Raw genomic sequence first — 121896 nt, 5'->3', positions numbered from 1 at the left:
GGGAGCAGCTGCCTTGCCCATGTGTGTAAATTTCTCCTATTAAAGCTTTTACGAGATTGAATAAGGTTAGGTGTCAGTTCTCTGGAACCGATCCCAAATTTAGACTTTTGGGGCTTTCCCCCAACGGAGGTATCCCTGGCAGTGATCTCAGCAGCTGTGAACCCCAAAGTTGGGACAGTGTTGACATGGCAATCAAGAGGCTTCATAATTCACCCCTGTGTACCCTTTGAACTCCTGCTGTTAATGCCCCCTTATTATTTCCATGTTGTATCTAGTGTGATGACTCTTACCTGCGGGAACCCAGGACACTGGCTTATTTGGCTTCAGGTACTCCTGCTGGTTTTTGAGTAATGTAGTGTGACTTTGTTTTTCTTGACCTATTCTGAAATCTTAACACTTGAACCCTCTAGAGCCAAAATCATAAGTAACACAGGAGAAACAAAATCAGAAATGAAACAAATACAAACAAACGAGTCTTTAGTTAATACTATAGTAACACTTGGTTTTTTAAAGTGTCTTATCTTGCAAGTTTCTCTGAAGCTTTGGTTTCTGGCATTTAATCACAACACTCCCAGCTGGGGCCGTCCGGCCCTCAGGAGAGCTTCAGACTTCAGCTGCGTGGGTATATACAAAGCTGAAGAAATAAGACGTGATTGTTGGCAAAGACCAGTCTTTAAAGTTTTTCATTTCCTTCCTTCTTTTGAGTGTCAAGAGTTTATCCTGTCATTCAGCAGAATATGGAGACTTCATCTAAAATTGAAAAATGAAAATGACCTTTGAGAAAACTATTGTTTTGCAAATAAATCACTATTTCTTTTGTAAACATCCTCGTGTCTACCAAATACTCCATAAACAGTCTAGCATTTAACTACTAAGGTACCTTTTAAGTAGATGAAAACTTTTAAAAAGGTTTATTCACCCCACTGAAAAGTAAGAGGAAATGAGTGTAAAATGTAGCAAAAGCTCTCTCATAACTAAATGACATAAGGACAACTAATAATGGAATAAGCTGTTCAAGGAGAGTATGGATTTTTCATCCCTAGAAGTCAAGAGAAGGACTAAAACCTACTTGATTTATAGTCAGATAGAAATCTCGTGGGGCTTAGAGTCCCTCCAAGATTCTATTATTCTGATGTATGTTCATCTTCATGTAAAGTGGGTGCTTGAACTGCTTCACAGTATTGGGGTATAAGAACAGGTGGAATGCATCCTAAATCTCATTGTGTTTACGATTATGACTTAGTTCTCAGAAGAGTATTATTATACTGCTGTTAATTGTTATTCATACACTACTTGAAGAGGCTCCCAGGATGAACAATGCAAGCAATAATTTATCAAGAAAAATGGAAATTTGTGGTGCTTGAACTGCTAAAATAACTAGGTTTATAAATATTGACTAATATGTATTGTCTGCCAAAGTGGGGAAAGTGGGGCCAGTAGTGGAATTGGGGACAAAGTGTCTTTGAGTGAGGTACAGGGATATTTTGCCCTGTGGTGGCTTGTGATGGAAAGAATTTAAAGCAGTTGAAGCAAGGGAAAACGTCTGCTTTTGATGTGGATTATCAGCAACACACAGGACCATACAGACATCCCTTGTGTTATGCTAATGAATTTGTTTTCTTACAGCCCCGGTTGAACTTCAGCCCCTTTGCTCCACACACCACCTTTGTTTATTTAGGTCTGCCCTTGACCAGCCATTGCAAAGAAAGGGAACATACTGCCGTTTCAATGGTTGTGGGACTCAGGTTCTCTCTCAGCACTGCATATACACTTGGAGACATGGGAAGAAGGTCTGATGGAGATTGTGGCTCAGATGAATCACTGCGGCTTGAAGAAATAACAAGGGAAATATTTAAGAGGATTAAAAATCAGCTCATGGAGACTTACTGTGTCAAGAACTCATTTCTAGGCCTTTATTTGTGACACCAAGATGTCTAATTCATCATCTGCTATCACAGCACTCAGCCTAATATGGAATATAAAAGGGCAACTCAGTAATTCCAGTCATGACAGACCGTGGTATGTCTTGAAGACTAGCTTTATGTATTAAAGAAAATGGGATATTGAGCATTAAAATGCTTTATTCTCACTTATATTCTGCTCTACCCTTAAATTTTCTGTAGAAAAGCTTTTTTTTTTTTTTTTGGATGAATTCAATAATAATATTTCACATGCAACTAAGATTACTTACATTGTTGAGATGGGGATAAAAACAGAAGGAACATAACCTTTGTCTCCCCTTTCTGTTGGTCTTGAAACTGGAAAAGAAAGGCACAGTTTTGGGAGACATGTTATCAATATTATTGATAAAATTAGAAAAAAATCTAGAAATATATAAGTAATGCTTTAAATAAGAGAGATAATACAATAGCTCAGTGATTCACAAAACTTTTTAGTTGAGTATTTTAGATGAGCATGAAGTAAGCAAGAAGAGAAAAATATATCTCTTGGAGGGTTCAGTCTAACTTCACATATTAATGTTTCTAACATGCATGAGAAAAATTTGGAATCAACTACATTACTGGCTCCTGTGTTACATTTAAGTTTGATTATAAGAACTGATTTATTTGTGTATTGGGGGATTTGTAGTAATTCAGTTCTTTTCATTAAAACTGACACCAATAATAATCTTATAATTACATGAATTGCACAGACATCAGTGCTACTAAAAGTACTACTGTACTGTAGTCACAGGAATGTGCAAACTTCAACCTTGGAAATGTTTTCCAAATTTCTGAACTTGTTCTTGGTCAAGTTGTAATTTGGACCAACTGTATAATTTTTCAACTACAGTTTGTTTCATTGACATTTATTGTGCCTTTTGATCAGGTAAAGACATTTAGGGGTTGTTGTTGTTTTATTTTTTGTTTGTTCGTTTCAGAAGGGGATGAAGTAGGATGGCAAGTCACCCTCTAGGCGTGACCACTGTAGGATATTCTACAAGATAGAGTGCATAGATTTAGTTGCTATAGATGAACATTTTAATGGATTGTTTATGCTTTCATTAAAGAAACAGAATGGTGAACTTACAGTCATGTAGCTAATTTCATGAATGTCTTTCATATATCCAACCAATATTTACCAAATGCCTTTTTTGGCCAGGTATTATTTTAGGCCATTAACATATAGCCAGAAAAGGCAGGATATCAAAACTTGTTACTGGTAGGCTAGGAGGTGGGAGATGTTATGTAGACTCCCTTGTCCCCTCCTGGGTGAATAAACAATACTGATTTGTGAGACAGTAAGGTAAAAAAATACATAAAGCTTATAAACCCTGGGCTTCTTTTGCAAAAAAAAAACCAGACTTGCTTAACTTTTAATGGCTTTCTCATCATTACTTTCTCTTTTGTCCCCCCCCCCCCCCCTAGTCACAGAAGCGAAGTCTGTAGTTTCATAGAAGGAAGGAGATGGATGTAGGGTACAGCTTGACAAACCTCAGAAGAAGGGCACGGGGAAGAGGGAAGAGATAGACCACAGAACTTATATGCACATATTTGTAACCAAGGGACACAGACAACTATGCTGGGGGGTTAGGGGTGGGGGCGGGATGGGGAGGAGGGTGTCAATGGGGGGAAAAGGAGAAATATCTGTAATGAAAATAAATTAATAAAAATAAGTATAATCTTAAGAAACAAAAAACAGCGCTGGCCAGTTTGGCTCAATGGTTAGAGCATTGGCTCGCGGTCCAGAGAGACCTGGGTTTGGTTCCCACTAAGGGCATGTACCTTGGTTGCAGTTTGTCCCTGGCCCGGATTGGGATCGTGTGGGTAGCAACCAGTTGATGTGTCTCTCTCATGTTGACGTTTCTCTCTCTCTCTCTCTCTTATACCCTCTCTCCCTTTCACTCTGTCTGAAGATAAATGCAAAAATGTCCTCTGGTAAGGATAAAAAAAAAGAAGAAAGGAGAAAACCAAAACTCTACCAGTGGGTGTAAGGGGCCACTGTGAAGCCTGGTTACAGCTACAGATTAGCCCTGACAGTCCCTTTTTGGGAACTGCTGAGATGCCACTTCCTTGCTAAGGTTTGACCTCCACATACTCCTTGGATCTTATAATGATCAAAGTAAACATAAAAAGAGGAACTTCATTTACTTTAAGGTTATTTTCTAAAATGTAAAAGAAAAAAAAGCAAACAGAAGGACTCTAACCTTCACTTGGCTGGGAGCTGTAGTGTTTACTGAAGGCTTTGTCTTTGGGAATGTCAGGATATAGGTACTTCAGAGGGTTTTCAGGAATGTTTTCAGCCATAATAACCTTGTAGTCTCGAAGGATGTCAGCGAATGGCAGAGCAGACAACCGGCCTTTATTGTAGGGCTCTACAGAGTGGAATCTCACTTCTCCTGGAAAAACAGCAAGCTGGGGTTTTTTAAGGTTTCTGCAGGCATTCTTTGTGGCTGTTCTTCCTGCCCACATTATCTGCATATCACCGGGTATAAAACAATGCCAGCCCTCCTCTGCAGTCTGGACAGGACGGATTACCACACAATAGAGGACACCCACGCAGGCTGTGAGAAATTCATGGTTCCCTGTGTTCTGGGACAACTGTAACAACTAATATTCAAACCCACTGAACCCATGAAAAACACAACAACACACCATGCACTTGTGACAACTGAAATACCAGTAACCAAACTCAATGCTAATTTCACAGGAATACACAATAGTGAGCATGTACCGTTTTCAGAGTGGTCCACCCAGGTGAAAGTTATTCCTCCAAGGTGGCTTTCACTGAATCTTAACAAAAAGGTCCCAGGCATTTTATCCTTCAGCAAGAGTCTTTCCTTCTCTTTGCTAACAAAGCCCATGACATACCTAAAAATGGAACAATTGATAGTTTTATCTGATCAAAGATGGGTAATTTATTGGATTTACATTTATTTCATTCACAAAGAACAGACCTAAATTTGTTTTGAGTGTATCCAAAAGTCAATTGTGTCTGAAATACTCTTATACAGATTAAAGAAAATATCAATATTCTATGAAGAATGTAAGAAATTGCAGCTATTTCCCCCACCCCAATACTAATCATGTTTGAAAAGGAAAAACCAACAGCATAAAAATAAAAACCTAATGAACTCATATGCAAAATATAACCTGTAACTCACCCATCAATCCAAAGGGGAAGAATGTGTTTTTTAATTAGATCTAATATTGCTTCAAGCCATGTCCAAAAGGTAAATGATTTACCAGGTAAGTGTTCCTATTATAATAAACAAATATAGCACAATAATTATTTCAATAGTAATGCTGATATAATAATTCAAGTTCCTTTTTTTCACTGAAAGATTTTCTTCAAATGAGATAACACTTTAGAGTTTCTTTTTAAAAATTTCTTATCCAGAAAATCCTCAAAATACAGATTATGATATGGAGACTTAAAAAGGACCACTGTTACATTTTTACTCATCATATTTACAATATAAAAATGATAAAAACCAATTTTGGCAAGGACACAGGGTAAGGGGAACTCTCATTTCCGGTCAGGACTGTAAATTCAGACAAATTTTTTTATGAGGCTATTGGGCAATGTGTATTAAAAGCTTTACATATTTCTTTAACTCTTTGCTCAAAAATCTTTTAGGATTTTTCTCTGAAGGAAATATTTAGGCAAGTATAAAAAGGAATATACAAGATCTTAATGGGAACATTAAAAAAAAAATAGCCAAAATTATAAACAGCATCAATATCCAGCTGGTTGTTTATAATGTATTTTCTCAATCTAAAAACATTTTTATCTTTCCAAATTAAATGCAGGCTGCAGTTGACATTAAAAGAGTATCTACAGTTGTTAGGTAGGAAAACAAAGGAGTGCTATTAAAAAAAGATTATATAAATGATGTCCCCCGCTTCCCCTGTTTGTACCTTGCAGAACTTGGACCAGGTGAGATGACCATCACTGAAGCTAGATTGGACTAAAATGAAAGAAAAGAATAAAATTTCTATTAAACTATTAGACTCTTCAATTTTGTGCTCAATTAAGATTCTCCCCATCTTTCAAGTATTTCTTAAGCACATGCTATGTGTTTACAATGTATTTAATGCTTGAAACAGTAAAAATATATACAATTTATTATCTAGAAGAGAAGTCTTTTCCATGGAGCACCTAAAGATGGCTTTAGGAAGGGGGTAGGTGTCTAGGACCAAACCTCCATGAATGGATAGGAAATAAATTGTCAGAGGAGAAGGACGGGGACACTCCAGTACCACGAATAATGTAGGATGAAGCACAGGGGATGTGAATATGGCTTTATATAGAAGACAGTAAGAGCCGCCTAATATTCATGAATAAACGTAACATCAATTTGCAATAAGTAGATGAAACCAGATTACCAGGAGTGTTTAGTACTACCATGAAAAGAATGGACTACTGATCTATGAAGCAATAAGGAGCCACTCACCATTTTAATCCAGGGCAGTGAAAGGATGCAGCAGTTTCTACCTAAATTTCTAAGAAAACTATACTCATAGGAATACTTTGATACAGATCTGAAAGTATATGGTGGCTATCTATGCTACAAATTTAAAATATTTATTCACTCATTAACAAATTTTCTATTGAATTTCTACTACTGTGGTTTATGAATTTAAAAAGGATCCAAAGGATATTTACATTAGTAAACTTTGTAACAGCTTAAAGCCCTGATCTATTTAAATACCTATTGATCATATATAGTTACAGTACAAATGGCAACCCAGCATCACCTGTAGGTCAAACTTAACCAAATCACACACATTTTCTTTTTTTTCTTTTTTTCACTTGTTTTTAATCTTTATTGTTGAATGTATTACAGATGTTCCTCATTTCCCCCCCCCCCACTGACACCCTCCCCACTCCCACCCCCCTCCTGCTTTTTCCCACACTATTGTCTGTGTCCATTGGTTATGCATATAAGTTCTTTTGTTTATTTCTTCCCACCTCCCAACCCCCTTCCCTTTGAGGTTTGTCAGTCTAACAACAAATTTGTGCTTCTTAATCCCTTCACCTTTTTCATCCATTCCCCGAACCCCCCTCCCATCTGGCAACCAACAAAATGTTCTCTGTATCTATGAAAATGTTTCTGTTCTGCCTGTTCATTTTGTTTGTAGATTCAACTGTCGATAGATATGTATTCATTGCCATTTTGTTTGTTCATATATTTTATCTTTTTCTTCAAAAAGACCCTTCAACATTTCATATGATAATGGTTTGGTGGTGATGAATTCCTTTAACTTTTTCTTGTCTGGGAAACTCTTTATATGGCCATCGATTCTTTTTTTTTTTTTTTTAATTTATTTTTAATTTTATTTCTGTTACAGATGTTTCTCCTTTTTTTTTTTTTTTTTATCCTCACCCGAGGATATTTTTCCATTTTTTTGTACAGATAGAGTGGGAGGGAGAGAGAGGAAGGGAGAGAGAGAGAGAAATGTCGACGTGAAGGGACACATCGAGTGGCTGCCACCCGCACGACCAACCAGGGCCGGGGACAAACTGCAACCGAAGTACGTGCCCTTAGCGGGAACCGAACCCGGGTCTCTCCGGACCGCAGGCCGACGCTCTAACCGCTGAGCCAAACTGGCCAGGGCTGTTTCTCCTTTTTTACCCCATTGACATCCTCCTCCCCATCCCTCCCCACCCCATCCCCGGCTTTGTTGTCCATGTCCATCGGTTATGTGTACATGCATATAAGTTCTGTGGTTTATCTCTTCCCTCCCCACACCACCCCATCTTCTGAGGGTTGTCAGTCTGTATCCTACCTTCCATGTTTCTGGGTCTACCCTATTCTTCAGATTGTTATGTTTATTATATTCCATAAATAAGTGAGATCATGTGGTATTTGTCTTTTTCTGCTTGGCTTGTTTCACTTAGGATAATACTTTTCAGGTCCCTCCATGTCATCTCAAAGGATAAGAGATCTTTCTTTCTTACAGCTGCATAGTACTCCATTGTGTATATGTACCACAGCTTTTTCATCCATTCGTCTATTGATGGACACTTGGGCTGTTTCCAGATCTTAGCTATTGTAAATAGTGCTGCTATGAACATGGGGGTACATATATTCTTTCTGCAAATAACACACATTTTCAATGCTGCAAAAATGCATCTTTGGCCCCGCTTTAACTAGAAATGTATATAAATCCAATTTGAACTCTTTTGTGGTGCTAAATGTGTTTACCCCAAAGTTGCCAAACTATAGATATCTTTTAAAATTCTTTTAGAAAAAGCTTAACACTGCAGTCACTACACTGAGTACCAATGACTATTTTGCAAGAGTTAGAAATGTCAAAACTGAAATTTTCTTGATATAAAGAATTGTGTTAGCTAGTGGTTTTTAATTTCTATTAAATTTTGTGACCCTGAAATCAGCAATTTTCTAGTTGGTCAACAACCATTGTGATATTAATATGAAAGATCAGGGCACCATTAAGACTTCACATTATATTCAGTGGAAATGGCATAAAAACACCCTGGAGATTGGAGTGTGGGATGGAAAGGAAGGGGTTTTACCACTGGACAGACCTAGCCCGTGTCTTGACTCTGCTGCAAACTAGTCATGCAGCTGTGGCAAATTACTTAATATCCTCATCTACAAAATGGATTATTCTACCTTAAATAATCATTATTCTGTCTTAAAGAACTTTTAAAAGAAAGATAATACAGCATTCAGCCCTGTGCCTGGCACTCAATAAATGGTGATGATCACTATTATTGTTAATAGTGGTAATATCAACTAGGTTCTTTAAGACACTTGAGTAACAAAAACAGAGGTAAGTCTTCTGTATCTACCAGCTCTCACCTGTAAGCTTCTCTGCCAGCATGTTGAGTTGATCTGAGTTAAGGCCACGGCCGACATATGATGAAAACTGCCAGCTCATCACTTCCAGGAGTTGACTCAAAGTGGCAGATGGAGGATTATTAAAGAAAACCAAGTTCTGAAATAGAGTTACAATGATCATTTTATTTATTAATCACATCGAACACACTGTAATTCAATATGTAGGATTCCTGATTTAAACTCTATAGGCCAACCTAAGTTAACAATACAGAATAAAGAAGAGAAACCAGAGTTAGTTTTCTGCCTCCTGCACCAGGGATGAACCTGCAGCCCAGGTGTGTGCCTTTGACTGGGAGTCGAACCCATGATCTTTCCTTCCACACACAGGCCAATGCTCTAACCACTGAATTAGTTTTTATGCTAGACTCTGTAAGTTGGCTGTGCAGCTATGTTTTAGGAGCTGTGTGTGATCTGTGTCTCCAGATTCAGAATCCAGGAGAAACAGAATCTCGGATGGTTAGATGATTAGTGGGACGGTGCCTTTCTTAAAGAAGGATGCCAAAGGAAGTGCAGCAACACTACACTCTTCAGCTGGAGAACAAAGAAGTATCTTATCTCTCTCTTACATCCTGGAGTTGAATGAAAAGCTTTGAATGTGTGTAGCTCAAATAGGAAATGACAATTAATTTCAGGGGTGTTGGCTGTTCTTGGCTTTAAAGACCAGGTGACTTCTCTAGTGGGTTTTATTCTTCTCGCTGCAGGCTGAGAGGAAGAGGCACGACACACTTCAGCACAGCCTTCCTCTGCAGTTAATCTGTCCCAGATGCCGAGACACCGGAAGATGAGAAGGAATAGGGCTGAGTCATTTTCTATGTTGTTTCCTTAACAGGCACATTAAATTAAAGGGAAAGGACACTTAGAGCTGACTCATTATATTTGTTATTATTGCTGGAACTAGGTAAAATAATTCTTCCCTTTGGAAGGAACATTTGCTTTGAATTAAGAAGAAATGTTGTTATTTACATCTGACCTATTTTCTCTAGACCTTGATGGTTTCCAGGACAACTCTGAGGTTTTGTAAGAGGGAACAGGGGGAAGTGCTTACTCATCTTTTTGCCACTCCCTTCCTTTGTTGTCTTTTAAGAAGAGCTTCTAGCTTCTGCACAGCAAAAAATACAATCATCAAAATGGAAAGGCAACCCACTGTATGGGAGAGCATAATTGCCAATGATATGTCAGATAAGGGGTTAATTTCCAAAATATACAAAGTGCTCATACAATGCAACAAAAGGAAGACAAAGAACCTAATTAAAAAATGGGCAGAGGAGCTAAACAGACACCTCTCCAAACAGGACATACAAATGGCCAAGAGACATATGAAGAAATGCTCAACATCACTAATCATCAGAGAGATGCAAATTAAAACAACAATGAGGTATCACCTCACACCCGTCAGAATGGCTGCCATCAACAAATCATCAAACAACAAGTGTTGGCGAGGGTGTGGAGAAAAGGGGACTCTAGTACACTGTTGGTGGGAATGCAGACTGGTGCAGCCACTATGGAAAACAATATGGTGTTACCTCAAAAAATTAAAAATTGAACTTCCATTTGACCCAGTGATACCACTTCTAGGAATATACCCTAAGAAGCCTGAAACACCAATCAGGAAGAATATATGTACCCCCATGTTCGTAGCAGCACTATTTACAATAACTAAGATCTGGAAACAGCCCAAATGTCCATCAGTAGATGAGTGGATAAAAAAGCTGTTGTAATTCCGGTCAAGATGGCGGCGTAGGTAAACGCGGTATCGAGTCCTCCCACAACCACTTCAAAGTTACAACTAAACTACAGAACAACCATCATTCAAAACCGCCTGAAATCAAGCTGAATGGGAGTCCTACAACTACGGAATTAAAGAAGCAGCTACATCGAGACTGGTAGGAGGCGGGGAGGCGCGACAGGCTGGTCCCACACCCACATGTGGCGGGTAAAAATCAGGAGGACGCCTCGGCTGGGAAGGTCCTCCCTGAGGACTGAGGGGTCCCTGTATCACACCAGGCACCCCACTCAGGGTTCCAGTGCCAGGAAGAGAAGTCCCCATAACTTCTGGCTGGAAAAACCAGCAGGAACTGAGGCTCAGGGAGGCTGATGCGGCTGGAGCCCAAGGCAGCTCTTCTTAAAGGGTCCGCGCACGGACTAATCAGACTCTCTCCCTCTAATATTGGAGGGGAGGCGGCTTAAGGGGCATCAGAGACATACAGGGAAGAACTGAGCTGTTTGGCACTGGAGCAAGGGCTGGAGAGGGGGCTTTCTCTGGGACAAACGTGCTGTCAGAGGCCTTTGTTCCTTTGGTGAGCCCTTCCCTGGGGCGGCAGACAGAAGCCATATCTGGGACTCCAGCAACCTGGCTCACCCTGGTTGCCCCACCCTGGTGACTCCCTGAGGCCCCGCCAAACCCAGCTTTCAGGCCTGCCCAAGCTGTTGCCAGTTGCTTAACCATAGGATTGGCCTGTCTTGGATTCTGCTTCAGGTTTTCCTAAATTCTTTCAAACAAGCAGCATCTGGTCTCAGCTAGCCCCATACCTGTCTTTAAGCAATACATAGAAACAAACACAGAAAGGCAGCCAAAATGAGGATACAAAGAAACAGGTCCCAAATGAAAGAACAGAACAAAACCCCAAGAAAAGAACTAAGTGAAATGGAAGTAAGCAACCTAAGAGATGCTGAGTTCAAAATACTGCTTATAAGGATGCTCAATGAACTTAGTGAGAACCTCAGTGAACTTAGGGAGGGCCTCAAGAGCATAAAAAAGGACCAGTCAGAAATGATGGATGCACAGTCAGAAATGAAGGAGGCATTAACTGAAATAAAGAATAATTTACACAGCTTCAATAATAGAGTATGTAAATCCAAGAAGCAAACCATCGATCTGGAATATAAGGAAGCAAAAAACGCCCAATCAGAACAGCAAAAAGAAAAAAGAATCCAAAAAAATGAGGATAGTGTAAGGAACCTCTGGGACAACTTAAAGTGTGCCAACATTCGCATCTTGGGGGTGCCAGAAGGAGAAGAGGGAGAACAAGAAATTGAAAACCTGTTTGAAACAATAATGGCAGAAAACTTCCCTAACTTGGTGAAGGGAACAGACATCCAAGTCCAGGAAGCACAGAGAGTCCCAAACAAGACGAATCCCAAGAGGCCCACACCAAGACACATCATCAAAATGTAAAAGGTTCAAGACAAAGAGAGAATCTTAAAAGCAGCAAGAGAAAGGCAGTTAGTTACCTACAAGGGAGTTCCCATAAGGCTGTCAGCTGATTTCTCAAAAGAAACTTTGCAGGCCAGAAGGGAGTGGCAAGAAATATTCAGAGTAATGAAAAGTAAGAACCTACAACCAAGATTACTCTATCCTGCAAAGCTGTCATTTAGAATTGATGGCCATATAAAGAGTTTCCCAGACAAGAAAAAGTTGAAGGAGTTTATCACCACCAAACCGTTATTGTATGAAATGATGAAGGGTCTTTTTGAAGAAAAAGAAAATATATGAACAAACAAAATGGCAATGAATACATAGCTATCGACAATGGAATCTGCAAACAAGGTGAACAGGCAGAGCAGAGGCATTCTCATAGATACAGAGAACATTTTGTTGGTTGCCAGATGGGAGGGGGGTTGGGGGAATGGGTGAAAAAGGTGAAGGGATTAAGAAGTACAAATTCATTGCTAGACTGACAAACCTCAAAGGGAAAGGGGTTGGGGGAGGGGTGGGAAGAAATAAACCAAAGAACTTTTTTTTTTTTTTTTTATCCTCACCCGAGGATATTTTTCCTTTTTTTTTTTTTTTTTTTTTGTACAGATAGAGTGGGAGGGAGAGAGAGGAAGGGAGAGAGAGAGAAACATCGACGTGAAGGGACACATCGAGTGGCTGCCACCCGCACGACCAACCAGGGCCGGGGACAAACTGCAACCGAAGTACGTGCCCTTAGCGGGAACTGAACCCGGGTCTCTCCGGACCGCAGGCCGACGCTCTAACCGCTGAGCCAAACTGGCCAGGGCCAAAGAACTTAAATGTATAACCAATGGACACAGACAATAGTGTGGGAAAAGGCGGGAGGGGGGCGGGAGTGGGGAGGAGGGTGTCAACAGGGGAAAAATGAGGAACATCTGTAATACATTCAACAATAAAGATTTTAAAAAAAAGTCAAAAATTAAATAAAAATAAAAAAGCTGTTTTACATATACACAGTGGAGTACTATGCAGCTGTAAGAAAGAAAGATCTCTTATCCTTTGAGACGACATGGAGGGACCTGGAAAGTATTATCCTAAGCGAAACAAGCCAAACAGAGAAAGACAAGCATCATATGATCTCACGTATTTGTGGAATATAATAAACATAATAGTCTGAGAAATGGGGTAGTCCCAGAGATGTGGAAGTAGGGTACAGACTGACAATCCCCAGAAGAGGGGGTGGTGGGGGAGAGATAAACCACAGAACTTATATACATGTCTGCATAAACAGTGGACATGGACAACAAAGCTGGGGACAGGGCGGGGAGGTGGGGAGAGGGGAATCAGTGGGGGAAAAAGGAGAAACATCTGTAACAAAAGTAAATTAATTAATTAATTAATTAAAAATAAATAAATAAAAAAGAAGAGCTTTGATGCTTGCTTTGTTAATCTCAGACCAATTTTTGATCAATGTCTCAAATAACCACAAGATGGCAATAAAACCCACCTAGAGCCTAGTATGGATTACATCTGTAATTAACTTCTATGGATTAAATCTACAATCCACTTGCAAATGTGTACAATTAGAGTGTAGTTAGGCAAAACAGATGTATATTCTAATTACTTATTTAGAAATCAGTTCTCTACCTCTGCAGAAGAGTCTGTGTGGAGGTGGGCCAGCAGTAGTTGAGGAGATAAACACAGCAGTCAGACATCAAATTCTGGAGCAAGGAGCCTCCCCATAGCCCAGTTAGCAGACCTGCAGGATGGCCCTAGAACTCTCTCTGATGCACATATTTGGGAGCTGACCAGACTCTCTGCCTGTCACTTTCGTTAGCCAGAACTCACTCAGGGTCCAAGTACATTTGAACATAATACTTTGAATATGACATAAGAGAGGAATCATACAACTAGATATATGGGAGTTCTGAAATAAAACAACCCACAAAGGCATGCCAAAATTTTATTTACACATATATATTTTATAAAAATTATATATATGTATATATAAAATCTTTTGATGCAGATGGGTTTTGTTGACAAAGCAAATCAAATAGAATTAAAGGAAAAAAAATAAGAATGAGACTTTACCTGGGAATCATTGGTTGACACATTGTACCAAATGATGGATGCCCAAGCATTAGGTAACTGACTGACATTGGAAATTATCACCACAGGTAATGAGCTGGTCTGGTTTTTAAAAAAAGAAAGCATAGTTATTACAGGTAGGTGAATCTTACATTGATTTTAGACTTGACCCTCTCCCTTAAAGGGCCATCTCAAGTCATTCCCATTCCTCCAATCCTGGTGTCTACACTGCCCTGGCCACTAAAATGACTGTGAAGGCACTGGAACTTTCTGAGCATATATGAGCCAAGCTACCAGGAGGAAAGAAGCTATAGAAACAGGAATCCTTCCAAAAGTGCTCACTCAGTCTTTTAAATATCTTTCCTGATACCATGTAAATACTTATACTTTCTTATATCACATACTGCCTAAAATGCAACTAATTAAAGCTTGTAATGAGTTAGCCACTGTTAACTTAATAAGTTACATTAAAGAATCTAGTATTAAATTGATCTCTGGAATGGATTAATATATTCAAATTATGATCTGACATCTAATTAATGTCAGTACTAGATATGGAGTTTTAATGATAGAAGATGGTGAGGTATGCAATATTGGAATACAAAGTATTATGGGAGATAGAGCTGCCTGGTCTGTGGTGCAGAATTTGACTTAGTACTTTTGGTACTGTAGTTTCAACTTCATGGAATAAACAGACTTTCACAGACTAGTCTGGAAAACTAAGCAACCTTCATTAGTCCCTCCCCAATAGCAGAGGTTAGATAGCTGTAGACAGTGAAATAACCAATTGAGGAACTTCATAGCACATGGAAACAAGTTTAGAAAAAAAACAAATGAGCAAGAAATCCATGAAAGATTTTATAAACATGTTTATGTTCATTAAGATAAAAAAGAAAGCCTGGCCAGTGTGGCTCTGGTTGAGCATCAACCCATGCACCAAGAGGTCACGGGTTTGATTCCCCCATCAGGGCACATGCCCAAGTTGTGGGCCCGATCCCCAGTAGGGGGCATGCATGAGGTGGCCAATCGATGTTCTCTCTCATTGATGTTTCTATATCTCTTTCTCCCTCTCCCTTTCTCTCTCTAAAATCAATAAAAGGAAAAAAAAAAAAAAATATATATATATATATAAAGATAAAAAAGTAAAGGTAGAACTCTAAAATAATACATCCCACAAATAGGATCATACTCAGAGTATGTGAAATTGTGCTTATTCATTCATTTACTCAACAAATGTTGAGCGACTACTATGTGGCAGGCTTGTGCTAGGCACTGGCAATCGAGTGACAAGTGGGCATGATGTCCTGCCTTCAAGGAGCTCCGAGTCAATCATGTTCTAGTTCCCCAAAGTCCTTCTTTGTGTTCAATGATGAATGTTGCAAGAGGATCAAAACAATGTACTGTTAATGCTCTTATTATTTACCCTTACCCATTACATTAGAAAAATCTTTCTGAGGGATTTTTATGCATAAGTTAAATTTTTGAAAATATATCACTATATGAAATGATTCAAAAATACTTATTTCTCTTTAGGCTTTTTTTTTCCCCTTTATCGATTTTAGAGAAAGAGTAAGGGAGATAGAAACATTGATGAGAGAGAACATCGATTGGCTGCCTTCTGCACACCGCCCACTGGGGATTTGGCCCACAACCTGGCATGTGTCCTGACTGGGAATTGAACCTGTGACCTCTTGGTGCGTGGGTCAATATTCAACCACTGAGCCACACTGGTCGGGCTCTTTAGGCTTTTGACTGAGTATCCATGACTCAGGAAATCCCAGAAAACAAAACAAACATACAGTCTTGCCACCAGATTATTCAATATACATGCATATTGAATTCATAATGCTCATTAGCTTTTATCATTCACATTTAACCAGAATAGTAAACGTTGACTAATTAGTAAATATTTGACATGCTGATTTTCTAAATTAAAACAAATATAATGAATAGGGAGGCTTTATCTACAAATGCTGACCAATTCCTGAAAATGTTATTGGTAAATAGTAGATGTTTCTTGAAACACCTACCTCCAAATCTATAGTCAGGCCATAGAGACAGATCTGTGCTTCAAAGGTTATGGAATGAAGTTCTTCAGTCACCATGTGACAGCCCTAAGGGAGAAAGACATGTTTTTAATCTTATAAATGCAAACTTGCTATCTATTATTAGGCCTGCTCCTATAAAAATCAATAAATTATTAGAGTATATACCCCCAAACATTTCCTAGGATGGAACAATTCTTCTTATGATTTTATGTTATTTAGTATACAGTATAGAATTTGAGTAATCTTCATTTCTACAAACAGAATAATTTCATTTCTCCAAAACAATATAAATTCTAACTTTTAAAATTCTAACATATTTTCATTAGTTGAAATTCAGATAAATAGTTATTTTTTAACTTTTGGAAATTCGTCCTTTTGACTTATCAACTGCTAGTAAAAGCAAGCCATATAGGTGTAGATAGAACAGAAGCAACTCAGGGTCATAATAAATTTGTTTAAAAAGAAAGCAAAATTTCCTTCTGGTTAAACATGGTAGGTGGAAAACATAACATCCTTCGCTCCCTCTACAAACTTCAATAACATAACAGCTGGAGTTTTGTTTACTTTCAAATAAAGTAAAACTCTGATCTAGATCTCCTAGCGAGAGGCAGGAAAGTGTGGAATGAGGGTAGCAATAAGGTGCCATGGACGCCGGAACCAGGGGTCTGAAGCATTGAGCCCCTAAGAGGCTGGAGAGTGAAAAGGGCTGAACGGGAGGAGCAGTTATGAGCCCCAGTTCATGCAATGAGGTCCCACACCTCTCCAGCCCTGATGGAGGGCAGGAGGTTTACTCTGGAGCCCATGAATCAGAGGAACTAAAGAGGCTGTCTGCATTTTTTTTTTTTTTTTATCCTCACCCGAGGATATTTTTCCATTTTTTGTACAGATAGAGTGGGAGGGAGAGAGAGAAAGGGAGAGAGAGAGAAACATCGACGTGAAGGGACACATCGAGTGGCTGCCACCCGCATGACCAACCAGGGCCGGGGACAAACTTGCAACTGAAGTACGTGCCCTTAGCGGGAACCGAACCCGGGTCTCTCCAGACCGCAGGCCGACGCTCTAACCGCTGAGCCAAACTGGCCAGGGCAAGAGGCTGTCTGCATTTTGATACAAGGTCAAGCTGAAGGCAGGGGGTGAGGTGCTGTGCTGAAGAGAGGAAGACCCTGTAAACATGTACAGAAAAGCTCATGCCCCTTCCTCTGTTTGACATTTCAGGGAAGATATTGGGAAGTGAACTAGATCTAGGAAGACAACTTATAGATACTGCCTTTGGGCATCCCCCAAGGAGATAGCCTGGTCCTAATAATCACCCTTAAGTCTACAGTTTCCACCATGCACGCAGAGCTTCTCTTAAACATAAACAGTAAGCCCATAACCATCAAACATTTCGCAAAGCCCTCACATGAAATACAGATACAAAAGTAAACTACAAAGTACTCAGAAAAGGAGAGAAAATGCAAAAAGCAAATGAAGAGTTTAAAAAAAAACTATACTAAAAAAACAAATCAAGCTCAGTTTTATACATCAGCTCAACAAATAAATGGCACGAGGATGAGGCAAATCAACCAATTGTAATGAGTGGACATTGCTTGGATACTCATCTTTTTGAGATGGTGGAGAAATTTAAACAAGTATAGGCAAAATGTTAATCACCATTGACGTTGGGTGATGTATAAATGAAGGTTCATTGTATTTCTTGCTCTACTTCTGTATATATTTGTGTTGAATGTACTGGAAGTATTGTATATACATACATATACTGTTTATTAGAGAGTTTTTAACCAACTGTAAAGAGGTTTTAAGATGTTTTAAAAACTTTATTAATATCCTTATAGATGTAACAAATATATTACATTAGTGAAACAAGAATAAGATGTGTTTGAAAAAAACATTTAGAAAATAATAATGAATAATTAAAATATAATAAGAGAAATAGATAAGTCAGTAGAAGAAATGGAACTACGGTGAAAGAAATATTCCAGAAAACAAAACCAAAAAAATGAATAAATAAAACACAGGATAGAAAAGATAACAAAGAATCAATATAACAATTTCAACAAAAACTAATAGGTGTTCTAGAAAGAGAACAGAGAAAATGGAATAGAGGAAATATCAAAGGCAGAACCCAGTGGTAACTCTTATACATTGCTGATGGGAGTTAGTACAATCACTTCGGAAAATAATTTCTCAATATATAATAAAGTAGGAGATGCACTCCCTAAGATGACGGTGAAAGGAAGTTTAAAAACACACACAAAAACAAAAACAATGGTGCAATAGGACCAGAAGGCAGTCGGCCCGGATTGGAGCAACAGATGGAGGGGTCCCAGATGGATGATGCCAAGAAAAAAGAAAAAGATAGAAACTCACATTGACCTATTTGACCAAATTGCATGGCATTTTCAAGTTCTGAAGGAAAGTCTGGGGATATATTAGTGACAAGTACATAAAATAAATTGATCCCCCCCAAAAATTGAGACAACTAATAAATGCAGAGAAACCTAAAAGTAGTACAGGATGGGAATACAATCATACTATGTTATATGGCTCAGCTGTTAATAATTTCTTATAATCATAACAATGTAACCATTGAATATTTTGACTAAGCCAAAATATGTCACATAATGATATTGTGAAGATGGGAGGAAATTTATATGTATGGGGAGCTGTTATAAGAGAACCAGAGCTTAATTTTTTATAGAAAGAATTCAGGAGTTAAATATACAAAATTAAGAAATATTTATATGATATTAGCATGATATTTACAGCTCAAAACAATGATCCTCTGTGGAGAGTGGGCTTGGAGTGGGACAGAAATTGTTGTTTTTCCCTGATGAAATTTTACAGCTATATGCCCAGGATCAGAGCTTGTTAGAAAAACAGGGTCTCTGACCTCATCCAGGCCTATTGAGTCGGAGTCTCAGCATGAACCCCAGGTGGAATTTGTGAGAAAATTATTCTCAATGTGGTGTACCCCCACTGTATTTAGTCTCAAAAGGGATGTGAAAGCCCTGGCCGGTTTGGCTCAGCAGTTAGAGCGTCGGCCTGCGGTCCAGAGAGGCCCGGGTTCGGTTCCCGCTAAGGGCGCGTACCCGGTTGCAGTTTGTCCCCGGCCCTGGTTGGGTCGTGCGGGTGGCAGCCACTCGATGTGTCCCTTCACGTTGATGTTTCTCTCTCTCTCTCTCCCCCTCCCACTCTATCTGAACGAAAAATGGAAAAATGTCTTTGGGTGAGGATTAAAAAAAAAAAAGGGATGTGAAATTCAGAAGATGGTGTAGAAAACTTAAACAGTTTTTAAAAATCAGCCCTGTGGGAAAATTTAAACAGAAGTGGAATTATTTGACTTGAAAAGGCAGAGTGGGGCTGGGAGAGGCAGAGTCAGCTCTGGGAAAAAGGGAGATCTAACACTGAATATGCATCACTAACAAGTCAGAATCAATTTGATTCAATTTCAAATATTAAAAATAGTTCTAATATGATGACATGACTAACAATTATATGAGGAAAACATTATTGACAATGACTGTTAAATTTAGGCTTTGTTACTGAGAAGGATGTGGAGAATTAAAAAGTCTCGCCTTCCTGGGTTAGATCACTGTGATACCTTACATTGCCTGCCCACGGTTACTTCTTACTGGGTTAGTAGAAATTTATGTTAATGAAAATTCTGCTTGAAAATCCCTTAGGCAACCCCTAAAATTACTCCCAGTGCATTCCAACACACCAAACAGACCCCCACCCTCATCCCCTCACCCCCATGTTTCAATCAATCAATCAGTCATTCAAGCAATCAATAAATGGCTGTTTCTTTGGTTTAGCAAGAGAGAAAGCAGTTGGCTTGTTTTAGGCACAAAGTGAAAAAACCCACATTTTTTAGACAATAGGAAATCTCACTGCCCTACGAAATCTGCAGTATCATGTTCAGCTGTGTCTTTCACCTTCTCACCGAATTCAGTGGCAGGATGATACAAGCCTGTGCAGGACAGCTGAGAGGCCTGAGGCAAGGGCTCAGATGGAGACTCACATTCCATGTGTCTAAATATTCAACCATGATAAATCAACAGTTTATATTATAAATATAATATAACATATATAAATATAATATAATGTTTATATTATAAATATAAATATAACAGTTTATATTATAAGCTGTTAAAATATAGCCAGCCTCCTGCCTTGACATCTAAGCTTTTACATGACCGAACTGACCAGGTTTTAGCTTCTCAAAGTCTCACTGCACTGAAACATGGTGGCCCGAGGAGAGCATGTTCACCCTAGACCATTGCCCACCCTACTCTCTCCCACCTCTGTGAGGGGCCTCCCATGGCTACTGTGGCCTCACGGCTTCTGTTTGCTTTGATGGTGACACCTCTGCTTGGGGAAATAAGCCTCACAGGCCCTGGAAAGGCTTGAGATCTTTCAGGCTGGGAATTCTGGTCCTAGATTCTGGGTGAGCACATAGCCTTGAACCCACAGAACGTCTTTCTCTGTAGAGAGGTGTAGCTGGAAGACAGCCAAAGGGAGCTGTTTTGAATTTAAGGTCTCATCCCTACCTGATTCTAGCTTCTACAGTTCAATTTATATGATCAACTGTACATATGACATGATCATTCATTCTGGATAATTTCCTCTGATGTTTGAGCTACGGCACCCATCCGAAGTGTGAAACACCGGGGCTCCGCAGCCAGAGCAGTGACACTCAGGGTTGGCCATTGACTTTGGAAAGTGACTTCGTGCTTTAGGTATTATGTTGCTGAACTGGAATGTGGATGGTGAGAGGTTTCCTCAGTAATTCAAATTAATATCTAATGTTTACTTAAAATCCCTAATGAAATTGTGAGGCACATTTAGAACAAAATCCATCAAGAAAGCTGACTTCCAACACACATGACTGGAGAAAAGCAACTCTGACCAAAGGAAGCATCATTAATTTGCAACGCCTGCATAGCCATCACTTATAGCCTATATTACTGTATCAGTGTAGGCCAAGCCAGGGACACTATTTAATTTCACATTCCCAGGATTCATTCCTTACAGGTTAGGGAAATGTCATAGGTAAGATGCACCATTAATGTCTGAATTAAAAGCCATTCTAATCATATGAGATGATTATGGATTTTAAATATCTATATTTATGATACTTATATGACATTGAATATTATACAGGACTCCACCTGGAAAAAAAATACACAACCTAATGAAAGGCAGGTATAGATGCCACCATATTATCTTTTTGTTTCCTCTGCTCAGTGCTTAATAGTACAACCTGAAATCCTAGAATATCTTAACAAATGGTTATGGCTTTTGGTTTGAAAGAAAATCTCTGCTAAATAAATATGACTGGAAAAAGGATGCTTTTCATCTAAGTTTCTAGCTCATCTATTAACAAGCCATAATCTATCATAATGTTGCACATGGAAAACTATATGGAATAGACCACAATTACAATATTCCATTAGCCTGATGAATATTCACTAAGTACCTAACTTGGGCTAGTCACTGGGTTAGACACTGGGGAACAATTATAAGAGGGGGAAATAATGATACAATCACATGAGAGCTAGACCTCAATCACAGGATCACAGGAAATGAATATAAAACGACAACTAATTCTCAGCCCGTAAAATAAGGGGATTGTATGGAAAGTATTGCATAAAAAGTCCATATTGTTAGTGTTATTCTTGTACCGATATCTCTCTTATAAAAGCATTGCAACTACTTAAATTAGTTCAGAAGGAAATCAACTTCCTGTGACATGCTGGGCTAGTTGGAGTGTGAGCAGTGTTTCTGTGTTTGAGAACACTGAGCCTTGAGAGAACATCTGTTTGGCTATTTTGTTAAATGACACCCAAGTCATCCAGGCTTTACTAATAGCTTCTTTGTGCTTCATGACTTTCCACCACATAAACAAAATTACCTAACACCTCAGTCTGGGGCTAAAACTGTCATTTATCAGTTAAAGCCTGCTGACAAAGAGCAAACTCAAGAGGCTGCAATTCCAGCTTCCCTGTTCAGTTGCCACATTTCAACCATCACTCTCTAGCTGGCTCCCTCCAGATTCGGACCTTCAGGAAACCTTGCTCCCTGGGAATGTTTATTTTACAGAGACAGAGTGATGCCCTCAAAGCCTGGCCACTTGCTAGGCCATGGAATTGTTTCTTTATGGTGACTCTTCTAAGGAAAGAACGAAGGTAGAAGAAAGAGGTAGTAATTGCTGACCTTGATTTTGTAGCAGTGTGTCCACAGATTCCTTAAGGAGTGTTGTGAAATTCCAAAGCAAATTCTTAAAATTAAATTTATTTTTTTTAAGTGTAAACACCCCACCTACTTTTACAGTTATAGCCTTTTAGTCAAAGGAGCTTTAGAGACTGTCTAGTCCAATGATTTTCAAATTTTTTTAACCTTGGAACATATTCTTAAAAGAATATGGATGCATTCCCACCTGGATTCCAATCTGTAGAACACATAAAATAGAGCTATCTTGATTGAAACAGGGGTGGGGGTCCTGAGCTCCACCTTTCACCAACCACTTATCCAGAGGTGGCTCCCAAAGCCACCTGGTCTTTCGGGGTCTTCTGGGAACAGTATGGGTCTAGTGCAACTTCCTCCCTTCACCTAATTCAACAGCCAGGAGCCCCAGCACATCCTGACGGGTCACTTTTCTTGGATAACCTCAGAGTCAAACAGCCATGGGGCACTGCGGTTCGAAGGGAGTTAGAATGGCAACCTTAGGGAAACTATCACTCATGACATCCTGGTATGTTCTTGATCATTTAATAAGTATCCAATCCAAGTTCTCACAACCACAGAAGCAGAAAAGCAGAACTGAGGGACCCCAAAGTTAATTTTATTTGCGTGCGTGTGTGTGTGTGTGTGTGTGTGTGTGAGAGAGAGAGAGAGAGAGAGAGAGAGAGAGAGAGAGGAGAGAAAATGGGGGTGGGAGCCAGTGAGGTGGTGGTAGAAACCTGAGACATGTGATCCCATAAAAGGGGCAGATGCACATGGCACTCTGAGGTCTCAGGGACCTGGAGCCATAAGAGGGATGTGCTCAGGGACCTTTGAAAGGGAATGTCTCTTGCCAAGCACCTTGGCAGATGGGTAGAGAAGGATAAGGGTCAGCAATTTATCCTGGGTCGGATATGCCTTCTTTGGAGAGTTTCCCCACCTGTGTAAAACACTTGCTCTTTACAGAGAGGGCAGCCTGGAGGGCTGATCAGGAGGAGCCATAACAGACACCTGCACAGCATATCACAGTTGACTCTCACACAGCACCTCATTTGGTCCTCCCAACAATGCTGTGAAGAACAGGTTAACACCATCCCCGTTTTATAGATAAGGAAAGTGGAAGTTAGTGAGGCTAAGTGGCTTGTGCAAGGTCAGCGACCTATGAGAGGGGAGCTCTACCCACTGATGCCCGAAGGAGGTAAGGGAGATATCAACAACATTTTCGGAGGAAGCATTATTTTAACTTCCTTCTGAACTTTGTAAGGACTCTGGTGCAGGGTAGCTATGTGATTTCTGAGTGGGTGGATTCAATAGCAGCCGCAGCTGGAGCAGAGAGGAAAGGGCGAGATGCTGCCCGCATCCCTGCAAAGATGTCCCTCCTAGGAATCGCAGTGAATGGAGGGGGGTGATGAGGTAAAGGGGTGGGCGGGGCTCAAAGAGGAGTGCCAACCAGCACAGCTTCTCCCAGGGAAGGTTTTATGACCCAGAGGAACATGGCTTCACCGCCAAGAGTGTGGACGTGGGAGCCACAGTTTGATTTTTGACCCAACCGCTTTGTGTCCCAATTTCCCTAACTAAAGTACCACACTAATAGTGTACCTTCATGGCAGTGTCGCAAGAATTACATAAATCAATGTCAGTGAAGCTCTCAGACAGTGCACGGTATATAGTAAATGCCACCGGAGGATTTATTGAGTAAATTCTTATCTGGCCGTGAACTCCTGATGCAGGTAAACAACAGCTCACAGATAAACAACAGATACTATCTGAAATTTAAAATGAGGTTATAATACCTAGCTTCCTGTTTTTCTGGAATGTTGGTTGCTTCAGTCCCTGGCATCATGACATCATGCCTCTCCTTTGGTTACCTCTGCTACCTGGCTAAGCCCCCAATTCATTGGCTTATCTTTCTGAGCCTACTTTTGTATATTTTGTGACTTCAATTATTCCCATAGCACATAAAACAATGTTCATGTCTATGGCTTATTTTATTTTATTTTCCCCCTATGGCTTATTTTAAATGTACCTAGGAGTCATATTAAAATTCTGTCAACAGGGGGAGCTCAAAGAATAGCTTAAAATAAAAGTATCCTGAGCTGACTAGTTTGGGGAAAAAACGACAAAATGAAAGCCTTCCGATATGTCCTTTATAATTTTGTTATTAATTGGAAAATAAAAGGAAGTTGATTCAAATTAATATAAGTAGACAGTGTTAATAAGACTGGTTGGTTTTTCCATAGTAGAAAATGATTTACTTAGATTTCTGCCTCTCGGAAAATCCAAGATCTTGATTTTACATTCATAAAGATTACAATGTACCAGAGAGTTGAGCTATTTAGATTATTTCCAGAAGCATTGTCCTTAGTCTATTCAGACTTAGTCAATACTATTCAGGGATGTCATGTAGCATGAAATGTCATTTACAAATCCAGCCAAACTTCCGCTGAGATGAGTGAACTGGGCTTTTATTTATAATGTGCTAATGTTTCAGTAAGAAAGTTTGGAAAACCTTTATGGATTTCTATAAGGTAGGAAAAATACCTCCCACTTCTTTGGTTTACTGGAATATTCTTAAACTCAAACGCTCTGCTTAGTGATATCTAGGTATTTGTAGTTCTGCCCTAAGTCAAGGTTCTACCCTGGCTGGGAGGAAGGCTTAGCTCCTCTTTGATGGGGCTGTGATATTTGCCAAATGATTTTTAAGACAAGATTAAGAGACTGGAGATTCTTGGAAGGAAAAATGTGGAGCATTAAACCTGTTGTGACTGATCTTTGTAGTTTTGTGGGGTGGGTTAGATTGATTGTAGTTGAATACTGGATTTGTAAAGTGCTTTTTTCTTCCCAATAATTCAAAAAGATTTATCCTAAGAGCTGTGAGGTATAAAGCCAGGTGATAGCCCTGGCTGGTTTGGCTCAACGGTTAGAGCGTTGGCCTGCTATCCAGAGAGACCCGGGTTTGGTTCCCGCTAGGGGCACATGCCTGGGTTGCAGTTTGTCCCCGGCCCTGGTTGGGTTGTGTGGGTGGCAGCCACTCGATGTGTCCCTTTCACATTGATGTTTCTCTCTCTCTCTCTCTCTCTCTCTCTCTCTCTCTCTCTCTCTTTCTCTCTCTCTCTCTCTCCTTCCCACTCTATCTGAACAAAAAATGGAAAAAGAATGTCCTCGGGTGAGGATAAAAAAAAATAAAGCCAGGTGATAGGAGCCACACACCAATCACGCCAGAAATCAGCCTCCCTGCTTTAGGACTGCACTGTGTAGGTGGTCTTACATACATGGCTTCTCTGAGCGGACAGCACTGGGCTGTACTACCCCGATCTCTCAGAGGAAAAAATGCAGTTAATCTCCAACAGGTCATTTGCCAAGGATTGCATTTTCAGTCACTGTTAGAATGACTCAAACCCAGTTTTTCTAATTCTAAATATGTAGGGTACAGACATACGCCCTAGTATCTAGGCAGACTAAATTGATCTCCAAGACCACTTCCAGTGGACTTCCAGTCCAAGATTCGACCACTCTGTCATTTACTGACTCAAATGCAAATACTTGGACTGCATCCATTTGTTCTTTTAATCAATTCACTCAGTGAAATGCAAACCTAAACCATAAGAACAAAGTAATTGATACCATGAAATAATAGAACTGTTTTTCACCTGTGGTTTTCACATAATGTGTTATGATGTTTAAGACTTACTCTTATTTGTGAAAAATGAGTGATTTTAAGATAGTTTATAATAATGGAGTGACTGAAGAAAGTATGGAACACCTGCAAAATGCAATACAACCACTTTAAATCATATTCTCTGAGAGTATTTAAGGTTATGGAAAGCTGTTCACCTTATATTGCTAGGTGGAAAAAAAGCAGGTTATGAAGCAATGTGTGTGTGTGTGTGTGTGTGTGTGTGTGTATATATATATATATATATATATATATATATATATATATATAAAGTCTAGAATGATGTGAACCAAAATGTTAATAGTCATTTTCTTAGGAGGGCATTATTATACGTAATTTCCTTCTTTTTAAAACAAAATTTCTTATACTGTCTGCGATTATCAGGCTTTACATTTGTAATCAGAGAAATATAAATTTGACTTTATATAAAAAATATAAAGGGCAGTTTGAGATTTTTTCAGATGTTGTAGAATTATTTCCTAGAAAAACTCTCTAGGAGAAAACATTTCCTACCTCATTTCCTTTGCTTCCAGCACTGGACTTCATTTCCTTCGGTTGCTTTGTAAAAGAAAACAGCAGCGTTTACATGGAGAAGCATGATCAGCTAAATATCAAGTTGGGTGTACCTATTGCAGTCATTTTCTTGGTCACAATTTTGACAGTAACCCAGGTATCTTCTGACTCATGGAAACCTGGCAGAGAAGCCCACATCCAATAGGAAGGAGCTTCCTGTTTCACCGCCTAGGGTGCCCGTTTAGAAACTTTCACTGAGTTAAGTGAGAAAGCTGGTATACCATTAAGACTGTTCTTCAGCCAACATTTTGAAAAGAGGAAATCATGCTGAGATGTTTTAAAATTTATTCAACACTCCTTTGTACCTGGAAAGTATCATCTGAACTAAGCCATGAAGATTCCCAGTCCCTGTGAAACCCAGTCTAACACAGAGGGCTAGGATATAAATAATGGGGCAGGGTGCCATCCGGTACAGTAAGCATAGATAATGTTAGAGGAAAAGGAGACTTACTGACACAAAAGATTCATGATATGGATTACTTATTTAAAAAGACAGAAAACAAGTTGTATAGTGTGTACAATCTCATTTGACTTTAAATATACATATTTATGAAAAAAGAATGAAAACAAAAATAAGGATGTAAATAGTGTTACCTCAAGTTGGTGGGATTACAGGTGACTTTTAATTAAAAAATTTTGCCTCTCTGATTTTCAACATTGACTTTTGTATTAAAAGTGATTAAAGTTATTGTACAAAAAATAATATATATGAAAATGCTTTGCAACCAGAAGGGCAGTGTAAGAACTAAGGTTTTGTTATTTTATATATTACATGTGCTGAAATAAAAGACCTAACCACTTTTTAGTATGTTCCTTGTCCTTCCTTTTCCACGTGACTTTTTCTGGGAGACAGACATGTCTAAGTTAAGGGCTTCTTTCTGCTTTACTAGTTTATTAGAAAACATTGCCCATTATTATAAATTCTTTGAGGACAAAAATTAAACCTAAGCAAAAAAAAAGTGCTTGTTATAAGGATGTATAATATGTGACTCCTCATTACATTTTATTTAGCAGTTTCACATGGTAAGAGTTCAGTTAAAAAGAAATGTATTCCTCAATGCTAAAGACCAAACAAAAACAAAACCAGCATAAATTTCTGTATGCAGATACTTTTCTGTTAATGTACATGTTGTATCTTTTAGAAAATAGACCTTCTGAGGTTGATTCAAAGGTGTCCCAACATTTAGGTGAGATATTTCCTAAATGTTAACAAACCAGATGAGTAACATGTTTCTGATGAGATAAGCAGTAGGGTCTTTGGGAATCCAAGAACTATGCAAAGAATTAGAAAGAAAGCAAGAAGAGAACTCTAGGTTAAGAGGAAGTGGTAAAAACAAGAAGCAACAGGATGAGGTTGGGTCAGAAGCTTTCTAGACATGCCAAGACAAACTGTGTACAATTGTCATACCCAGGAGCATCCTATTCCCCCGCTAGCTAATTCTAAACTGAACATGTCTTTAGCCAGACTTGTTGTTTCTTGATATCATTTCTTTGGGAGATTTAAAAAATGAACCCAGGAATGCCTATCAATTACAGGATGGATTACTTCTGTCACTATCGGCAAAATCTATGGACCAATTAAATATATATATTTAGGTACTACTTGACCATTGTTAAGAACTCAGACCTGAGCTTCGCTTCAGTGTTCTTGCTACCATTTTCAATTCTTCAATGATAGTATGTTGTTATTTCTCAATATGTCCCTTAATCTCACAAAAGAACAACATACATTGAGTTATAAGGCCTATTAGTAAAGATGAGTCTGATTTGAAAAAGTAAACCTTATATAATTTATAAACATCTACTCACCAAATGTCGAAATTCCACAGAGAGACTCCCATTGGAAGATTCTTCAATGGACATGGCTTTGACATGAGTTCCACAAAGGACAAATCTTCGATTACTAGAGAAGAAATCTTAGCTATTTATATGGTCTCAGGTAAAATATATTTATGAGAACAGCAAAAAGTTCCAAAGTAAAGGTCTTACCTTAGAGTTGAAACATTCCTGTAAAACCAAGAAGATTATTTAAAATAAGCTATTTAATAGACCTAGTAAAACTTTTTATAATAGTTTAGAGGATAGTCCACAAACCTTCATTTCAAGTCTTTATAGCAAAATTTTAAAAATATGTCTTCATTGGAGTTCTGTTAAATGTTTGAACTTCAAAGTCAAATATTTGAAGCACATTTATATGTAATATTAGAGAAATAAATGTAAAAGTTTGAAATTATTGTATAAAATAAGGAGAGTTCTTTTTTAAAAGTCTTATATTTTCATGTTTCAAAATGAAACTGGATACTTACTTGTCAATTGATGCTTTCACCTTTACCTGATAGTTTAGTTCTGGCAATTTTATTAGTAGCCTGGAAAGACACATAAACAACAAATCAAAGATAAAAATGAAAAGTTCTAAAAGCCTTTTTATATTTAGAGGTTTGAATATATTTATAGCATATACATATAAACAAATTACATTATCTCCAGTTATATGTTAGTGTTTTAAAAATGTCCAATTCCTCTTTAGTTTGCCAGGTTACTAATACGGACATCAGCCACATCATATATTGACAAACATTTGGGAAGTGTTTCCATTGCTTAAGTTGATGTGTATTGGATACTACATTGGCTAGGTCAGAAAAATAGCTATATATTTGGGCTAAAGCCCAAATTTTGGTTAAATGTATAAACATTAGAAAAATCAAAGTCTATTACTGTGGCTCCATTTTATTCTCATATTATAAGAACACATTTTGTAATCTTAGTAAAACAAAATGTTTTGATGATAATTGTATTTTGGTAAAATATCGAGAAAGATTAGGCCTCTGGTAGAATATGAAACATTAACATTTAAATGCATTGGCAATCTTTAAAAATACTATATTCAAGTAACAGCAAAAACGTTAATAATTTCAAAAGACCCAATTTCCAATCAACTGATTACAGGTCAGAATAACTTCCTTTAATTCCTTCTTCTGGTGTCAGCCCCTTCTTTTTTTCTTTTGCTTTCCTCATCTTTTCTGAACTGTACCCTCTGATATACTTTCTTTCTGTAGGTCCAGTCCAGTTTCTAAGATAACCATCCCATCACTCATTCACTCATTCATTTACTTATGCACTCATCTGAACTTCATTCATTCACTCAGCATGTATCGAGCCCCTCATACATACCCATTATGTGCCCTAGGCACTGTGGCACTGGTATAGTGAAGACTGGGGAAGGGAGAAGTGCAGACACTACTATACATAAAAGGAAGAAGTCCAGTCCAATAGACGGAATATAGAGAATGGTAATAAGCAACTGATTTGCATTAGAGAAATATAATCACGGATAACAGCCCAAACAAAAGGTGGGTAGAATATTACAAAGGCTCCTTAAAAGTCCTGTACCAAGCACAGGATTGATTGCAGGGTCTGAAATATGATAAATGCGTAGTTTGGGTAGTGAGGGTTAGTATGAAAAATCTGATTCACATGACAACTTAAAGTGATTCCCATGTTAACCTCCCTTTGAAATAGGAGGTGCTATGGTAGAGAGGGATTTAAGGAGAAATTCTGAATACTAAGTAAAGGATCATCTATTAAGACAGTGGGGCCCTGGCCGGTTTGGCTCAGCGGTTAGAGCGTCGGCCTGCGGTCCTGAGAGACCCGGGTTCGGTTCCCGCTAGGGGCGCATACCTCAGTTGCAGTTTGTCCCTGGCCCTGGTCGGTTGTGCGGGTGGCAGCCACTCGATGTGTTCCTTTCACATCGATGTTTCTCTCTCTCTCTCTGTTCCTCTCTCTCCCTCCCACTCTACCTGAACAAAAAATGGAAAAATGTCCTCGGGTGAGGATAAAAAAAAAAAAAAAAAAAGACAGTGGGGAACAAGGTACAAGGAAGAAGAATGGGAACTTCAACAGTCAGGTAAAAGAGAAGGGCAGAACTCTCAAACCAGGGACTAATGGTCTTTGCCTCATGCAATCAGTTCAAACAACATGCAAGGTGGTGTCCATTCGGGACATCTTCTGCTCAGAACTCTTTGTAAGCAGGCCCTACCCATCTCCCTTTTGTCCCAAAGAGGATCCTAGATTTAACGTATCATCTATGAGGGTGTCTCAAGGAAAAGTAGAATGTTCACTACCCCTCTAATTTTATTTCCCTTTAGTGTTACCGTCTTATGGGTTAGACGGAGATGTGGGGATTAAGAAGAAACAACTTTTGAAAATTAATGACATTTTAAAAAGGAACCTGGCCTTTGTTTTGGTTCTTAAATTTTAGTGCCTAATTTACACAGGGAAATGATCAAGAATTACCAGTAGCATTTTTGAAATGCAAACTGAAGACAAATGCCTTCCCTTTGGAAATGGACTTCTGAGGTGATGAATGTTAACAATTTATTGTGGTGATCATTTTGCAATTTATGTGTGTCAAGTCATTATGCTCTACACCTTAAAGTTATACAGTGTTGTATGTTAATTATATCCCAATGAAACTGAAAGAATAAAATAAAAATGGAATTCCAATAGTGATACGTGATCAGGGGCCTTATCATGGGACCTTAAATCACCCTTTATCATGGCACCATTACCTTGTGTATTAGTTTAGAATTTCAGCTTTCCAGAGGTGAAATAGTGATTGGTGATTTAAAATTTGGGGCCCTGGAGACTGAAGCATGATGAAAATCTTTGAAAGTTTAAACTTAAACTCATTATTTTAAGTGTCCTTTAGGAAAAACTATGTATTTTGATTGCTCATGCTAATAGAAAGGATCAAATACATAGATAAAACAATGATAACACAAAAGTCATATGTTTTTAGATAAGGTACATAGTAAGTATATACTGAAAAATGTGATGTTGAGGGTTTTCTCACAAAATCTGGTAAGCTAGTTGCTGGGTGATCACAGGGGAAGAATATGCTACTGTATTTCCTGTATGGGATATCTGAAGCCTTCCCTAATCCGTTCCTAATCTATTTTCTTAATTCAATCTCTCCCTGCTCCACGTGCTTAGGAGACAGACCCAGGGAGTCATCCTTTCCTTAGTCTTACTCTCTGCACGCCTGTTCGCCTTCCCTTCTTTGTCCTCCCTCAGGGTCGTCCCACACAGTGACCACAGGGCTTCTCCAGTCTCTGCAGTCTTCTCTCAAGTCAATCTTTTCGGCAGTCACTCCATGGTGCCTAATGTTGTGATTTCATACGTTCATGCTAATATTCCTCATGTCCTCATCTTCACTGTCACACTCTTTACTAGCGGGGTCCTCATCTTAACATCTCTGTGGGTATTTACCTCAGCTCAGTGCAGGAGACACCCAGTAAAGAACAGTCGAATGAAAGGCACGAGGAGAGAAATTAGCCTTAATTACACAGTGACTGTGGTTCCATAAACATATGAAATGATAGAACACATTCTGCCTACCTTAGCTTTACAGTGAACTGAATGAGAGTTTTAAGTACCATTGGTCTCTGAGGGTGGGTTGGCATACACGGCTGCCGTTCAACCACAAATGAGCTAGATTAAAAGGAAATAAAGCGTGTCATTTGAAAACACTGAAAATATTGACAGGCTGAAAACCACAGAGGAATAGGATGCTGTCCTCTTATAAGGTCCAAGATTCCTACACTTCGAAGACATTCAAACCCCCATTAAAGCTCAAATCTTTCCAAAGACTTCTCATAAATAATTACTGGGAGACGGAAAAACGCCTCCAGATTGTCCCTAAGTAACAACAGTAATTAATTCTTAATTGTTATAATTGAGTCAAAAATAAAAGCCCCGCCCTGGCTGGTTTGGCTCAGTGGTTGGAGAGTCGACCTGCGGTCCAGAGAGACCCGGGTTCGGTTCCCGCTAAGGGCACGTACCTTGGTTGCAGTTTGTCCCTGGCCCTGGTTGGTTTGTGCGAGTGGCAACGATGTGTCCCTTTCACATCAATGTTTCTCTCTCTCTCCTTCCGACTCTATCTGAACAAAAATGCAAAAATGTCCTCGGGTGAGGGTAAAAAATAATAATAATAAAAAATTTTTAAAAAAAGAATAAAAGCCCCCATCTATTTTTATCATACTAAACATAAAATAGAAAATTAATTTCACATAATTTTGAAGTAGATACTAGGATTTCTGGTACATACTAGTATTGTTTTTTCTTTAGATGAGCTTATAAACATAAACATGTTATCCACCCTTCATTTCTTGTACATGTACTTAAGAAATCCTTGAAACCTTCTTTTCTAAATGTTGAAAAATGAACTTTAGGTGGGTGATGTGCTTGACTCATGGAAAACTGAGTCTGCTGGTGGGGGAAGTACTGAAGAATAGTAAAGAGTAGAACTATTTCTGGAATGTTTTGGTACTTTATTCAGGTCACCCTGAGGCTCACTGTTTAGTTCCCTACCCTTCCTTCACCTTAACACCAAACCCCAGTCAGGGTGTCCCTACACCTCCACAGGACTGAACCTGACATGAGGCATTTAACAAATCACACTTACTTCTTAAAAATGTTGTAGATCAAGAAGGTAACTCTTTCTAGCAGATGTGGTCTTTGCATCGGGATGGGATCACCTTCATATGTCATTTTGGTAGATTGCTCCTCTAATTTCTCCAATTGTCTTTTGAGTTGGAACAGACTTTCTGCCAATAGTGTAAAGCTATTGAAGCAAATGAAAATCACAGATAGTTTTTTCACTTAATCTACTATTTTAACTATTAACCATATTAGCAAATATTAAAATATTAAACTAATCACTTAAATCCATTAAAGGTTAGTGACAGTTCCTTGTATTTTTTCCTTAATCTATTTTTTCTCTAAGATGCATGACACAATGTTAAATATTTTCAACATTTTCTAATTTATACTTTCAGTTACAGATAAGAAATCCCTTTGTTTAATATGTTTAAGTCTGTCGAACATATATAATGTTAAGAATTTGGCATTCACTAAGGAGCAAAGAAAGAACAAATTTAAAACTTTAAAAATGCTTGATATAAAGAATGTTATGTATAAAAATATTAAAGAAGAACAATATAAAACAAACATATATATACACACACACGTATATGTATATGTATATGTATATGTATATGTATATGTATATGTATATGTATATGTATGTGTGTTATTATAAGTCCTAGGTATTAGTCTAGGACTTACCAATGCAGATCTCTAGCAGGTATCTGCGTAGAGTTTTCCTCACTATGTGGTGATCTCACCTCAGAAATGGAGGTGGGAGCTTGGGCCAGAAGATCAAGGAAGGGGAGATTGAAATGTTGGAGGCCGAAGTGGAGGCAGACTGTCTCAACAGACTTGATAAGTCCATTTAGCCCTGACAGCAGCTCTTTCCACTAAAAAGTGTACTCCCCACATAACATTGTGGAAAGAACTGTCAGTCCCCCACTGACTTTTGTAGGAGCACCATTTTACTGCTCCCTTCATTGTTTATCTTGTTTTCATAACAACAGAGTAGAGTAAGGCTTGGAGAATCACTGTATCTCCCCAAGGAAAATCAGTATGTTTCAAAAGGTGCCCAATTCCTTATTTTTTGAGAAGCATGCCTATCAGGGCAGAGCTTTTAGTACAAGAGTCCCCAGTTAGGATGTATTTTTATTGTACTGAATTGCACCCTTTGAAGACAATTTTAGATTTCTGTTGAATATTTTCCTTTTGTTTGTCATATTTCTAATTTTTCTTTCAATCAGATAGTTTTATTTTTGCATTGATGAAGGGGAAACCCATTAACATTTTTTTCTTCTAATACAAAGAATTGTCTCTATATACGATTGCATATGTAAGCACACAGGCAGCAGATTCCATGCTGTTTTAGCCATTTGAAATTTTTCGTTTAAATAAAAAAATAAATTGCTTTGTTAAAAACACAAACTAATGTTTGACTCTGACATCTTAAGATACACCTTTAAAAAACTGAGATAATCTTTTCAAGCTTTTGAAGCTAGTGCTTATGTCCTTAAAGAAAGCATATTTATTGCTGGTTTTAAAAATTCATGAGTCTTTTAAGATTGGTATATAAGAAAATGAAACAGTTCTTATGCATTTTATAGACTTCTATAGATGCTTTCTTTTTCTCCCCAAAGGAATAAAAATTATAAAATATGTATATAATTATATCTATTCGTTTCCAATTATAGAGTTCTCCCCTGCTAATAAACCATCAATAAGTTGAATGAATTGACATTCTGATCTAAGCCTGCATTCTCTAGCTGAGTGACACTGAAGTTTTGTACTTCCTGTGGTTTTCACTAGAAACAGAAGTCAATTGTTTTACCAGTTTTGAAGCTGGTCCAGCCCATTATGGAGTGGACCACCGATGCAAGCAACTTGCTGCCGCCTCTTCCAGTCTTGTAACTCTTCTAGTAGCATGCTGGTCATTAACAAGTCCGTTTCATTTACTATCTGTGTCATCTTACTGAGGGCTTCCTAAAAACAGGGGTGACTACTGAAAACATTTTCATGAGACACAACCTAAGTCACTCATAATTCAACCTATAAAACAATTTGTCTGACTTGAGAGATAAGAGCTTGCTTAAAATTTTGACCAAATATTTTACCAAATACCACTTTCTATTTGCCACAGCACTGTCTTTTCAAACAATTAAGTTATTGCAATCAAATAATGTCATGAAGAGAAAAGTATGGCCATAGTAAACATTCTCTTAATATCTCAAAATAGTCTCATACTATTATTGGATTTGTAACTTGTGACAATATTGAATCTTGTAGTCATAAAGCCATATATCTGCTTTTTAAAAATACATTTATAAATAGAATTTATATTCTTATAAATATGTTTATAAATTTATTTTTAAATGTACTGATTAAAATCTGAGCCTTTCTGTGTTAGTTTTCATTAGTACTTTATTTGGACTTTGGAAGGCATAATGGAGAAGTATAACTGTTAAAGGTCTAGTAATTAGATGTGAATTCCTACCCTGGTTTTGCCACAAGGTGTGTGGATTTGGATAAACCATTTAACTTTGCTGGAACTTGGTCTTCTGATTTATGCAATTAGGAGAACAGACAAAATTATTTCCAAGGTTCCTTAAAATCATATTCCTAAAGTTAAATATGATGGCATGCATAAAATGTATAGTATACATTTATTATGCATAAAGACAAGTTTATCTTGGATTAACCATCTGCATGTTTACAATCTGATATATAAGTGATTAAGTTTATAATATAGGGTAAAATAAATTTTATATTTATTTGTACTCACACAAATTCCTGCATAAAAAATGGAGCCAAACTTTTAGAAATAAAGTATTGATTTATCAGTGACTGGTTAAATTTCAACAGCATTTATTTTCAAGGAGAGGTAGAAAATTAAAATAGAGATGTTCCTCCTCTTTTAAATATTTCATTGAGCCAGAAAAAGGATCTTCCTCTCCTTAGGAGGAAGTTAGATGGAAAAATTCAGTTGTCAATAAACTATCCTAAAATCTAGATTACTGAGCACAATGTCATTTTTCAGCATAAAAATTAGAACACTTATTTTTCCAGTAAAATTTTGGTAGTCTTCAAGTAATACTCATCTCAGCATATTAAGTACAGCAACCAATGGCAAATAAAAACTAGGTGAAATGTTCGCCTTAACTTTATTGGTAGCTACAGTAAATGTACCACAAAAGCAAGATAAATAGACTCCAGAGAGTTCCAGCTTTGTAAACTTAGAAGCACGGCGAACAATATTGAACTCTTCCTAGAAACACTGCCATTTATTCATTCAGCATAAATGAAACAAATAAAACCCAAGAGCGTTATTCTTTTCAGTAGGACTAGTTGAAAGAAAAGGAGAAAAACAGCTGAAAAGCCAAATTAAAGTTCTTCACTCACCTTTCTCTTGAAGTTAAGGCTGTTGAGCATTTCTTGCAGAGTCAAAACTTCTTGACTCATTACCGCATTGTTCTTGTCTCCCTGATCTATGAAGGAAAAGAGACTAGATTTAGAGTCCTCTCTGAGATGAAGCTCTCTGTCCTGAAAGCCAAATTGACTGCAGTCTGTCCTCCTAAAATGCATGAGCCCAACCGGGGCCATTAGAGATGGACTTGGAAGTAATTCTGTTCATTTTGCCAGGAAGCATTACATCCAAGCATGCCGGAGAGGAGCTCTCTATTTTACAGACCTCCAGAGAAGACCTTTCTTCACACGTTCTCCTTTTTGGAGCGGGGAGAGAAAAGATAAAAAAGTTTTTATAATGGATTCCTTATTAGATACCTCTACATTGATAATAACCCCAATTGGCTGGCATAAGTAGGAAAGGAAGGGGCCTGTCTTTGTGTCCATGACTCCTGATGCTCTACCTTATATCCAGGAGTTACAAGAAACTGTCTGGTGGAGTTAGCATTTTGTCTACCTGGTCTCATAAACTAATAACAAAGACTAAATTCTCTGCTTTTTCTTTTGAAAAACATGCTAGCCTCACAGTAAGACTAGAAGTGGGAAAGAGTTGCACATTTTAGAAACACCTCTGACTGAAGAAAAACCAAAATTATGTATCCTCTTAAATGGGAGATGTATTATTTAATTTAAACATTACATTTTATGGGTATATGGGAAGTGATGGTTTCTACCAACCACTCAGATCCATGAAAAGTGAATGTTGGGAATGCTGATCTGACTTGTATAACTGAAAAAGTAGCACCAGAACAATATTGTGCCACAGTTCTCTAGAAACTAGCTTTAATTCACAAATTAGTTGCTTTAATTCACAAATTCACTGACTCCTAGATCCCACATGTAGCAAAATCTTGTTCATATAGCATTTTCTCAACTCAAAACTTCATTAGCTAATACTTTCCCATCTTCACTAGCAAGGATATAACTTGTTTTCCATGTATCTTTTATTTCATTTCACGTATAGCCAACAAAATAAATACTTGATTTAAGTAATACAATGATTGTTTTTATTGTTCATAATTCTCAGGGAGCACTCTACAATATTAAATAAACTCTAATTGCAATATATTAAGTTCAAAATAATTTTAATCATTTAGTGTATTTTGTTATATTCTAATTCTCAGAATTGATAGTTCACATATGAAATTTGGGATGAGGTTGCTTTCAATGAACTATAATGCCTGATTAAATCTGCAGTTGTGCTAAATTGTTTTAATATTGTAAACCCCTTTGATAATCTGATGAAAACCATGTTTATGTCATTTCTTCTGAAGAAAGAAAATTGTATATACAAAAAATTATAAACATTTTAAATAGCAATTCATGGGAGTCAAGGCATCCTGAAGATGCCAGAAGAACATGTCACTCCTCACCTATGCCAGAAAAAACAAATTTCCAAATAGCCTTGCTTTTAAATTTAGATGAAAAGATAAGCATTTGAACATAGTCATTCATTATGCCTTCTAGATACTTTTTAAGCTAATATTTCAATAGTTAAAGATGATTATTTAAATGAAAGATTTATATCCAATTTTAAATACGATCTTAAAATAATTTTAGAATTTAAAAACGTTGCAAAGAAAAGGGGACTCTAGTACACTTGCTGCTGGGAATGCAGACTGGTGTAGCCGCTATGGAAAACAATATGGTGTTACTTTAAAAAATTAAAAATTGAACTGCCATTTGACCCATTGATCCCACTTCTAGGAATATACCCTAAGAAGCCTGAAACACCAATCAGAAAGAATATTTGTACCCCCGTGTTCATAGCAGCACTATTTACAATAGCTAAGATCTGGAAACAGCCCAAGTGTCCATCAGTAGACAAATGGATAAAAAAGCAGTGGTACATATACACAATGGAGTACTATGCAGCTGTAAGAAAGAAAGATCTGTTATCCTGTGAGACGACATGGAAGGATCTGGAAAGTATTATCCTAAGTGAAACAAGCCAAGCAGAAAAAGACAAATACCACATGATCTCACTTATTTGTGGAATATAATGAACATAACAGTCTGAGGAATAGGGCAGACCCAGAAACATGAAAGTAGGGTACAGACTGACAACCCTCAGAAGAGGGGGTGGTGGGAAGAGATAAACCACAGAACTTACATGCATGTATGTATAACCAATGGACATGGACAACAAAGCCAGGGACAGGGCAGGGGGGATGGGGAGGAAGGTGCCAATGGGGTAACAAAGGAGAAACATTTGTAACAAAAATTAAATTTAAAAAATATATATCTCCAAGGACAGACATGGGAAGATCACTGATGCATTTTGTTAAGTGATGAAAGGCATGAAAAACATGTATAATGATCCCATTAAAGCAAAAAAAAATAAATGTGTATTATATATGATTGCAAATGCATACAGAAATAAATGGAAGGGAACCCTTAACTGTCACCACTGGTTACCTTTGGAAAGAGGAATGTGTTTGGAGGTGTGGGGGTGAGGCAAGAGTAAAAGACAATGTTCCATTTTATACTATATATCTATATTTATAACTATATCTGTATCTATGTCTATGCCTCGATGTCTATGTCAGTGTGGTATTAATGTCTATATTTGTATTGTTTCAATATTTGAGTCCATATAGTGCTCATCTAATACAAATTATCTTTAAAAAATAATAAAGGCAGCATTTTTAAAGCCTTGAAAAAATAAAAATTAAAAAAATAAAAACATTGCAAAAATAACGGACTTGCCATATATCCTTCATTCAGCTACTTCAAATGTCTTACATAAGCATAGTACAATTATCAAAGCCAATAAATTAACACTGTTACAATCCCATTAACTAATCTAGACTTTATTAGAATTTCTCCAATTATCCCACTAATTGCAACACGCTTTAAATGATCCATGATTACTTGTAAATCTTAAACCTAGCAAATAGCCTTATTCTTTTCTTCCATTTTTTAAAAAATATCTAACTCTAAACAACTTCAATGTTTAACCACAAAGAGATAATCAAATAAAACTTTAAAATGAAACATACAAAACTATGTACAATATTATCTCATTATTTTGCAAATAAATAGGTACATACCTATTGGATATAACTGAACATATAGAAAAACAATAGGAAGGAAACTTAGTACCATTTTGACAGTGTTTATCTGTAGGCTGTGGAATTTTGTGTGATTTTTATTTTTTATTGCTTTTATCTATTTTCCAAATTTCCTATAGTGAGTCACATTTCTACTTTATAATTTTTAAAAAGCATATTTCAAAAACTCACCTAGGGATGATATTACTAAGTTCCTGATTTATTAGGCAATTATTATTATTATCCCTTTTAATTGTGATAATGATATTTTGCTTCTATAGGAGAATGTACTTAATTTTTGGACCTGCATGCCAAAGTAGAAGTGCTCTCTCATCAGTTTTATAATTTACTTAGAATTGGTTAATAAAATATGTATTTTGTATATGGAGAGAAAAAAGGAGGAAGCAAAGTAAATACTCCTCTTTTGAACCCTCCCATAAAACAAACAAACAAACAAACAAACAAACAAACAAAAAACTCACTTAGGGAAGTAGATCAATGTATCAATTCTGTTAGTAAAGAAGAAACAGTAATTATGTTACTTTTATGTCCCTATGTAGAATTACAGATGAAACAAAAACTTACCCATCATCTGAATTGTTTTATACCTGTAGTCAAATTCATCTTGCAGGTCTTCTAAATATTTGGTATCTTGTTCTGTTATCTTTTTACAAAAGGAAACATACTCTCTTAGTTGTTATAATTAAGCATGTCAATGAAACATCACTGATATTTAAAAATACACTGTTTCGTGCTTCTAGTTTCCAGTAATATGCTAGACTAACTATATAGAACCTACATTTATAAAGAGCTAATCCCACAAAAGTTGAATAACACTGGAAGAACCAGATTGAATTTGCTCTTCTATTTTAACTATCTAATTGGAAATCTTTCAGCATCTTTCCTTTTGTTTCTCAACTAGTTCCCAAAGATGCTACTAATATCTCTTTTTACCTGAGAATCTGTGTACTTCTCCACTTTTAGTTCCATATAATTGTGTATTAATGTATCAATTATCATTTTGCTTAAGTCTCCTTTCTAATCTGCTACAGTTTATGACAATTCAGTGTAAAATTCCCCCCTGCTACCTCTTAGGGGAAAAATCTACTTCTTTTGTGTCTCCTGTTTCTACCTCTGAGGTTTTTACTTTTCTCTAAACCTGCTGAGGTTTTGCTGCTCAGACATAACAGGTGTTAAATGTTAAGACCTGGGCTTTTCATCTATTATCTACTATAGTCTTCACAACAATCTTATAATGGTGGTTATCCTCACTTTTACACATGAAGAAGCAGAGGGTTACAGATGTCATGTAGCTTACATGCCTGAGGCCACATGGCTCCCCAGTAATGGAGTATGATTGGTAGACCCAGTCTCCAGTAATTGAAGTTAAAAAGCTTCCCCCCCAAAAATCTTTTCCAATATGAACATAGTGTGTGAGAGACACTTATCTTACTAGCAAATTGCCCTATGATTTCTGTATGCTTTAATTTTGGGCACATAGGAGAAAGGTACTTAGTTGCATGGGAACTATAGCTAGCCTTTCTAGGCATCTATAAGATCACTCACCTGCACGCTATTTTTAATTGCAGCCACTTTGTGCTCCACATTCCTCTGTCTTTCTGAAACTGAAGAACTTTGTAAGGATTTTTCCAGAGGTCCCTGGAAAAAGAATGTCTTGAAATTTCAATGATGTTGATAAAACAAGTTTATGATTAATGTAGTATATGTAAGTATACTTTGAACAGAGGTTTGGATCAATATAACATGAAATACTCTTTAGCCATTAAAATTCATGCTGTAGAATATATAATGACATATAAGTGATGTCAAATGGTTAAAAATAGAGGAAATTATAAAACACCATATATTTGTGTTTTTTTATTGCTTATATATGTAGATATATTTATAGATAGATAGATAGATATACTCAAGTACATGTGATTGGAAGAACACACACACACAAATATTGTGTGTTATCTCTGAATAGTAAAATTATAGATGATTTTGTAGTTAAACATTTTTCTTAATTTGCTGTAACATACCTATATTACTTTTGAAATTCTCTGAAACTAATATACACAATTTAAAAATTAGTATAGTGAAACTACATTGTTAGAATGAAATTTAGAATTGGACTTAAATTCAGATGAATCTGACAGCATGAGCATTATTTCTACACTAGAACAAAGAACGTTTACTAAAGAATATGTAAAAATGTTAACCTACTTAAATAAAGAGGCTAACTAGCTTCTCCAAGCACTGATTCTTGGCCACTATAATAATCTACATTGAATATGTTTCTTAGATACAAATTACATGGACATCTAGAAATGAGAGTTAGGGAAGTCAACAACCCCTTTACATTACAGTTGGGTGGGGAGCTATGATTAGACAGGCTGATGAGTTGGCTAAGATCTGTAGCAAATCAGAGGTGGGACCTCAAGTGGAACCCATTTCCTTAACTATCAATTAAGTGTTCTTTCAACTACACCACACTCTTCAGAGGGTAAAACCTTTAAACAATTCCCTCACTCTCATTTAGCCTCAATTATTTGCTATTTCTTTGAAATTTACAAACCAGTGCTTCCTTTGTGTTAGTATGTGGTACTGGCGGATTATTTGCAGAGTGATATTTATTAGCATCTACGCAAATAAAATAAAATTTCTAATTTAATTGATATCTGAGATTTGAAGGGAACAACACACACACGCACACACACACATACACACTCTAAAATGATGCGAGATAAGAGAAATACAAAAAAGAATAGCTTAGAATATAAATATGAGAATATAATATATTAGTAATAACATCTTAATTTTAACCCCAAAGCATTGAATCAAACTCTATTTACTTTACAAACTTACTATACTTCAGATTTTAAATTAAATAAAAATATCCTCTTTTTCATCTAAAAAATAAGAATAGTACATTTTTAAAACTTCATACTTCTCCCAAAATAGCCATAACCTGATAATAACTAAACCTGAGAATTTCTAATAGTTAAAAACAAACAAACAAAAAAAACGTTTACTTGAGCCTTCAAAAATAAATATTGTGGTGTGATTTACTAAATGATGGAAGTTGTGCTTGGTAAAATTGATTATTAACATACTCTTTTTATAAGGATTAACTGAAACGTATTTATTAAGGATTTCATTGATTCCTCTACTTGTCTTCAATGGAAGTTCTAAACTCATTCAGAATAATGAGGTAAAATATAATTTAAATTATGGAAGGGTAAATTACATTCAAACAATCAACAAGCAAGTATTTATGGAGTTTCTACAAGACAAAATTCCCACTTGTGGAATAGTTTGGACTTGGAGGGTAGGAAATCAGGAGCTACTGAAGGGTTCTGAGCAAGATCAATCCCTGAGGATAATGTGCTGAGGGAAGCAGAGTCCAGATGGTAGAAATTCAACGAGGAGGTAGTTACCATATTCTTGAACCAATGTTGTAAGACTGTGGGCCAGAGTGAGACCAGTGGAAATAAAAAAGAATGTATAGATAAGATCCTAGAAACAAATGATGGAAAAACTTGGTAATTATCTCAAAGAAGCAGAGAAAAGGATCTTACTCAAAGATAACCCTAGACCTTAAATACAAGTGACTGGAAGGATGTTGGCACCACTAACACAGGAAGAAGCAGCTGGTTCGCAAGAAAAAAATTTTGGTTCAGAAAAATTGAGCCCAAGGTGATAATAAGATCGCAAGTTCAGAAAATGTTACCTGAACAGGCATGTTGGCTGCAGCCAATATTCTCCTCTCTTCCCTTAAACAGTTGGAAATAACCACAGCTACATGCATTGGATTCCCATGAAATTTTCCCTGAAAAAGAGTGAGCAAAAGTGACATAAAAGCTTAAATATATACATCATAAAGAAACATTACTGCTTACAAATAAAAAATCTCCCAACAAATATGGAAATTATTTGGGATTTATCCCAACAATCTATTATAAAGCCACAGAAACTTATAATGTAAAAGTTTGGGACATATTGCTCTGTCTTCAAAAATAATTTTACTTTAGGCTTAGGATAGGTTTTAGGTGAAAGAGTTACTTACTATGAACTACAGTGGTCCCAGCTATTCATCAGTTTACTATGTGCTTCATCGTTTGCTTAAAGCATTTCTTTTTTTTTTTTTTTCTTTTTTATCCTCACCCAAAGACATTTTTCCATTTTTTTGTTCAGATAGAGTGGGAGAGAGAGAGAGGAAGAGAGAGAGAGAGAAACATCGATGTGAAAGGGACACATCGAGTGGCTGCCACCCACAAGGCCAACCAGGGCTGGGGACAAACTGCAACCAAGGTACGCTCCCTTAGTGGGAACCGAACCCGGGTCTCTCCGGACCGCAGGTCGACGCTCCAACCACTGAGCCAAACTGGCCAGGGCTAAAGCATTTCTTTTGATCCCTGTTTGATATTGTTCATGGTGACTAGCTCAGGTATGCTGTGTAAGTTAAAATATTCTAATCACTTCAAGGGGAGCATGTATTACCCACAGTTGCCCTAGTATCCACCACTGAGTACCTTAAGTGCTCACTTACCCTACCTGCCAGGCCCCTAAGGGTGTCTGTGTTTTCTTGGTTTACAAGTCTAATTTGAACAATACCATAGCATTAAATTTCTTTGTTATTCGGCCTTTCCCAAAACAGGGTTAACAGGAAGTACAATAAATGTAGACAAATGCATTTATTTAGTTTTCCTCTGCCCTCCTCTCTGAAGGTGCTAATTATCTATGAAATGGCAGAAAAAAATAAAATAACAATCTACAAAGTGGAAAATTAGCAATTAATCAAAAGTAGATTACACAGACTAGTAAGCCAAGGAGTCTTTCTAGAAAAGGAATGAGGTTATTGGTTATAAACACTTTTATGGCCTTGACTGCCGTCACAATTTTATTAGATGATGCTTGTTAATTAGCACTTCTATTTGTAAAATTATAATAAACACCAAGTATCTGACTTTCTGCTCTTCCTTATACTGTGACCTTCAAAACTCTTCCCACTGCCCCCTTAAATCAGAAAACTCCACAAAGAAAAAAAAAATGAATTGACAGAAATTCATAAGGTAAATAAGTTAAAATGATCCTACTTATAAGCAGGGATACCAAATTTCTAATCTCTGCATGCTGACACTTTCAGATTCTTTCCAGTTAGAAGTTGTTCCTGTTGTTAATTTTCATATTCATTGATTTGTTTCCGTCTAACTTCCATGAATTACCATTTTGTCTCTGTTTTTCTCACTGTCACAGGAGTTCCTTTTTGTTGATCATGCAGATAATATCTTTCAACATTTCTCCGCTCCAACGTGTACACTTTTTTGTTTTTCTTTCCTACTTAAACTTCCTTTACCTTCCCTTTCAGATTCAGTTTCTCCTCATGTTTTGTAAGGTCAAATTACTCATTTTCCTCCTTTTTTAAGAGCAAAGAATCACCATTGTTTTCATCCAGGCTATTTTTTTCACTTCCCTTTTGCATTTTTTCAAACTTAGTACCTCACTTACATGTATTAGACAAAAACATCTCATGGAAAATTGATCACTATAGATTCAAAACCAAATTAGCACTTCTTATTTTTGTCAGTATCACTCATGTTCTTCTTTCAGTAGTTACCACATATAAACACCTCAAAATAAAAATTTAAAAAAGAGCAACAATACAACAAAAATAAAAAAAACAGAAACACTTCTAAGTGTGTGTTGTAGAAGGAGGGAAGAAAGAAAAACTGCCCCTTCTCTATTGTGTCTGTCTTTGTGTATAAGTATCACACATACTTTCTACTCTGTGGCTTGTCTTTTCACTGTTGCATAGTGTTAATGGATAGAAAATTTTAATTTCAATGAAGTCAAATTCTTCTCTTTATGGCTAGTGCTTTTTATGGTTTAAAAAAATCCTTCCTTAACCTTTTGTCATGGAGGTTTTTTCCTATTTTATCTTAAGTCTTTATACTTCAAAAAAAATTTAAATACGTTTTGATTGATTTGAGAGAGAGAGAGAGGAAGGGAGAGGGGGAGAGAGTAACATGGATGTGATGTCAGTCGCCTCTTGCACTCAACCCAATCGGGGATTGAACCCACAACCTGGGTATGGACCCTGACCAGGAATCAAACCAGCGACCCTTTGGTGCATGGGACAACGCTCAACCAACTGAGCCACACCGACCAAGGTTAGCTTTTATACTTTTATATGTTTGCCTTTAATTTTAACTCCCATGGAACTTGTTAATAATGAGAAGTACCTTTCACTTTTTTCTATATGGATACTTAGTTCCAACAATATTTATTGAACATTCTGTTCTTTCACCACTGGCTCTGCTGGGTGAAGCATCATAAATCAAGTGTCTACGTATGGGTGGGTTTGCTGCTGGAACCACTTCTTATGGTTTTGTCTATCTTTGCTCTATCAGTAAACTCTCTTAATTACTAGAGCTTTATAATAGGTTTGATGTCAAGTAGAATAGGTTTTGTTTGCATTTCCATATAAATTTTTTATTTATTTATTTATTTATTTGTTTATTTGTTTGTTTATTTCCTCACCCAAGGACATTTTTCCATTTTTTGTTCAGACAGAGCGGGAGGAAGAGAGAGAGAGAGAGAGAGAAACATCGACGTGAAAGGGACACATCGAGTGGCTGCCACCCGCACAACTCAACCAGGGCCAGGGACAAACTGCAACCGAGGTACACACCCTTAGCGGGAACCGAACCCGGGTCTCTCTGGACCACAGGCCAACGCTTTAACCACTGAATCAAAACAGCCAGAGCTTCATATAAATTTTAGAATCAACTTGTCAAGCTACACACACACACTCACAATCATGTTGAGAATTTAAAGGGCAATAAATCTTTAGATACATTTGGGAGACTTGGCATCTTTATAATTGTGTTCTAATTCATTTATTTAGGTTTTCTTTAATATCTCTCTATCAAGTATTATAATATTCCACAGAGATCTTACACATTTTGACAGGTTTATTTCTATGTAGTTGGTAGTTTTGATAATGAAGTAAATGGTATCTTTCTTTCCTAATAATTTTTGCTGGTATGTAAAACTATATATGACTTTTACATATTGATTTTGAATTTGGCAACTTTGCTAAATTCTTATTGATTTTAATAATGTCTCTGTAATAGCTCTTATTCTAATAATTTATCCATAGATTCTTTTGGATTTTTTTTGCATATATAAATTATAATATTTATAATATTATATAAATACTGATCATATTTCTTCCTTTTTAATCATTTAGTTTCCATCAGGATTTCACCTTCATCCTAAAGACTTATTTAAAAATGTATTGGTTAATTTCCAAACATAGGGATTTTCTATTTATCCTTTTTTCAAACTGATTTTTTATAGATTTAAAAATTCTAATAAAAATTGACGTTCTGAATTACTTTAGTTACTTAAAATTTGTTGAGACTTGCTTTGTGGCCCAGCATATGAGCTATTGTGAATAAATGTTTCACGTGAACTTGTCAAAAATAAGAATTCTGCAGTAGCTGGGTCAGATGTTTTACACAAGTTCATTAGCCCTAGTTGGTTAATTCTGTGGCTCATATTTCTGCATCCTTACTGATTTTTTGCCTGATTAATTTTGTCAACTATTGAAAGAGGCATGTTATATATTTGGTGAATTTTATCTTTATGATTCTGTCAAAAGCATTAGACTTGTTACATATTACTAATGAGTCAAATCTTTTATTGCTATAAACTGACCTATATCTATTATAATGCTTTTTTGCCTTGAAGCAAAAATATCAACTATGACATTATTCTTTGTATCACATAGAATTTTATTTTACTCTTGTTTAAAAAATTCTTTTGATTTATTTCAACATATAGATATTTAAAATCACATAGCAGTATTATGCAAATAAAAGTAAAACTTCACATATTTAGAATTCAACTTTTCTGAACTTAGATTAGCATCCATTTTATTATATAAAATAACGTCCTCTGAGCCATCAAGAATGTCAATGCTGTAGCATTTATTTAAAGTGTGAACAACTATTGTCTCCATTCTGTAAGTTTTGATGCCAGCACTTTCTTGATCTTACCAGAAGTTCTCAATAGAAAGTTTTCAGACATAACCAGGACCACATTCCTTCTGCAAATAGTCCTTAATGTTTTGTTGTGTGAAGCATTGAGGGATTGTAGTGACCTAATCATGCCATCATGATTAACAACCACATCACTGCACTTTCAGGTGAAATTATTATTTAATTGTTCAGATACATGTCCATAAAATCACTGAAAACTAGAATATATGGTAGGTTCTTAGATACCTATTCCAGAACACTTCTAACCAGTCCTCTATGAGCTTAATCATCAGCCATACTATTTTGGTTCCTGTCCAGTAACCAAGAAGTTCTTATTCTTAGACATTGTTTTACATTGTAAATGAAATAGGGTGGTAATTTCAGTAAGTGGTAGTTAGGCCCAAGATTACACAAATACATACTCTTGATCCTTTTAAAGATTCCTTTGCACTGACAGTGTAATTTTAAGTCTTGTCAAAGAAAACCAATCCCCATTCCCCAGCATTACCTATTTGATTAAACACATATTTTTATTTTTTTCAATGGCATCATGCTGGAATTTAAGTGTAGTCTGCTCAAAATAACAGGAAGTTTTGATAAATGAATATTGTACATCTTAATGATAATCCTGAGCAATATATGATTTATTTACTCCAGCCTTCTATTGTTTTGAAATTTCTTTATTTATTGTGAGGAATTTGGCAATTTCTCTTGTCACTGTTGCTTTGTGTATGATAGGCAATTCTTTTGCATGAATCTCAGTAATGAAAGATAATATAACTTCTTTTACTTGTGGCCATCTTTCTTCCTTCTTACATCCTATAAAGCACTTTATTGTTGCTTTCCAAGAAAATCTGGAATTTAGAATTATTCATCTAGTGACAAATAATTTGCTTAATATCAAATTTATATCCTGCTAATTTGTTTCCATTCCATTCTGCACACATGATAACTATCTTTCAATCTTGAATCATAGTGTTATACTGATGACTCTTTAAACAGCAATTAAATTCAACATGTGTTCTAGCAACAGTGCACATAATTCAACTGAAGTGACAACATGAATAGCTATGACTCAATTTCACATCACGGGCAATGACAATGACATGGTGATTACCACCTCACAATGGCAGTTAAGAGATGCTATTGATTATAAGATGCAATTCGATTTCATAGATACTAAAATGGGAGAGAAAAAAGGTGTCTTGTAATCAATGAATATGCTATTTTAATCTTTCTGCTACTTTATGTTAAATTCCTTGGCTTTCCTTCAAATTCCTCTTCTGATTTAAATTCCCCTTTCATCTAATTTCTAAATTTGACTTGTCACTAAAGAGGGAGTAGTTCATCCACTTTTTTTCTCCCAAATGATCCTAGGAATACCAGTCAGAGGTAAAGGGCAAGAGAAAGTCTGCTTAAAATGATCCCCTCCAGTCAGGTGGCACAGAATCTGAATTTTCACAACTGGACAGTTGCTCCTTTCGGTTCTTTTCCCAAGGATCTCCTTTAAAATGCAAACACACAAAGGAAACTTGGTACTACATTTAATCGATTTCCCCTGCGTTGTGAAAGATTTGTTCGGTGTTGTTCTCTGGCTGCGGTGAGCTAGCAACTGCAAGAGGAAAGGCATGGGTCCCAGGACAAGGGGAGAAGTATCGTGAGAGGCTCGCAGGAGAATGGCAGAAGTAACCAAAGGGGATGTGGGATTCTAAGCAACATCTAACCAACTGAGCTTGAGTTCCTCCAGAAGCTAAGCCTGACACAAGGATCCTAGTGCAAGAAGTATAATTGAGAGTTGATCCCAAAAACACGGTTATGGGAATGGGTGAGTAAGCCAAGGAAGAGAAGGCATCCAGCAAAGGGTGTGCTATCAAGCTATTCTGGGAGCCAGTGTAGATGTGTGACTTAGAGTATCGATCCAAGGTCTTTGAGAAGTGGAATATTTTTACACCAGCTCTTGTCATGATTAGCCCTGAAGCAAAGAGACGCAGATGCTGCCACGTGTAAGTCCACTTGATTAAAGCAATGAGGCCCGAGAGGATGTTAGGGCACTCCCTGCCTCTGCTATACCAGCTCTTTCCCAACCTCTGTTTTGGACATTGTAGACTTCTCATTTTTTTAAATATCTGCAACGATAGTGTATTCAAATGTTGATATGTCTTCCTTTATGGGATCTCTGTAATATGAAACAGTTGTTTCCAATTACATAGTAAAATGTTTTCATTCACATTTTATTGGTAATCTACAATTTACTGCACACTTCTGGTTGCCTTTTGTTATCCCAAATACTGCTGTTAAATCATTTTTATCCTTGACTCTTAGCAGTTTCGAACACACCAGCCAGTTTCTACATGACTGGCTCATGTCTCAGCTTCAATCTCTTGTTATTTCCTTTTCTTTGTTCTGAACACACAATTTTTCGTAATGGTTTTTAACCTAATATTTCTTCACTAGAATTATAAGGATATGCCTACTGTGAAATAAAAAATACACTAAATTGAAGAAGAGCTGATCTAGTTGTCCTAGACAGATTTAGATGTAGAATGGTCAGTCTAATAGATTTAAAAAATAACTGTATTTTATTATAATTAAATCAACAATGAGATGTCACTACATTTATTAGAAAGGCTAAAATCCAAAACATTGACAACACCAAATGCTGGTGAGGATGCAAAGCAACAGGAACTTTCAAAGGGACAGCCACTTTGGAGGACACTTTGGCAGCTTCTTAAAAAGCTAAAAATACTCTTATCATATAGTCCAGCAGTCATGTTCCTAGGTACTCAACCAAATGAATTAAAAATTCGTGTTCACACAAAATCCAGCATATCAATGTTTATAGCAACTTGATTCATAAGTATTAAAACCTGGAAGCACCCAAGACGTCCTTCAATGTATAAACAAACTATGATACATCTATAAGATGGAATATCATTCAGTGACAAAAAGAAATAAGCTATCAAGCTACTCAAAGACATGGAGGAAACTTAAAAAGATTTTGCTAAGTGAAAGAAGCCAATCTGAAAAGGCTACACACTGCAAGACAAGACTATGGAGACAGTAAAAAAAATCAGTGGTTGCCAGGAATAGAGGGGAGAAAGGGAGACAAACAGGGGGTTTTAGAGCAGTGAAAAGACTGTATGATACTGTCGTGGTGGGAACATGACATTACGCATTTTTTTAAAACCCATAGAACTGTGTAACACAAAGAGTGAACCCTAATGTAAAATATGGATTTAATAATAATTTAGTATTGGCTCATCAACTGTAACTAATACACCACACTAACGCAAGATATTAATAGTAGGGGAAACTCTGGCAGGGGGAGTGGAGAGGCTATGGGAGTATATGGGGACTCTCTGTACTTTCCACTCAATTTTTCTGTAAACCTAAGGCTGCTCTAAAAAAATCAAGCCTATTTTTAAAAATTGTCTTACTAGAGTCACAGTTCTGGCATGTCCTTATGCTATTCCTTTTCCCAGGAATAAACAAATTCAAATGAATAGACTTTCCAGACACTCTTGTTCAGTTAGCATTAAATTCTCTCATCACCACGAGCGTTTCCTTGAAAAGAAAAGGGAGGTAAAGATTCTCAATGGATAAAAATGATGAATGCCCCATTTATATTACTAATACTATACTTATCTTAAAATAAACTAACTGAAAATTAGCTACAGGTATATATAGTTTATCTTAACTTATTTTTAAACAAAAAGAACATACTTCTTAGAGGCACCAAGTATGTCTTCTACAAATTCTGAGTATATTTTCTGAACTATGTTCTGTGTCTGGAAGGCCCTTCTCATTCTAGACAATTGCTCTGTGAATTGCTTGCCGTATAGAATCAAGGTATCTGGGCTTGTGCCTGTTACTTCATTATCTTAGGCAAGTCACTTCTTAACCTTCATTACTTAAATTGCCCTTCGTCGGTTAGAATAACAATACTTGTCATTCATCATAGAGTCATTGTGAGGGGTATGCCAGACAATTCAGAAAGAGCTTTGTGACTTGTACAGCACTCTATATAAATATAGGGAATTTTCTATGTTGCTCGATGGGGGTGTTAGGAGAATTTAAAGCTCATAAATGGTAAATCAATAAAAACAGAAGATAAAAATCTTCCTATTCGTTTCACAGAAATGACCCAAACTAATTATAGAGCCAATGAAGGTAGAGTTGTGTCCCAGGAAATATATTTACATGAATATTAAAAAACCTCCAGGAAAAACAAGACTATGTATTTGGGGTTTTCAAAACATTAGATAGTGGGGGCTTTCCCAGCATTTCATTAGGACTAACTCTCACAGGTACACACATATATTAAAAGCTGCTTTAAATAAAAAAATTAACCCACACAAGCTAGTGATTAGAAATAATAATACAGTGCTTTCACCTGAGCATACTTCATATAATCTTTTGAAAAAATAATCAACATTATACTTTGGATGCATAGAACAAGGCCTAGGAGGGGATATGTCAAAACTTCATTAATGATCATCCTTGGGGAAAAGGGACTAGTGGGATGGGTATTTACACTTTTACATCAATTGTTTGGTAGTGTTAGATTTTAGAAAATAATTAATCATCTTTTACTTTGGTGATTAAAACTAAACAAGACATGATAAATTACACATATATACTCCATATCAGATCTTTCTCTTTGCTTGATTCATGCAGAGGTTTTTGTAAAAGATGTCGGCTTTGAAAAATTGTCATTCAGGTGAAAAGAGAAAAAAGAGAGAGCCTTAGTGCAATCATTAAGATAACTAAAATTCGATGCTCTTGGAAATTCACAGCCTTGTAATTAAGAGATAAATGAACTGCTTAATTTAAAATGACAGGAAGAGAACAAAGTAGATGCTAACAAACTCTACTTATCATTTATGTTTGAACGTAACAATAATAGAACATGCCATTTTCTAAACACTGTGATGTGTAGGGTGCTTTATAAGCTCTGTTTTTAATACCGACAATAGCCTTGTGCAAGGTACATATTAGGAAGCCCAGGAGTTGTATCATTTGTGAAAAATCATAGAACGTGGATGTTAAGAGGAAGGGACTCTTCAAGTCCAGGTGTATCCCACTCTACAAACGGTAACTTTTTCAAATCACTACTGTCTTTTAAAAAATGCATTCTTTCTCTGTCTAACCAGACCCCTTCAGCCACAATTGCATTGAGTCTTATTTTCCTTGAAAATGATAAATCTGTTCATGGACTAACCATTCATTTTTTTAATTTATTTTTGTTACAGATGTTTCTCCTTTTTTTCCCCATTGACACCCTCCTCCCCATTCTCACAACCCTGTCCCCAGCTTTGTTGTCTGTGTCCATCGGTTATGCGTACATGCATGTAAGTTCTGTGGTTTATCTCTTCCCTCCCCCTTACTCCCTGTTCTGAGGGTTGTCAGTCTGTACCCTACTTCCATATCTCTGGGTCTTCCCTGTTCCTCAGACTGTTATGTTCATTATATTCCACAAATAAGTGAGATCATGTGATATTTGTCTTTCTCTGCTTGGCTTGTTTCACTTAGGATAATACTCTCCAGGTCCCTCCATGTCACCTCAAAGGATAAGAGATATTTCTTTCTTACAGCTGCATAGTACTCCATTGTATATATGTATCACTGCTTTTTTATCCATTTGTCTACTGATGGACACTTGGGCTGTTTCCAGACCTTAGCTATTGTAAATAGTGCTGCTATGAATATGGGGGTACAAATAGTCTTTCTGATTGGTGTTTCAGGCTTCTTAGGATATATTCCTAGAAGTGGGATCACTGGGTCAAAGAGCAATTCAATTTTTAATTTTTTGAGGTAGCACCATATTGTTTTTCATAGTGGCTGCACCAGTCTGCATTCCCACCAACAGTGTACTAGAGTCCCCTTTTCTCCTCAACCTCGCCAATACTTGTTGTTTGATGATTTGTTGATGGCAGCCATTCTGACAGGTGTGAGGTGATACCTTATTGTTTTGATTTGCATCTCTCTGATGATTAGTGACGTTGAGCATTTCTTCATATGTCTCTTGGCCATTTGTATGTCCTGTTTTGAGAGGTGTCTATTTAGCTCCTCTGCCCATTTTTTAATTGGGTTCTTTGTCTTCCTTTTGTTAAGTTATATGAGTACTCTAAATATTTTGGAAACTAACCCCTTATCTGATGACTAACCATTCTTCATGGAACCTCAACAAACCAATAGAAAATGACCATGTGCTTAATTACACAATTATTAAATTAATTTTCTGGAGATGAGTTAGGTTTTAATGCCTCTGGCAATTATATTTGTTATTGGTGGAGGCAATCTGCCATGGACTCTGCATGGACCCAAGATCATGTCCCTGCATGATCTTGCTGGGTACGCCAAGAATGCAAGGCACTGACCCTTCTTCAGGGTTGTATTTGTAGAGAGCAACCTTAAGTGATGCAGTAATGTCTCCTCCCAGCTAAAGAGCAGGCTTGCTTCCCCTACTATAAAAGCAGTGAATTTCTCAAGTTTAGTGTTTGTCTCCTGTAACACAACCCACTGAGTGTGCAGACAACCACGATGGACCCACTGCATCACCCTTGTAGGCCTTGGGAGAAATAGGGAACCAATGCAAACGAGCATGAAGCACTGACTACTGCTAAAGCCTCATGCCTTTTTCTAGAACCCATAATACAATAACAAGTTCACTTGTTAGCTTGAAAAAAGAGTAAAATCCCAGATCCTGCATACTTCTTGATATCTACTTGTGCTGTAAAACTTCTCACATAGCATTTCCATTATTTATTTCTATGTCTGATTCCCTGTCTAGATTCTATATCTTTCTTAAGCAGAGATTGGTCTTCAAGACTAATCTTGAAGTAGTTGTCACCTCACAGAAAGCTCACTAATGCTTCCTGAATGATCAGATGACAGTATAATTAAATTACAACAATCCTCTCCTAACTGAGAGAAAAAGCATATTATTCAATCTCTGTGATGGTAAAGACATCTGTCATTAACTCCTTCTGGAGTTTTTATTAGTCACTTGTTCCTAGGGAGATATGAAACAGTCTTGACATTAGTCGAAAGAGGACAGCAAGATATGAAATACTCCTAGAGATGGAACTTTGCTTCTCAAAGGCCCTGGTTGACCAGTATCATTGGTATGAGTCTGACTTGAGCGGACTTGAACTGTGAGGACTGTCTCCCCAGTGGTGATGATACTCTGAGTCTCCTGCTTTCTGTATAATTAGACACATTTTTTACGAACGGTAAAGGATTCAGTGTTTTTTGCTTATGTCTAGTAGGATCTTTTAGTCACCCCTATTCTCGTGATAACGAGGATACATTATCATAATTAAAGAGTGTTTTGACAAAACAAGAAAATCAAATATAAAATATAAATGTTGGTAAAGAAAGTATACAGACATCTCTGTATATCTAGAAAAAAAGAGATTCTAATAAAATAATTCTGGAATAAATAAACAAGATAACATGCTTTTTGTCTACACTGGCAAAAGCCATCTAGAAGTAGAAATGGAGAAAATGTTGCATTCAAAATAAAAAAAACATTTTTAACTTAGGAATACATTTAGCAAGAAGGCACAAGTCTTAAACTAGGGTCATATTGAAGACTTTAAACAAAATGAGAGGACAAAAATTTTAAAAATAATGTAGAATAAACATAATATAGAATTCTAGGGTGTGAGACTTAGTATCATAAAAGTATAAATTGTCCCAAAATAAATACATATATATGGAAATGAAGTCAGACTCTCAAGAGTTGCTTTCGGAGGGTTTGGGTTGAAGAAAGAATCAGTAAAGTTCATATGGAAGAAATATTTCACAACAATTAAGAAAATTAAAAAGGCTAATTAATTTTTCAGTGCTTGATGTCAGAAAATTTTCTAAGTGTTCTGTTTTGCTTTACTTAATCTTCACAACAACTGTTTGAGATAAATACTATCACTGATTTTACCAATAAACTGATATAGACATACATTAAGTAACTTGAAGCCATGATTCAATTTGACTCTGAAGTGTGTTATCACCAGTTAATCCCCAGGTCATTGTCTCCAAGTTTGGGAAGGAGGACTTACCATGCAAGGTATTGAAATGTACTATAAATTATAGTATATTTATGAAACATAAATATAGTACAAAATACACATTATAATAAATAGTATTGATATATAACCAAATTAGCAGATTATAACAGAGAGTGGTGAAAAATTATCATATAAGAAAATTAACATATGAAAAGATAGTATTTCAGTGCAGTGGGAAAAAATGATTATTTTAAAAATCTTACTAGTATAAATGCCTTTCAATCCAGATAAAAAGTTGAATTTCTATACATACAGAGAGTTCTATGTGGATTAAAGACTTAAAGTCTTTAAAAAGTTAAAATAAATTCAATACACATTAAAATAAAATGTGTATAATGGGAGACTTTAGACCAAGGCAAGAATCCCAGAAACTATATAAAAAAGATAGATTTCTCACTACATTTAAATATTTTTTGTATTGAAAAATATATCATAAAGCCAAATGACATATCATAGATTGAGGAAAATATTAGTAATGCATTTGAAAGAGTTATTTACCAAGAAAGACATTACAAAAATTTTGTTTTCTTTATTGATTTTAGAGAGAGAGAAAGGGCGAGGGAGAGAGAGATAGAAATATCAATGAGAGGGAACATTGATTGGCTGCCTCCTGCATGCCCCTCACTGGGTACTGGGCCCACAACCTGGGCATGTGCCCTGACTGGGAATCAAACCGGCGATCTCTTAGTGCATGAGTTGACGCTCAACCACTGAGCCACACTGGCTGGGCTACAAAAGACATTTTTTAAGTAATATTTTTAATATATAAAGAACTATTTGAAATTGACAAGAAAGCCCAATAGAAAAAAGTGAATGGGAAAATTGACAAAAGTACACATCCAAATAACCGATAAATGAGAGAAAGAATACTCAACCTCACAAGCAGTCAGAAAAAAGGAAATTTAAAGTAAAAAAAAGAGAGAGATATTAGTCCCAGTAATCAGGTAGGCAAAAATGAAGAAGAAAGAAAATATCTACTGCTAATGGAGATATGGGGAAGAGGGTCCTCATACACAGTGCTGATAAAATGTGGATTTTACAGCCTATTTGGAAAATAATCTGGTAATGTCTATTAACATTTAAAATATATCTTTGACTAGTAAGTCCATTGCTAGTCATCTATCCTACAAAAATAAGAGCACTAGCCTGTAAGAATGCACGTACAAGGTTGTTTGTTACAGTGCTGTTTATGGTGGTAAAGAACAGCTGGAGATTTTTCTTTTCTCACCTAAGAAGTGTGGCCCAATATATTGTTACACATCCACTCCATGGGCCATTTGCTACCTTAAAATCAAGAGATTTCTGTGATGTAAAATTTGGAAAGCAGAGAAATGAGAAATAAAACTTCATTTTTTATAACAAAATTCTGACTTCCCCATTTATAAAATTCCAAAAACACACATAATACACATGAAGATAAACAATCCATTTTCCTACATTATTTAACTAATCAGATGTCAATGTGGAAGAGTATACATTGGTTGTTAACACCGATTTCTTTGGGGCGATGGCATAAAGGGAGGTAGGGAAAAATGAAGGGGAAAAACAAGTTCAGAATAAAATACCAGCATGTATAATATCTAATTTATGGTAAATTATATATGAGTGTTTATGGAGTAAAAGTGTGAAAAGATAGTGACCAAAATGTGAATGGCGGTTATCTTATTTTGGTGGAATTTCAGGGGATTTTTAGTTTCTTCTCAGACTTTGCATTATTGTTTGAATTTTTACAAAGATATGCATTATTAAGGAATTGGAAAAAAATCAAAAACATATTTTCATCATAACAAAAGTTCCATTAGTAAAAATTTTAAATTAATTTACATATTGTGCAGAAATTAGAAAATTACAACTCCAAAACAAGAAGTGGAAAAATAATTCCAATGTGAAGAAATAAAACCATTCTCTGAAGACTGTTGACATTTACAAAGCTACCTTCAAAGTGTCCCTGTACACTTTCCATTGAACAAAAATCGGAAATCTATTTGAACTGTAGAAGAAGTATTAATACCATCTAGCTACTAAGAGAAATGGAAACTGAAGAACGGCTAATAGCTCATAAATAATGAAAGGTGACAAACTGATGGTTGCCAGAGGGGAGAGGGTCAGGGAACTGGGTGAAAAGGGTGAAGGAATTAAGAAGTTGGTAGTTACAGAATAGTCATGTACAGCATAAAGAATACAGTCAATAACATTGTACTATGTATGTTGCAAGTTAGTACTTGAAATATTGGGAGGACCATTTGTAAAATATATGATTGTCTAACCATTATGCTGTATGCCTGAAACTAATACAAATCAATATTGAATGTAAACTATAATTGAAAAACAACACTAATAATGCCATTCAAAAAAATAATAATAATAATAATAATAATAGAAGGTGAGTGCTGGAATGACCTATTTACTCAGCTGTGAACTTGAGGCCAGGTCCCAGAGCTGGTTCTCAAACTGTGAATCCTGATGTTGGTTTGCAGATGCCCAGAGTGACACTTCACAGTGATCTTCGGGCAGGCCTAAAATGCAAGGCACACTAACATGTTTATATTTAAAGTGACTTCTTTCATGGCCACTCTAGAAAAGACACTACCTAGGAGAAATTCATCCCTCAGGTGCCAGAGCCTTTGAAGTTGACCAGTTCTGGTTTCCATGACGATTTCTACTTTCAGCTTCCAGCAAAATGTATTCATCTCATTCCTTCGGTTCCTAACTCATTTAGAGCTAATTAATAAGATGTAGTCACTTCTAACTCCTTTCATCTTTGATGAATAAACCCTATTAAACTGTATGAGTTTATATATTTTATTACCTCAGGACCTTGTTCACTTGACATGCTGAATCATCTGCATTTAAACAAAGCCTTTATGAAGACATGATTTATCCCCCAAAAATGCACTGGAAAGTCCTCAAGATTTGAGGTCAGAAGTCAGGGTTTTACCCCAGCCCTGTCATTAACAATGACATTAAAAAATAAAAGACACTCTACTTCTCTGAGACTTGATTTCCTCCCCAATAAAATCTGTACCCTGCCTTTTCCTCCTAAGCTGTGAGAATCAAGTGGGATGTTCATAAGATCACAATCATTAAACAAAGGTCAATCATGTTTTTCTCTGATTGTAGAGGCAAAAATATCCTTTGAAAATTTTTTAAATGCAAACATCACTAAGAAAATAAAAATCACTCATAATCACAAGATCTGGAGATAACCAATGTTAACATTTTGATGCACCCATTTAGTTTATTTTCTCTGTGCATATATTTACATACAATATCATTTATTTGTTAATCCTCACTCAAGGACACTTTTTCATTTATCTTCAGACTGAGGGGGAGAAGAGAAAAGAGGAACATCAATGTGAGAGAGACACATCGACTGGCTGCCTCCTGCTTGACCCTGACCAGAGCCAGGGACCGAACTGCAACCAAAGTACCTGCCCTTGACCGGAATCGAACCCATGGCTCTTTGGTCCGTGGGCCGACCCTCTTATCACTGAGCCAAGCTGGCCAGGGCAATATCATTTTTAATAGCTATTTAATAGTTATTTTAGTCCATCTGGTTTATTCAATAAATTTTCCACTGTTGACAATTTGATTTATTTTTCACCGTTAATAGGCGATGAAATATTCTTGGTTAAATCAACCTCATTAAATTGTAATATTTAGATCTTGTTCATTTATGTTTTTGCCTACTTGGTATGTCAGAAACGGAGAAAAGTGTATTCAAGTGTCTTGCTACTACTTGATTTCGATAATTTCTTCTTGTATTTATAATTTTTACCTTATATTTTGATCTAATATTATTTGATGCATATGAATCCAAGACTGTTATATGTTCATTTGAAATTGTTTCTTATTTTAATACAATATTTGTCCTGATTATTGCTTTTGGACTGGAATTTAACATTGTCTACAAAACTTATAACCATCATGAGGATTAAATGAGATGTTATATGTCCTTAGCACTGAATAAATGTTAGCTATCACACCTCATTTCTATTTTACTATTATGTTACTATAACATAATGTACAGTGACCACACCTTCTTTTGTCTGCATTTTCCTGATATATCCTTGCCCAACCTTTTACTTTTAATTCGTGTAATACCTCATTTAAGTGGTTGCTTGAAACATCATGTTTTAAATTTTGTTTTGAGTTTAAGTGAGAATTTTATTTTTAACACAAGAGCTTCAGTTACATCAATTGCTATATTGAATATATTTGTTTTTACTTTTGTCACCTGGTTTTCTATTTCCTTTGCCTGTCTTTTGCTATATAGTTCCTATTTCTTTTCTTTTTATCTTCTGCACTATTTTATAAGATATACATAGTTTTGTTTTTTTTTTATCCTCACCCAAGGACATTTTTCCATTTTTTGTTCAGATACAGCGGGAGGCAGAGAGAGGAAGAGAGAGAGAGAAACATCGATGTGAAGGGACACATCGAGTGGCCGCCACCCACACAACCAACCAGGGCCGGGGACAAACTGCAACTGAGGTACGTGCCCTCAGCGGGAACCGAACCCGGGTCTCTCTGTACCGCAAGCCGACGCTCCAACCGCTGAGCCAAACCGGCCAGGGCAAGATATACATAGTTTTACAAACTTATAGCAATTACCATTGAATTTGTTGAAAGTATTTTTGCATGGTCAGTGGCTCACAAGGTGGATAACCTCACATTCACTATATACTGCGCTCACTGTGCACTGCTGAATTGAGAGAATGGGCTGTGGATTATGCACAATTCCCACTTACACCATTTCTAGTTCGACCAGTATCACTTGCAGCAATCACAAGATGCCATGGCTACATGACACTGCCATTGGAACCTCATTTTTAGTGTCCATAGCAAAAGCTAAGCTTTTTAAATTCCCACATCAAAATATAGAAATATAGAATTTAGCATAATAAATCTCTCAAATCTATATCCACATGGTTTATTTGTCAACCCAGGAGAGTATTCTTCTAGAATATATTTTTATTGTTATTTTTGTTCTATTTGTTTTGATCTCTTTGCTAGTTGCATGTGTGTTGGCCCTTCTGTCTCTGATTTCCACATGCCATTTCCCTCACTTCGCCCCACTGTGTGCTTTATGTTTGCCTCCAACGTCATTATTTATTCTTCATGGTAACTATTCTATCCTTTCCTGTGTCCAACACAGATTTAATTATATGTCTGCTTCTTTTTCCCTTCTTAGAATCCCTTCTTATCTTTGTTACCATTTCCCTCTTTTTATATTGTCCTATTGAATTTTTCATTTCAACTTCTTTGCCTCTTTTGGATTTCTTTTTGGATTTTGGAAACCATTTCATACATATGGTTTCCTGAGAAATTCTTCATACTGTGGAGTAGATCATTTTCAAAGGCATGCTGTCTTCTAACACATCAAGGTGAACTTACCAGTCTCTTATTATGATTATTTTTTGCTAAGACTTAGGCATGTATCTTTAGGCCATGTTTTATCAGATGAATGAGGAGTTGATTTCTCTTACAGTTTTATTTGTCTGATACTGGTATAGATTTCACCCATGTTCTAGCATTTAAACTATTCAGTCATTTTAGGTTTTAATGTTGTGTTTGTCTTTTCTCTCTCTGATGTATTTTATCCAGAAGTTTGGAGATTATATATGTATATATATATGAAGTCCTTGCTACCAAAGTCAAAGGCATAGTTTCTAGGCGTTATGGTAGACTGAAAAAGCATATATTGAAGGAAATGTAAAAATTTTAATTTCTTGTCAGAGTCGCTAATAGCAAAAATAGAAAACCCTAATTCTCTAATACATAGGGTCTGTATTATTTCAAGCTGTATCATAATTTGATTTTTTTTAAATGGTTGTCAACCATTTTTATATATTAGTGTTTTTGAGATACTAATGTCTCTAATGTTTATTAATGTCTATTTTAACTTGAAAGAAATTTCTCAAACATTAGGAAATTTATAGTACCCCCTAGTTTGCCTACATTTCTCATTACCACAGCCTTTAAAAATACATAGTTTCATTTGCACTTATCTAATGAGAAACCAAGGTTTGAAACTATGAATAAGGGATTGCTAAGTTTATAGGCATCAAAGCCATTGTGATAGCTTTTTAATGTAATATACTAGAGAAACAATCATATAATCTTTATTTTGAGAAAAAATGCATCCATTTATCTATAATGCATTTTAAGAGATAGGAAGAAATATAGTAAAAGTATCAACAGTGATTGAAATCTGGATGTTAGAATTATGAATAATTATTGTCTTCTTTTAAATTCCAAATTTCCTATAACAAATATGCATTACTCATATAATCAAAGAAACCCCTCTCTATTTTAATTGAACAAAGCTTTAATGACAAAGAAATTAAATTAATAAATTATGTTTTACCTATGATCAGTTCCAACTAACCTTTGTTTTCTGGGAAGGATGAAAGTGTACTATAGATACAAAGTTTTAGAATTAGAGGTTATTTCTTATTCAGTTACAAAAAAAAAAAAAGATTCATAATAGGTAAAAGTTTTGCCCCACAGACTAATACTGTTTCCAAGACTTGAGGATTTTATGGGCCACAAAATAGTAGTTTTGCAGACTGATATAAAGTAATTAAATTTTTATTTTGCTAACTAAGAATGCATTTAAGAAATCCCCACAATCACCACCATGTACATCATCTTCATTTCTAAAAGATAGAACATTCCTACCCCAAATGATTGGAAAGGATATAGAGTATCATAGAATAAAGAACCACCCTTTAAAAGGAATAAAACTGACTTTGCTAATTTTCTTATTTTGCTGGTGAAGACTTTACTAAGGATGGGCCTTGGCTGGTGCTTGAGGCCCCTGGACTGAGACTTAGTTTTCCTGGTGACTGGGCAGAGGGAAGTTCCAAAGGCCCATTTTATCTGGCTCCATAGAGACAGAGTAACTGTTGGTATAGGAGCAGGTGTTTGAAGAAAAAAAAAGGTAAAATCGAATTTGTATTATTTTTAAAGAGAAGACCTGCTCTACCCAATGTTTTTTAGTTTTATCACAATTTCTATTGAAAATAAATATATATACACATATATATATTCATATTCCATAGAATGGCAGCCAGAGTGATATTGTTAAAAGCTAAGTTGGTTCATGTCACTCCTTTCCCAAAGCTTCTAGTGGTTTCTCATTTCATAATAAAAGCCAAAGTCTTTACACTGTCCTATCCAAGCCAAAGTCAAGAGTAGATGGCACATACATTACACATCATGTTCATGTTGATATGTTCTTTTTAAAAAGGGGGGTGGTCTGTACAGCTACCAACTCTTCTCTTCTAGTTGATTATAATGCATTAGATTGTTTGAGATAATATTCTTTGTCTTTTAGATCATAAATACAATTTGTATCCTCTATATAAAATATGTAAAACTTAAGAAAAGTATAATACATAAAAAATTAAAATTATCCCTAATTTTCCCTGTTAAAGATAAGTAACATTTTCATACATTTACCCAGGTTTTTAAAATTATTTTTTTCTTATATATAATATGATATAAAATTGAGATGCAAGTGTGTATTCAATAGTTTTCATTTAGAAAATAACACATCAAGATTATTTTTCCATGTCTTTAAATAGTCTTCAAAAACATAATGCTGAATAAAGATATGTTACTGAATTATCTAGCTGGGCCACAATCTATGGAAGTAATTTCCTGTTATGTACATGTAGATTGTTGCTTATTTCTAAATATAGTATTTAATTATCCTTGCTAATAGCTATAAACAGAAAATAAATAGCCCCTAACTTCTGGATTGAGATAGTGTTGGCATCAGCCTAGGGGGCTTGTGATCCTCTGCAGTTGTGGGTGAACTACTGGAACTACTGTGAGGACTGCAGGAGAAAGACCCTCGACCAGCTTTTCTGTTACTGAGGCATGATGGCCTCGATTGAATCATCAGTAACATTAAGAATTGGATTAAATGGTGTTAGAATTCCAGCTCTCCTAATTTTTAATTTGCTATCAACCTATCTCAAGCCAAAATTAATTAGCCATCCATGAGACAGAACACAGATATTACAAAAGAACTCCTAACCCTTGGGGTCTCATTTGTGCTTTTCTGGCTTTGCTGGCAAATAAGTCACTTGGTGCTGGGAACTTTTCCAACTTGGCACAGTAGGAGACAAATCAAAACACATCTTAATTCTGTTTAAGTTTCACAGGTTAGTGGCTGCTTAGAAAGAAAGAAAAAATGTGTCTGACTCAAGATTTCTTAAGGAACAAAAAAGTGTATGAGTCAACAAATCATTTTAGGAAAAGCAAACATCCATCTTTCAGGGGCAGAAGAAGACTGCATCCCTATTACAGAGCGCCTGTGCCCAGCAGTAGAATTAGGCCAGATCCATTAGGAATACTGCAGTGAATGGAGCAGGCCCATTTTTATGACATTCCTGGAGTCCTCTAGGTGAGAAAGATATTTTATAAAGCAAACTATGCAAGACTGTTGGTGTCTGAAGAGGTGACATGTTCAGTGTTTGAGGATATACATCGGGTGTCAGACAAATGATATAGGACTTGAAATTGATAGGTATATCTATTGAATTCAAGTATTTCCATACCATAGCATCATCAGTACAAACTTGTGATTGCCCGAGATAAACAGAGGTGTTTCTTATGCAGTGCCCAGCTTGGAAAAATATTTAGAAGTGTCAGAGATTAGCCTTCTTGTTCACCAAATCATTTTTTTTTGGTTTTTATAATTTTCCTGCCTGCTACCAATCTTAAAGAAACATGTCATTTGCATTCATTTCGAGTTATGGTAATATTTAGAAAATAACATTAATTTAGGCCTTTCTGAGTGCTGAGAAGCTCTATATATGAATTATAACGGGTACAGCACTATTCCTTTCCCCATATGATAGAGAAGATATGGATGGGATGGTGCAGAGGGATTAAGTAACTTGCTAAAGTCATGTAGGTAGAAAATCAGAGCCAGGATTCAACCCAGGTAGTCTGATTCATGAGTGCATACACACTTAAACATTGTGTTGTCACCTTTTTAAGAATTAATTTATTTATATTTGCTATAGATGTTTCTCCCCCCCAATCCCTCCTCCTGATTCCATCACCCCCCCACCCCCAGCATTGTTATCTATATCCATCAGTTACGCATACATACATGCATATAAGTTCTTAGGTGTATCTCATCCCTCCCCCCCACCCTGCTCCCCTCCTCTGAGGTTAGTCCGTCTGAACCATACTCCTTTCTATGTCTCTGGGTTTGTTTTGTTCATTATATTCCACAAATAAGTGAGATCATTTGGTATTTGTCTTTCTCTGATTGGTTTATTTTGCTTAGCATGATACTCTCTAGGTCCTTCCATGTCATCTCCAAGGGTAACAGATCTTTCTTTCTTATAGCTGCACAGTGTTCCATTGTGTATATGGACCACAGCTTTTTTATCCACTCGTCTATTGATGGACACTTGGGCTGTTTCCAGATCTTAGCAATTGTAGATAGTGCTGCTATGATCATAGGGGTACATATATCCTTTCTGATTGCTTCTTAGGATATATTATTGGAAGTGGGATCACTGGATCAAATGGCAGTTCAATTTTTAATTTTTTGAGGTAACACCATATTGTTTTCCACAATGGCTGCACGAGTCTGTATTCCCACCAGCAGTGTACTAGAGTCTCCTTTTCTCCACACCCTCACCAGCACTTGTTTTTTTGTTTGTTTCTTTTTGTTTTTTCCTCACCCAAGGACATTTTTTTTTTTTTTTTGCATTTATCCTCAGATAGAGCGGGAGGGAGAGAGGGAGGAAGAGAGAGAGAGAGAAACATCGATGTGAGAGAGACACATCGAATGGCTGCCACCCACACAACCCCAGCCGGGGCCAGGGGCAAACTGCAACTGAGGTATGTGCCCTTAGCGGGAACCGAACCTGGGACTCTCTGGTCCGTGGGCCAATACTCTAACTGCTGAGCCAAACCAGCCAGGGCCCAGCACTTGCTTTTTGATGATTTGTTGATGGCAGTCATTCTAGCAGGTGTGAAGTGATACCTCATAGTTGTTTTAATTTGCGTGTCTGATGATTAGTGACATTGAGCATTTTTTTCATATGTCTCTTGGCCATTTGTATGTCCTTTTTGGAGAGCTATCTATTTAGGCCCTCTGCCCATTTTTTAATTGGGTTCTTTGTCTTCCTTTTGTTGAGTTGTATGAGTACTCAATATGTTTTGAAAATTAACCCCTTATCTGATGTATTGTGGCAATTATGCTCTGCCATATAGTGGGTTCCCTTTCCATTTTGATGGTTGTTTCTTTTGCTGTGCAGAAGCTTTTGAGTTTGATGTAGTCCCGTGTATTAATTTTTTCCTTTGTGTCTCTTGCCTTAGGCATTGTATCAGTGAAAATTCTGCTGCATATGATGTCTGAAATTTTGTTGCCTGCATTTTCTTTTAGGATTTTTATGGATTAACAAGACATAGTTAAGTCTTTTATCTATTTTGAGTTTATTCTTGTGTATGGTGAAAGTTGGTGGTCTAGATTGATGGCATTCTTATACACCAATAATGAACTCACAGAAAGAGAAACTAAAAAACAATCCCATTTACCATTGCGGCAGAAAAATTATGATACCTAAGAATAAACTTAACCAAAGAAGTAAAGGACCTATTCTCAGAAAACTACAGGATATTGAAAACAGAAATAGAGGAAGATATAAAAAAGTGGAAGCATATACCTTGTTCATGGATTGGAAGAATTAACATCACTGAAATGTCCATGCTACCCAAAGTAATTTACAGATTCAATGCCATCCCCATTAAAATACCAACGACGGGAGGTCGAAAAATGGCAGCGGAGTGAATGGAAGCTACACAGACCGTCTCCCAGAACCAAACTGGAATTACAACTAAAACACAGACAAATCGACGGAAAAAAAACAACAGAGAAGCAGCTTGAGAGGACCATATAACCAGGGACACTGACTCGATCCCGGTAGGCTTGCAAAGGCGCGAGACGGGGGCTGGGAGCCCACGGTCGGCAGCTCGGCAGCGGCCTCAGCTGGGAGCAGTGCCCTCGGGTTACACTCCCAGGCGGCCCCACAGCGCTGAGCTGGGACAGAGGCTGAAACAGCCACAGCCACTCACCTTGGGCTCCAGCAGAGGGAGGGCAGACTGGACTGGAACTGTGTTGGGACACTTGGGATTTGGAGGGCACTCAGAGCTTTTGCTGAGTGGCAGCCACGCAGGACGGTGGCCATATTGCTCCTTCCCAGGGTTCTGGGGAGAGGCAGCAGCCCCTCCCTCGGAGATCCAACCCCAGCCTGTGGGCCATTGAAGTGCTAATTGAAGCTCATTAACAACCAGCATCTGCCCCACCCTGGTGAAATCCCCCTATGCTGAGGGGCTGAGGGAGTTTTTCAATCAACTGACAACCCAGAACTCATCAAGTAACCTCGACTGCTAGCCTCCAGGCAAAAAGCTAGAGGATAACAGTACCTTTCCTGAGTTAGCAACTTTAACCAGGAAAGTAAGACTTGACAGTGGTGTTTAACATGGGGCCTCCCTCGCTCATCAGGAGAGGGAGCCACAAACAGCAGAATACCAACACCCACAGGGAAAACTTGACAGGCTCCAAAGACCACAGTGATAGCCAAAATGGTGAAACACAGAAACAGAAGCCAAATGAAAGAGCAAGAGACCTCCACCGAAGATGAGATTAATGTGGAGCAATTAGGCATGTTAACAGAGCTAGAATTCAGAGCCATGATCTTGAGGAAGCTGAACACCATGAGTAAGGACATAGAGACACTGAAAATAAGCCAATTGGAAATTAAAAACCATCAAGAAGAGATAAAAAATGACATATCAGAAATGAAAAACATATTGGAAGGTTTAAAGAGCAGAGTAGAGGAAGCTGAGGACCGGATCAGTGAATTAGAAGACAGGGTAGAAAAAAATGAACCAATCAGAAAAACAAAAGGAAAAAACTATTAAAAAACAGGAAGACAGCTTAAGAGAACTGTGGGACAACTGGAAACGTAATAATATACGCATCATTGGAGTCCCCAAAGAAGAGAAAAATGAGCAAGGGATAGAGAATATATTTAAAAAAATAGTGACAGAAAACTTCCCTAATTTGATGAAGGAAGAAGGCATTCAAGTTCAAGAAGCACAGAGAGTCCCAAGTAAGAAGAACCCAAAGAGGCCCACACCAAGACACATAGTAATTAAAATGCCACAAATTAAAGATAAAGAGAGAATCCTAAAAGCAGCAAGAGATACGCAACAGGTTACCTACAAGGGAAACCCCATAAGGCTCTCAGCTGACTTCTCACAAGAAACACTACAGGCCAGAAGGGAATGGCATGAAGTAGTCAAGGTCATGAAAAACAAGAATCTGAATCCAAGACTACTCTACCCAGCAAGGCTATCATTCAAAATGGAAGGTCAAATAAAGAGCTTCCCAGACAAAAAAAGGCTAAAGGAATACATTAGCACCAAACCAGCACTGCAAGAAATGTTAAAAGGACTGCTGTAATTGGCAAGAGAAATGGGAAGAAAAATAGAACCACACTAAACAAAAATGGCAATAAATAAGTACATATCAATAATCACCTTAAATGTAAATGGATTGAATGCTCCCATAAAAAGACACAGAGTAGCTAATTGGATAAGAAAGCATGACTCATCTATATGTTGTTTACAAGAGACCCACCTCTCAACAAAAGACTCACATAGGTTGAAAGTAAAGGGATGGAAAAAAATTTTCCAAGCAAATGGAAAGCAAAAAAAGCTGGGGTAGCAATTCTCATATCTGATAAAATAGATTTCAAAATGAAGGCCATAAGTAGATACAAAGAAGGCCACTACATAATATTGAAAGGATCTATCCAACAGGAAGATATAACCTTGATAAACATATATGCACCCAATATAGGAGCACCAAAATATATTAAAAATCTTCTAGAGGACTTCCAAGGAGAAATCGACAGCAATACAATCATAGCAGGGGAATTCAGCACCCCGTTGACAGCACTGCATAGATCCTCTAGACAAAAAATTAGCAAGGAAACAGAGACTCTAAATGAAGCACTAAACCAAATGGATTTAATAGATATCTACAGAGAATTACACCCCAAAACTACAGAATACACATTCTTCTCGAGTGCACATGGGACATTCTCTAAGATAGACCACATGATAGGACACAAACTAAATCTGTACAAGTTCAAGAAGATTGAAATCATATCAAGCATCTTCTCAGATCACAATGGCATGAAACTAGAAATCAATTGCAACAAGAATATGCAAAGACATTTCAACACATGGAGGCTAAATAGCATGTTATTAAACAATGAATGGGTCACCGACGGGATCAAGGAAGAAATTAAAAACTTCCGGGAAACCATTGAAAACGAACACACAACAACACAAAATCTATGGGATGCAGCAAAAGCAGTTCTGAGAGGGAAGTTCATAGCACTACAGGCCTACCTCAAAAAACAAGAAAAATTTCTAATTGACTGTCTAACCTCACAACTTAAAGAATTAGAAAGCAAACAAAAAGAAAACCCCAGAGCAAGTAGAAGGAAGGAAATAGTAAAGATCAGAGCAGATATAAATGACATAGAGACCAAAAAAACAATTCAAAGGATCAATGAAACAAAGAGCTGGTTTTTCGAAAAGATATACAAGATCGATGAACCCTTAGCTAGACTCACCAAGAAACAAAGAGAGAGAACCCAAATACACAAAATCAGAAATGAAAGAGGAGAAGTAACAACCAACACCACAGAAATACAAAAGATCGTTAACAGCTACTATGAACAACTATATGGCAACAAATTCGACAATCTAAGCGAAATGGACAAATTTCTAGAAACACACAGTCTCCCAAAACTGGACCAGGAAGAGATAGAAAACTTGAACAGACCAATAACAACTAAAGAAATTGAAGAGGTAATCAAGACTCTCCCAGCAAACAAAAGCCCAGGCCCAGATGGCTTCACAGGGGAGTTTTACCAAACATTCAAAAAAGAACTAACACCCATTCTCCTCAAACTATTTCAAAAAATTCAAGAAGAAGGAAGACTTCCAAACTCGTTCTATGAGGCCAGCATAATTCTAATTCCAAAACCAGAAAAAGACACAACAAAGAAAGAAAACTACAGGCCAATATCCCTGATGAATGTAGACGCCAAAATCCTGAACAAAATATTAGCAAATCGAATCCAGAAATACATCAAAAAAATTATTCACCATGACCAAGTGGGATTCATTCCAGGGATGCAAGGCTGGTACAATATTCGCAAATAAATAAATGTGATACACCACATAAACAAAATGAAGAATAAAAGCCACATGATCATATCAATAGATGCTGAGAAAGCATTCGACAAAATCCAGCATCCATTTCTGATGAAAACGCTCAGCAATCTGGGAATAGAGGGATCATATCTCGACATAATAAAGGCCATATATGAAAGACCTACAGCCAACATCATAATCAATGGACAGAAACTAAAAACATTTCCATTAAGAATAGGAACAAGACAGGGATGTCCACTTTCGCCACTCTTATTTAACATAGTACTGGAAGTCTTAGCCACAGCAATCAGACATGAGGAAAAAATAAAAGGGATCCAAATTGGAAAGGAGGAAGTGAAACTGTCATTATTCGCAGATGACATGATATTATACATAGAAAACCCTAAAGACTCCATCAAAAATCTACTAGACTTAATAAATGAATTTGGCAAAGTAGCAGGATACAAAATTAACGTCAAGAAATCAACGGCATTCTTGTACACCAATGATGAACTCACAGAAAGAGAAACTGAAAAAACAATCACATTTACCATCGCGCCAAAAAAATTAAGATACCTAGGAATAAACTTAACCAAAGAAGTAAAGGACCTATTTGCAGAAAACTACAGGACATTGTAAAAAGAAATAGAGGAAGATATAAAAAAGTGGAAGCACATACCCTGTTCATGGATTGGAAGATTTAACATCATTAAAATGTCCATACTACCCAAAGCAATCTATAGATTCAATGCAATCCCCATCAAAATACCAACGACATACTTCATGGAACTAGAACAAATACTTCAAAAGTTCATATGGAACCAAAAAAGACCCCGAATAGCCACTGCAATCTTGAAAAAGAAGGACAAAGTAGGTGGGATCACAATACCAGATATCAGATTATACTACAAAGCCACTGTAATCAAAACAGCCTGGTACTGGCACAAAAACAGGCAGATAGACCAGTGGAACAGAACTGAAAACCCAGAAATGGACCCAAGGCAATATGCTCAATTAATATTTGACAAAGGTGGCAAGAGCATACAGTGGAGTAAAGAAAGCCTCTTTAATAAATGGTGTTGGGAAAATTGGACAGCTACATGCAAAAAAATGAAACTAGACCATCAACTTACACCACACACACAAATAAACTCAAAATGGATAAAAGACTTAAATGTGACCCGTGAATCCATAAAAATTCTAGAAGAAAATGTAGGCAACAAAATTTCGGACATCATACGTAGTAGAATTTTCACTGATACATCACCTAAGGCAATGGAAACAAAGGAAAAAATGAACACATGGGACTACATCAAACTAAAAAGCTTCTGCACAGCAAAAGAAACAATCATCAAAATGGAAAGGCAAACCACTGTAAGGGAGAACATCATTGCCAATGATGTATCTGATAAGGGGTTAATTTCCAATATATAGAGAGTGCTCATACAACTCAACAAAAGGAAGACAAAGAACCCAATTAAAAAATGGGCAGAGGAGCTAAATAGACACCTCTCCAAAAGGGACATACAAATGGCCAAGAGACATGAAGAAATGCTCAACATCACTAATCATCAGAGAGATGCAAATTAAAACAACAATGAGGTATCACCTCACACCTGTCAGAATGGCTGCCATCAACAAATCATCAAACAACAAGTGTTGGCGAGGGTGTGGAGAAAAGGACTCTAATACACTGTTGGTGGGAATGCAGACTGGTGCAGCCACTATGGAAAACAATATGGTGTTACCTCAAAAAATTAAAAATTGAACTTCCATTTGACCCAGTGATCCCGCTTCTAGGAATATACCCTAAGAAGCCTGAAACACCAATCAGGAAGAATATATGTACCCCCATGTTCATAGCTGCACTATTTACAATAGCTAAGTTCTGGAAACAGTCCAAGTGTCCATCAGTAGATGAATGGATAAAAAAGCAGTGGTACATATACGCAATGGAGTACTATGCAGCGGTAAGAAAGAAAGGTCTCTTATCCTTTGAGACGACTTGGAGGGACCTGGAAAGTATTATCCTAAGTGAAATAAGCCAAGCAGAAAAAGACAAATACCACATGATCTCACTTATATACGGAATATAATGAACATAACAGTCTGAGGAGGGGGGTGCCAATGGGGTCAAAAAAGGAGAAATATCTGTAACAAAAAAATAAATTAAAAAAATAAAAATAAAAAAATAAAAATAAAATAAAATACCAACGACGTATTTCACAGAACTAGAACAAGTACTTCAAAAGTTTATATAGAACCAAAAAAGACCCCCAATAACCATAGCAATCTTGAAAAAGAAGAACAAAGCAGGAGGGATCACAATACTGAATATCAGGTTATACTACAAAGCCACTGTAATCAAATCAGCCTGGTACTGGCACAAGACCAGGCATATAGATCAATGGAACAGAACAGAGGAACTGAAAATTGACCCCAGACATTATGCTCAATTAATATTTGACAAAGGTGGCAAGAGCATACAATGGAGTAAAAAGAACCTCTTTAATAAATAGTGCTGGGAAAATTGGACAACTACATGCCAAAAAATATGCTGTTACTCTTAAATTCTGTTTCCACTTTTTGTTTTTGATGTGTTTTCTTTTCTTTTTTTCTTTTTTAAGTTCAGTTAATGTGGCTTCAGTCTACCCAGGCTAATTTAAAATATTCAAGGCATAATTTCTTTGTTTTGCAATTCAGATAATTATCAGCCCTTTCTGCTGTTCTCATGTATGTTCACAGGAAGAGAATTTCAATAATAGTTCTATCTTTTCAGCAAATATTTGTTATGTGAGAAAGTTCCAAATTTTCTATAGGCTGAAGGGCCCAATTTTTTTTTTTTTTTTTATCCTCACCCGAGGATATTTTTCCATTTTTTGTACAGATAGAATGGGAGGGAGAGAGAGGAAGGGAGAGAGAGTGAGAAACATTGACGTGAAGGGACACATCGAGTGGCTGCCACCCGCACGACCAACCAGGGCCGGGGACAAACTGCAACCGAAGTACGTGCCCTTAGCGGGAACCGAACCCGGGTCTCTCCGGACCGCAGGCCAACGCTCTAACCGCTGAGCCAAACTGGCCAGGGCTGAAGGGCCCAATTTTTATAGAATGTTTCTTTCTTGATTAATACCCACATTTTACAAAAGAATGAGGATTTCCATGATCTCTAAAAACTATTATTATAATTTATGAAGCATAGCAAGGATGAAATAGAGAGATTATCTGCTGCTTCACTTATGGAGAGGTAACAAAATAAGGAAATTTATGTAGAAAGAAGTAGAACACATAACTATAAATGTAATGATAGTTGCAGCACTGTTCTTTATAGATGACTGTCCTTTTGGAAACATACGTTTTCATTTACACGTAGTGATGCTTTCAGAAACAGATTCAGAAACTGACTTTGGAGGGTTCAGGACAGATAAGTCAAATATGAAATAACGAGGAGGAGGCAGTGGGGGGAGAAGAAAAGGGACAGGTGAAACCTTGCTTACTTCACTTCCACTTATGCACACACGTTATACAAAGCTAAGCAGGTGCATGTTTCTTACTTAAAGAAGAGAATCTTATGGTCAGCATCAGTACAACAAGGGTAAATGAAGAGGTTAAAGGGAAGAATAAATTTGTACCCTGGGACCATGATTCTGTGGTCAGGCCTGACATGTTTAAAACCAGCCAAAGGTCACAACCAAAACAAGGGCAATGCACTAATGGAAACTCCCCTAAAATTCTAAAACAATGGGTCTGTACCCTTAAAAATTTGATAGAGATTCACTAACAAAATTATTTTTCTTAATTGAATTTTCCATATGTACTAAACTACCTGAAAAATAAAACTACATGTGTGAAAATTTTTTTTCCACTTGGCAAGAAAATCTCTTGGTTTCTAATGGAAAAAAAATCACAAAATATTATCTTTGTTTACTTTTCTGTTTGTCAAAGACACTCTCCACCTACCTGAATTGTTCACACATTGACAAGTATCAGCAGTGCAATAGCGTGTTTCTGCTACTGAAAAAAAGGAGCGTTTTAGACGTTTGCTGAGAGATGGTGTGCACTGAACACTTCCACTGATTTCATGTGGTTCTCATGGCACCCCCCAGAAGGCAGGTCTAATTATGCCCATTTTACAGACAAAGAACCGAGGCTGAAAGACAATCCTGTTAGTTCTGGTGAAAATGTGTTGTTTTTCATAGAAACTTAAAAATACGATTAGATATTTTTTTTAAAGAGAAGTAGGGAAGCCAGAATGATGTTTTCCATTTGTATAGCTAAAAAGAAGAGGCCTCCTTCAGGCATTCATTCAACAAAAATTTACTGAATACCTACTATGTGCTAAGTCTTGTGTCCGGTTTGTCTGTCCTCACTCCGATCTCATTTAGACCTCTTCCGAGAAGTTGAGTGAGATCGATACTATGAAGAACTAGTTCACAGTCAGAATGGAGCCTTCTCCAAGTGAGTGGCTTCCCTGGGGTCATTTACCTTGTTAGAGGCTGACCTGGAACTCAAACCAGGCTTCACTGCCCCTCCAGAAGTCTTTCTATAATAATGGAGGGGAAAGTTTAAACATGTTAACAATTCTTCTTTAATTTTTAAGTTGCACTAGACTCCTCTCATTCCAGTGGTTCTTAAAATGTTTTTGAAAACATTTTATTTCTCAAGCCTATTATTTCCCATGTCCTACTCTATTTGGAGTCATGGCTCTGGCTTTCTTCTTTGGCCTCCCATTTCTGTGAGGGCCCAGTGCATGTAGCATACCCATACTCCTTGTACAACAAACCATTGGCTGGAATATCGTCTCAGCAAACACACTGATGTTGAAAACAACTGTGCTGTTTTTTCTTTCTAACTCAACATGATCAAGTTTACAACCATTTAAAGTCTCACAAGGGTCTCTTGATGAACTCCCTGGAGACTCATTTGGGTTTCTCACAGTGGCGGAGTACTTGGTTTACTAATCACCACAGGGTGTGCCAACACTCTAGCTATACCAAACGGCTCTTAATAAGCTATTTCCAAGGGGGGCCCCATTCCCAGAGAAAGGCCACAGTAAGCAAGGCCCTGGTTTCCCATATGAGCTGTCACCTCCCATCCATGATCTAATCACTGCACCATTAGCAAGGTCCCGTGGCAAAGACCAGCCACACAACAGCCTCACTCGCCCAGGAAGACGCTTCTTCATGCTTCTCATGAGAACGAGGCCACAAAATAATCTCTCCCATTCCTCAGTCCACAACCACGGATTTGGTTTGCTGCCAGTGCTGGGAAGAAAGATTTCCTTTGGATCTTTATTCAATAAATATTCCAGTGCCAGTTACTGCTTCACTCTGTGATCGATGTTGAGGAGAAAGTATATGAAAAGTGCTAAAACAAGAATGGATAAAAGAAGCCCTTATGTTCCCTGGGAGCCTAACAAAGTCTTCAGGGAAAAGTACTTAGGAGGCACAGAAAGAGCAAAACACCATTTTGTGCCATGTGCTCTCAAATGCCTCTTTATTAAAGCCCAATGCAGCCCTTCAAGAGACCAATTGTTTTTGTTTTACAAACAGGGATACTGAGGCTCAGGGAAGTCAGATCCCAGGCTGACATCCATGGGTCTTTCTACCACACCATCTTGAGCCAGCTGTCATTTGTCTTTCTTTAAAGTGTTCTCTCATGGTATAAATATATCTAAAGTGGGAGAATTTACTGCCCACTAACAACTGTATCACTAAAGAAAAGATGTATGAATTTCAACTGATACAACTGAAGCACTATATCATCGAGTTTCTATAGTTTATAGCGCCACACTGGGTTAATTTAATTTTAAACATAATATTTCAAATGTAACACTTTATATAGAAAAATAAAATGTAGAGTTTATATGCATGCATAAAATTTCAAAAAATTAACAACGATTTTGAAAGACTAGAGTGATATTATATCTGGGAGACAAATTCTTATCCTTCTTCTCCTCTCTCTTATTGTAACTCCCATTGTTTTTCAATGTAGACATCAACTTAATATTTCAGGGAAACATGATGCTGTTTTCAAATAAATGGAATTTAAGAAACAGAATACTACTTTTCTATTTTTTACTTCTTGCATATTCCAGAGTGCATAGAATTAATTAAAATTATCATAAATAACCATGTTCTAGTTCGTCATACAGTGGAATACTAGCAACAAGGAGGAATGAACTGTTGATAAATGTAAAAATATGGATAAATCTCAAAATAATTATGTTGAGTGAAGGGAGCCAGTTAAAAAAGGAGTGCATCATGTATGATTCTATTTGTATTTAAAAATGAAAATTAATCTTTAGTAAGCAAAAGCAGATCAATGGCTGCCTGGGGATGGGACCCAGGGCAGAGTAGGGTGGGAAGATTGAAGAGAAATCCAAGGGAACTTTTAGGGGTGGTGGTTATGTTTATTATCTTGATTGTAGTAATGGTTTTATGGGTGGATACATTATGCCAAAACTTGTCAAATTATATACTTTAAATATGTGTTTATTGTATGTCATTATATCTCAATGAAGTTAAAATGATAATAAACTATATCTATTTTTAGAAAAATATTAAGACAAAATTTGAATAAATTACTTACATGTGTATAATATCTTTGGGGCACAGGTTCTAGATTCAGAAAAAAACTGAGATTGTTTCTTCGTCCTTTCATCTCTTACATATGTGACCTTTCTAAGCCTCAATTCTCCCATGTGTAAAATGGGGAAATAACAGTACCCTCCTCACAGGACTGTTATGAGGATTAAATGAGCTAATGAAAGTAGTTAGCACAGTGCACCCAGCATACACCAACCATTCACCATTATTCTAAGATGCATACATGCATATGCATGAATACCTATGCATACACAGGGTGGGGCAAAAGTAGGTTTACAGTTGTTCACATGAAAAATAACACAATATTAATAAGTAAAAATACAAGAATAGACTCTGTTTTGCGTACTCACAACTGTAAGCCTACTTTTGCCCCACCCTGTATGTATGCATATATACGTTTTACATAAGTCATAATGTGGCACAATCTATGTAGAGAACAGGCTAATGATGAACCCCAAAGAAGCAAAGAGTCAATCAGTGAAAAATGAAACTTTTGTGATTACTGTTATTACTTTCCCAAATATCATCTAATTTTTAACAACTATGTGAGGTAAGTCTTATTATAACCTTCATTCTGCAACCTAAAAAAAACTGAAGCAGAGGGAGGGTGAGGTCAGCTAGCTAATGAGTGGTAGAACTGGAAATGGGACACGGACACTCCGGATTCAGGACAAACCATAGGAGGAAAATTCAAGGCCCTTTTTCAAAACTAGTTAATAATTATTCTGTGACTCAGATTAAATACACAATTCCTAGTGCTATAGTGGAACAAACATTATGGAAGAGAATCTCTCTGCCCTGCACTCCACTGCCAGTTCACCACGCTCCCTCCCGAAAGGCATCCCCATAGTTCTTGGTTGGTCTGGCCCATCTTCCCATGACTCAGTTGTGTGTGCACAAATCTGGTGCACCCTCCTATGTCTCCCCCATTGCTTCCCTGCCTCTGTGCCTTGGTACACATGGTTTTGTCCACCTGTAATGCCTGCCCACAATTCTGTTTATGAAGATCCTGCCAGCATTTGCAGACATTAATGACACATCTCATTCATTAATTCATTTGTTCATTTGTTCTACAAATTTGAATCTAACAACAATTATTACCAGGCACTAATCTGGGTGGTGAGAAAACCACACCAAACAAACATCACTTCCTCCATCTTCCCTTCTTTGAATTTGACCTTCATTCTTAGTATCGATAGTGTTGTTGTTCCTCTACCTTTGAGATCTATGGCAGGGCCATGGTACAGGGCTGCAGACATGGGAGAAAAACTCTTTGAATTTGATATAATAAAAAGTATTTGATATAAATAATGCTCAGAAACTCGTGCAATGTTGCCAAACTTGCATAAGGCTGACCTAGTGTAAGAAACTCCTGGAAACCTTTGGCCTCACAAGGAGATGTAGGAAGACAACCAGGAGTCACCAGCACCAGTTCTTGCCTTTCGTTGTCATTTGGGAGAGGGAATAAATAGGTTAAATATAAAGTGTAGAAAGTGCTTCAAATTAGAGTTTCCATACAACGACAAGAGAAATGGCATACAGGGGAAATAATTACAGAAAAATCTGTGGAAATTTTTATTTAAAAGTAACTTTTTCATAGAGGAAGTTCTCCAGAGAGCAGCAGAAAATGCTATAAAATGTGATAGGTTTTTATAATAGAGAAAGTGATTTATACAGAGAAAATGTTTTCATACATATTATTTTTAACATGCCTCTCCCTTCTCAAAACTACCACAGACAGGAGGTTCCCCTAGAGTTTCTAGCTGATCAAATCTCATGTTTAAAATACACTGTTTCTTAAGAAAGCTGTGGTCTGAGCAAAGGTGTGATCTACAGGAAGTTGCTGTTATAATTTAGTCTGGGCCACAGTTGTTTTACAACTTAGGTAGCGTTTTAGATTTGGTTTATCCAACTGAATTGCAATAAAGACAAGGAAATAGCTATCAATGAAAAGCGCAAGTCTTAAGTGTTGTTGTATTTAATACTACGCTGCTGAAACATTTTTAAAAAACTGAACAAGACACACAACTTGAGAAAATTCAGAGCTTGAAGGTGTATCAGTCATGGCAATGATACCATATATCAAAAGAATGTTCCTTTACCTAAAAAAAATTTTGCCAGTTATTTGTTGCATACATATTCATGTAAGGTATTTTCCATTTCTAAAATGTTAGTTTCCTAAGATGCTTATGCATGTAGTGTAAGAAACATATAATGTAGTACTCTCTGTGCACAGTATAGAATAGTGGGGAAAGCCAAAGAACAGTAATACATAAGAAAGAAGCATTTAAGAATAGTTTCCCTCTTACTGTTCTATTCTCACCTCCTCCATAAAGTTGAACAGGAAGTCACAACTCTCAGTTGCATAATTCATGTTTTCCATTCTCTGCATATTTTTCAGCTGAACATTTATTTGAAATATGAAGTCAGTTCTAGTGAGAACACAGCTTATCATATGTGACATCACTTTCATCTGCAATCAAAGCACTGGGATCTCCAACCAAAATATTTTACTTGCCATAGGTGCCCCTTAAGGACTACAGGGATCAAGGGTTTCCTTTGGAGTGGGAGACAGCAAATTTAAAAACGGAGGAAGATGGAGTTCTGTTTCTAACTCAGTTTAGCAGCCATGGTGTTTGGTTGGGTCAGGGGGAAGTTATGTTCCCATCCCCACTAGCCTTTGTTTCTCTGTTGTTATCAATGCTATTGTTATTTTTGTTCTCAGAACTGATGTACTGATGATATACATTAGTTTATGTGCTTAAAGGGTATATTTGTTAATAGCACCTCTGTATTCTGTATTTAGATTTTTTTTTTTACAACAAGCATGGAAGTGCATTATTTTTATGACCAGAAAAAAATATATATTAGTTATCTGTTTTTCAACTCCACCAACAGTTATAGAGCATCTGCTACATCAGAAGTCGTGATAGGGTTGAGAAATCAAAGCTGAATGAAACATAATTCTACCTACAGGTCAATTCATCAAAAATCAGTTCACCAAGAACCTATCTATCAAAATGATTCCTGGCCATTTGCTCTTAAAAACTCACAAACAGAAAACCGATATGTAAGCAGCCATGAGATGCCTGCTCTATTAGTGATATGAATAAAGCTATTGTTCAAAGCTCAGAGAACAATTCTTCTTTGGGCGTTGGTGGTAGATTCAATGAGAAAATGTGATTTATCTGGGAGTTGAAGGAGGTGTCAGATTTAACGAGTCATGTCCTTTTGTTTTACTTCAGACAGGGTGACAGAAAGGAAATTTTTTATTTTATTTATTTTATTTTATTATTATTTTTTAATCCTCACCCAAGGACATTTTTCCATTTCTTGTTCAGATAGAGTGGGAGGGAGAGAGACAGAGAGAGAAACATCGACGTAAAAGGGACACATCGAGTGGCTGCCACCTGCACAACCAACCAGGGCCAGGGACAAACTGCAACCGAGGTACGTGCCCCTAGCAGGAACAGAACCCGGGTCTCTCTGGACCACAGGCCGACGCTCTAACCGCTGAGCAAAACTGCCCAGGGCCAGAAAGGAAATTTTTTGAAGGCCAGTCTGAACTCTAGAGTTCATTCCAAACTAAGCACAAGAGAAGTCTTTTACTTATCTTTCACCTTGTGCTTATAAGAATTCTCAGAAGTATGTATTTGCACACAGCCCATCACCCACCCAGGTCTCACTGAAGCAGAAAGAGCAACCCCATTCTCCCAGCTCCTAATCTGTGAGCGAAGCTATTTCCTAGTTATGCACAGAAAGGCCTGAAGTTGGACGGTCCGGCAAGTTCCGACCTCGTTACTGCACTCCACCTGCCTCTGGAGTAGCTGTTGGTACACTGGGCTCTCCCTTCTTCTAAGTAGTGTCCTCCTAGCTGGTGCTCATGTCTTGCCTCATGATGTCAGTCAGGTTCACAGCCAATGCCGACTCAAGTGGTCAGAAACTGGATGTTTCTCAGCTGAGGAAGAGCCAGGGCCCACAAACAGGAGGTTAAGGAAAATCAAGGCAGCTGTTAGTCCATATGCTGACTTATTGTGACTTACAATAAAGCAACCTAGATAGCCTCACACCAGGATACACAGCCTCATAAGAGGGATCCCCACTTGTCCCTCTACCCAGTGCATTTGTGCAGGGCATTAACCTGTCAGCTGTGCTTCACGACCTTGAAAGTTCTACTAGCTTGAAAACATCCACATTGGTTTTGTGCTTAATGCCACTTCATCAGACTCCCCACAAGCCTATGGGCCGTTTCTATTGTGTCTCATTAAGTCCTTATTCATCTTGCACAGTTAACAGAATGCTGCCTCCCACCAGAGTAAATGTGCAATACCTCACAGCTCCTTGTTTACAATGAGGATCTTAGGCTGCATTTAGTATTTTGGGGATCTGGGCTGGTACATGACCTCAGTTCTCAGAAATATTTTCTTCCTACCAATACACAGACAGTGAAGAAGTCTTAATAAATTATGTATCTTCTTATATGTGTTACAACAGGAATATAGTAATCAATATACATTAATTCTTGAGGGTCCAAAAAAATGTACTCTGGTTTCAAATACTAGGTTCTTTGTTGTCTATGTAAGCATGAAAAGGTCAGATAAGACCTTTTTGTTTATTGTATAGTACTGCTTAACTCTTGTAGGAGTAAAGAAAGAATCAAATGAAAAATTTGAAATAAATCTTATGGTCATGGAAGAAACTTTGGATACTGTTGGATTGTCAGAAAAAAAACTGCATTTCCCTAGAATATAATCTGCTCATAATGTGAAATACTTTGGTAAGGGCCATGACTGACAGTGGAAATCTCGATGGCTCCTTGCCATTGTTTCCATTTCTAATGTGAAGCAAAGATTACACATACCCTTTGTCCACTAGTACTGACAAGGGGGAAATAGTTTGATAAAGAAAGCAATGTTTTAGACCTATGATCTCGGACCACCTTCTCTATGGGATCATACCACCCACTACAATACCAACTTGGACTTATGCCCTGCCAGCTTGTTACTATACAATTACTTTGCAATCTAAAGTGTAGAAAAAGAAGAATCAGTTTAGTCTTAATGAAAAAATAGCCTAATGAAAGTTGAGAAATGTTATTTCAGGTTAGAAAGAAAAACCCATTAGTAGCCTAGAAAAGTATCTTTTAATAAAATAAGTGTAGATTTATAATAAATTAGAAGAAATAACCTCATGGAATTGGAAATGGTTTTTTAAAAGTATATTGCATTTAATTTAGACAAAGTGGCACATTTTGGGAATGGCCCATAACAGTAAACTTCCTTGGTTAAAGCAGGACGACACTGAAGCCTGGTCACTGACTCAGCTCCAGTGTAATTACTTGCAATTACTTGTTTAATTTTCTCTCACTTTGGTAGATTATATACATCATAAGGGCATTGTCCTCAACATCAGCGGTACTCCTGGCAGAGAACCGCATCAATGCTGCATGCTTGTTGAATGAATAAATGAATGAATGAATGAAAGTAAATTTACTTGGACAAATTTCTCACAAATGACAAGGGAGTTGAGGGACATAGTATATAAACCTTTGGGAATCCATCACATTTACTAGAAAACCAACTCAAATTATCCCCTCTTCTTAAAGTGGCAAAGAATAATGAAATATATATGTGAGATTTACACATGATTTTTTTTCTTTTTGCATTATTTTGGTCAATGAGTCTTGATCTTGGCTATACACTCTAATCACCCGAGGAGCAAGCAAGAAAGGAAAAGTCCCAGTTGAAGGAGAATCTCAGGTGGGGCTGAGCTAGGCTGACTTTTAAATATATCTCTGATGCTTCAAATAAGTAGACAATGTTGAGAACACTGACTGAGGGGCACTCTTTCCCAAACTTGTCTGATCATAATATCACCAGGCTGCTCAGTCCGCAATTAGCCCTGAGAGGTATCAAGGATTTTCAATCTTTTCCAGTTTGGGAGATAAAAAGTGCCAGTTTGTTTTGATAGAGAAGCACTCGTTTCTAATTCTTTAAGGCTGTCTGACTCCAAATTTCACCTTCTGTAGAGTCGCCATTGTTTCAATTTACTGTCAACACAAAGGTAATTTGTTGCAGGATTATTTTCCAGGCTATCCTGGGGCATTTCTTCTTGTACTGAAATAATACTTCTACAACTTTCATTAGACTACATCTTTGTTACTGTACATCAATTCTCATCTATCTAAAGTAATTACAGCATGTAATAAAGTGTTGGGATGAGATATTTGGACAATAAGAGCTGTGGCAGTGCAGAGGAAGGGGAAATCAATGTGGATTTTAATAACACAGAGAGAGGACTTGGGCTGGAACGTGATGGATGATGGGAGGAAAGGGGAACCTGCATCCTGGGCAGAGGGCATGGCAAGTCATGAGCAAAAGTTGTATTCTAGAGATGCAAAATACCCATATTGTAAATTCACCATTGCTTATTTTTCTTCTGATACTTCCTCTTGGGGTGTATCTCTTCCTTGTAAACTCTGAATCTGACTCCTCCTACTCATATTCCCAAACATCATCTTTGACCTGCTCAATCAAAAATAGAAGTGGGGGACTAGAAATCGACATTTTTAACAAGTTCCCCAAGTGATTTGTATAATGAAACATTAACTTAAGAGAATTTATCTACACAATTTAAGAGGAAGACAGATGGGACAGAATGTCCCCGAAAGACAACTAAATGCAACAAACTAGCACTTCTGTTGACATAAATCAGACATACAGTTTTTCATTTATCAAACTGGCAAAGATTAAAACACTGCACCATGCAGGGCTGATAGTGGACTGGGCTTATACACACTGCTAGTGGGAATGGGAATTGGTACATTACTAAAGGACAATTTGGCGATTCTTATCAAAAGCCGTAATATTTTTCATACCTTTTGACATCGTAATAACATGTATCCTAAGATTGTGCTCTCAACCTTGGTAATTTATCAGAATCACTTGTGAAGCTTTTATGAACTACAGATTTCTGGGCCCCACTCCCTGGAGATTCTGATTCTATAGATTTCAGGTGAGGTCTGGGAATCTGAACTTTGAAAATTCTTATATATTTTGGGCTTTTTTAAAAATGTCAAGTAATAGAAAAGTTTAAAATTGGTGAGATCACCACCCTCCACTTTCTCCCCTCAGTCTTTGTGGGTAATCACACTAGACATGTTGCTTTGTGGGTTTTTTGTTTTTTGTTTTTCGTTCAGTAACATATATTATAGTCATCTTTCCACTTCTGTATATTTAGATCATATGTATATATATATATTTATATATATATATATATACACACACACACACACACACACGTGTGTGTGTATGTGTGTGTATAAATCCTCACCCAATGATATTTTTCTATTGATTTTTTTTTCCTTTTAGGTAGAGTGAAAGGGAGGGGCAGAGAGAGAGAGAGAGAAACATCAGTATAAGAGAGAAACATGGATTGGTTACCTCCCACACAACCGAACTGGGGACCAGGGATGAGCCTGAGACTCTTTGGTCCAAGTTCCTACTCCCTAACCACTGAGCAAAACTAGCCAGGGCCAGTTCTAATATTTTAATAGTTATATAGCATGCAAGAAAATAACTCAATTTATTTTATCATTGTAGACATTTACAGATGGACATGTAAAGATGGAAAAAGACAATAACATTCTTGTATAGATATCCTTCTCCTACCTGAATGAAAATTTCTGTAGGATAAATATTCAGATATGGAATTGCTGAGTCACATTAAACTTTGATATTGACAAAGCACTTTCCAAAATGGTTTAACCAAATGGGACAGACATACCTAACTGCCTACCAAAATTCTTGCTGACAGGATGTCCTTGGAAGTAGAAGTGGCAATCTATCTAGAGATGACATTTCCTAGGGTTCCTTGTATGGTGCAGGAGACATGTAACTAGTTCTTGCTAACGGAATGCAGATATATTGTGTCATTTCTAAGCCAATGAATCTTAGATGTGGCTATGACTTCATGCTCTTTCTCTAGCTCCTATTGTCTCCAAAGATATCCAGGCCCCTGTGGAAAAGCTGAGTCATGTTATGGAAGAAACTTGGATTCTTGAATCATAATGCAAAGGAAAGCCACCCACTTATCTACATAATAATCAACATTAGACTGTTATGTGCATGATAAATAAAATCCTATTGTTTAATAGTTTATTTAATAGAGTAACTACTATAATCATTATTGTCACAGTGGGTATTAAATTAAAAACAACTCTGCAAGAGACTTTGATGCATGAAGTTAATACCCACTATCCTAACAGAATAATTATAAATAAAGTTTTAAAAATCAGTATGCTTACTTCACTTGTTTATGTTGGTGAAAAGTTGAAAAAAAGTTATAAATGTCCAATTAATAGTTTAATACAAAAGATGCTAAAAAATATTTAAAGTCATGGAATGCCATTCCATGGTTGGTTGATTATTTAAGTGAATATAGTAAGCTAAGGAAGAAAATTATAAGATAATAACAATTTTTAAATAAGTTAAATATATATATGAGTAGAAATATACTATACTGTTAACAGAAGTTATTAGTTAAAGATGGAATTACAGATGCCTTTTTTTCCTTTTTACTCATCTAAGTTCTCTAAACTTTGTTTTTATTGATTTAACTAATTAATTTTTGTTACAGAAGTTTCTCCTTTTTCTCCCATTGACACCCTCCTCCCGTTCCTGTCCCCCACCCCCAGCATTGTTGCCTATGTCCATTGGTTATGCTTATATGCATAAGTTCTTTGGTTTATCTCTTCCCTCCCTCCCAGCCCCTCCTCTGAAGTTTGTCATTCTGAACCCTACTTCTACGGGTCTATTTTGTTCATCACGTTATTTTTTGGTTCATTACATTCCACAAATAAGTGAGATCACGTGATACTTGTCTTTCTCTGATCATCACCTTTGTAATAAGAAAGTTCTTTAAAAATCAGTATGATATTAAGCTAATTAGCAAAAAGATATAACCTACAGAAACTCTGAGATAAACCACCTACATGGCTTTTGATTCGTGTGGTTTGAGGCTTAATAACTTATGAAAGTTGGCTACCTACGAGAGAAGACCCGAAACCAAAGTGGTTCACATGCTTATTAAAAGGTCTTGTATAGAGCAGTTTACCAACAAGTACATGTTTAATTGATTAGCAAGGTTGGAAATTAGGACCTATACATAGAGCTAGAAAGGGTTATAGACCTGGGAAATTAATAGTTTCAAAAGCACAGTTTCTGTTTTATAATGCATGGAAAACTGTTTTTTTTTTAAAGTAAGAACCAGATGTTCTTCCATTCAATAACAAGTTTGTTTGTTCACTGACATGAATGATGAGAAAATGAGTTTAAATTATAGCAGAGCAACAAAAGAACACACTTCCTGATGAACATGTTGGTAAGACTTTGGAAAGGCTATGAAGTTCGTTCATGCAATATCTTCTTAGAGATTTTGAGTAACAGTCAACAGGTTGAAGTGGTTTAGTTGTGGTTTTAAAAACCACAGAGTGGTATGCCATGGTGGGCCCTTCTCTGCCCTTTGACCCCTTGCTTGTAGATGAAAATGTAGGAGTGGTGTGAGATGCCACTTATAGAAGTTAAGAATGATGATTAAGCACTTAGAAATGACAAACAAAAGTTAGATGTGAGGTTTTAAATTTCATTGTGCTTAGAAAGAGGTAATGGAGTAAAAATTGTAAACTGTGTGCCCATTTCCACACAACTGGTTAAATTATGATATGCCCATCAGATGTGAAAGACCTCCATAAAAACATCATAAAACATTGCCGAATCAAATTAAAGACCAAATAAATGAATGTTTTTGTGGTTACCAGAATCTCAGGGATGAGGGGAAGTGAGGAGATGTCGGTCAAAGGCTACAAAGTTGTAGTTATGTAGACTAAAGAAGCCAATAGATATAATATATAACATGATAACTATAGTTAATAATACTGCATTGAGCCCTGGCCGGTTTGGCTCAGTGGTTAGAGAGTCAGCCCGTGGACCAGAAGTCCCAGGGTTCAGTTCCCACTAAGGGCACATAACTCGGTTGCAGTTTGTCCTTGGCCCCGGTTGGGGTTGTGTGGGTGGCAACCCTCGATGTGTCTCTCTCACATCGACGTTTCTCTCTCTCTCTTTCTTCCCCTCTCCCTTCTGCTCTATCTGAAGATAAAAGTAAAAATGTCCTCGGGTGAGGATAAAAAAAAAAAATTAGTGGGCTTCTGGGTACATATCATATGAATCCCGAAACACCAATCAGAAAGAACATATGCACCCCTACGTTTATAGCAGCATTATTTACAATAGCCAAGATCTGGAAACAGCCTAAGTGCCCATCAGTAGATGAATGGATAAAAAAAGCTGTGGAACATTTACACAATGGAACACTTACATGGCTGTAATAGAGAGGGAACTCTTACCCTCTGAGACGGCGTGGATGGACCTGGAAAGTATTACTCTAGGTGAAATAAGACAGTCAGAGAAAGACAAGTATCACATGATTTCACATACATGTGGAATCTAAAGAACAAAATAAACTGACAAACAAAATAGATCCAGAGACATGGAAGCAGGGAACAGACTGACAAATCTCAGAGGGGAGGACGGGAAGGGATCAACCACAGAATATATATATATACATATGTGCATAGCCCTGGGACATAGACAATAATGTGGTGAAGACCTAGGAGGGAGGGAGGCAGGGTGGAGGGAGGTAAAGTGGGGCAAGAAATAGAGTGAAGAAAAACATTAATGGGGTTATTCTGGATTATTCAATATCAGGTGCTGGAATAATTGGTTGTTTGGGTAGAAAATAAAAATTATATTCCTAATCTACACAAAAATACCTTATTAAGCCATAAACATGAGGAGTAGCTCCATTTGAATAGTAATCAGAGAAATTCAACAATAATGATATATCTATTTCACAACTGTAACTTGGTAAAAATTAAGAGTGAAAACGCATGTATTGATAAAGAGGCACTAAAACTAGAACTCTTTTACACTGCTGGCCAAAAAAATAAATAAATTAAACTGCTTTAGAGAATCCTGTGGTCATATCTGCTAATGCAGACAATGCTCATATGCCAGCAACTTCCCTTTCTAGGCATAACCTAGAACAGTGTTTTTACAACTGCAGGTTATGACCCATTAACCCATTGATAATAAAATAAATGTAGTAGGCAAAGCAAAGGAAAGAGGTAAGGAAGGGGGAGGGAAGTGGAGGGGGGGAAATGACAATGTATCACATGTTGCAAAGTGTAGTCAAAGCTATTAATTTTTGTTTTAAATGGATGTTTTATGCTGATGGATTGGAAGACTCAACATTATCAAGATGCCAATTTTTCCCCAAATGATCTATTCAATAATTTCAATGAAAATCTCAGCAGGTTTATTTGTGGAAATTGATAATCTAGTATTAATATTTACATGAAAATTCAAAGGATAAAAAAAATCAAGACAATTCTGAAAAACAAAATTTGTGGACATTTACTATCATAGACCGGGACTTATTGCGTACACACACAAATTAGCTGCAATGTTGTATAGGTGCATGGAGAGACCAATAGGTTAATGTACTAGAGACTCACATAAATACAAGTCAAAAATGATTCTGAGTTCATTGGATATCCCTACAAAAAACATCTCCCTAACCCCTACCTCACACCAGACACACAAATCAATTCCATACGGATCATAGTCTTAAGTGTGAAAGGTTAAAACAATAAAGGTCTCAGAAGAAACCTAGAAGAACATTTTTTATGATCTAGGACAAGCAAAGATTTCTTAAACAGAACACAAAGAGCAGCAACGATTTTTTAAAAGATTGAAAAATGGGACCTTGTTAAAATTAATAACTTTTGTTTATCATAAGACATTATTTAGACGAGACTGAAAAGGTAAGCCACAGTGTGGGAGAAGATATTTTAGCAGGTACATTGGACAAAGGTCATATTCAGAACATATAAAGAACCACAAACCAATAATACAATGACCAACAAAACAATTTTAAAATGGTCAAAACAAGTCACTTTAAAAAGGGGATATCAAGCTCTGGCCAGTTTGGCTCAATGGTTAGAGCACTGGTCTGCGGACTAAAGAGTCCCAGGTTCGGTTCCCGCTAGGGGCATGTACCTTGGTTGCAGTTTGTCCCTGGCCCCGGTTGGGGTTGTGTGGATGGCAAACAGTCTGTGTCTCTCTCACATAGATGTTTCTCATTCTCTTCTCCCCCTCTCTCCCTCCCACTTTATCTAAAGATAAATGCAAAAATGTCCTCGAGTGAAGATAAAAAAAATAAATAAATAAAAAGGGGATATCAAAATGTCTACCAAGGATAAGATTCTCAACATTGTTCATTTTTAGGAGAATGCAGTTAAAATTATAATAAGATACCACTATAAACACACTAAAATTTAAAAAAGACTGACAAACCTCAGAGGAGGGCGGCTGAGGGAGGGAAAAGATAAACCAAAGAACTTATGCATATAAGCATAACCAATGGACAGAGACAACAATGCTGGGGGGAGGGGGAGCGCTGGAGGAGGGTGTCAATGGGGGAAAGAGAAGAAACATCTGTAACAAAAATAAATTAATTTTTAAAAATATTATTAAAAAGACAAAAAAAAAGAGACTGATAATAGCATGTACTGGGGAGGAAACAGAATAACTTAACTCTCACACACTTCTGTGGCAGTACGTTAGTACAACCCCTGGGGAAAGCCGTGTGACAGCATCTCCTGAATCCAGACATCTGTAGTATCTATTATCTAATTCTAACCTCAGAAAATATACTCAAAAGAAATCAGTACATACATCTACTAAAAGATACAAACAAAAATGTTCATAGCAGCTATATTCCTAATGTGCAAGAACTGGAAATAGTCTGTTTCCATCCACAAAAGAACAAACAAATACATCGTGGTACATTCATACAGTGGAATACTAAGCTGTAATAAAAGATAAATCAAACTATAGCAACAAACAACAAAATAAGTAAAACTTATACTGTAGAGTGAAAAAGTCTAACCCTAAAAAATAATTCTGTAAAAGTTCATTTGTATGAACTTTAAAACAGCCGAAACAAATCCACCAGGATACAATAGTCATCTTTGCCAGTGTCGTTGACTGCGGGAGAATTTTTTGGGTGCAACAAACATTCTACATCTTGAGCTGGTGGCAGTTATATGGAGAACATAAAAAATAATTTATTGCATTTGCAATAACGACCTGACATGTGCTCAGTTTTGTTAGGGATACTTACTGCAATAAGTTGTACAGTTAAGATTGTGTTCTATATGTATATTATATTCAATAAAAAGGCTTTTAAAAAATGTGATGCATTTTGCTCTAAGCACACTATAGTAAAATATCTGACACAAAATTAGACCCTCATCTATATCTCTTTCGGTTTACTGTATATGCCAAGGGGTAGCAGACACCCTCCTGTGCAATTTCTAAGTGAATCCCTAACAATCACTTTGTCATGGTACTCTGTTTCACTGTGTGAAGAACTTACATTGTTTGGACTCCTGGAATTCAGAGTCAAAGTTCTCGACTGAGCTCCTGAGGAGTTGGTATTGGTTCAGTCAGACCACCTCTCCATTCCCAGGTGAAGGCAAGTTCTAGGACATATGTCTCTGGCTCCCTTTCATTTCAATCCTCTCTCCTCACACAAGTTAGCACATTTTCTCCAGGGTTCCAGAATATTAGTGTCTCCTTCCTCCCTCCAAACAGTTTTCTCAGCTCTTCCTGCTTCTGATCCCATCAAGACTGACCTTCTCTCATATGTGCCATACATTCTAAAAACACTTCTTCCCAAAGCCAATTCCCTTCATCCTTAGCAATCACCAATTTCAGCAAGAAAAAATGTATCATCTAAATTGCACTTATGTGCTCTAAACTGCATTTGCAATATTGACCTGACCTGTGCTCAGTTGTTAGGGATACTTGCTGCACTAAGGTCGTATCCACACTTCAATGTTAGCTCAACTTCTCATTTATTAAACAAGACACTGAGCCCCTAGTACTGGGGATGCAATGATGAATGTGCCTAAAGAGCTCACAGGCAAGCATATAAGCATATTAGTTCCAGTAACTTCCCATTAGCTTCCTACCACATTCCACCTAGAATTTATCAGACTCATCTTGTTGCCCCACTTCCCTTTCCAGACCTAACCTTCATTATGCATTAATATCTATGTAATAGTCCAAACTAAAACCATCAAGTCATCTCTCATTTCTCGCTCTCTCACACATTTCATATCGATTCATTCATTTACGTGTCAATTCTTTTACTAAATTATCTCACAACCCCAGCACATTTTACATCCTTATTGCCATTGCCTATCTCTGTATCCGATTTCCTTTCCCTTAAGCTATTGCAATGGTGTTCAAACAGGTCTCCATGCCCCCATTTTCACCTCGGCCACACTGTCCTCCACAGTCGACGTGAACTCCCTATCTGTATCTCTGCCTGTCTTATCTCTGTCTCTATCTCTACCTCTTTCTCTGGAAAGACTTTTTTTTTAATCCTCACCAGAGGATATTTTTTCAGTGATTTTCAGATAGAGTGGATAGAGTGGGAAGGAGGAAGGGAGGAAGGGAGGGGAGAGAGAGACAGAGAAATATTGATGTGAAAGAGACACATTGATTGGTTGTCTCCCATACAACCCTGACCAGGGCTGGGGATCGAACCTGCAACTGAAGTATGTGCCCTTGACTGAGAGTCGAACCTGCAACTCTTTGGTCTGTGGGTCAACACTCTAACTGCTGAGCCAAACTGGCCAGGGCTAGGAAGACTTTTTATTACTCAAGGAAAGAAATTGAAGAATTTAAAAGAGGAGATATGGTGAATTGATGAGTGCTGAGCTATAGAGAACCAATGAGATACTCATTTTTTTTTTTTTCCAAAATAAATCTTGACTAAAATAAGTTATGATAACCTGGTAAGTATGAAAAGCAGCTAGTTTTTTTAAAGAAGTGTGATATGGTACTGCTTATTTTCTATTCCTGTATTTTTTTACTGAGATCAAGATCACAGATAAATGATAGAAAATAGGCAAGTTCTTGAATCCACAGAGACACAGAAGGGTCTTCTCATTTTTTAGGCACCAATGTAGTTCTTGACCACCTGTACCTCATGTGTATTTATTTATTTTTTAAATTTTTATCCTCACCCGAGGACATTTTTTGATACTTTGTTCAGATAGGGAGGGAGAGAGAAAGAGAGATACATCGATCTGAAAGGGACACATCGAGTGGTCGCCACCCACACGACCCAACCAGGGCCGGGGACAAACTGCAACCGAGGTATGTGCCCTTAGCGGGAACTGAACCCGGGTCTCTCCAGACAGCAGGCCAATGCTCTAACCGCTGAGCCAGACCGGCCAGGGCCCTCATGTGTATTTAGAAGCCTACTCAGCAGCTGGGAGTGACAGCACTATGTTCTGGACCAAAGTAGCCAATCAGATGATTGTAATAACAGAGTGCTGAAGGTCAACCAGGCTCTGACATACCCTTCAACAAGAATCAGAATTCAGGAAAAGGACAAATCCTTACAGACTTAAGTAATAAACTGTGAGAGAAGACTTAACATTGAGGGAGAGCAATCCAGGCATGCTTGGATACGATCAAGGCTTAGAAGAATATGCACGTCGCAGTCCATGAATGCAATTTCAGGTGGGTGGAACCTTGAGTTGATCTTCCTGGACTTCCAGTCTCGTGTCACGGGCACTGGACAAGGAACTACGCTGTACACCCTCCACCTTCTGCTGGCTAGCCTAAATGTGCAGCAAACAAAAGCTTGACAACTAATTTGCATTTCATCTTAAATGACACAATATGCAGGTTTCTGAGCCTGCATATTGTGATGTTGGCATCAGAGGAAAACAGATTCCGGGGGTGCGTGTTGGGGACTTCTGGAAATAACTGGATTGAATGACAAACTGGCTGTGCAGCAGAATGACCAGATACACTGACCCCTCCATTCTACTGTTAAAGAGTTAACACAGAACAGCTACACCAGGTCGCAGACTGAGGTCACCTCTTTGCGTTTCTCCATGTGTGCAGAGGGGAAGAAAGGGAGTGACTTGAGAACGCAGCATGAGTTCGAGAATAAGATCTGGCAGATTCAGTGTGGCTCCATAGTTAAGGCAGCTTCCCCCCAACCCCTGGTATTGCAAAAATGTGTTTTGTTTTGTCTTTTTTTATCCTCACCCGAGGACATTTTTTCATTTTTTGTTCAGGTAGAGTGGGAGGGAGAGAGAGGAACACAGAGAGAGAGAAACATCGATGTGAAAGGAACACATCGAGTGGCTGCCACCCGCACGACCAACCAGGGCTGGGGACAAACTGCAACCGAGGTACGTGCCCTTAGCAGAAACGGAACCCGGGTCTCTCCGTACCGCAGGCCGACGCTCCAACCGCTGAGCCAAACCGGCCAGGGGGCAAAAATGTGTTTTGACCCCTCCAACTTGTCATGTTAAAAATCTCACTTCACCAGATACCCAGAACCAACAAAAGAATTTTTACAGACTATACAAGAAGGAACCCACCACTGGCTCAACTTTTGAGGAGCTTTCAGCTCCAACATGGAGTTTTGTTCAGGCAAACCAAGTGCCCTCTGAGAAAGGGGCCACCGGGTGCAGAGGACAGACCACGTGCGGTGTGGGTTACACTTGCGCTCGCCCCCTCATCCACCAAGTTCAAAACTCTCACTGACAGTCATTACCCAGGTCTGTGAAAAACGTTCCGCAGGTAGTGGGTAACTAACCACAGAGTTAACACCCAAACCCTGAACACAGTCTTCGAATAGATGGAGATTTTTTTTTTCTATTATCAGACAAGTTTGTTGATGCCTGTTTCTCCTTACTTCCCCAACACTAATATTTGAGGAACAGCCACAGAAGTTCCTATAAGTTAAAAACAAAAACATAGGTGTGAATTCTTTAGACTGTAAGCTTCGTAACTCCTTCAATTGTATTCCTAATGCTTAAGGCTCATTAAATACTTGTTCACCAAATAAGAAAACTTGCTATGTGATATTTATAAAAGAGTTAATACAAAGTGACACCAAAAGTATGAAAATGAAGAGATGGATTCATTTGCCAGTTAGTAAGTGGTAACAAAAAAGAACGCCACACAATAAAATTACAAAGATGACAAAATTGTAACTGAGTAAAAGAAGGATGTTTTATATCGATCTTTTAAAAGCTTAAGTCACCACAATAATATAGGAACAAATATATAAAGCAAAAACTTCTGGAAGTTTAGGCGAGGCGATTAATCCACAGAAATAGAAAAAGGTTTCAATATATTGCTCTAAAAAAATCAATGGAGTTTTCTAACAGATCTCCCTGATTCCTTATTAACTAACAAAAGTTCATTTGTCAGCCAGAGTGAGCTTTTTAAAACAAATCAGCTCGTGTCACAGCCTTGCTCAAATTTCTCAGTGGCTTCCCATCACTCTCAGAATAATTCTCAGATTCCCTACCTGGGTTCACAGGCTTCTTTACCAGGCAGCCCAGCTCACTTCTCTGATGTCAACATCTTTTATTTCATGTTTTAGATGCATCCTGGTGAAATCTACAATTTGTTTTATAATCGTTGAAATTTTTCCATTTAACAGATGTTTGATTTTCCTCTAATTTATTTTGTGCTTTCAATTATTTATGTACTTATTTTCACTTGATGTAGTGGTATTCTGAAATTTCCCCATGCATATTTAACATGTGTTTGGTTTCCTTTAGTAGTTCCTTCCATGAGGGTATCTTTGTGATGAATCTTCAATTTTGTATAACAGTTTAGCTGTGTATAGAATTTTAGGATGATAGATGTTGTACTCCAGCTCTGTGAAGAAACCATTCTAGTTTTATTTAGCTTTAATGTTTTAAATTTGGCTTTCAGTTTATTGCTCATTTTTGTGTGGGGAATATATTTGTTATCTTTTGCTACTTTCAGGATATTTTGTTTCTCTTTGTAGTTTCTTTTTATTGATCATGTTTGGGACCTGTATTTCTAGAATCTAAGAATGTATGACAGCCTCCATGTCAGCTTCTACTTACAATTCTGTTTTATAGTTAAAATTATTTTTATTGTAAAAAATTCCTTTTAATTTGTGATAAGCGTATTTGTGCATTTAAAAGTCTGTTATAGTTTCTCTAGAAATTCTCTGTGTTTTTAGTGGAACTGTTTTTAAGTTTACCTCACTAGAAATAGATGTCAAGCTCAGATTATGGGCTATTTAGATATGAACAATGACAGCACTACATATTAAAGTATATAAAAGTACCTCTCAAAAATATACAGAGTTAAATTCATTTGTTTAAAAAAAAAAAAAGGCTGAGGATAAATGAAGTAAGCACTTGAATAAAGAAATTAGAAAAAAAACAAAGAATTGAACTGAAGAAATAAGATGCATACGCCCCAGATTTGTACATGATATATGATCATAACACATGTGGGGCAAAGATACAGAGCCAGAACTGTCACTCTACTGGGAGAATCTAAACTGGCATAACTATTTTGGAAAACAATTTTGCCATCATCTAGTACAGTTAAAGATACACACACTCCACTATTCAGCATTTCCAGCCCTGGGTATTTATCCTAGAGAATTTCATGCACATGTACACCAGGGAGCACACACAAGACTATTCAGACCAACATTGTTTGAAACAGCAAAGAAATACCGGAAATTCAAGTGCCCATCATCAGTAACATGGATAAACTGTGATTTATTCACACAATGGAACCCTATGTAGCAATGAAAATGAAAAAACTGCTACACACATCAACAGGGATGTATCTCAGGAACTACATTGTATGAAGAAAGCAAGTGGTGAAGAATAAACATAGTGTGATACCTTTTATGTGAGGTTTGGTAACTTGCAAACCTATGTACCATATTTTCTAGGGATGCCAATATATGTGGTAAAACTAACAAAAAGAGAGAGGCTGATAAAAAGAAAAATTTAGACTAGTGGTTACTCTGTGTGAAGACAGTGCAGAGTGGAATTCAAGAAGGAACACAGGAGGCTTCAAAGACACTGGGAGCTACTGAGTATCAGTGTTGACCTTCTAACTGCATATAGTATATGTATAGATATATGGAATGACACTCATTAAATACTACTATGATTCTATCTAGGTAGAATTTTGGGTTATTTTACATTTTCTTTGCATTTTTTCTGTATTGCTTCAAATTCTATTATGAATATGCACCCATTTATTTGTTGTTGTTATTTTATTTGAGGGAGAAAGATAGAGAGAAAGGTTATTATAGACTGAGCATGTATGTTTCCCCAAATGCATATGTTGAAATTCTACCCCATAATGTAATGATATTAGGAGGTAGAGCTTCTGGGAGGTGATTGGGCCATGAGGGTCATGAGGACAGAGACCTCATGAATGGGAACAGTGTTCTTATAAAGGAGACCCCAAAGAGCTCCCTTCCCCCACCCTTCCACCATGTGAAGTCACAGTGAAAAGACAGCTATTTAACAACAAAAAAGCTAAACCAGACATCAAATCTGCCAGTGCTGTGATCTCTAACTTCCCAGCATCCTGAACTGTGAGAAATCAATGCCTGTTGTTTCAAACCCACCCATAAATTGTATTTTTGTTATAGTAGCCCAAACAGACTGAGAAACAGAGAGGAAGGTGAATAAGAAAAAGAGGTTTGCAATAAATAAGAAGTCCAAGAACAAAGATCCAGCAATCAAGGTATTCGGCACTTACACAAATGGGTTATAAACTCATGTCCACACAAAATCTGCACATAAACATTAATGTCAACTTTATTCATACTTGCCAAAAATGGATAAACAAATTGTAATGCAGTAGTCTCCACTTATCTGTGAGGGAATATGTTCTAAGACCCTCTGGTAGATGCCTGAAATCACAGATAGGACTGAACCCTACATATACAACTGTAAGATGAAAATATCATAAATCAAAAATGCATTTTATACCTAACCTACGGACCATCATAACTTAGTCTAGCCTACCTTAAACGTGCTCCAAACACTTACATTGGCCTACAGTTGGACAAAATCATCTAATACAATGAATACACTGTAGAGGATCCATTGTTGCCCCTTGTGATCGCGTGGCTGACCGGAGGCTGCGGCTGCCTACCACTGCTCAGCATCACAAGTGAGTATTGCACTGCATGTTGCTTGCCCAGGAAAAGATTGAAATTCAAAATTTGAAGTACAATTTATACTGAATGCATATCCTGCATCAAAAAATCCTAAGTTGGACCATCGTAAATCGACAATGTTTGTACTCTGCTTTTTCCTTGACGTACATACCTATAACATTTAACTTATGAATTAGGCACAGAAAGAGACTAACAGCAATAACTAATAATAAAATAGAACAATGATAACAATATACTGTAATTAAAAGTTAGGTGAAGGTGATCTCTTTCGCACAAAATAACATATTGTTGTACTCACCTTTTCATTTAAAGGAAGCACTTTACGGCTTCTCCTTGGCATGTCCAAATTGCCACCATCACTATGCTTGTGCTTGGGGCAATTGTTTAGTAAAATAAGGTCCACTAGAACACAGGCACTGCGATGCTGCGACAGTGGAGCTGGAACAGGTAACCAAGCTGGGCCTACGTGATGAACCCGGGCAGGGCGGGCAGCGTGCCCAGCATGGAGACGCCAGACAAAGGGAGGATTTACGTCTGGAGCAGGTTGGAGGAGGACCTTCAAGGTTTCACTATGCTACTGAGAATGGCAGGCACACAATTTAAAACTTATGAATTGTTCATTTCTGGAATTTTCTATGTAATATTTTTGGTTGACTACAGGTAACTGAACCACAGAAAGTGATACTGGGGACTATTGTAATGCATCCCAGTAGGTTCATCAGTTATAACAAATGTACTACATCAATGCAGCATGATAATAATAGTGGAGCCCTGGCCGGTTTGGCTCAGCGGTTAGAGCGTCGGCCTGCGGTACAGAGAGACCTGGGTTCGGTTCCCGCTAAGGGCACGTACCTCGGTTGCAGTTTGTCCCTGGCCCTGGTTGGTCGTGCGGGTGGCAGCCACTTGATGTGTCCCTTCACATCGATGTTTCTCTCTCTCTCTCTTCCTCTCTCTCCCTCCCACTCTATCTGAACAAAAAATGGAAAAATGTCCTCAAGTGAGGATAAAAAATAAATAAATAAATAAAATAATAGTGGAAACTGAGGAGAGGGGGGTGGAGAGGGAGTATATGAGAACTTTCTATACTTTCTGCTCAAGTTTTCTTAAAACTAAAATGGCTCTAAAAAATAAAGTCTATGGGTTTTTTTTTAAAAAAAATTTTCAAGAGCAGGTCAAAGCATTCTTAAAATATCTGTGGCAGATCTTTATTTTTAGCAAAAAACAGCTTTTGGCCAGAGGGTGTAAATATCTTTCCCTGGGACACACAGAAAGTAAGTCACAGAGCCAGGATTCAACCTGCAGTCATTGCTCCTGACCTTGACCTCAGGCTGCCTTCCCTTAAAGGGGCTAAGGCTAGCTGGACATCAGTACTCACAGCTTCCCTTCTCGGAGCTTGCCTTTATCTTGGTTTAGTGGTTTTGTTTCATTTATCTTTTATAAGAAGACATTCTAATGTCTTACTGTAAGTAGGTGTGATATAAAATGGTAAATTTATATATTGATCTTGGAGACTTCAGTCCTATAAAAACTAAAAAAACTAAAAAAAGTCTACCTTAGACCAGCTTCATTCTCCTAGTACCATACTGTTTGTTTTTTTTGCTATGACAATTGAAATAGATTATATTTAAAATTCCAGAGGATGAAGGAACATGTATAATACTTTCAACAATAAGGATTTAAAAAAAAATTTCAGAGGTTAAAAATGCTTAGACCAGATAAGCACAGTGTCAATCTTTTGATAGTATTTCTTCTCCTTTTGGGAGGGGTGGAGATTGCGTTGTATCAAATAGATTTATTAAAACACACACACACACACACACACACACACACACACACACACACAAAACAAATAATGAAAACATGGGCATATATATGCCAGACTAATAAGAAACATAAAATGCAAGTTTGTTTAGGTGTAAGGCCATAGTTGACGATGTTCATTATTATTATTTTCTATTGTGTACTCAATTAATATAAATACTCAGTAAGTATAATTTATAAAATGAAATGTGCAGAAGCACAAGAAAGAAACAGTAAGTATTCCTGTCAATTCAACATATCTTAACTAACCAAACTATTTTTTGAGTTCCCAGTTGGCAGTAGAACCGTACTAGGTACTAGAGGGAGGAGGGCGGGTAACAAAAGGAGGTCAGGCTTTTACCCTCAAAGAGTTCGCGACCTGCTTAGGCACAACCCGCAAGGCTGAGATGCTGGTTGTTTTGCAACCTGTGCTCTGTGAAGGCTGAGAATAGGGCTAACCCTCGAGGGATGAATGGGAACGGGATTGGAGAAAGAGGGATGGCAGAGCATTCCTGGCCATGGGACCATTATGGACTCAGGCTCGGGCCCATTTAAGAGTAAGCTTGGGGTGTTTGGGAACAAGGAGCAGATCTATTTTTCTGGGGCAGTTTGTTGGGAAAGGTCTACAGACACAAAATGCCAAAGGGCCCGTGACAAAAGCAGAAGAGTTTCTGTTTGAGCTAAAATGAGACTGGGAGGAGCTGAATGGGACTGGGACTTACTGCGGGCTCTCCAGCTCACTGGTATTCTGATACTCACCCAGAAAAAAAGGTGGGCTGTCCACTTGCCCTCATTTACACTAAGAAGTCCTGCTATTTTCCCTATCAGCAAGAACAATTTATTGAAAGTCAATTTTTTTTTCCAGAATAAAAGCCCCAGTCTTCCTTACAATTTTAAAAGCTAAGTAGCAACCATTCTCATTTACATAAAAAGACAAGGGAATTCAGAAAGATTAAGTGATTTGTCCAAGGTAACATTTTGAGAGTCAGAATTTTCAAACACCATGCACCATCCATTTTACCCATCTTGGCCCCGCTAGCAAAGTGTAGGACCTTCACTTCTAGGCCAGAAGTCAGCACACTTTCCCATAAAGGACAAGGCCAATTTCACACACACATACACATTTTAATTTTAGGTTTTGGAGGCATTACAGTTTCTGTCACTACTCACCTCAGCGGTTGTAGTGAAAAAGCAGCCATAGCCAATGAGTTGTTAAAGGAGAATGGCCGGATTCCACTAAGATGCAGAAATTTTAATTTCATATAATTTTCATGTTATAAGTGTATTTTATTTTATTTGTTTTATCTATTTTTATTTTTTCAACCACTTAAACATGTAAAAATCATTCTCAGTCATGGTCCATACAAAAACAGGCAGCGGCCACTTTGTCTTGTAGGAAGTGGTACGCCAACCTGGTTTAGGTTTATTGATTAGAGCACTAAGCTAATGAAGCCAAGGTTAAATGTTTTATTTCTATAAGAGACCATTTGTTTTATGCTATGAAAGACTGTTTTGTTAGCAACAAACTATTTTTCAAGCCCCTGCCAAAGTATCTTATAAATTTGTAGGGGATTAAAAGGGCAAAGTTGGCTCAGTGCAACCCAAACAATAATAAGAAAAAACAACATATATGTCCGTCTTACAAATGTTGGTAACTTCAAGCACATTTCTTTTATAGCCTAGGTAAAATTTTCTAAAAATATATCCGGTGTTAGTTGGGGATTCTAAGAATGCTTCACTGAGAAATGGCACACGTGTCTAACATCCTGTATAGGCACTCGGGAAATATTACAGTAGTCCATGTTTTTTATGTTAGCATCTCTGTGGTTAACTCGGTTTAGCCTGCCCTTAATTATTTAGATCCCTGATTCACTTCATTCATTTATTCATTCCTTCATTCGTTCATTCATTCCTTCATTCATCCATCCTTAATCAATACATATTACACATCTACCATATGTCCAGCCTTGTGGTGAGTGCTGGAAATTCAAAGCTGAATACTAAAGTCCCTGCCTCAAGGAACTTGCAGCTTGAGGAAGAAGACAAACACAGAAATAACACTCATGTACAATATATTAAATACCACGATACAGCTGTGTTCAGGTGCTTCAGGAACACAGAGATGGGCTTTGCCTGGGTAAACCTTTGAAACACGGGGCGAGTATGACAAAGAATATTTGTGAAGGAGGTGAGATTTAAACCAAATCAAGAAAGCACATACAACCATGAAGCCTCCATCTATTAATGAGAACAATACTAACTTTATATGTTACGTAAGAGACAGAGGTAGGGGAGGACTGGTAGATAGCCACATCTTTCAAATCCCTGTTCCAGCATTGTCAGATGTGATCATAACTATCACACAGTCGCATGTAAATCACGCATGCTCTCCCTACTGACAGTGCATTTTAGATTCAAAATCTCATGAAAAACAAACAAAACATTGAGCACAAAAGGTAAAATAGTAAGAGAATTCAGATTTTATCTTATTAAATATGGTTTGAAAATAATATAGAGGTACAGATTTAATTTTTGTAAAATGAATTTAGGACCTAAAAATCCAAATATTTTGGAAAAGTAGAATGCATTCTCACCTGAAGGACTTTCCTAATTCTTTTTAGATTGTGAATCAAGAGCAGGTTTTTCTCTTTGGAAACGCGACCTAACTGGTCATCCAGTTGTATTAACAAGTTTTGAAGAAGAATTGTTGCCATGGTTTCATTGTTAGAAGCCACCTCCCTAAAAGAAAAAAAAAAAGTGTTATTATACAGAAACAACTAAGTAACATCTCTACCTTTTTACCACACTAATTTTAAAGTGATAAATCTATTTCACAGTGATAAGCATTTAAAGATTTTTTAGAATTAAATTGTACATATGAAAAGATATTCAACACCACTAATCATTAGAGAAATGCAAATCAAAACCCAAGAAGCCCGGCCAGTGTGGCTCAGTGGCTGAGTGTTGACCCATGCACCAAAAGGTTGCCAGTTCAATTCCTGGTCAGGACACATGCCCAGGTTGTGGGCCCGATCCCCAGTGCAGGGCGTGCAGGAGGCGGCCAATCGATGTTCTCTCTCATCAATGTTTCTGTCTCTCTCTCCTTCTCACTTTCTCTCAAATCAACAAAGGAAAAAAATTAAAACAAAACAAAACAAGAAGACACTACTTTACATATATTAGGATGTAGTTATGGAAAACACAAAATAAGCATCGGTGAAGATGGGGAGCCACTGGGCCCCCTGTGACTGCTGGTGGGATTGTAAAATGGTGCAGCCACTATGACAAACATGGATGAAGATTCCTCAGAATATAAATATAGAGTTATATACAGCAATTCCTCTTCTGGGTAGATACCCAAAGAAACTGAAAGCAGTGACTTGAACAGATATTAGTACACCAAGGTTCATTGCAACTTTATTCACAATAGCCCAAAGATAGAGACAATTCAAATGTCTATAAACAAATGTGACATATAAACAAAATGTGATTATATATATGAATATTATTTTATATAAATATATGAATATTATTCAACCTTTAAAAGGGAGTTAATTCTGATACATGCTACATGAATGAATTGCGAAAAAAATATACTAGGGGAAATCAGTCAGTCACCAAAGGACAAATATTGTCCTTTTACTTATATGAAGTACCTAGAATAGTCAAATTCATGGAGACAGAAAATAGAATGGTGGTTGCCAGGGGCTAGGGTGGAGAGAATGAGGAATTATTGTTTAATGAGTGTAAAATTTCAGTTCGGGAAGATGAAAAAGTTCCGGAGATGGATGGTGGTGATAGTTGCACAACAATGTGAATGTACTTGATGCCATTCAACTGTATGCCTAGAAATAGTTCAAAGGGTAAATTTTATGTTATATATATTTTACCAAAATAAAAAAAAATAGACAAATGTTTAAAACAAAAGAAAATTTTAAAGTTGTACAATGTGAATAGAGTTTTAAAGAATGTAAAATATACTAAGAAAAATATTTGTTTACATTGAGTCTGTGATGGAAAATTGATATTAACAATCAATTTACTTCTTGGCTTTTTAATATTTAGAAAATTGTTAGGGTTTTGGCTTACAGGAAAACAAAGCACTAGCACCATCAAGTTTTCATCTACAATAGATGAAACCAGAAAGAACAATGAATCTTCTTCTTTAAAAATGTTTTCCAAAACTTTGAAAAAGTTTTTTATCTGAAAAGAATGCACCTACTGAGTGAAGAGTGAACCATAGAATAAATCCATATGGATAGAGTATAAAGCATTTGTACATCAACCTCTAGGTGAAATTGATCCTACCAGTCCTGATGTTCAATCCACTGGGCCAGCAGATGCCGGATTTCCATAGGAAAGTTGTCATCATAGAATTGATCTACTTGCTCCAAAAATTTGATTTCTAACTGTTGGACTTGATTCCACTGAGACATGCTATAAAACAAGGGATAAAATTAGAGTTTAAAAACAATGTTAGTAACTATAGTACATCTTATTCTTTTCTTAGATTTCAAATAAAGACAATGTTGTCCATTAGGGAACTGAAGAAAAATTACTTTTTAAAAATAGTCACTCAACTAAATGAGAAAATGCTTTCAATTCAAAGATAAAGCAACTCTAAACTTTTCTGTAAGTCATCCATAATGAAGGAAACAGGATTCTCCCTCTGGCCCCAAACCACCTCCTTCTTAGCCTAACAGGAACTCTTGCTCAGCCTTCTCCAGAAAGCTTTCGTTTCCTTTCAACACCCCTCTCCCTACCCCATCCCTGTCTGTCTACACCAATTTGTATTGTCAGCAAGCTCCTTCCCCGTCTCTTGCTCCCTCTATACTATTAGACTTAGAGCAACTTAAATAGCATACTCAACAATACCTCCAAAGACCCTCTTAAGGCTTTATATGTGAGGAATATATATATTATTATTTCTCTTTGTGATGATCCACTATGGCTGGGCAAAGCTTTCAAAGCCTACTTTTAATTAGTCTCTGATGTGCATCTGAAAGTGGTTACACCCTCAAGTTACTTGAAGAAGAAACCACCCTTGATACGCATTTGACAATCTGTCATAAAACACAAGTTATGTTTTTCCCTCATAAAACCCCACTCTGGCCACTTTAGAAGTATTTCCTAACTCAGGGAAATTAGTTTGACGTCTCCTTGAAGTTACAGAATTTTACTGTTTCAAAAGTCAAATTTTTATTGTTTTGTCAGCAATTCCAGATCAAAGAAAAAAAGTTTTATGTAATTAATCACTATAGTATTTCAATCTATCTCATTGGTAAGTTAAAGTTTACTTTTGTCTACAGAACATTTATGGTAATAAATTTTATATATTTCATATATCTATTTTTCAGGTTTCAAATGAAACCATCTTGGGGTACCCTCTTCCTGATTTAAACGTATAGAAGAAAAGTACTGTCAATGTTTTGTTAAAAGAAAGCAACGGCATACCACTGTCTAATCTGAAGACTCTCGCACACGGCAGTTCCAGGTATATTGTGAGTCCTCAGTAAGTGCTTGTTAAATGGAAGGACTAGCCCTCCTGATGTTGTGTGAATAGGGCAGGTATTACCCCAATTTTAAAAATGAAAAACATCTGAAGGTCAGAAATGACTCCTGCCCAAGGGGCACAGCTTTACAAACTGACCTGAAGTCTCCTAACACCAGACACAACTCTCTTTCCAAATGCGGGGTGTATATACATTCCACACAAAATCTGACCATTTGCTCCCATGTTACTGTTGACATTGTCCTGCTATATCCCATCAATTTAGCCTAGTTAATGACAAGAGAGAACATGGGCTGAAAATAGCATTACAACTGTAACTGCTACTATTGTTAAATCTGATATGGATGAAAGTCTGTTTTCTAATAGACTAAACTGAACTGAATCTATCCTCAAGTTAGATCACTCTTAGAACCCTAGTCCACCTTCCAGAGAGCTGAGCTCAGTGCTGAAAAAGGAAAGGATTAAGGTATAAACAGGGGTAGGCAAAAATAGGTTGAGTACATGAAACACATAGTTATTCTTGTATTAGTATTTATTTATTAATTATTGTTGTATTTATTTGTATTGTCTTATTATTTCATATTCTTATTTATAATCTATCTATTAGGTAATGATGGCTGCTAATTCAACCTACTCCCCCCCCCCCGCCCCTGTATTCATAGGACATTCTACTCTGTTGCAGTCTTTAGAAGTACCTTCAGATATCATTCAGTACCTGTCTATACTTTTACTCTCTAAAGGGTTAATTCCTCATTCCAAGAACACTATGGAACATTTCTTTTGAAGTCTGAGTTTCTGTCTATTCTCTTTGAATGCCTGGCCCTAAAAGATCTATATAAAGGAGCCTTTTCCTCCACTATCGAGGAGCCTTATCGGCTCTGCGACCCAGAGCTTGCAAAGCAGATGATTTGCCCTAAAATAGCTCTTGCTCTCATCAAAGCCACATTTACAGGTTATCTTAGCTGTGGGCTTTTTTCTGAAACCCAGGTATGCAATCTAATGTCAGACATAACTCACAGAAGCTGGCTAAGAAAGTGAAGAGGGGCTCACTTTCAGCACTTGGCGAGGACACACCCCCGCCCCAGCCACAACTGTCCCACCCACGGTTCAGATCCCAGGGGCAGAGCGCAGGCCCAGAGACCTGCGCCCCTGCGCATCTCTGAATCATGGAGTCAGACGTTTCTTTCTAAAATCACCCATCCTTAGACAAGTTAAAATGAAGTTAACTGTCAAAACACCAAGTAAACAGCAAAACCTCAGCAGCACCCTGCATAAGCATTTTCTGGCCGGTGCTTCTCCGAAAAAGCAGCACGAGGAATGGTCTGCCGACTTACCTGGCTCTGTCAGCCCAGGTCCCAGGCGGTGCTCAAGTCCAGAGCCAGAGTCACCCTTCACTGTTACCGGACCGAGCCGCCGACGCCGTCGTCGGCAGGGGATTTGCATTTCTCCTCCCACTTGAGGCTTTCCTGTGCGTCAGTGTTGGCGTCTCTGGGACTTTACTTGGGTCGGTCCCACCCACTCTCTCTTCTAGAAACGCTAAAAAAGCAGAAACAGTTGGGTTGAAGCCCCTTGACCGGGTGCCCTCTCATTACCACCAGCCCCCTGTAACTGCAGGGGCCCAAGGTAGTTAAGGGGAGGTGGGTGGGTGGGGGCTACACAGACTCATTTCTTCAGCGGTTTCCCCAGACCATCTGGACCCCCTGGCAGGCTTACTTGCCTGGAGCTAAATTCCTGGCTTCCTGGCTTGTTCCTTTCAGACTCAATTCTCCCAGGTGAGCCAGCCTCTGGGATGGAAGGGGTGGATAGGCAGGATCAAAACACCAAACTCATAGACTCCATTGTGCTCTGATTCAGCAGGGTTTGCTCCCTGGGAAGAGGACAGCTTCACCCAAAGGTGTGGGCCAGTTCCTGTGCAAGCCACTGAAACCTGCCCCCACTGGCCGGCATCCTCCTCCCCCCAGTAGCCCTGAACCTAGTTGATGTGGATGCTCTTCTCCCTCTGTGATGCACACCCCTTCTGGAATCACAGGGCTGGAGAGAGCCTTGGTCTCATCTGGTTCTAACTCCTCATTCATATCTGAAGAGCCTGAGGCCCAAGGAGGTGACTGGAGTTACACATTGACTTAGCCCATGAGCCTAGATGAGAGTCCAGGTGTTTCAGCTCCCTCTTTAGTGGCCTTGTCATTTCATATCCTCAGAGCTAAATTGTTAATGCCCTGACATACAGCAAGGGTTCCACAAATGTTCATGAAATTGAAGGCAAAAATAAAGGAAGGTAGACTAAAAGCATTGGACAGCACGGCCTAGTCTGCTCATGCACATGCCTAGAGCAATACCCAGGTTAAACGCCTGCTTCATGGCTTGCCCTGACCCTGCCATCATGCATTGGCAGCCGCAGGATTCTCCTCCTCTTCCAGGTGACATTATTATCATGTTCTTAAATAGATCATCCATGTCCCTCCCTTTGGAAAAAATGAGCCAATCAACCCAAAAGTCTCACTCTGGACATCAATCTAATTTCACTGGTCAGGTAGGATTGGTCCTGGCTGCTTGCCCACTGGGTGTTTTTCAGGAACTGAGGCTGCTGTGTCCCCATATGAAGAAAAATGCCTAATTCAGACCAATCCATAACCTACAGGGAAAAGTCCAGTTTTCTTCTGGGGAAGTAATCGCTGTGTACTGAAAAAAGACCAAATTTTTGGCACCCAAAATTCTGTACAATTTAGTCCCAAGCTATCCAGGAAACTTCTGTCCCCTAACAGCCCATGATCTGATGCAGACAAGCCTCTGTTGTTCCCTGGATTAACTTTTCAGATTCAGTATTGGTGTGCCTTTCATCTGCAGGGCCCTCCCCTGATCTGTCCACTTAGTGAAACCATATTCTTCTCAGAGAAGATTCCACTGATGACCCCCATCCCCCCACCCCCAAACACACAGCAACTTTTCCCTGCTCTGAGTTCCCATCACACTTCCCTTCCAAATTAACGCTGTTCAGAGAGAAATAAAATGCACTCCATGTGTATTTAAGTTTTCTAGTCACCACATTGAGAAAAGAAAAGATGAAATTAATTTTAGTACTGTGAATAACCCAATACAAATAGAATATTGACATTTCAGCACATAATCCATATAAAAAGTAATGAGATACTTTCATTCCTTATTTCCTGCCAAATCTCTGAAGTCAGGTGCATATTTGCACTTTCAGGACATCTCAGTTTGGACCGTAGCCACATGTGGCTAGTGCCTGCCCCATTGGACAGCACATCTTCAGACCACTCATTTAGCACTTCTCACTTCCTGCCTTATTGTTAGTCATACTGGTTTTGCGTGTCTTTATCATCATTGTATTCCACTGTTGAGTGTCTGCTACACAAAGCAGAGAGTTTGTTCCCTTCTTCCTTTTAAGAACCTCTCTCCTTGGGACTCCCCCAGCAGGTCTCAAACTATCTGGTCTCATGACACCTTTATATTCTTAAAAACTGTTGACAACCCCGAAGATTTTTTGTGTTACTATTCTGTATTAAATTTTTCTTTACTGTATTAAAAATTAAATCTTAGAAAAAATTAAAATATTTTTTGTTTTAAATGACAAGTGTGAACCCATTCTGTATTAAAATAAACATTTTTGAATGAAAGACAAGTATATTTTTCATCACTCAGAAAATTGGTGATTTACATTTTTGAAAATCTTTTTAATGTCTGGCTTGAGAGCAGATAGCTGGATTCTTATATCTGTTGCAAAACATTGTTTTGGTTGAAGTATTTGAAGAAACTCTGGACTCGCACAGTATGTAATTGGAAAAGAAAAGAGCTTAATAGCCTTTCACTTACTGTGGATATCCTTCTTAGATGCCACACCAAAACTTAACAAGTGGTAGTTCCTTGAGGGTTATTTGCATTGTGGAATGTGAAAACATATCAGCAAATTTTATATATTCAGTACTGTCACCAAATCCATTGGTGTATCTTGTATTTTAAATGGAACTTTCAACCACATATGATATCACACATCGATCATTTGGAAAATACTGGCCCACTGAATTACGCAGATCCTTCAAATGCTGACACACTTTATCATACACTATCAGAAGATCACATTAGTTAAGATCAGCATTAGAAAAGTATTTTAAGTATTGGGGAGCTGTTAAGCTCATAGTGAAGATACAAATTTTCCAAATTCTAAATTTTGCTCGAAAGCTCCAATTTTATCATTGGAAACAGGTATTGTCAATTGTTTTCCTTGAAGTGACAGGTTCACTTTGTTCATTTTCAGTAAAATGTCTTCCAAATACCCAAGTCTGAATTACCATAGTCATTCTTTCAATTAGATGGTGTTCTGTGAAGAAACATGGCCAGAACAGTAGGCAACTCGATCATACAAGTGCTTTTCCTTGAGGCCATCATCATACATTAGTAAGTTCACTTCCATCTCATCACACAGAATATTAAGGAGAGATGTATTCAAGGTCTGAGATTTAATAAAAGTTCTTTTTTTTTATTTTTTTTTTAAATTAATTAATTAATTTTTGTTACAGATGTTTCTCCTTTCCCCTCTTAGACACCCTCCTCCCAATCCTGCCCCCACCTCACAGCATTGTTGTTTATGTCCATTGGTTATGCATATATGCATATAAGTTCTTTGGTTTATTTCTTCCTATCTTCCCTCCCTCCTCCTCTGTCAGTCTGATTCCTACTTCCATGTCTCTGGCTCTATTTTGTTCATCAGCTTATTTTGTTCATTATATTCCACAAATAAGTGATATCATGTGGTACTTGTCTTTCTCTGGCTGGCTTATTTTGCTTAGAAAGACAAATCCTTTCATGTCATCTCAAAGGGTAAGAGATCTTTCTTTCTTACAGCTGCAAAATATTCCATTGTGTATATGTACCACTGCTTTTTCTTTTTTTTTTTTTTTTATCCTCACCTGAGGACATTTTTCCTTTTTTTTTTTTTTTTTTTTTTTTTTTTTCAGATAGTACCACTGCTTTTTTATTTATTTGTCTATTGATGGACACTTGGGCTGTTTCCAGATCTTAGCTATTATAAATAGTGCTGCTATGAACATAGGGGTTCATATATTCTTTCTGATTGGTATTTCAGGCTCCTTAGGTTATATTCCTAGAAGTGGGATCACTGGGTCAAATGGAAGTTTAATTTTTAATATTTTGAGGAAACACCATATTGTTTTCCATAGTGGCTGCACCCGTCTGCATTCCCACCAGCAGTGTACTAGAGTCCCCTTTTCTCCACACCCTCGCCAGCACTTGTTTGATGATTAGTTGATGGCGGCCATTCTGACAGGTGTGAGGTGATACCTCATAGTTGTTTCAATTTGCATCTCTCTGATGATTAGTGATGTTGAGCATTTTTTCATATGTCTCTTGGACATTAGTATGTCCTTTTGGGAGAAGTGCCTATTTAGGTCCTCTTAATAAAATTAATTTTCATGTAGCATTGAAAACATTCTTAAGTCAAACTGGTATTTATATGTTTTAAATTTTGCAGTGGTGAAGAATACAATGACTACTAGGATAATTTGGCATTAGCCCCCAGGTTCTTGCTATGGCACCATCATTACCCACCACTGCTTTGGTGACTTCTGTGTAAATATCAACAGAGTGAAAAGGCAAAAGAGTATTATTATAAAAATAATAAAGAAAAGGTATTGGGGACCAAGCCCAAGGATCCACGGACAACACTTTCAAAATCTCTGCTCTATCCACCATATCCTACCTATTGTAATCAGTTTAGTCAGAGAGACATATCCTGAGGGACTCTCCACCCAAATGAACACTTTCTTTCTTGGTTAAAGTGTCTGCTTTAAACCTCTGTCTCCCTTCCTATTTCATGAACTGAGCCAGGCTTCTAAGACATGGTATCTCTATATCCACTTTGCTTCTCTTTTTTAGAATCAAGTCTAAATAGTTAGGTCCTCAATTTCTTGGCTCTACACTGGCTTGCCTTAGTCTCACAAAACAACAACAACAACAACAAAAAACCCGAAGCATAAACAAACAAAGAAAAACATCCTAAAGTGAAATCCTCATAAAATCAGGGGCTACTACAGATTCCTCTGTCCCCTGCAAATGATCCCTCAATTGCCCTAGTTATAAATCCTACTCCTATTTTTTTTTTTTTTCATCCTCACCCGAGGACATTTTTCCATTTTTTGTACAGATAGAGTGGGAGGGAGAGAGAGGAAGGGAGAGAGAGAGAGAAACCTCGATGTGAAGGGACACATCGAGTGGCTGCCACCCGCACGACCAACCAGGGCCGGGGACAAAGTGCAACGGAAGTACGTGCCCCTAGCGGGAACCGAACCCGGGTCTCTCCGGACCGCAGGCCGACGCTCTAACTGCTGAGCCAAACCGGCCAGGGCAATTTTTTTAAAACTTCTTTTTAAAAGGGAAATCTCGGGTTATAGACTTGCAGGGAAATAGATTCTACTGTGATTTCTCCACTTTTAGGCTACCTAACCTCTCTGACTCCCAAACTCCCTTTAAAAATGAGGATATTATATTTCACACAAAATTGCCAGAATAGCCCTGGCCAGTTTGGCTCAGCGGTTAGAGCGTTGACCTGCGGTCTGGAGAGACCCGGGTTCAGTTCCCGCTAAGGGCACATACCTCGGTTGCAGTTTGTCCCCGACCCTGGTTGGGTCGTGTGGGTGGTGACCACTCGATGTGTCCCTTTCACATCAATGTTTCTCTCTCTTTCTCTCTCTCTCTCTCTCTCCCTCCCACTCTATCTGAACAAAATATCGAAAAATGTCCTCGGGTGAGGATAAAAATAAAAAAAATTGCCAGAATATTCACAGATCTGATGTAAAGAATGAGATAAGGAAAATGCTCAATAATAGCTGTTATTAATAGACTAATAAGCAAGTTGTGAGGAACTTAGAAAGTCTCTAGGTTAACCTTCCTCCCTCCCTCATTAGATAGCAGAGGTTTCAGACAGAGACGAAGGGAGGTCGAGTCAGGTTCATGGCTGTGCTTTTCTCTCTCTGCTAAGAGACACTTATTCTAGAGGCAGTGGGAGAGGAAGAGAGAGGATATCACTTTCCCTGCTGCTGGTTGTAAGCCAGCTCCACCTCCTCCCCATTCTTGTGCAAAGAACATAAACATTTGCTGGTTTTAATTTTTGTGATAGCACCTTACCTCTCTTATCTGAGTGTCCTCTTCTACGTCCCTCCAAGAGGGAGCAGGGAGAGTTGGAGTTGGATACTGGACAGACACAATACATACATACAGAAAGATACACTGAATTTCGTGGTAGTATATAGTAGTACCAAATGACTAGTTCAGCAAGGCTTACTGGGGCAAGACAGTCTGGGGTGGGTCTTACCAGCACATCTGTGTGCAGGTCATCAAGCTCCATCAGAACAGGGACAATGTCTTGTGCAAAGGGTTTAATAGTATCTATTCTGTTAGTGTTCTCAAATCCGGTTCCCAGTGACAGTGCACCCTCTACTGCCATCTCAGAAGCATTACAAGTCACGAATCAGCATTCTTTCCTATAATAGCACTTTTTTAGCTCTAACTCCATGCCACACAAGGTGCTGAGAACCTCACCTGCATTGTCTTACTTAATCCTCACAACCCACCACAGGATTAAATATCACTCTTACCTCCGATTGTCAGACAAGGACAAAGGGCTTAATAAGGCAAGAGGACCTGGTCAATGTTAATCAAATGTTAAGGGGATGATCCCCCATTCCAACTCAGGACTGTCTGACTCCAGAAACAATGCTTGAAACCATTCAGCTTTACTAAAAATCTTATCAGCTCTCATAAGAAAAGCAATAAATTGCTCAGTGAGCTATGAAAGAAGTAAGTTTAAGACTATAAAAATGAATTCCAAAATAAAGAGGCTAACCAGTACAGTTAGTTAGAGAAGACACATATACCCTGATTCTCTAGCTTTTTCTTGGAGCATATGGACAATTAGCCATGCGTTTAAAAGTCTTCGATGTATCATGATGCCATCAGGGTTCCAAAACATTTAGCAAGTTATGTGCTTCTCTAGCATCTTGTTATACTATATACATACATAAGATGACTGTTTCTTCTGAGTCACAAATTAGAAAATAAGGTTTGCCAGGAGGCTAGGATACTTGAATTATAGATCCTTAAAAAAAAAAAAAAAAAAAAAAACTTCTGGTTTTGGGGTCAATTAAACAGCCTTTAACTACCCTATTCTATTTTAGGTATTTTTCATATGTTGTTCTCACTCTCTGAACTGAATATTTAAAGGGTCAGGATTATATGTCATTTTTCTTTGTGCTTCCGTGTTCAGCTCAGTGGCTGGCATAGAGCAGGCATTCAAGAAATGGTTACTGAGAGATGGAGTAGCTGAGGGAGAGCTCCATACCACGGTCTGTCCTGGGAAGGGCTCTTTCTGGTGACTTGCCTTGTCTAAGCCCTTCATTCCTACCAAGCTTGTCACTGTGTATGATAATTATAATAATATTTCACACGTATAAGTTTATATATAACTATATAAATTGATATAATGATTTAATGTGCATAAATGCTATCCGAATACCAAGTTGAAGAGGGTAATTTCTCTCTCTCAAATATTTTAGGGAGAGAACTCTTCGCTTAGAGAAAGACATTGGTTAAGCTACTTGAGTTGGTGGGAGAAAGTGAAAAGAACAACAACAGCTAAAGGACTCCACTGAAAGACGTAAAGGAAATTGGGAGAGTGGAGCAGATGAGAGAGGAAAGGAAGAAGACACAAAGGGAGTTGAAGAGGGGGAAAGAATGGGAGAGATAGAAGAAAACGGGGCACAAAACTTGCCCCAAAATGGGGGTCAGTGAAAACTTTCTAGTAGTGGGGTCTAATAAGCCATTTCTAATGATCTATTCAAGTTGTGTTTTTTTTGTCTCTGTTGCATACCTACTCTATCTCCCCAGGCTTCATGAATGATCAATACAGTTTTTGTTGTGGTGGTATCAAAGGAATAAAAAACAAAGAATATTAAAAAGTGACCCATAAATCCATAAAAATTCTAGAAGAAAATGTAGGCAACAAAATTTCAGACATCATACGCAGCAGATTTTTCACTGATACATCACTTAAGGCAACAGAAGCAAAGGAAAAAATGAACACATGGGACTACATCAAACTCAAAAGCTTCTGCACAGCAAAAGATACAATCATCAAAATGGAAAGGCAACCCACTGTATGGGAGAACATCATTGCCAATGATACATCAGATAAGGGGTTAATTTCCAAAATATATAAAGTACTCATACAACTCAACAAAAGGAAGACAAAGAACCCAATTAAAAAATGGGCAGAGGAGCTGAATAGACACCTCTCCAAACAGGACATACAAATGTTCAAGAGACATATGAAGAAATGTTCAACATAACTAAGCATCAGAGAGATGCAAATTAAAACAACAATGAGGTATCACCTCACACCTGTCAGAATAGCTCCCATCAACAAATCATCAAACAACAAGTGTTGGCGAGGGTGTGGAGAAAAGGGGACTCTAGTACACTGCTGGTGGGAATGCAGACTGGTGCAGCCACTATGGAAAACAATATGGTGTTACCTCAAAAAATTAAAAATGAACTTCCATTTGACCCAGTGATCCCACTTCTAGGAATATACCCTAAGAAGCCTGAAACACCAATCAGAAAGAATATTTGTACCCCCGTGTTCATGGCAGCACTATTTACAACAGCTAAGATCTGGAAACAGCCCAAGTGTCCATCAGTAGACAAATGGATAAAAAAGCAGTGGTACATATACACAATGGAGTACTATGCAACTGTAAGAAAGAAAGATCTCTTATCCTTTGAGACGACATGGAGGGACCTGGAAAGTATTATCCTAAGTGAAACAAGCCAAGCAGAAAAAGACAAATACCACATGATCTCACTTATATATGGAATATAATGAATATAATAGTCTGAGGAATAGGGTAGACCCAGAAACACAGAAGTAGGGTACAGACTGACAACCCTCAGAAGAGGGGGTGGAGGGGTGGGAAGAGATAAACCACAGAACTTATATGCATTTATGCATAACCAATGGACATGGACAACAAAGCCGGGGACGGGGCGGGGGGATGGGGAGGAGAGTGTCAATGGAGTAAAAAAGGATAAACATCTGTAACAAGAAAAAAAAGTAGGACTTCCGGTCAAGATGGCGGTGTAGGGAAACGCAGTATCGCGTTCTCCCACAACCACATCCAAGTTACAACAAAACTACAGAACAACCATCATCCAAAACCGCCTGAAATCAAGCTGAATGAAAGTCCTACAACTACGGAATTAAAAAAAAAAAAAAAAAAGCAACTACATCCAGACCGGTAGGAGGGGCGGCGGCGCGAGGGGTGGCGGTGGTGGCGAGACGGGCTGGTCCCACACCCACGTGTGGCGGATAAAAATCAGGAGGCTCCTGCGGCTGGGAAGGTCCTTCCTGAGGACTGAGGGGTCCCCGTCCCACACCAGATGCCCCGCTCAGGTTTCCAGTGCCAGGAAGAGAAGTCCCCATAACTTCTGGCTGGAAAAACCAGCGGAAACTGAGGCTCAGGGAAGCTGACCTGGCTGGAGCCACAGGCAGCTCCCTAAAGGGCCGGCGCACAGACTTATCGGACTCTCTCCCTCTAAGCTCGGAGGGGAGGCAGCTCGAGGGGCGCCAGAGACATACAGGGAAGAACTGAGCTGTTTGGCACTGGAGCGAGGGCTGGAGAGGGGGCTTTCTCGGGGACAAACATGCTGTAAGAGGCCTTTGTTCCTTTGGTGAGCCCTTCCCTGGGGCGGCAGACAGTCGCCATATCTGGGACTCCAGCAACCTGGCTCACACTGGTAGCCCCGCCCTGCTGACTCCCTGAGGCCCCGCCCCGCCCCACACAACTTTCAAGCCCACCCAAGCTGTTGCCACTTGCTTAACCATAGGATTGGCCTGTCTTGGATCCTGCTTCAGGTTTTTCCTAAATTCTTTCAAACGAGCAGCATCGGGTCTCAGCGAGCCCCATACCTCTCATTAAGTAATACACAGAAACAAACACAGGGAGGCAGCCAAAATGAGGATACAAAGAAACAGGTCCCAAATGAAAGAACAGAACAAAACCCCAAGAAAAGAACTAAGCAAAATGGAGATAAGCAACCTTACAGATGCTGAGTTCAAAATACTGCTTATAAGGATGCTCAATGAACTCAGTGAGGGCCTCAAGAGCATAAAAAGGGACCAGTCAGAAATGATCGCTGCACAGTTAGAAACGAGGAGACTTTAACTGAAATAAAGAATAATTTACATAGCTTCAATAATAGAGTACGTAAATCCAAGGAGCAAACCATCGATTTGGAATATAAGGAAGCAAAAAACGCCCAATCAGAACAGCAAAAAGAAAAAAGAATCCAAAAAAATGAGGATAGTGTAAGGAGCCTCTGGGACAACTTCAAGCATGCCAACATTTGCATCTTGGCGGTGCCGGAAGGAGAAGAGAGAGAACAAGAAATCGAAAACCTGTTTGAAACAATAATGGCAGAAAACTTTCCTAACTTGGTGAAGGAAACAGACATACAAGTCCAGGAAGCACAGAGAGTCCTAAACAAGATGAACCCCAAGAGGCCCACACCATCATCATCAAAATGCAAAAGGTTCAAGACAAAGAGAGAATCTTAAAAGCAGCAAGAGAAAGGCAGCTAGTTACCTACAAGGGAGTTCCCATTAGGCTGTCAGCTGATTTCTCAAAAGAAACTTTGCAGGCCAGAAGGGAGTGGCAAGAAATATTCAGAGTGATGAAAACCAAGAACCTACAACCAAAATTACTCTATCCCACAAAGCTGTCATTTAGAATCGATGGACATATAAAAACTTTCCCAGACAAGAAAAAGTTAAAGGAGTTCATCACTACCAAACCGTTATTATATGAAATGATGAAGGGTCTTTTTAAAGAAAAAGATAAAATGTATGAACAAACAAAATGGCAATGAATACATATCTATCAACAATGGAATCTACAAACAAAATGAACAGGAAGAACAGGAACATTCTCATAGATACAGAGAACATTTTGTTGGTTGCCAGTTGGGAAGGGGGTTGGGGGAATGGATGAAAAAGGTGAAGGGATTAAGAAGCACAAATTCATTGCTGGACTGACAAACCTCAAAGGGAAAGGGGTTGGGGGGGGTGGGAAGAAATAAACCAAAGAACTTATATGCATAACCAATGGACACGGACAATAGTTTGGGAAAAGGTGGGAGGGGGGCGGGAGTGGGGAGGAGGGGGTCAATGGGGGAAAAATGTGGAACATCTGTAATACATTTTACATCCAACAATAAAGATGTGGAAAAAAAAAAAAAAAAAAAAAAACCTCAGAAGAGGAGTCGGGAGGGAAGAGATAAACCACAGAACTTATATGCATGTATGTGTAACCATGGACATAGATAACAATGCCTGGGATGCCAGAGGGCGGGGGTGTTGATGAGGGAAGGAGTAATGTCTGTAACAAAAATAAATTAATTAAAAATAATAAATAAATAAATAAATAAATAAATAAATAAGGAAAAAAAAAAGTTACATGGTATATATCTTTCCATTTGTTTACATCTTCATTGATTTTTTTTTTTACTAGTGTTTTGTATACAAATCCTACCCATTTTTGTTATATTTATATCAAATTATTTCTCTTTGTTGGTGCGATTATAAATGGTATTTTTAAAATGTCAAATTCTAGTTATTCATTGAAATTAACTTTTGTATATTGATATTGTATTTTGTGACCTTCCTAAACTCCCCTATTAGTTCTGGTAGTATTTTTGTAGATTTTTTGTGGGTTGTCTGCATACACAATCATATAATCTATGAATAAAGACTTTATTTCTTTCTTTCCAATCTGTATGCCTTTTTATTTTCCTTGCCTTATTACACTAACTAGGACTTCCAATGCAGTGTTGAATAACAGAGAAGGCATTTCCTGATCTTGGGAAGGAGGCATTCAGTCTCTCACCATTAAGTGTAATATTAGCTGTAAGTTTTTCATACATACCCTTAACTAGGTTAAGAAAGTTCACTTCTATTCCTAGTAATTTTTTTCCAGAATTTTAATCATGAACAAGTGTGTGATTATCAAATATGGTTTTGGTGGTTTATTTATTTATTTTTTTGCATCTGTTGATATGCTCATAGGTTTTTCTTATTTATTTCTGTTAATATGATTAATTACATTGATTTTCAAATGTTAAATTAGTCTTCTGTTCCTGGAATAAATCCCATTTGGTTGTGATCTATATTCCTTGGCACATATTGCTAGATTTAATTTGCTTTTATTTTATTTTATTTTTTTTATCCTCACCCAAGGACATTTTTTCCATTTTTTATTCAGATAGAGTGGGAGGGAGAGACAGGAAGAGAGAGAGAGAGAGAAACATCAACGTGAAAGGGACCCATCGAGTGGCTGCCACCCGCATGACCCAACCAGAGCCGGGGACAAACTGCAACCAAGGTACGTGCCCTTAGTGGGAACTGAACCCGGGTCTCTCTGGACCGCAGGCCGACGCTCTAACCGCTAAGCCAAACCAGCCAGGGAAAATTTGCTTTTATTTTAAAGGGATTTTCAGCACCTATTTTCATGAGAGATACTGGTTGGTAGCGTTCTTTTCTGGTAATGTCTGTGTTTGATTTTATTATTAGACTAATACTCTTCAATTTCCTGGAAGAGATTCTGTAGATTTGGTGTTATTTCTTCCTTAAATGTTTGAAAGAATTTACTAGTGAAACTATCTCTGCCAGGAGTTTTCTTAGTGGAAAATTTTAAACTACAAATTCAACTTATTTATTAGACATAGGACTATTCTGATTACCTATTTCCTCTTGTGGTTGCTTTGATAGTTTGTATCATTCAAAGAATTTATCCATTTCATTTAAGTTGTTATATTTATAAGCATAAAGTTGTTCATAATAGTCCCTTTTTATTCTTTCAATATTTGTAGAATCTATAGTAATATTACTTCTCTCAGTTCTGATATTAAGAATTTGTGTCTTATCTCTTTTTTTCCAGGACAATCTGACTAGAAGATTATCAATTTTATAGATTTCCTCAAAGAACACATTTCTGATTTTATTGATTAATATTTTGTCTTATATTTATATAGCCACTTCAGCTTCATTTGATTTATGTTATCATGGCATATCATTTTCCTAATATTTTACTTTTAACTTATTTATATTTGAAGTGGGTGTCTTGCAGGTAGCATATAATTAGGTCTTGCTTTTTTATTCAGTTTGACCATGTTTGTCTTCATCGGGTATTACAAGCTTTATCACACTGGCTGTTGAGAATATAAACTTTGCCTAGTCCTGTGTGAGTTCCAGAAACTGCTCTACCCATTCCTTTTTAATGTTTTCCCCCTAGCTTTGCGTAGTTTGCTTCACACGCACGCACTAATCGACGTTCAGCTGAAGAATCAAGGGAGCCCTCTGCAGTCTCCTATCTGGTGCTCTACCCTTCGAATTCTAGCCAACTGGGCCTCCTCAGTCTCTGAACTCTGTCCTCACCTCGGGAAGACTGCCAGGCTCTCGTACCCTCTCCCATTCTGCAGCCTGCGACCTGTCTCCAGAAGACAAGCTGGGGCCATCCTAAAAACTGCCTCCTTTCTTCACGTCTCTCCAGGATCATTCTCGTGCGCTGTCTGTTTGCCAATGTCTGAAAACCATTGTTTCATATATTTTTGGGGGGGTTAAAAAAATTGTTTAAAGTAAGAGAGTAAATCCACTCCTGAAAGGGTTGCCAGATTTAGCAAAGCAAAACAAGACTCTCAATTAAATTTGAATGACAAACCAACAGCAATTAGTTTTTTAGTCCATGTGTGACCCATACTTATAGTATAAGTATGTCTGAAATTCAAATTTAATGGGACTTCTTGGATTTTACCTGGCAACCCTAATCCCTATTAATCCATCATGTCCAAAGCAGAAGTCCTCAGAGACTCTTTTCGGAGCTGGAGTTATACACTTGTTTCATTCAATTCAATATGAAATATTTACCGAGCTCCTACATTGTGCTTATCACAGTGAAAACGATTTAGGGAGAAATCTCCTCGAGGAGATATCAAATTGGCAGTGAAGACAACATAAGCATATGAAACTAATACATGCTCTGTTGAACTACAATGCTAAGTATAAATTTTACAGGAATTCAGAAGAGTTAAAGACCAAAGTGAGCTGAAGTAGTCAGAAAATCCAAGCGATATGATTAACAACAACAACAAAGTGAAGGATGGAAGAATTGGAATCAAGCAGGCAGACGGACAAAGATGATCAGCTTGCCTAGAGAGGTAAGACACTGATGCAAGACTAAGATTGACATCCTTCTGGGCAGCAAGGAAAAGAGCCCGCACAATGGATGTGTAAGAGAGTCCTTATGAACAGGTCCGAGGGTTGTTCACTGCACAAGGGTGGGATGATGACAGGACTGAAATCTAAACTGCTCCAATTTCCAAGATATGTACCTCAGTGCAGGGCTGCATCCAACCAAAGGAAGGGATGCTTTTTTCTAGTTCTAAGTATTCTGTGGGACAGGTAAGGTCCTGGGTCGGAACTTCAGTATCTTCCTTCTGGGTAGGCACCATATAATTACTTCGGTACCTCTGACTCAGATTCTTCAAGGTGAGAGTCACTATGGGGAGAGGTAGGTGGAGATGTTCTGGTCTGTACATCAGCAGAAATCCATTTAGCAAAGAATAAGTGACCCTAAATCCAGCACTGTGAACTCAAAGGCCCTCCTGAGGCAGGTGGGCTTGTGGGGAACCTTTCTAACATGCACTTGAAAATCTTTCTTCTGAAAATCTTTCTTCTGAAAAATTTTCAGGAGAAGCTACAAATACGAATGTTTAAAAAAAGTCTCCTGAATTTCAAATGTTGGCATGATTCAAAAAATTTCACCACACCTACAAAACACAGTGTGGACTTATACTGTTCTAACCAAATATCATACATCTATAGGTGTGAACACTACTAGTGTGCTTTCTCTGTTCTAAAGCAATATTGCCCAGCCCTACTTATTCTCCACACTTTCTACATTGTCTGCTGGGGTTCCCCCAGAAAAAGAAAGAGAGGAAAGAGGAGAACCAAGGCAAATATTCCCCTATATAGCAAGATGGATGAATGTAAGTATTTTGGAAGACATGAACTTAAATAGCTACTTTCTTTCCTCTTCTTATTTATCAGTTTGGCCTTTTAAAAAAATACATATGAGGCAACCAGACGTAGAAGTAACTAACTAGAGCAATAGCTTGATATTTAGTTTTATCACTAAAATTTCAGACTGGATCCCTATCTGGAGACTGAGGGTAGTTATAACAAATCTTTATAGGAAATGGCTCTATCAGATCTTCACTAGCTTGAAATTTCTTGCTACCAACAAAAATAAAATAAAACAATAAATAAATAAAAGTCCCAAAAGAAAATAATCACCTGTAACAAATCCCTGATTTGTGAAAAAATTGTCAGTAGAGTGATGTACCATTCTTTCTCCCATATATAGCCATTGCCAAGGGCTATACAGTCCAAAACCAAACTAAACAAAAAGAAACTAAACTAAATTAGGTGCTTCCACGGAAGATGAATGTATGTCTGTAGCTCCATTGGGTGTGAAAATAATAAAATAAACCTTAATAATGAAAGGCTGCTATCTTCTTTCTCTTAAGAATTGTTTGAGTGCACAAATGTTTGGCTTCAGCCTACATTGATCTATCTGTGTGAACTACCAAGTTCTTTCTCAGTTTTATGCTATATTAGAGCGATAGGGGGAAAGTTTAACGTACAATTAAGAAAACAGTTTTTAATGGAAAAGTGCTATTTTAAGGACAGTCAATCCTATTACATAAATCTTTCAATATTGGTTGAGTTGTAAAGGTTTTCTTTTCCTTCACCAGTTTGTAGGCTAAAACACTGAGTGAGCACCAGGGGGCACTATGCTCACAGGAAAACCAACCCACAGCCAGGATAACTCAGGGGACTTCTGAGTTATCTATAAGAGTTCTATTCATATTTAAATGAGACTGGTACTATTCTTGAGGCTTTGTCATCTGTGATTATATAATTGCCTTGTCCCTAAGACATCACAGGATTTACAGAATTAATAAACTAGACCCACCATCTTGCTCAATGGCTGTGGCAAGTATATTGGATAATACTCTTCCGGACTGCAGGCCGATGCTCTAACCGCTGAGCCAAACCGGCCAGGGCTGGATAATACTCTTTACCAGGATGAATGTGGAGGAAAGGAGAGTGGGCATGAACAATAATTAGGTCAAAGGATTATAGGGACTTATTCTTGGCTTTGTTTAACCTGAATACCTAAAAGGTGACACTGTCAGATTCATATCTAAGAAAGATCTGAACTAGGCCAAGTTGGATAAAATATTTGTCTGTACTTTATTTATTTAGGGTTGTTTACACAGAATTGTAATGCCAAGAGATCAGGGATCTCTTGTCTCTTCATAACACTTACCAATCAGCCCCTAAAAGACCTATCAACTGAGTGAAAATGGTATACTTGCTATGCAAAGTCGCCTTTAAGACAAGTCCCCTGGCTGTCCCTTCTAAATAAGTTGCCACTCTTAAGTCCTTTCTCTGTGGAAATTCTAGAGCACTACTGCTTGTTGGGTGGCTGGTTGGTTGGTTTTTCAGAGAACGTTCTCTAACAATCTAATTCACATCTCAAAAAAGACAAGGCCTCTGCATTCACTTCCTCCTTGCTTCTAGGAGTAGAAAAATCCACAAGGAAATGACAAGGACAGAAGTCATCTTTGTCAAGTGTTGCTATAATATCAAAGCTTAATTAATGAAAGTCACATTCATTCTCAGAAATAACTAAGATCCATAGTAACATACCAACGAGCTTTCTAATCAACTTCCCTTTTAGATGGCAGTCTGCAGATT

At 37.6% G+C, this 121896-nt stretch overlaps 1 protein-coding gene across 2 annotated transcripts; it reads right to left on the bottom strand.

Annotated features, from left to right (window-relative positions):
• Positions 1–284: 284 nt before the first annotated feature.
• Positions 285–105431, bottom strand: STAT4 (signal transducer and activator of transcription 4). 2 transcript variants are annotated; one of them, XM_036254678.1, is made up of 24 exons: positions 105326–105431; positions 102788–102916; positions 101074–101218; positions 43269–43367; positions 41102–41194; positions 40121–40199; positions 36420–36505; positions 34852–35003; positions 33061–33219; positions 31995–32087; positions 28904–28963; positions 28587–28604; positions 28407–28500; positions 26538–26582; positions 16106–16189; positions 14079–14177; positions 8774–8909; positions 5862–5911; positions 5105–5199; positions 4675–4811; positions 4148–4339; positions 2192–2258; positions 1719–1827; positions 475–750 (listed from the first exon to the last, which is right to left on the bottom strand). In XM_036254678.1, exons 2-24 carry the CDS (start codon positions 102913–102915, stop codon positions 724–726), a joined length of 2247 nt encoding a protein of 748 aa, XP_036110571.1. In that variant the 5' UTR covers position 102916; positions 105326–105431; the 3' UTR covers positions 475–723. The 2 variants fall into 2 exon arrangements, with proteins under 2 accessions (XP_036110572.1, XP_036110571.1); XM_036254679.1 differs by lacking the exon at positions 26538–26582 and having other exon boundaries at positions 285–750.
• Positions 105432–121896: the final 16465 nt, after the last annotated feature.

The sequence above is a fragment of the Molossus molossus genome, unplaced genomic scaffold, assembly GCF_014108415.1.
Source record: "Molossus molossus isolate mMolMol1 unplaced genomic scaffold, mMolMol1.p scaffold_m16_p_11, whole genome shotgun sequence".
NCBI lineage: Eukaryota > Metazoa > Chordata > Mammalia > Chiroptera > Molossidae > Molossus > Molossus molossus.
The sequence above is the reverse complement of the archived record's forward strand: the minus strand, read 5'-3'. Positions and strand labels throughout refer to the sequence as shown.

What these genes read in the sequence shown, in the direction of transcription:
- STAT4 (XM_036254678.1), bottom strand. Translation starts at nt 102,915, where the DNA reads ATGTCTCAGTGGAATCAAGTCCAACAGTTAGAAATCAAATTTTTGGAG. An exon ending in TAAAACAATTCAGATGATGG is followed by an intron (nt 36,506 to 40,120) that starts GTAAGTTTTTGT and finishes TTTCCTTCATAG; the next exon opens with ATCAGGGAGACAAGAACAAT. An exon ending in CTGGAAGCAAAGGAAATGAG is followed by an intron (nt 16,190 to 26,537) that starts GTAGGAAATGTT and finishes TTTCTCCCTTAG; the next exon opens with GGCTGTCACATGGTGACTGA.